This window comes from Pogoniulus pusillus, chromosome 23 (genome assembly GCF_015220805.1).
Source record: "Pogoniulus pusillus isolate bPogPus1 chromosome 23, bPogPus1.pri, whole genome shotgun sequence".
Lineage (NCBI taxonomy): Eukaryota > Metazoa > Chordata > Aves > Piciformes > Lybiidae > Pogoniulus > Pogoniulus pusillus.
The window spans coordinates 19,125,291-19,269,469 of record NC_087286.1 but is presented as its reverse complement, the minus strand read 5'-3'; the positions used below and the strand labels follow the sequence as shown (position 1 = coordinate 19,269,469).

Sequence of the window (144,179 nt, the reverse complement as noted above, 5' to 3'; positions counted from 1 at the left end):
TTGACTCACTGCTAGAACTAAATATGTAGTTCTCTGACATGCTGTCACCTCCTCTGCTGTGTGTTTGAGATTTTCCAGCAAAGCACATCAGGAATCAAAGCAAATGTCCACACGGAATGATGCATCTCGACCTTGAACTTTAATGGCTGGCAAAGGGCAGGAGACATATTTAAAAGAAGGGCAGCTACTGCATTCCTGAGAGCGACATTTAATCTCACAATTCCCCAGGGGCTTCTGCACACAGCATCCATCTGCCCCAGCAGAGCAACAGAGAGTTGCAGCCCCTGTCTGAGGGCTGGGCAGTGGGTGAGTGGCTTTCTCAGCACCTCAGTCAGTGGCTTTCTGAGCTCCTCAGTCCATGACATCTTCCTCAGCTTTGCATTTAGTTCCCATTTCTTTTCCCAGCATTTCCTTTGGGGTTGCCATCACCATGTCTCTTCCCAATTTCTACTTCTGGAAAAAAGAGAGAGGAGTTAGGAGGAAGTTCTTCACAGAGAGAGTGATTTCCCATTGGAATGGGCTGCCCAGGGAGCTGGTGGAGTCACTGTCCCTGGAGGTCTTCAAGAAAAGACTGGATGAGGCACTTGGTGCCATGGTCTGGTTGACTGGATAGGGCTGGGTGCTAGGTTGGACTGGATGAGCTTGGAGGTCTCTTGCAGCCTGCTTGATTCTATGATTCTACAAACACTACCTCAGGAGTGAAGTGCTCAGCTGAGACAGTTAAATGTGCCCCAGAGGACTGGGATGGCAACCAGCTCTTCTACCCAGGATGATCTACTCATCTTTCTCTTTTTCTTTACTGTAGGAAGAATATTATAACAACTCAGGGCAAAATGAGGTAGGAAGGCATGTGACATAGATAGGAGGAAACCAGCCCAAGCAGAAGGTGCTCTCTCAGTGCTCTCTTGGTCTGATTTCACACCAGTGATGATCAGAAATAAGTCCAGTGATTTCAAACCAGTATAAATAGTTCCTACTCTGAGCTCACCATTCAGTGAGATATTTTTGAAACCAAAATCCTACTGAACCTTCACTCAAAGACACTGCAGAGCCAGAGGGCTCTCTCCATTCATCTACACATTAAGACTCAACAGATGAGCAAGGAGAAGCAATTACTGGTGGCAGGAATAGTAGTTCTCTTAGTTGTGTTTATTAACTGTCTCTTTGCTCTACACTCCACAGACAGCACACTGCTTCAGGTACCTTTTTAAGCTCTGCTTTACACCATCCTATTTGAAAGGGCAGGGCAGGCTGAAAAAAGGGAAGGGAAAAAAAGGATGACCCTGGGAACTGCAGAGCAGTCTCACCTCTGTGCCTGGCGAGATCCTGAAGCAGATCCTCCTGGAGGCTCTGCTAAGGCAAATGGCAAATAAAGCAGAAGTGATTGGCAGGAACCAGCAACGGCTTCACCAAGGGCAAATCATGCCTGACAGGTGGCTTTTTATGATGACAAATTGAATGGCTTTAGATGTTAGGAAAGGGTTGTTTGCAGTGAGGGTGGTGAGACACTGGCACAGGTTGCCCAGGGAGGTTGTGGAGCACAGAAGCACCCAATGTGATCACAGATCACATTGGGTGCTTCTGTGCTCCACAACCTCCCTGGAGGTGTTCAGGACCAGGTTGGATGAGGCCTTGAGTGACCTGTTCTAGTGGGAGGTGTCCCTGCCTATGGCAGAGGGTTGGAACTGAGCTTTGAGGTCCCTTCCAACCTAAACCATTCTATGATTCTGTGATCATGCAGTAATATGCAGTACATTAATTTGAAGTGATTTAGCACAGTCAAAATGAATGAAGTAATGTAATGAAAAGCAAATGGGTGACAACATCTTTTGTCTGCAGAGCTGAGAGCTGAGGAACACCTTGAGGCAGTGCTGGAGTGCAGGATGGTGCTGCCCTGCCCTGGGCAAACAGAAGTTCACCTCCATCCCAGCAGCAAAGTTTGGCATTGCTGCATTACCCTTATGATTGCTACTGGGATGGGTGCTTCCTCTCACCCAAAGCCCTCTGTGCACAAGATAGATGTGGGAGGTGAACTTTTAAGCTTCCATTTTCCCTTCAAGTGCCATTTGGATTTATTTTTCCTCTCTCCCACCTTGTTTCACATTAACTGTATTCAGCTACAGGGAGTATCAGAAAATATTACCTCAGCTTGAGAATAGATTTGCTCTCAAGTGACATCTTCCAATACTACTGATTTATACCCTTTCCCTGCATTGATCTGTTGGGAGCTTTCCTCAGCTATATCTGACATAAACACTGTATTATTCTGTATTGCATTATACCCTAGAAATCCACTCAAATCCCTTTGCTCCTCAAATTAAAGCAATATGCATTACAGTGTCCTGATTTCCTTCTATTCTTGCATTTGCATTTTTGTATCATGCTCTAGATTACTCCTGTATATTTTGGCATGAGCATCTCCCTGTTCATTTAAGAATATTGCCTTTAATCTTTGTTATACCTCGAAGCACTCAAAATCTTGGCCTCAGAGGATGCAGAGAGGCATTTAGTTCCCACAGTGGCTGAATTTCTGTGGCAGTTATTTAAAGCAAATGTCATGTTGTTCAGAAGCCCAAGCCTTGTTGCAGGGTGATCCCGTGGACACCCACGATGTGTCTCTGGTCTCACTGCTCCACACGCAGTGAGGTTTGTCTGCTGCACTGCAGATCACTCCTGCAGTGCAGTAGACTTTGGGAAGGGACTTCTCCTCCTGCAACAGCAGCACAAGCCACACTGGGATGCCTGAGCTTCCCAGCAGCTTATTCCCTGAGTTCATTAGCCTGCAAGCAGCTTTTTGCTGGCAGAAGCAAGAGTGGCAGCTGTAGGTTGCACTTTCTCTGCCAGAGGTCAAGTGGATTCACTCCTATTCACTTGGAGCATCTTCTGCCCACTCGAATGGTTCACTATTACATGACTTACAAAACATAGTCCTGCAAGAGTACCTAATAATATGTCTCACAGTTTGGCAGTTTGTGCAGGGTTGGGATTTTTGGGGAGGCTCTATGTTACTTACCTGAATTGTCCTGTGTGTAACCTCTCAGATTTGTCCTGTGGTAGGATTTCAGGACTAGAATCATAGAATCATAGAATCAACCACGTTCGAAGAGGCCTCCAAGCTCATCCAGTTCAACCTAGCACCCAGCCCTGGCCAAGCAACCAGACCATGGCACTAAGTGCCCCAGACAGGCTTTGCTTCAACACCTCCAGGGATGGCAACTCCACCACCGCCCTGGGCAGCCCATTCCAATGCTGTGCTCCAGGCCCCTCACCAGCCTTGTTGTCGCTCTCTGGACACATTCCAGTACCTCAACATCTCCCTTGAACTGAGGAGCCAGTTGTCATTCTTAGGGAAGAAATCAACCACAACATTCTGGAGCACAGCCCTGTGAGGAGAGGCTGAGGGAGCTGGGAGCATGCAGCCTGCAGAAGAGGAGGCTCAGGGCAGAGCTCATTGCTGTCTACAACTACCTGAAGGGAGGCTGTAGCCAGGTGGGGTTGGGCTCTTCTGCCAGGCAAGCAGCAACAGAACAAGGGGACACAGTCTGGAGCTGTGCCAGGGGAGGTCTAGGCTGGATGTTAGGAGGAAGTTGTTGTCAGAGAGAGTGATTGATATTGGAATGGGCTGCCCAGGGAGGTGGTGGAGTCACCATGCCTAGAGGTGTTGAGGAAAAGCCTGTCTGGGGCACTTAGTGCCATGGTCTGGTTGATTGGCTAGGGCTGGGTGCTAGGTTGGACTGGATGATCTTGGAGGTCTCTTCCAACCTGCTTTATTCTATGATTCTATGAAGAGCAGAAGATGCTATTGCTGCTAAAACCAAACAGAACTTCACATACAATTGACACAGAAGAGACTCATCTCTGCTAATGTCCAGCAGGTGAGTGGCAAAAAGAAGTGTCAAAAAGTCAGAGGACTAACAAACCAGCTATGTTGTGCCTATCAGCAAGCAAAATACCATTGCATATTCATGATGATTTGTTCAAAAGCTCAGAAAATTCCCTCCAGTAATATAATGGGTGATAATTCATTTATGTTTTTAAGGCATGAAGACTAGCTTTAATTTCCCTCAACTGTGCCTCCTTTATTATTAATCTACTTATCTTCTAAAAAGATCATCTAAACTCCACTTCTATAGGGAATGTGATCTTTGGCCATGTAGGGCTTTGCAATTACCCAGTTCTGAATGAACTTGTTGTTAAAACATTTTTTAAGCCTAATGAAAACATTAGATCAATTCCTTGCAGTGATAGTTGTCATTAAATCAATAGTGTGTGTAAGTCCATTACACTGATATTTGACACGAGCTGCCAAAGGTCTGCTAACAACAAAGCCATACTGAAGCGTGTCCTCTGCTCTGCATATTTCATACAAGATAAAAATCTGTTAAGTCTACAGTAACTGAAACTTTTCTTCTTTTACTAAAATAAACAGATAGCTGAAATGCTGCTGGAGCTCACACTAGGACCACCAGGATCACACAGATTTTTGCAGCCAGCCCTTTTTATCACACCTTTTCTCACAGCCCTGCTCCCACATCAGTTAGAAAGGCTTTTGTGGTTACAGTATCACAGTATCCCAGTATCATCAGGGTTGGAAGAAACCTCACAGAGCATCAAGTCCAACCCTTTACCACAGAGCTCAAGGCCAGACCATGGCACCAAGTGCCACGTCCAACCTTGCCTTGAACAGCTCCAGGGACGGCGACTCCACCACCTCCCCGGGCAGCCCATTCCAGTGCCCAATGACTCTCTCAGTGAAGAACTTTCTCCTCACCTCCAGCCTAAATTTCCCCTGGTGCAGCCTGAGGCTGTGTCCTCTCGTTCTGGTGCTGGCCACCTGAGAGAAGAGAGCAACCTCCTCCTGGCCACAACCTCCCCTCAGGTAGTTGTAGACAGCAATAAGGTCACCCCTGAGCCTCCTCTTCTCCAGGCTAACCAATCCCAGCTCCCTCAGCCTCTCCTCGTAGGGCTGTGCTCAAGGCCTCTCCCCAGCCTCGTTGCCCTTCTCTGGACACGCTCAAGCATCTCAATGTCCCTCCTAAACTGGGGGGCCCAGAACTGAACACAGTACTCAAGGTGTGGTCTAACCAGTGCAGAGTACAGGGGCAGAATGACCTCCCTGCTCCTGCTGACCACACCATTCCTGATGCAGGCCAGGATGCCACTGGCTCTCTTGGCCACCTGGGCACACTGATGGTTGTTTATCTGTGCAGCTTACAAAGCACAGGCAAAGATTTCATCATGAAGTTCTGCTGGGCATGGAGGACCTGATCCTGCCTCCTCTGAAAGCGATGGCACTGTCACTGACTTCAGTGGAAGCTGGACTCTTTCTTAAGTCCCTGAGAAGGGACAGGTCTTGCCAAAAAGGAGCAGCATCTCTGCACCACAGCAGAGCAGCTGGCAAAGGGAAGAAACACGATGTGATGGTTTGAGGCTAATTGGAATGCTTTGATGAGAAAAATTGATAGGCTGTGAAAAGGAAGCAAAGGTGATGTCTGCTGCACTCATAGGCTTGCTGAGATGGACAAAAGCAAGAATACAAACACAGATAAGGCAGTGTGTTTATGTCTCCGTCTCTTGGAGTGTTTCCCTGGGCTGCTTCTGTGTAACTAATCCATCTGCTCCTAACCCCCCTTGCTGATCCTCCAACTTCACCTTGAATATAAAGCAAACTCTGAGATAAGGTAGAGGGGTGGAAAGAAGGTGGGAGGGTGGTTGGGAGCCCCTCCTGGGCACTCTGGTTTCTGGGAGGGCTGTTGTGCTTCTGTATTACTTTTAACTTGAATATTTCTGTCTATAGCTGTAAATATTGTAACTATCTGCTTGTCTCTTGTGCTAAGATGTGAAATTAAAGCTTTATTCCTTAATTTCCAGCTGCTGAGTCTAGTCTGGGTGAATTCATGAGAGTGGTGAGGGGGCAGGTAACTCCCAAACCATCACACACAACCACTGCTCAGGCCACACCTTGAGTGCTGTGTCCAGTTCTGGGCTCCTCAATTCAAGAGAGATGTTGAGGTGCTGGAAGGTGTCCAGAGAAGGGCAGCAAGGCTGGTGAGGGGCCTGGAGCACAGCCCTGTGAGGAGAGGCTGAGGGAGCTGGGGGTGTGCAGCCTGCAGAAGAGGAGGCTCAGGGCAGAGCTCATTGCTGTCTGCAGCTACCTGAAGGGAGGCTGTAGCCAGGTGGGGTTGGGCTCTTCTGCCAGGCAAGCAGCAACAGAACAAGGGGACACAGTCTCAAGTTGTGTTGGGGAAGGTCTAGGCTGGATGTTAGGAGGAAGTTGTTGGCAGAGAGAGTGATTGGCATTGGAATGGGCTGCCCAGGGAGGTGGTGGAGTCACCATGATTTGAGGTTGTCAATAAAGGACTGGCTGGGGCACTTAGTGCCATGGTCTAGTTGATTGGCTAGGGCTGGGTGCTAGGTTGGACTGGATGATCTTGAAGGTCTCTTCCAGCCTGGTTGATTCTATGACTCTATGATTATATTGCAAGTGGGAAGGATTATTGAAAGAGCTCTGCTTCTGTGTTCGTGGGTGGTTCAGAAACAGCATTGCTAACAATGCAGTCCTGTGAGAGTGTGGTGTCTGATGGACATAAAACCCTATGAGAGGAACATAGAACTTGAGAAGATAAGTAGCTGATGGCAAGACTGAAGTCCAGAGAAGAACCATTCAGTGTTCCATCTATTTCATTAAAAAAACTAACCCTTTTATTCAGTATTAGGATGTAACTTTCTCTCACAGGCAAAGGAGCTGTAAAGTACACAACTGTGAATGGAAGTAGTGATCAATGGCAGACATTGACTGTTTTCTAGCTGGAAAGACTACTCCAAACTGAAAATGCAGGCTAATTTATTTCAAAGACTTCCCATGGAGTGGGCAGGGAACTGGTGAAACACTTTAGCAAGCAGTTTGGAGAAATTCTTGGTCCTCAGAAAAGGCAAATTTTCCACAAACAACTGAACTAATCAATAGGAAAAAAACCCCAGGAACCCAGCTGAGACATTCCCTGAGATTTTGGCTTCTGTGATTGTTGCAGTAGAAAATCCCCATCAGTGTAGAAGTGGAGTGGGAAGCCAAGCGGAGCGGGGTCCTGCCCTGCTCTGTGCTATGGCTCCCACTAATGGCAGCGAGGGAAAGCTGCCAACAGAGCAAGGAGAGCAGGAGAAACTGCAGAATGTTCCCCACCCCATTTTTGGTGTGTTGGTGGGGTTTTTTTGTAATCTAAAAGTACAATTCTGAGGTTTCCACAGTCAGAATAAGGCCTGGAACACAAACCCTATGAGGAGAGGCTGAGGGAGCTGGGGGTGTGCAGCCTGCAGCAGAGGAGGCTCAGGGCAGAGCTCATTGCTGTCTACAGCTACCTGAAGGGAGGTAGTAGCCAGGTGGGGTTGGGCTCTTCTGCCAGGCAAGCAGCAACAGAACAAGGGGACACAGTCTCAAGTTGTGCCAGGAGAGATCTAGGCTGGATGTTGTTAGGAAGCTGTTGGCAGAGAGAGTGATTGGCATTGGAATGGGCTGCCCAGGGAGGTGGTGGAGTCACTGTCCCTGGAGGTGGTGAAGCAAAGCCTGGAGGAGGCACTTGGTGCCATGGTCTGGTTGACTGGCTAGGGCTGGGTGCTAGGTTGGACTGGATGAGCTTGGAGATCTCTTCCAACCTGCTTGATTCTATGATTCTATGAGTTTAGCAGAAACAATCTGAATATTAGTCTATTTATATGTGTTTTACTTCACCTCCAGACATCTGTAGTATAGACTTCTAGAGCTACAACCAGGAGAATGAGATCCAGGATGTGATTCCCATTGATGGTCTGACCTTTTTCAGGTATGGGAACAATCATGGTATTGGCATTGCCATTGACTTCTGCTTTGCCTATACGCAGAGTTGGAGTAACTGGTTCAGAGATGTGGTGGAGATTTCTCCAGTGGGACTGCATGGAGACACTGCACAGAAAACCAAACACTTGTGCTCAGCTGGTTAGGATGATGCTGCTCAAAATGAGGACATTAAATAGGGCTTGCCTTTAGGGAGCCTGAATTTGGGAATCAGTGTCATGGAATGGAAGCTCTTGCACTTGGTTGAGAAGAGCATCACCTTCCTTCACACAGGCTCCTCAGAGTCTGGTTCAGTTCTCAGCTTATAACTGGTAGCTGTGGAAGAAGACAGACAAAAATGTTTGGCTTGCATTTTGGTTCTGAGCACGACAAAGATTATCCCAGCAGTTGAGCAGTTCTCTGTTGGTAACGGGGCAGAGCTATATCCCTACAATCAGACACAGAGACCACGTGCAGGCTGTCCTTGGGTCCCACTTCTAAACCTCAGATACATTTTTACAAGCCTTTGACTCAAAGAATAAACATGAGAGGATTACAGCTAATCAGATAAGTATGTCTTCATTTAACTGCACCACCAAAAATTAAGCTTTGCAGCATGTTCTTAAGAGATAGAGTCTTCAATCTAACTCAAAGATTTTTTTGAGAGATCTTTTTTCCCCCCCCATTTAATTAAATCATGTTGATTTTATTTGACATTTGATTTCAGGAGCTCCGTCCGTGCTTCTCCTTCAAATCCACGTGTAGCATGTCACAGCTGAAAGGCTACCCAGCTTCTCCTGAAGGCTGCTGCATTTTAGTTTCTCTCTGGGTCACACAGTTCAGCCCAGGCATGGACTATCTACATTTTCCACCAAAGATCCAGATTGCAATGTCTGTGCAGCAGAGCACTGCGCAGGTAGCGCGGTATGCGTCTGGCACATATATACGTGCAGGGAATGTGAACCTGCTGACATGAGGTAAGGCTTGCTCACACTGAGCCACAGGTTACACAGAAAATACCCTGCAAACACTAGGGAAGAGGTTTGGACCAGCCTGTCTCCCTGCACTGGTCTATGGTGGTGTCAGATCAGCATCCTATAGGTGCAGCCAACAGTGGGAGGTTGAAGTGATGTGATATTGCTCCTTTTGAGCCACCAGTCCATACTGCAATGTATTTTGCAGTTCAGGTCCAAGGATGAAGTCTCAACTTTACCTTTTAGCCTGGGTAAGTCCTTTAGTCTGGCCTTCTTAGGATTTCACAGAATCATACAATCAGTCAGGATTGGAAGGGACCACAAGGAGCAGCCAGTTCCAATCCCCTGCCATGGGCAGGGACACCCTACCCTAGATCAGCCTGGCCACAGCTTCATCCAGCCTGGCCTTAAACACCTCCAGCCATGGGGCCTCAACCACCTCCCTGGGCAACCCATTCCAGCCTCTCACCACTCTCCTGCTCAACAACTTCCTCCTCACATCCAGCCTGAACCTATCCACCTCCAGCTTTGTTCCATTCCCCCGAGTCCTGTCACTCCCTGAAAACCTATAAAGTCCCTCCCCAGCTTTTTTGTAGCCCACTTCAGACACTGCAAGGCCACAAGAAGGTCACCTGGGAGCCTCCTCTGCTCCAGACTGAACAGCCCCAACTCTTTCAGTCTGTCCTCACAGTGGAGCTGCTGCAGCCCTCTGATCAATCTCATGGCCCTTCTTTGGACAGGCTCAAGCATCTCCACATCCCTCTTGTCCCAGGGGCTCCAGAACTGGACACAGTACTCCAGGTGGGGTCTCAGCAGCGCAGAGCAGAGGGGCAGAATCACCTCCCTGGCCCTGCTGGCCACACTTCTCCTGCTGCAGCCCAGGCTCTGCTTGGCTTTCTGGGCTGCAAGTGCACACTGCTAGCTCATGTTGAGCTTCTCATCCAGCAGCACCCCCCAAGTCCCTTTCCTCAGGGCTGCTCTGACTGCAGCACACATCTGTGCTGGTGGCATCATGGTAGAGGTGGGAAGGGCAGAGCTTCCCCTCTTGATGGCAATGACCACAGTAGTGGCCTTTGGGGATCTTCTCCAGTTTAAAATTAGACACAAAACTGCAGATCCCAAGAAGGAACATGCAGAGACACTCCCTATGTTAAAACAGAGTGTAAGTTGTGCAGATACACCAAACCATGCAAGAACTAAAACCTGATGCTGTGCTATACAGAAGTAATTACACACAAACATATAGAGGTTGTAAATCAGGAGCTCAGAAGTCAGAAAATGCCTGCCTTAGTGTTGGCTGGGAAAGAGCCTGGTGTCCACCGAATTCCCCTCTCATTTGTTGCTGAAACTGGAAGCTGCCCAGTAAATGAGGCAGGAAATTTGAGGAGGAGGAAGGAGACATGGTGAAGGCAGATGAATAGTGTCCTGGGGAACTGGCTGCTATCTCTGGCCCTGCTGAAGAGTTTCTCTGAGATTCTGCCAAGTCTTCCAAACCATACATTGAGAGCTTTGTCTTGGTATTTGCGGGGGGTTTGTGGGTTTTTTTGAGGGCATAAATTAATGCCCTAAGCTCTGATTCACAAAACTGCTGAGCACTCCTTGCTGTGAAAGAAAACAAGGGCACTGTCCTTCCAGCACATAAAGTGGTAGAGAACACGAAGTGTTCAGAAAAATCAGGTCATTAGGCATGCAAATTGGGTCATCAAAATTAGTGGATCTTTTTGACATTAATCTCTCTAGAATTCTTCCTGGGAAAACAGGGAGATCCCATACCCTACAGGAGAGTTGTGAACTAAATTAATTTAATGTTTGTTTCCCCACCAGCTCCCTCTCCATCTGATGCTGATGCTATTTGCATGCCAGGCAGGCTGTTTCTATCTCCTCCTTGCTCGCTGCAGTCACTGAGGACACGGTCAAGGCATGGATTGCTGCTCTATCAATAAGGAGCATTCCCAGATCTGGGCAGGCATGGAAGAGGAGCCCTGTCCTGGCCCCTACAGCCACACAAGGCACCTCTGCTGCTGCTGAGTCTGTCTGGGCTGCTGAGCACTATGATGATGTCGTATTTGGTTGTATCTGAGCCTTGCTTCACATGTCCAGAGTACTGTTGAAGGCCACAATGACCCCCACACTGCCCATCCTCAGGGTGCTGCTCCACTACTGTGCTAGTTTGAGGCTAATTGGAATGTTTCAGTGAGAAAAATTAGATCATAGGCTGTGAATAAAAAACAAAGGTGGTGTCCGCTCATAGGCTTGCAGAGATGTATAAAAGCAAGGACACAAATGTAGATAAGACAGTGTGTGTGTGAGAGTCTCTATCTGTTGGAGTTGGTGTCTGTGGCTTTTTTTTCTCCCTGGGCCTTTGCTTGTAACCCAACTAATTCCACTTCTAATCCCCTTGCAGCTCACCCTGACTGTAAGGCAGCCTGTGGGGTAAGGTAGAAGGGTGGAAAAGAGGTGGAAGGGTGGTTGGGAGCCCCTCCTGGGGATTCTGGTTTCTGGGAGGGCTGCTGTGTTTCCGTATTACATTTAACTTGTCTATTTCTGTCTTTAGCTGTGTATATTGTACCTATCTGCTTGTATATTGTGCTAAGCTGTGAATATAAAGCTTCATTCCTTAACTTCCAGCTGGCTGAGTCTAGGCTGGGTTATTTCATATGAGTGAGGGGGTGGGAGACCCCCCCCAAAACCATCACAACTACATAGAGCTTTTCCAAAAGCAAAAGCAACTTCTGAATACTCTTGTTCCTCAAGGTGGTTCTGCTCTCCTTCCATTCAGACAAGACCAAGTTTATTATCCCCAAAGCAAAACACCAGAACTTCTCCTGCAGATGTTTAAAGTAAGCATTCCTCAGAACAAAGAGCTCATTCAGCTTGAAAAGCCTTCACTACCTACATAGAAGTACTCCTGCCTTAGCTCCCTGCTTCTCCAGTCCCCAGCATCTGGGGGCCGTCTCAGTCACTGCTCAGCTTGCCGCCCCAAATCCTGCTGCCAGTGGAGGCAGCAGGGTGGGACCCCTCAAAACTGCTGTGCCTCCATCACCCACAGCTTTGTCAAGGGACTCAGGAGAGAGGTACGGCTGCGCCTGAAGCCACGGCGCTCACCGGGGAGGGCTTACTTCAACATGTTGCTGGAAGGATCTGATGTCAGGTTATGTGTCTCAGGGGGACGAGCGCTTCGTGTGCTTTGCTGTGCCATCTGTTAGCAGATGCAGCCACTCGTCTCGCCGCTGCACGGCCACAGATGGGGAGTTTTTCCCCCTGCGTGCGTTACTGTCAATATATGCCAAAGCCTTCTCAGCTGGAGCCAGGTGGAATCACCACCACGACGAGCGCGCCTGGGAAGAAGGGTGCTGCGTGGGTCTTCCTCAGCACCCTGGCTCACGGTGTGCAGGAGAGCTGAACAAACAAAGCCAGCTGCAACAGCAAAGCCAGGTCCCCAAAATACCCCTACTTCACAGGTCACTGATTGATGACTCCAGCAGCAGAACTCAGGGAGGATGTTGTGATCTTCAGGCAAGACGGCAGGCAGCCCCCGTTGCAGATGTGACCCTCCCGTTGGCTGCTGTGAGTGGTGCTTGCCCCAGATCATAGACTCATAGAGTGGTTTAGGTTGGAAGGGACCGCGAAGATCATTCAGTTCCAACCCCCCCACCACAGGCAGGGACAGCTCTCACTAGAACAGGTCACCTTCTGGAGATGGCACCATGAATCTCAGGTGCAGAAACAACTCCAAAGCCTCAACTGTTGCCTCAGATGTCGCAGCTCTCAATGAAGGCTTGGTCTGCACTTAACCAAACATTGCATCTCCAGCAGTGCAGTGTGAAGGGACCTGTGCTCTGCTGACTGAGTCCTGCAGGGGGGAAGCAAAGCAAGTCTCCCAATGGCTACAAGCAGCTATTGACTCAAGCATCAATAATGCTTCTTTTTTTTTTCCAGGGGTGATTATCACACCTTTTAATTTCGAGCTGGCACTTTCCCAGTGTGACTGGGTCCATTCCTGAGCCTGTGGGTAAGGAGTTTTAAAGGGAGGCTCCACTGAAAGGTGACTGTGCCTGGTTGTTTCACTGAAAACTGAGAGCTGTGCAGAAAAGGCATGTGAGCTGGGAAGGGAAGATTTATGGAAAGGAGATTTCATCAGGAAGGGAATTTTTACAGAAAGAGGACTGCAAAGCCAGCCTGTTCTGGTATCCCTCTGCTTGCTGGTCTCTTTGGGGCAGCTACTTCACCCAAGCTGAACAAGAGGTGGTATCAGCTCTGATTTCACTGGAAAGCAACTGGTCACCCTGTTCTCACAGCACTATCTCCTCACACAGGCAGCAGCACCCTATGGCATTCTCCAGCACAAGGCTGTCCTCTGGGAAGATCAAAGTCAACAGCAGGGCCACAAAGCAGCTCTCTGGGAATGACAGAGTACTTCTGAGGCTGGGCAGTGTACCAGAAAGTGTCTGAAAATGGAACCATAAAAGTATACTCTTTTCCAGCAATATCAGAAGGATTTCCCCCCAATATCCCCACCCTTGCTCCCAGGCACAGGTGATGCTGACATCCTGGCCACAAATCCACTGTCAAAGCTTGGACATGGGAGGCAGCATTTTGGAGTACTGGCACAGGCTTGCACCCATTGCTTCTTATAAAAACCTGGCTGCCCTCAGTAAATGCAGCTGCCAACCAAGCCCCTCACCTCTGCAAAGCCCTGCAGGCTCCACGAACACTCTGGCCTGGCTCTGTGTGCCAGTAGAGGCAGGTGAGGTGAACCTCGCTCCAGATGCACCACACTGGGGACCAAGGTGGTAGCCCCAGAAACCTTTGGGGATAGAGGGAGTCCTGGAAGTGCCACAGAGTGGCCCTGAGGCACCAGATGGCCAATGCTTGTCCAACCTGGATTTTTACAGCCAAATGCAACTTTTGTTTGATGTTCAGCTTGTAAGAAACTAGATGCTCTAAGCAAAGATGCTCTGTGGACTTCAGGCTCCTTCCTCCTGCCTCATGCTGCAGGACCGGGGCTCAGTTCATCAAATGATGTGATCAAATCAAAAAGTGAAAGTACTTCAGTAAAATAGGAGGTTCAGGGCAGACCTCATTGCTGTCTACAACTACATGAAAGGAGGCTGTAGCCAGGTGGGGTTGGTCTCTTCTGCCAGGCAAGCAGCAACAGAAGAAGGGGACACAGTCTCAAGTTGTGCCAGGGGAGGTCTAGGCTGGATGTTAGGAGGAAGTTGTTGGCAGAGAGAGTGATTGGCATTGGAATGGGCTGCCCAGGGAGGTGGTGGAGTCACTGTGCCTGGAGGTGTTCAAGCCAAGCCTGGATGAGGCACTTAGTGCCATGGTCTGGTTGACTGGATAGGGCTGGGGGATAGGTTGGACTGGATGAGCTTGGAGGTCTCTTCCAAGCTGGTTGATTCTATGACTCTCTGATTCTCTGAATACTGTGTCTATGGAATGTATACCTTAATTTGCAGATATCTTCTCTAATTCTGCCATGAATTTACTTCTGCCATACTTAAAGTTTCCTCACACCCATAGGAAAAAAATGGGTGTGAGGAAACTCATAACCCCCTTTTCAAAGAAACAGGTACCTCATACTGTGCACAGACATCTTTCAGGCAGGTAAAGTCCTCTGTCTAAAGCCACTTCCAGAGAGCTCTGCCTGCCATGAACCCTCAGCAGGGACTGCCCATGTGTATTTGAGTGCACACATATTGCACCTGCGTCTCTGATGGCATGGCAATGAGACAGCTGGCAGTATCCCTTGGTTTGCAGATGCTTCAGCCACCAACCAAGTTCATCAACACTTCTGTGGATTCCCATGCAGCCAAAATTTTCCTCCATGTCTCTTGCAACTGGGAGGCTGCCAGTGCTACATCTGCCTTTATGAGTTCTGTAACAAATAGCAGGATTCCAAAAAACAGGGCCCCAGGAGAGAAAGGATTAGACACAATCCTTAAAAAAAAATGAAGCCTCTGTGATTTAATGTCTGTGTTCATATCTCAGCCTCCACCAAGCTTTTCACACAGTGCTTTGGGGTGGGGGGCAGCCAAGAGTCATGGCACCTCGGAGGGAGCTGTCAGTTGGGGGGACCATGCCCTGGGACACTGGGAAGGACAGCAACAAAACAGATCCTCTGGAGGAGAAACACTTGCTCCTTTCTGCACCTGTATAATTCCCCAGATGGACACTCACTGGGGTTGCCAGACTTAAAATGTGAAAATATGAGATGCAGCAGCTTCAGCAGCTGGAGGGAGCTGTGAGGAACTATTTATCCATCTTATCACTGGAAAAAAAAATGGAAATATGGACTAGAGATAAAAAAAAAAGTATAGAAAAGTAAAAACATTGTGAGGAGTTCAGAACAGGATGGTGAGGAATAGAAGGAAGAGAAAACTTAGCTGGAAAAAAAACTCTTTTGCAATCCTGAAAACGAGCACATTTGGAGATGAATAACAGCTCTGCTCTTGTTTTAATTGTGGAAGCAACAAAACCCCCTGAATGCACAAAAATGCTGTCCCAAATAAAAACTAATCCTCAATTTTCCAGGAAAAACGACCATCAACACAGCAAATTCTGTGGAAACAGCACTCCCCCAGACTCCTGGCAAGAAGGACAGGGGATTAGCTAAGGCACCGAGGAGCTGACATAGTTAAACACTGCTGCTGCAGAGGCAATCCAGTTTATGACTGAGGTTGTAAAAACATTCATGAAAGCAAATTCACAAGAAAGAAACCCTAATGAAGATGTATAGAAGGGCTGTAATGCCATATAGCCTCTTGATAGCTAAGGCCCTGATCCTGCAAATTAAGCTAAGTGGCAAAGTTAATCAGATGCATAAACGTTTGCAACATCAGTGTTTTTTTTTTTCTCTTCCCCAAATGAGCTAAATTCAAAAAGCCTTGGTTTAAATTACACAAAGATATTAGCAACATTGGTTCTTTATTAGGAGCAGTTTATTCATTCAGAGTGTACAGTATGGAGCAACATGCCTGGCATGGTTAGTGATGCATGAACCTGAAGGGGAAGAAATCCCTTTGCATTCCCTTCACAGCCAAGTTGCACAACAATTCAGGCTGCTGCCTCAGCAGCCAAATGGGCAATTTTCCAAGCCAAAAAGTCAGCAACGAACCCAAGTGTTAAGGCAGCTTTGTTCTATCTTAAAGCTGACCAGACACCCTTAGAAAGCTCCCTTGAATTACTCTCCCCATCTTCTCCCTAACAGCCTTTTCTAGAAGAGTGCAACCATGATGTTGCATTTCCCAGCCCTATGCTCCAAAATAAGGGACAAAACCCTCATGCAGCTTCACAGGATCAAAGGCAAAACCTTAAGTTCATGGCAAAGCTATAAATTTCCTGGTGAGGAAAACAAAATTAGAGCAATGCATGTAATACATGAGGAGAAATAAACCTCCAGGCTTTCCAACAGCTCATGTCCTAGCTCAGGTGTAAACTCAAAGCTGTGGCAAACCTGTTAGCAGCAGGCATGGTAAGGTAACTTGCAGGAGCCATCCTGTTCTTGTCTTCATGGCAGAGAATTAAATATGGAATCAAAGCAGCAAATCCCACTTACAACTTGCACACCTCAAAGACATCACTAAAATAATCGCTTTTGTATAATGCAGGATGTCATGTTCAGTGAGACAGAAAAACTGTCAGAAGCTGAACAGGCAAAGGAGGGTGAGAAGCTCTCTCCATGAGCAGAGCATAGAATCACAGAATCATAGAATCAGGCAGGCTGGAAGAGAACTCCAAGATCATCCAGTCCAATTTAGCACCCAGCCCTGCCCAATCAACCAGACCATGGCACTAAGTGCCCCAGCCAGGCTTGGCTTCAACACCTCCAGGCACAGCGACTCCACCACCTCCCTGGGCAGCCCATTCCAATGCCAATCACTCTCTCTGACAACAACTTCCTCCTAACATCCAGACCAGACCTCCCCTGGCACAACTTGAGACTGTGTCCCCTTCTTCTGTTGCTGGTTGCCTGGCAGCAGAGCCCAACCCCACCTGGCTACAGCCTCCCTTCAGGTAGCTGCAGACAGCAATGAGCTCTGCCCTGAGCCTCCTCTTCTGCAGGCTGCACACCCCCAGCTCCCTCAGCCTCTCCTCACAGGGCTCTGCCCCAGGACCCTCACCAGCCTTGCTGCCCTTCTCTAGGCATGTTCCAGCATCTCAACATCTCTCTTGAACTGAGGAGCCCAGAACTGGACACAGCACTCAAGGTGCGGCCTGAGCAGTGCTGAGCACAGGGGCAGAAGAACCTCCCTTGTCCTGCTGCCCACACTGCTCCTGAGCCAGCCCAGGATGCCATTGGCTCTGCTGCCCACCTGGGCACACTGCTGCCTCATCTTCAGCCTACTATCCACCAGCACCCCCAGGTCCCTCTCTGCCTGGCTGCTCTCAGCCACTCTGTCCCCAGCCTGTAGTGCTGCTCAGGGTTATTGTGGCCAAAGTGTAGAACCCTGCACTTAGCTCCCTTTTTCAGTCTTAGCTTACAAGTAGTTCTTAGATTTTTGTTCTGACCTGATACACAACTTCTTACTTGGTTGTAGGATCAAGACCTAGCTTTTCTAAATTCCACAGTTTTGGAAGTGTTTCAAAGGGGAAAACAGCAGTGGAAAATAAATGTCACCAATCTAATAACTGTTTTGGTGTTTTGGAGGATGTTTTTGCTTGTTGGTTTGGGTATTTGGTTGTTGGTTTGATTTCATTGTTCTTGTTGGGGTTTGTGTTTTGTTCAAACCATTCTTGTTGGCATCATTTGCAATAACCAGACAAATATTAAACAGCTACAGAGTGGCATTAGGAAAAGCATGAAAAGGGGAAAAGAAAACCCCTTAACAACTCTTCTTATTTCCTACAAGGCAAAAAAGAAATGAAGTGAGGATTAAAATTATCTCGAGATGCAAAAATAAATGCTAAGAACTATTAGAAAAATGAAAGACTTTCATTTCAAATCTGCAAGAGAAAATATGCCTCATTTTTTTTTTAACTTCACTAAAAAAAAGGAATTTAATTAATTCAATTCATTTGTGAAGTAACCTCTTCATTTCAGCCTAACCCCTGCGCATCAGACAGCCGGATGAAGGGGACACGGAGGGGAAAAAAAGAGGGGGCTTCCTGGAGTGCTTTGTGCTGAGGTTATTTTGGGTTGCATAGCAGCTGGTGGGCAACTGTGGACAGTATCTACAGGCTATAGCAACGCTTGAGGTGATGCTTGGCAGCTTTGCCAGCCCCTGGATCTGCCCCGAGGTCCAGAAATGCAAAGACATCATGAAGCCATTCTCCTTCCTTGTCCTGTCTTGAGCCTTCTGGGAGGCACAAGACAAAATCTGGCACTCATCTCTATCAGCCTGAGCTTCCACACCCAAAACTCAAAGATATTCACCCCATATGCATTCACTGAACTGGACCAATGTGTTTTAGGGCTCACTCTTTTCTTACAGTCAGAATGATGTAGTCAGGCTCTGTTCTTTGGAATAACTGCTGGAACAAGATCAAATTGGCAGGATCTTTAGTTTACAAAGCCTGGCTTTCAGACAGAAACATTTGATAACAGTACTTAGCTTGCTGCAGAAGATCCCCTTTGCTAAATTCAGGCACTAACCAGCCCTGCTAACTCATTCTGTGAACAGGATACTCAGCATGGCCTGAAACCACTTCCAAATGTAATGTTTAATGCAACTCCACAGCTGCTACTTTGCAAACTTAAGCACTGAACACAAGTTAGTACTTGTGCAATCAGTGACTAAGACACTTGCTCTTGAGGTGATTCATGCTGACAACATAAATACATAGATGAACACATTCTTGGAGGCACAATGCAAAGTTGGTGCTGTCTGTACCAGAGCAAGTAACATTAGTTCATGATGGCCAGCAATGCATTTTGGCATAGCTCCCACTGCAAAGAGAAGCATGTAACTGTCAGTCCCTGGCTTCTGAATAACTAAACATAAAATGCCAAGAAACAAAAAATCAACAAAATTAATCTTTCCTTGAAGTGCCTGCCAAATCTGACGTAGACAAAACATCACACAGGCAAAAGATGCTTCAGCTTTCCCTGCAAGAGAAGCACTCAGACACAGCTCTCTCCCAGATTATCAAGAAGGTCAGAAGCTCCCTTCAGAAAGCAGCCTTCCCACCACAGCTGCAGCCTGACACCTGCCAGCTTCAGCAGCTGGAGTTGAAACCTTCTCCAGACCTGTGGGCCCTGCCTGGCAGCAAGTCAACCCAATCCAAGCTCAGACTGGGCTCATCAGAGCACAGTGCTGATTGATAAGTGTTCTTCCTCCCACTGGCACCTGCAGTCTGGCACCTATGCCCAAGGGAAACAGCACTTGCTGGCATGTCATGGGTCTGCTCCCAGAGCTCTCTCCTACTGCCACCACCCTAGGAGGTGACACCAGGAACATAAATGAATGGAGAACTGGGGAGCCTCAGCATCACAGCCTCCTGCCTTGCCTGCACAAAGATGCAGACAGGTAGCACCAGGGTGAGGATGAAACTGGAGTTACCATGGCAAATCTCTTGGCATCACTGGAGATTTTGGGGGGGATGCAGTTAAGCTGATTGCAATGACAATTTTCTTACAGGACTGCAGTGTTGAACTTAAGTCAGATGCTGAACATCACTGATTACAGGAATGGTCCCCTTCCCCTCAAGGACTGTGAATTCTGCATTAGATCATCAGTAAAAATAGGGTTTCATGAAACCCCAGTTGGCTGCATCATGGGAGCACCACACACATAAGGCAAGGTTTAATCTATTTAATTTACTAGACATAATGGAGTAATCTTGTTCCTGGCACAGAGAACAACAACAAAATCCATAAGATACACAAAGATGTCGAAGGTCTTTTTAGTTGAAAAGTAAATGACATCTGTGGGGAAGGTACAGGAGTGCTCACAGACAGATCAATGCTCCATTTCTAAAGATACACCAGGTTTGGAGAGAAATCCAAGCAACCAAACAAAGAAGCTAAAATGATGTCAGAGGTATTACCTAAAAGATTTAAGCAGCACAGCTTCGTTTGTCCCAGACTATTAAAAGTTCAAATGGACATCTCTGTAGCTTGGGCATGGTGTTTGTAGTACCTGAAATCATTTGGTTTCACTAAGGAGATGCTGGATGTAGTATCCAAGCAGGTGTGCAATGAATCATAGAATTACAGAATCACAGAATTATAGAATCAAGCAGGTTGGAAGAGAACTCCAAGCTCATCCAGTCCAACCTAGCACCCAGCCCTAGCCAATCAAGCAGACCACGGCACAAAGTGCCCCAGCCAGGCTTTGCTTCAACACCTCCAGGCATGGTGACTCCACCACCTCTGTGGGCAGCCCATTCCAATGCCAATCACTCTCTCTGCCAACAACTTCCTCCTAACATTCAGACTAGACCTCCCCTGGCACAACTTGAGACTGTGTCCCCTTCTGCTGGTTGCCTGGCAGAAGAGCCCAACCCCACCTGGCTACAGCCTCCTCCCTTCAGGTAGTTGTAGACAGCAATGAGGTGAGGTCTGCCCTGAGCCTCCTCTTCTGCAGGCTGCCCACCTCCAGCTCCCTCAGCTATCTATGCCAGTGGGCTGCAGTGATGACTTTCAACAGCTTTTGCAGGTATAGTTAATTTCACTGTGTGCATTGCAGTAACTATAGCACCTTTGTAATGAAAGTTTAATCTAGCACAGTGGCTCCCATGGGGAATACCATGCATTCTGGCTTCTAGAAAATCCTGAGTTCATGCAACTGGGTTGAGATACCTGGTAACTTTGGGGTTTACATTGCCCACATTTATATGACTCCTTATTCTATTTAGGTCCACACAGCAAATGCTTAAAGTACCCTCATGGTACCAAACATAGAATCATAGAATAGAATCACAGAGTCAGTCAGGGTTGGAAGGCACTACAAGGATCATCTAGTTCCAACCCCCCTGCCATGGGCAGGGACACTCTCCCCTAGATGATGACACAGTCTCAAGTTGTGCCGGGGTAGGTATAGGCTGGATATTATGAAGAAGTTCTTCACAGAGAGAGTGATTTCCCATTGGAATGGGCTGCCCAGGGAGGTGGTGGAGGCACCGTCCCTGGGGGTCTTCAAGAAAAGCCTGGATGAGGCACTTAGTGCCATGGTCTGGTTGACTGGCTAGGGCTGGGTGATAGGTTGGACTGGATGATCTTGGAGGTCTCTTCCAACCTGGTTGATTCTATGATTCTATGATTCTATGACTGTTCTATGCCTCTGTTATGGCTTTTCTAGTCCTCTGATATCTCTCAACTAATTTGTTTTCCTTGTCTAAGCAGATGAGAAAACGTTGGGTTTTATTGTTCTCCCTAACAGGCAAAAATCAAGCTTGCTCCATATTATTACACGAATGTAACTATCTGGCAGCTACTGAAAAGAAATTTCAAGGTGAGGTTGAAGAATGTATCTTGTCTGGAATATTTTGTCTAAGTTTAGTTCCTTTGTCTACCTAAATCAGCAGACTGATGTGCCAGCCAAACATAACGACTGCATTTCCAAAGCTGTACGAACTTCAAAGGAGAACGTTTGTTGGGAGCTGTAAAACAGTCCCTGAGTTTTCACTGAGCTACTCCACATCAGGAAACATCTACATATTCATTAGCACTTTATTTATATTCAAAACACTACAGTTCTGAACCAGCAAATCAAACAGAAGTCTAAAAAATCCAGTGTGTTCAGCCAAAGTTCTTGCCTATTAGTATTACAGCAGTTGTACTGAGGTAGACAGGATTATTAAGTGGGCTGGTTTGAGGCAAACTGGAAGGTTTCAATGAGAGAAATTAGATTATAGGCTGAGAAAAGGAAACAATGCTGATGGTTACTGCACTCATAGGTTGCTGAGATGAATAAAAACGCTGTGTGTGTGTGTCTGTTGGTGTCTGTGCTCTCTCCCTGGGCCTTTGCTGTGTAACTCAGCTAATTCTTCTTCTAACCCCTCTCTTGTAATGTGAGAAATTAGATGATAGGCTGTGAAAAAGAAACCATGGTGATGCCTGCTGCACTCATAGGCTTACTGAGATGGATAAAAGCAAGAACAAAACCACAGATAAGACAGTGTGTGTGTGTCTGTCTCTCAGAGAGTGTGTTTCCCTGGGCTGCTTCTCTGCAACTGATCCTTCTGCTTCTAACCCCCTCTGCCGATCCTCCGAACTCACCCTGCACATGAGGTATACTCTGGGATAGAGGGGTGGAAAGAAGGTGGGAGGGTGGTTGGGAGCCCCTCCTGGGGACTCTGGTTTCTGAGAGGGCTGCTGTGTTTCTATATTACCTTTAACTTGACTATTTCTGTCTATAGCTGCAAATCTTGTACCTATCTGCTTGTCTATTGTGCTAAGCTGTGACTATAAAGCTTCATTCCTTAACTTCCATCCGTCTGAGTCTAGTCTGGGTGATTTCACAAGAGTAGAGGATTTCACATTAAGGTTTGCTCTAGTGTGCACTATCCTGAGCAGAAGAACTGCCAAGTTATTGTGGCTTGCAGAAAAGTTTTCTCTGTGTTACCATGTCCTGTGTTTTCTAAAACAAAAACTCGCTCAAAGTCTTCATGCTTCCAAATTTCTCAGGGCTATAACTGCTGAAAACTGGCAAAATTCCTACCAACTATAACCTTACAGGAGTCAATCTAGAAATTTATTTGCTACAGATTTAAAAGGATCTTGCTGTACCCCCCAACAGAAAACCACATAATTTATTTTATGAGGCTTCAAGTCTGGGAACAACTGTCAGCAGTTTGTGTTCTGTGGGACAACGATCTTCAGGAGATTCATGTTTGATTTGCCACAGAAATGAAACCTAATCTCCTAAAGAGAGGAACAATGAGTCAACAGTCCTGTATAAGGCTGAGATTTAGAGGGGAGGAATTCAGTTTTGCCATACGGTTATATTTCTAGTGTGATCTTGGACAACATCCTTGAGAAGGTCTCCACTGCACTCTGACTGTGACAAAATGGTCTATCTGGAGCCTCATGCTGTTGTAGCTGATCTGTTTCTGGGTCCTGAGCCTGGTGGGAATGAGTTTCACAGTATCACAGTATCACAGTATCACCAAGGTTGGAAGAGACCTCACAGATCATCAAGTCCAACCCTTTACCACAGTGCCCAAGGCTAGACCATGGCACCAAGTGCCACATCCAACCTTGCCTTGAACTGCCCCAGGGACGACGACTCCACCACCTCCCCAGGCAGCCCATTCCAGTGTCCAATGACTCTCTCAGTGAAGAACTTTCTCCTCACCTCGAGCCGAAATTTCCCCTGGCGCAGCCTGAGGCTGTGTCCTCTCGTTCTGGAGCTGGCCACCTGAGAGAAGAGAGCAAGCTCCCCCTGGCCACAACCACCCTTCAGGTAGTTGTAGACAGCAATAAGGTCACCCCTGAGCCTCCTCTTCTCAGTATCCTTACTCTGATGCACATCGTAACCCTGAAGGTATTTCTGTAGCCATGGACCTGAGAAGAATGGCAAATTAGCCTAGTTTTGTGCCACTAGACATCTAGCAATAGCTGAAGCAGCTCAAATGTCTCTATGTCTCTATAGTACACCATTAGTATCACTTCATTTCTAAATGAGCATGATAGTGCTGACTGTTGAGGGGAGCCTGGGCACTCTGTTTTGGGGGCAATGGCATTCAGAGAGCTGGACCAATCACCTCCAGGGCCAGACATCTTCACTGATGCAGCTGTAGCCACTCTCTTCAGTCAAGGACTCATTTGCTTTTTAAATAATGATCCTATGATAAACAGTGTGAAATGAAGTTGTACTGACTGAATCAATGGCCTGTGAATATATCACAATCTCCATGCTTTCACTTATCAGGAGGAAATCTCTATTTTCTCCTAAACCCAAACTGCAAACAAATAGAAGCAAATTTGATCCGGACATCAAGGAAAGGAAGTGTCTATGCTTCACCTGTACCTGAGGCTCAACTCTAGCAGTTGCTTTTATTACCTGATGACCTCTCCCCAGCAGAGGAAGGGAGTCAGGAACAAGAGAGAAGATCCACAGGTTGAAATAAAACCAGATTTAATGAAATATCCACATTGATACCAAAGTCAGTGCAAGGTATAAAGAAGTTATATTCAGCCCTGCAAAGATGCAGTAGTCACACTGAGCAGGAAAGCAGTTCTCAAGAGCAGAAGGGAGAAAAGCAGGGTGAAGAGGAGCCTAAGCAGGAAGATCTAACACAAGACCCCCTTCTCAGCAAACTTCCTCCTTTATCCTGTGATGCTCATGGTCTGGGATATACCTGTGAGCCAACTCCTGTCAGTTATCCTGGCTGTTAATGGCCTGAAGCCCATGACTGGCCTGGGATTCTGTCCCAGCAAAACCAGGACAGGCAGTAAACAAGGTATTTTCTCCTGTTTCTTAAGCTACTTTTTTTTCAGCAGCTGCTCAGAGTGGAACCACATACTCATTCTTAATCACCTTCAATCTTCCACCAAAATGATGCTTTTACAAGGTCTCTGTAGTTTCATTGTACCTGGAGAAGGGGGAGTGCTTTTTTCTAGGTTTTGTGACTGTCCTGATGCCAAGCACCTCACAAAGTAAACTTACAAAGCAAGACAAGCAATGTATTTCTAGAACAGCTCTGGGGATCATAAAGGAACAGAGTGGTAGTCATGAGGAGTGAAATGACCACTGTCACGACATGCCAGCTTCACACAAAGTAAGCTGCACATTTCATGTCCTAGAGTAAGCATAGCCACTTCAGCATTGCTTAAAGGTGTTCTTCTGAGATAAGCAGGGGTTGCAGAAACTCTTCTTCCCATCACATACTTCTTGTTATTTAAGCCCAGCCAGCAAGTAAACACCTTGCAGCCTCCTTTCAGTAAGGAAACACCCAAGAAATGTTGGCAGGTGTCAAATGATCTGTTCCCCAGAATACAGCACCAACATACAGCTGTGACATGTGCAACATCACAGCACGGTACCAGCAGTGCCTGGCTGTGTCCTTTGAAGAAAACCACCTGCATTAGATGGCACATTCAGATGGGCATAACTTCAAAAGCAATAATCACAAAAGTAACAGCAGCAGAGTCACCCCTTATGGCCTGACCACTTCCCTCCAGAACTCTTTTACCTGCAGTCAGTGTTTGCTCTTGGATTCCTGTTAAAGACTAAAAAGAGTTTTCCCTCATTATTTTCTCACATTATACAAGGTATTCTAACAGCTGCTGGAAGCTGAATGCCATGTTAACAATACATAATTCAGTGAATATATGCCACACTGACAGTGAAAGAAGACCTGAGATTGCACAACCACACTGTGTTGTTTTTCTCATACTGTAAGTACAGTTTCAAACATAATAGGATTTATTCATAGCATATTTACTCCACTGAAGTGAGTATGAATATGTAAATGTCTAAGGCTTAGACTGGGAATTGCCTACTGCTGCTTTCAAGTCATGCACCACTCTTCGCACTCTAAATGCAGGCTGACAGCAGAAAGGGCAGAACTGTACTTCCAAGGAAAGTATTACAGAAGGATCAAGCTTGCATATCATTACCTTACCCCTGACTCCTAATACAGAATGACAGTGGACACACAGTTGTAGCTTTCACACTGCTTTAATGGAACAGCTACACTGAGAGAGCACAGACTGCTCACTGGGGCAGCTCCCACCACAATGTGGTTCGAAGGAAGAAAAGTCCCTTTCTATAAGAGACCATTCAGATGTACCAAGGGGAAAAATGTTGTGTAGAAGTCCCTGTAAGCAAAGGGGGTTGAGTTTGGCTTGTAGTCGTCAGGGAAGAAAAGGAGGGCAAAATGCCTGCTAGCAGCACTCGGGTCAAAAAAAAACCCTTTCTCTGAGTGAAGTGAGTGTGAAGTACCTGGTGGAAAAGGTACTCTGCTGAAGGCAGTGGATGCAGCTCTGTTGGCTTCTCTGGAGCATGGACCATTAGAGACCTGTTTCAAAGGCTTGCAGTCATGAGAGGCTACATCAAGGTGCGGGAACTCTACGTGGGGTATATTAAGGTGAGGGACTGTGCTGATAGCTTTCTCTGAGGCAGAAAGCTCCATCAGTTTTCAAAGTTGTAAATAAATAAGTAAAAAGACACAGCAGAAAAACTGCTCATGAAGCAACTACCACAGGGCATTCAGAGCAAGACAGAATAATCCCAGCTTCACAGCTGGGATTTCAGGTCTAAGCAAATATCTGAGTAATCATCTTTAGCTGTGTACACATTTTAATTCACACCTTTCCACTCACTTACTGCTTCCCTGCCAGATCCTTTCTTAAAAAGTGAATCAATTGCTCATAAAAGGTGTCAGGTTATCAACAATGGAAACGAAATCCCCTGGTTACTGAACAAATAGGCTCAGAGCAGCACTACAAACTTCCTCTCACCACCGAGGCAATTTGCCTCTCGTGTAACCTGGAGGGTATCTCTCATTATAATTGCTACTCGGTCCTAGCTTGAATTGCTCCAAGCGCTTCTAATACAATCTGATCCCTTCAGACCCTGCTTTACTGCCCCTGTTCAAGCATGAAGAATTCAAGCTGGAACAGGTGCAGAGTGGGATGATTAATACAATCTGGGGAACAGGGAGCCTTTCACAAGCAGAGCTGCCAATGCTATCAATTTATGTGGTAGACAACTGCTTTGGGCAGTAACCTACTGGATTTCCAGTATCTGGCAGCTTAGGTTCTTGGATGCCTGAAAATTCAGGAGAATTTCACAGAGCCCCCACACAAAGCAACTTGAAGTGGAACAAACAGCAAGACTGATATGTCCCCCGTCCCCAAAGGGGTACAGAGACAATTTGTGGTTGTCACTTCTGGACCTGCAATGGCAAAAATGTTCAAGGGGAGTTCAGTTTACAAAATGTAGTAAAGGTTGACTGCTGGCTGGACTTATATGGGTCTGAGGAGAGAAAACACTAAAAAGGAAGAAATGTCACTTATGCTAAAAGATAGTATCAGCACATAAGCACAAACAAGTATGGACTGGCCAGAAACACAGTCACACTGTAAACTGGCAGATCTCAGATCATTACTGACACAAAGATGTTGCACAATGGTTTTCCTCTAAGGGGGGGAGGGGGGAGGCAGCTACTGGCCCATTCACTTCTGGGAAAAAAAAAACAAACAAAGAACCCAAAAACCAAAAGTGAACCTTTATGAAAGGATTCTATTTAAATTAGATAGATCTGATTCTATTTAAAAAGACTCTGTAATATTAAGGCTTGAATCTGCTAAATCCAAAGATCCCATTCCAGTTAAATGGGATAGATCCAATTCTATTTAAAAAGAGTCTGTAATATTAAGGCTTGAATCTGCTAAATCCAAAGATCCCATTCTATTTGAATGGGATAGATCCAATTCTATTTAAAAATAGTCTGTAATATTAAGGCTTGAATCTGCTGAATCCAAAGATCCCATTCTATTTAAATGGGATAGATCTAATTCTATTTAAGAGGAGTCTGTAATATTAAGGCTTGAATCTGCTAAATCCAAAGATCCCATTCTATTTAAATGGGAAAGATCCAATTCTATTTAAGAGGAGTCTGTAATATTAAGGCTTGAATCTGCTAAATCCAAAGATCCCATTCTGCTTTCAAGCACACAGCGACTGTTGTGTGCTTTCCTTACATAAAAACAATTAAAATATTATCTTCTCTCCTTGCTTGGGAATTTTCTGTGTGTTCCTTTCCACCAAGCATTAGAAGCAGTATTACTTTGTGTTTTCCAGTGTGTTCACTCTATTTCAAGTGCAATTTCTTTGCATTAGCCTTAATTTCTTCATCTATTTTCTGCTTATGCATCTTCACGCAGGTAAAAGAACAGAGATTTTGGCATCATTTAGCTTAGCTGACCACTGTCTTGGAATTATCTCTATTCCCCATATTCTTCTCTTGTGTAATCCATTTTCTCCCTAAACTTTACAACATAATCACAATTGCAGCCCTCTGAAATCAGCAGCGAATTAATGTATTTTATGGCCATAGCAGCACGGAGTCACTGGAAAATCTCCTGCAGACCAGAGGCTAAATTTTCACTTGAGCTGAGAGCTGGTGCATTGTAATTAAAAACTCCATAAATCCTATTAATTTCACCCACTGAAGGCCACTGGTAACATTCTTCATTGTTACAACCTCCCTTATAAAACTCCATCTGAATCTCTTTTACTAAGCCACGAAGAAAAGACAACAACCTAGAACTTAAAGAATAAGGTCTTTTCAATTAACGATTTAAAACCAGGGGAAGGCACCTTATGTACCTTTCCCTTATCTTTCCAGATAAAGACCTCTTGGGTATGCTTAGTAAATCCTTATCTGCTAGATAAAGGACCACTATGATGGGCCTTATCGCTTAATTAAATCCTAGTACTATGTACAATGAATTCAATAATTTGTTATATAAGATAGCACTTCAAACAGCAGCTGCATTGCATAATGCAGCTCTACTGGTTCCCTCTACCACAGCATGCTGTGATGGGTCATGTGCCACAACCTGCTCTTGGGCTGTGAGGAACTCATTACAGAGAAGGTGCCCAGCTTGATGTGGCCAGGCTGTGATAAATAAATCTGTTGCATCGATGAAACAAACTAAAGTTCCCGGATGAAACTGATTTGATATGTAGAGTCTAATTCTTTTAGCCCTTCTTGTAAGAAAGGAAGCTGAATGTGGATTTGTGGATTTCAGCCCAAATGAAATACTGGTGCTTCTGACCACTGTCATGAAAAAACAGTCGGGTGGGGAGGTGACACCCAAACCATCACATCTTTGTTTTGGATTAGTCACAGTAGGTTAGGTTAGGATAGAGAAGTGCAGCCCCAAAGACAGGGAGCAAACTCTGTTATCTATGTTGTCCAGGGAGGTGGTTGAGCCCCTATCCCTGGAGGTGTTTAAGGCCAGGCTGGATGAGGCTCTGGCTAGCCTGATCTAGGGTAGGATGTCCCTGGGCATGGCAGGGGGCTTGAAACTAGATGATCCTTGTGGTCCCTTCCAACCCTGACTGATTCTACGATTCTATGATTGTGTTCTTGTTCTTGTACATCTCAACAAGCCTATGAGTGAAGTAGACATCACCATTGTTTCCTTCTCACAGCCTAGAATCTAATTCTTCTCATCAAAATAGCCCAGCTAGCACACCACTGCCATGAAAAAAACAGTATAACCAAAGTTAATGTTAGAAGATGATGCAAAACCTGTGGAACAAATAAAGCTAGTAAAAAAAACCCAAACACATAACGAGGTCTAAATCCTGATCATCGTTTTGCTCATTAAGGTTCACATCACTCATTGCATTTACATCCACACATGCCAGGATGAAAAAAGAAACTGGTCAATAACAGATAGAATAGAATAGAATAGAATCAACCAGGTTGGAAGAGACCTCCAAGATCATCCAGTCCAATCTATCACCCAGCTCTATCCAAACAACCAGACCATGGCACTAAGTGCCTCAGCCAGGCTTTTCTTCAACACCTCCAGGGACAGCAACTCCACCACCTCCCTGGGCAACTATCTCTAGATTTATTGGACAGGTATTCCTGAATGCTAAGCCCAGTTGAAATGATTATCTTTTCCACACAAACATGTTTTTTTAAAGAAGTCTAATACTTGCAATGCTTCATTTCACTAATTGGCTTATTGGTAATGTGCTAGAGTGATCTGTTCCTGATTTTGTTTGGCAAAAACACTTTTGTACATATGGATAATCCATAAATTTGGGTATATGGTATCCCTGAGTCTCTGAAGGACTTCATTACAGCCTAAGACAATTACCCATTAGGCCCAGCAAACACAGAAATGGTTTGATCCTGAAGTATGCACTGAAGCTCTACAGTAGGGAGTCTTCTGATAAATGTGGCAAATTTTAGTCTTGAGGTCTGTTACTGGCTCTAATCCTGCTCAGCACTATCAAAACAGAGACTCTGCAGTTGGGATTTACATCTGACAAGACAAGTGCCCCACATCTGAGTGCTGCCATTTGGTCCATCTCACATTAGTAGATGGAGGAGGTTCACAAAGTTAGTAGATTAGGCATCTGACTGGAGCACATTTACCCTTCCCTTAGAAAGAATGTGTCTGAGCGAGCAGCAAGAGAATCATAGAATCAACCAGGTAGGAAGAGACCTCAAAGACCATTCAGTCCAACCTATCAGCCAGCCCTGTCCAATCAACCAGACCATGGCACTTAGCAGGGCTACAACACAGATATCTGTCCACGATGGATAGAGCATCAAAATTCTTGTGTGCTCAGTAAGATGAAAGTTCCAAGTGCGGCTCTTGTTCATCCTGAAGATGCTGAAGTCTATATTTATGCCAGATATACCTAGAAGTATGCTCTCAATGCTAGGCAGGCACACTTCTTGTCTCCTATTTCTGTTTGAAATCAAACTGCCTTGCCTTGGCTGCAGCCTTGCTGCTGCAGCCTTGCTGCTGCAACATGCCTTGCCTCACCTCACCTCGCCTCGCCTGCAATCTGTTGAATAGGACTAACCATAAAGTGGCTCTAGATTATGTCAACCAAAATTGTCTCCTTTAGAACTGTTCTGTAAATTTAGCATCCCCACCCATTTACAGAGACTGCTATAATCACACTCAAGCCTTCACAAAGCACAAAAACTGCTTCCAGGAATCACTGGTATTGAGGCCAGGCTAAATGCACTCTAAGTTGCTAGAGCTGTGCGCAGGAGTTCTTGGATTTCACAGCTGGGTACTTCTAGCAAATTGTACTTCTTTCTGTGCATAGCCCCAAAGGATTTCCCCATAAATGTACAGACCTCGTTCTCTCATATCTGGCAAACTCTTTCTGTCTGCTTGCCAAGTTTTAAAGGGCAAGAAATCAACAGCTGATAATTTACGCCAGGAACCTACAATGATCCAAACTCACCCCTTGTGTAATTCTGCTAAAGCCATCAGCGTTCCAGGGGAGAAGTTGTTGGCTTAGCAAAGTAAATTTTCACTGACATTTGAGGAATACACAGTATCAATTAAAGCAGAGCTAATTATTGCTACTATTACTTGCATTGCAGTAGTTCCCAGAGGTTTTTAACAGGATTATAGCCTTCTGGTACAAGGAGTTCTTAGGAACACAAGCTCTGATCTGAAAGTTCATGTGTTAGAGCTGACATTCAGTACCTGCACACACAGACTCTACATCCAGCAAGGCTCTGTGGAGCACAGAGCTTTGCTCACGGGTATGGGCCACAACTTGTTGTGGCAGTCTGAGGTTTGCTGCTGAAATAACTCAAGACCTGCTTAGTGCCCAGTTTGTAGGAACAGGCTTAACTTCAAACAGAAGATGGTGCCTTGGAGTTAGATGTCACTTTTAGAGGCTCATCACAAGGCTTAGTGCCCAGTTTGTAGGACAGGCTTAACTTCAAACAGAAGATGGTGCCTTGGAGTTAGATGTCACTTTTAGAGGCTCATCACAAGGAGGTTAAGAGCTAAATTCATGACTGAACCTTGGCCAGACTGCCATGCTATGAAAACTCAGTCTGGTTCTACTAGGTTAGGATGAAAGTTCACTAAGAGGTAACTAAGGTTAAAAAATAATCCAGAAGTACATTTTCTCTAGAGAACTATGACACATTTGTTGTGGATAACACTGATCTTAGTACTTAATGTGAAGTACTGAATAGAATTAAACCTGAGAGTCTGCTTTGCTGGATTTCTGACCGATTGTTAACAGTTTGAATGTGCTTGCAAGGACAATTAAGAATTAGATACATACACATATAAATATAAATATAAATATAAATATAAATATAAATATAAATATAAATATAAATAATGTTACTACTCCAAAAATAAACTCCTAAGTTCCAACAAATAAACTCCTAAGTATTTTAGACAAAAAGGTTACTATCCAAAACTGGTGTCAATAAAAGTGATCATGACTGTTGCAGTGGAAACAGCTTAATGCAGTGTGCTAGTTTGAGCCTAGCTGGGATATTTTGGTGTGAAGAATTAGACTATAGGCTGTGAAAAGGAAACAAAGCTGATGTCTAGTGCACTCTGAGGCTTGCTGAGATGGATAAGAACAAGAACATAAACACAGATAAGGGAGTCTTTCTCTGTCTCTGGGGCTGCATGTACTTCTCTAACGTGACTTGCTGCCTGACTAATCCATCTGCATCCTAACCCCCCTGTCTGACCTTGAATATAAGGCAAAGTCTGGGGTAAGGTAGAAGGGTGGGGAGAAGGTGGAAGGGTGGTTGAGAGCCCCTCCTGGGGACTCTGGTTTCTGGGAGGGCTGCTGTGTTTCTGTATTACCTTTTTAACATCTATATTTCTGTATATAGTGTAAATATCTGCTTGTATATTGTGGCAAGCTGTAAATATAAAGCTTCATTCCATTTCCAGATCCACTGAGCCTAGTCTGGGTCATTTTCTTAAGCATGGGGGGCACGAATAACACCCAAACCATCACACGCAGAGATGTTAGGATGCAACAATATTTACCAAAACGTTTCAAACAACTAGAAAAAAAGAAAAGAAGTTTGGCATTATTCTCCCCAGCTGAGAGAGGGGAAATCTAGGGTAGCAGATGCAGGGCAACCTGCCCCAGCAATGCAGCTAGCAAGTGCAGAACCAGGATTACAGGTTCCTTTTGAGTTCATTGCTCAGTTGCTTACTTAATCCCCTCTGCAAGACAATTATGTTGCATTCTCGAGTGCAGCTGGAGTTGTTTTGAAAGACACACAGGTAAATACATATGCAGAGCTCCCAAAAGTATTTAATCAGTTGATGATTAGTTCACACAAAATAATTTCATTTAAAGGATTGCAGAAATGGCAAGTATGTTGACATTTATTTACAGGAAGGATGTGAGCACACTTTATTTTACAGCACAGGTTAGGTAGAAATGAGAAGTTGGGGCTTTGATGCAGAATCCAGAGTAGCTACAGTTCCTTGGATCTGAAAATTCAAAGTCCAGCCTGAAGCTGAGTAGTCACCATGCATGTCTGTCACCACAGTTTAGGTCTCTGTTTCACACCTGCTAAAGTTCAGACACACGGAAACAGCCACTTTTTTTGTACCAGAGCTGTGCAAAATGGCCAAAGGCTCTGCATATTAACAGATTAATAGTGAACTAGCCTGTTATTCCTCTTGGTTATTGGATTGGCATGCTAAGCCAACAGTAACTTGATTTGTGTTTGGATTCAGTCACAAAAATCAAATCAGCTATTAAAATGAGCAAAAAATAGGACATAAAATACCCAGAAAAAAAAAAAACAAACACTATTCTACACATGTGAATGGCACAGAGATGCTCGTTGTGAATACTATTTATGTTCAACACTTCACTTCCCAGGCTCATACAGAAGGGAGTCAGAAAATGACGACAGTACAGCTATGAATTATAACTGGCTGCTGCTGAGACTGGCTAAGTCTCACCCCACACACTTCTCTTCCACCCACAGAATCATAAAATCAAGCAGCTTGGAAGAGACCTCCAAGATCATCCAGTCCAACCTGGCACCCAGCCCTACACAGTCAACCAGACCATAGCACCAAGTGCCTCATCCAGGCTTTGCCTCAACACCTCCAGGGATGGCAACTCTATCACCTCCCCAAGCAGCCCATTCCAATGCCAATCACTCTCTCTGACAACAACTTCCTCCTAACATCCAGCCTAGACCTGCCCTGGCACAACCTCAGACTCTGTCCCCTTCTTCTGTTGCTGCTTGCCTGGCAGAAGAGCCCAACCCCACCTGGCTACAGCCTCCCTTCAGGTAGCTGTAGACAACAATGAGGTCTTCCCTGAGCCTCCTCTGCTGCAGGCTGCACACCCCCAGCTCCCTCAGCCTCTCCTCATAGGGTTTGTGTTCCAGGCCTTTCACCAGCTTCGTTGCCCTTCTCTGGACACCTTCCATCCTTTAAAGGATCCAGAATACTCCTCACTAAGCCAGGAAATCCTTTTGTTTTCAAACCAGCTACACAGGGAGAGAAACCAGCAGCCAAAAGTGATGGCTAAAATTTTGGCCACACTGAAACCATCACATTTTTCACCAGTGGCAGCAGCATTCACTTCACTCACCACCTCCACAACAGGCAACTAGAGCTGGGCTGATGGGCTATTAGTAAGCATCACCCGCTGGTTCCTAAATTAAAGTCAGATTTTGGCTTGTTGTAGGAGTATGTAAAGCACAAATCTCTAACATGGCTTGTTACAGTTGTGAAGAAAACCTTAAAAAAAAGAGACCAAATGCAATGCAGAGATAAGTCTGCAGGGAGCCTTGAACAAAGTGACATGAGAACTTCCCTATTCTCACAGCGAGAGTTTAATCAGACAACGCCGATGATTTAAATACTAACATTGTTAATTATTTCCATGAGGACTCATCCACCTGGGAAAGTTTTGCAGTTTACTTGAACTAGTCCTGTTATAGTAAGCTCCACGAAACTGTTTTAGATCAGATTTGTCTCCATCATAACCTAGAAGTTTGGTTTTATTATCAAGGCACAGTTTTATACTGCATTTAACCCAATCTGTGCAGAACACCACGAGCCTCGATTCCCCCCATTCAAACTAGGAAAAGGTGGGAAGGAAACTCGAAAGGGACATGTTTAGAGTTACTTCTCTATGAAATCAGTGATTCAAACTGATTTACTCTGTGGCCATACCATCACTAGGTCCACTGAGAGAGATGCTGGGTGGGACAGGGGAGTTACACATAGCTAAGCAGCCAGAAAGTGCTTATATAAAGCACTAGGAGAAAAGGACTTTTAGCTGGCAAACACCATTCAGCATCTGGAGACACGGAGCCAATGAAGCATGCAACCAGTGAGTAGAGAAGCACGGCCTCAGCTGTTTAAGTTTATGCATTAACTCCCCTGCACACTCAAGGCTCAGACGATGGAGCCACATAAACCGAACCTAGCCCAAACTACTCCTGCCATAGTGCTATTTAACCCGATTAATTCATGGTGTTTTCTTTTCCTACAGAAGAGGCAGCTAAACTTGGCGGTTCAATCTTCATTGGGTTGCCTCGATGCAGCCCAAGAATCAAGCGTTTCAGACGTGTTTCAAGCTGTTTGCTCCAACGGCAAAAGTCGTCTGCAGGCCTCCAGGGAGGATGCCATTCCCAGTCCACACTATTTGTTCCCCTCAGATACAGGCATAGCAGCGGAGCCGGCCACAGGGACACGGGGCCAGGCCGTGAGCAGCAACCTCAGCCAGGGCTGGGGGCGTGCTCCCCTGGGATGGAGAGGGTAAATCCAGACACCGCGGCCTATCTGCGGACCGCTCGGCCACAGCTCCGCGGCCACTCCTCTCCTTCACCACCAGGGCAGAGCCCGGCTCCGCTTGCCCGGCTCCACAGCCACTCCTCGCCCCCAGCACCGCGCAGCCGGCGGAGCCCAGCGCCGCTTTCCCGCCCTCGCGCACGCGCGGGCCCGCCCCTCCGCGGCCACGTGACAAGCTGCGGCGCGCGCTCCGCCCTGCCCGTCGCCGCGAGGAGCCCGGGCTGCGCGTGCGCCGCGGGCCATGACGTCGCGGTGCGTGCCGAGCGCCCGGCCCCAGCTGGCCAACCAGCGGCGCCGCCGCCCGCCCTCCGCGGCGAGGGAGGGCCTGGCGCCGTCATCCCAGGATGCAGCGCGGCGGTAGCGGCGACAGTGACGGTGGTGGCGGTGGCCGCCATGTTGTGGTAGTTTGTTGTTCTCTTGCGGCCAGTACGTGCGGAGGGGCGGCGGGAGGGGGAGCCGCCGGACGCTGAATCCGAGCCCTTCCCCGTCCCTCCCGCTTCTCATCGCTCTTGGAGGTGGCACGGGGTTGCTGCCGGGAGCTGCCGCTGCCTGGGCAAGGCGAAGAGCCATGGCTGCCGCTCTGGGAGGAGGCGCAGGTGTGTGTCGCGGCCCCGAAGGGCTTCGCCTGGAGGCGGGCGGGGGGGTTTGGGGCCTCGTGGGGAGCGGGGCTGGTTGCATCTGCAACGCGGGGCCGGGTGGGGGCAGGGCGACCGGCGGAACCGATGGGAGCCGTGGGCTGCGGGGCTTTCCTGCGGCGGTGGCGCCGCCGCCCCCCGTCTCCTCTCTGTGGCCTGGGCGGGGGCGGCGGGGCGCGGATTGGGTAGGCCCCGTTCTGGTGGGGAGCAGGAACTCTCCTAACACCACAAGGTCCCAGGGGCCCCTCTCATGCTAATAGGAGCCAGCATCGTGATGGAACTGTCTTCTCTTGACCGGAACAGGGCCAAGAAGGCAGTAGTTTAATTGCTCACTGCAAGTGCGGGACCTCTGGGTGGGATAGATTGATTTATTTCGAGACATTAATTCCCCTAGTTTTTTTTCCTATAGCGTGTGACCTGTTTGGATAAGTTAGCTGGGATTAGTTATAATTTATTTTACAGACTGGCCAGAAGCAGATAGTTTCACTTTGAAAATGAAGTCAGTGCTCGACCACAGCACTCTTGGGCACGGTACTGCTATTCTTGACTAAGGACACTTCTTATCACAGCAGTTTAAATGACATCTCAACCCCCTCGGTGATTCTGATTGATGTATTAATGAGCACAGTTTGGTTGAGTGAGTAAAAGAAGACTTGCAGGAGCCACACTGGGGTGTATATGAGATAGGTACAGTTAAGAGAACATGTCAGTTTGTGGTGCTTGTGGACTTTGCCTTCACTGGGAATAAAAGTTTTGAGAAGGGACTGGGCATAGTTGTCAGTTGACTCATACTAAAGTTTATGATGATTTTAGTCTCTTTTTTTCTGTTAGTAGGTTTCCTAAAGAAGACTGACTTGCCTTTATAGTCGTTCACCTAAGTGATCTTGACTGTTTGCCAGTGTTAACAAAGTACATAAACACAACAAAGAAATTCCTGGATTTAGAAATTGAGTTTGGAAAGACAGCCCTGAATATTTTAGCGTTGTTTTAATGCTTGTTTAAAATTGCCACAAGTTGAACGAGCATGGTTTCAGGTACTAAGCTGTAAGCAGCAGATAACCTTAACCTAAGTGGAGACACTGCAGTTTGAAGACTTTTTTTCTTTTACTGTGGATTACCGTTTTTGTCTAAGTGTGAATTAGGATCCATTGGTGCTAAATGGGCACAGATGTTTGTCCAGCATTAACAGTGTCCTTGTCAATAAATGGTGACAAGTTAAATGTGATACTTAGCCTATATAAGGTGTTTGTTTAGTCTAGATGATTACTGTGCTGCACTTGCGTAAGTGAAGAAATCTAGAGGTGCCATACAGCTTATATTCGTATGACTAGGTGAGGAAAATACTTGGTTGGAGTTGTTTAATACACTTCTAGAACTCAGTGAAAGAACCTCAAACTTAGAGGAATGGTGCACGGAACTCTTTTGAAAGGGACTACAATCCAAAGTCAATATCAGTAACAAATGGGAAAGAAGCCCAGGACTAAGTGGTTATTTGGTGTAAGTGATTTATCAGTTAAAGTTTTAGCAGTAGTAACTAATGTTTTGGCTTTAGTTTTTAGATTTTTTTTTTTTTTTTGGACGGTGGGGAGGTTGAGGAATAGACTTTGAAATATGGAGAAAACAGCACCCTAGTGTTTTCTCTGGAAAAAAGAAGACTCTAATGATTGGTAAAGTAGTATAAACGGAGTCTTAATTTCGTGACATTTCAGAGTAACAGTTGTCAAAGTGAAATAATGTTGGCTCTGAAAATGCAGATTAAAGTTTAAGTGTTCTCTAAGCATATGTTGCAGGGCTGAAAATGAAACATAGAATAGCTATGCTGGCTGAATATTTAAGTATTCTGATAGAAGGAAGGTGTGAACTCATTGGTCACGTTTTTTTAGGGAAATACTGACTTGATTCATAAGAGTAAAGTATTCTTATGCACTTTTGTGACTGGGTACTTGTGTTGCAGCTAAGCTTTCTGAGGGTGAAGACTCTTGGTGACAGGTTTCATAAAGAAAATGGAAGGTTTTCTCGTGATCTGTGAGATCTCTGGGAGTGATTCCACAGCCTTATATTACTTCATAAATTCTATTATGATGCATGCAGCCTGATGCAGTTTGTTTCTAGTTCTAGAGTGACAGTATTGAAACATAGAAGTTCAGGATGGCTGTGCTAAGTGATGGTGAGGGACTTTGAAGGCTCATGGATGCTCGTTAGTCCACTGATATGGTTAAGACAATGGTTCCCAATCTTTGACTCAAACTTTTGTATAAAGACAGAACATGAGGAACCATGTTAAATGTTGAGTAAAATCACCTGACTTAAAGGGCAGCTACAAAGAGGACTGAGGCTCTCTCTTCATAAGGAGCCACATGGAAATGACAAGGGGAAAGAGCTTCAAGTTGCACTGGCAGAGACTTCACTTAATACAAGAAGGACTTTTGAAAAATTTGTATTGCTTGAGTCCTCATCACTGGAGGTTTTCAAGATGCATGTAGGCTCCTCTTCCTGGGAGAGGTTGGGCCAGATGGTCTTTCAAGGTTGCTTCCAACCTGGGCAGTTGTATGATTTAGTGAGCATCTGCTTACAGTGTAATGGAACCGTGTCGTATGGATGATGAAACTTCTTCTAGGTGTTCACAATCTATCTGTAAATTCACTAGTCTCATTTAGGGAGAGATGGCTACAAGGGTCGGCAACAAACCATTACTAAAACAGAGCAAGGAACATTTCTTTTCTTGATTGTCTGCCCTGAAGCAACAAACCATTACTAAAACAGAGCAAGGAGCATTTATTTTCTTAATTGTCTGCCCTGAAGTAAGGGAAAACCATTGTAAGTTTTCTTTCTTTCACAGTAATTTGTTTCTGATTAACTTCAGTAGTCAAGAAGACTTTGACCGTAGGTATCCTTGGGATGTGAATCATGACAGGGAATGGTGCAGAGGAAGAGCCAAGGAGGGCCCTATGTTTGTATGTCTAGCCCATGTTCCTGGAGTCGTGTACCAAGAGCAGCTGAATGGCTCTTTGAGCTTGTCAGTGTTACTGCTCCAGACTGAACTTCATCTGTCATCAGCTTTAACTAATCTGAGGGCTGATGTTGGGCTTTCAGCAATGTGTAGTGGCTTTAAAAATCTCTTGTGAAGATATTGATAAAAATGGGAAAAAAGCTTATCCAGCTAGCACAGCAAACACCTGTGTCATGGGTCACTATCCAATTCAAAGGTGTAGTAAAAATTCTCCAGTGTGACAAATTCAAATTGAATTTGTTGTGCTTCAGGCTGTTCAGCAGCAGCATGCAGGGACTGGAAATGGATTCTGCATTTGTACCTAGATGAAAATAGGTGGAGTGCTGGCAATATTTTGTCTTTGTGGGTATAGCATCCTGCTTTATTGGGTAGGCTGATGCAAGTAGTTGCTAATGTGGAGTTAGATTGGAATATGCACACATTAAAACTCCTTGAAGTGTCAGAGGCCTATGCAGTGTACAATTTCTGAAATACAAATACATGATCATGGGCTATTGTGCCAAAAATCATTGCTACTTGAATGAGCTTGTGGCAGGCAGATTTTGCTTTAAAACACAGCATTTATTAATCTCTTTGTGCTTTGACAAATTTTCACTGAAAGTCACATTGTTCTGAATGTTCTCTAATTTCAGGTCACCTAAATTAAACATGGCCTTAAAGTGTCACTTATTTTTACAGATGCCAAACTTATCATATACTAATCTTCAAGTGTTAAGTCACATAGAACTTCTTGTCTAGAATAACTTAAGATGGTGTTTATCAACAGCTTGACTGAAAACCATCCAAGTAAGCAATGTGACTGGTCCTTTATCAGCCATACTCTGCTGTACTGTAGCCTGAGTTTTAAATATTAATTTTAGTGTCTCGGAAAGATGCTGGAGAGTTTCTGAAGAGTTGCAGTTTCTGATCATTTGGGAGCTGAGTTAATGTGGATTTTGTTTAGATTCTTGGCCTTCATTCACTTTTAAGCCGTTGTGTGGCAAGGTCTATGACACTTGAAAATGTTTTTTTTTTTCCAAAGCAAATACATTTTCAAAGCCAAGCAGTCTTTGGAAGTGTTTTCTTGTATCTTAGTGGTTTTGGGTGTAGATGCACTTTTTTTTTTTTTTAAAGTATTATTTCTCGTGGGCAATGGTTAGAGCACTTTTGTTCCAGGCAGCATATCATAATTACTTCTGTTCTTGCTTTGCGTCTTGGCAAGCTCATTTAAAAAAATGGTGGTTTTCAGAAATGAAAGAAGACCTTAAATCATGAGAAATTATTTTTAAAATGTATTTCTTTGAGGAAGCTAAACTCTGTCTTATAGTAGTAATTTGGAAAGAAAGCATGAAATATACTAGTTGAGAAACATATTATGCAATTGTTACTTAGTCACCGAATAGTTAAGGCTTCTATGAGTAATTGTTTACCAATATAAAGACTACCTGATGTGTCTTCCTGAACGGATGCAGATTACTGTATGTGTTTGAGTGCTGTGTACCTGTGCGCGTGTGTTCTTGTACATAATGTGGTGGTGGCAGTGAATGTGGTTTTTATGATGGGATAGAGAGCTTGATTGTCTGCAGTAAGTGAGGCTGTATTCATAACTTGCTAGATTTACACCACAGGCTGGGGCTCAGGAGTTCCAATGGACCTCGTGTTTTTACTGCTGGATACTGTTGCCTGTTTGTTACAGAAGCTTTTATTTAGCTGGAGCTAATAGTACCATTCTGTGACTACTCAGTGTTTTAGACAGAGCCGTTCCTCATAAAACCTGTTCTTTATCACACAGCAAGAGATACTGAAATTCAGTTCACTATCAGGCAGAAACGTACCTCTGTTTTTAAATTGTATACTCTGCTTCTGAAAAATCAAGACTTGACAACACCTGTGTGCTGTGTAACCTTTTGCAATAAAATATGGATTAAAAATGTTTTTAATCTGAAGACTTGTGCTTGAAATGCTGTCAAGTTGTTGAATACATTAAATGTACCACAGAATGAGATAAATATGGACTTGTTTCAGTGTTGTATTTATTTTTTAATAGGTCCCTTGGCTGTTCTGCTTAAGAGCAGAAAAGCTTGGTTACTTTATGAAAAGACCTGTTGGTTAAACAGTGCGTAATACCTTTTTTTAACCTAGTAAACTGTTGGGTCTTTATGGAATCTCCATATTGGTTTGGATAAAGAAGAGTCTTTGATGCTTTTTCAGTGCCTAAAACTAGTAGTATGTTTTATGTTTGTGATAGTATAATATTGAAGCCATCAAAACACAAGATTTTGAACCGTTAAGGTTTATGAGGCAGCAGGTGGTTAGAGTTCCAGACTGCGTGCAGGTGTATATCTAGAAAGTCAAGCAGTGGAGTCATCATATGTTTTTCCTAGTCTAGAAATCTTGGGCATCTCATTGCAGTAAAATACTTCATCTTAGCAACAGTTGCTATGTAGGCTACCTTTTTAGGCTATGTTGGTACCATTTGAAGACAATAAGAGCTCTGCAGTGTTTCTGCTGATTCACCTCCTACGCTTGTGAGACTTGGCTGTGTAGCTTAGGACTTCCATTTTACGTGGAAAAAAATGATTAGTGAATGCTTTGTTGAAAGGATGTTTACAGACTTTGAAACTATTGTCAGCATAGCCAAAGAGAAAATAAGGCTCATATTTTGTGGTTTTTCTAGTGTGGATGATCAGTTCTTATTAAGCAGGAGAAAAAGATAACAGTTTTGGGCAGTTTACGGCTGCTGATGCTACACCAGGCTAAATATAAAGAAAACAGGAGCCTTTTAACATGGAGAGCCCAGTGTATTTGGCTGTCTTTGTGCTTATTCTGGTCCACAGCTGGCCAGGCTGGTTTAACAAAATGGCCAGCATTAGTCTCTGCAGCATCCTGCAACTTCTTGGTCACTTTGAAAATTGTAGTTTTCCTAGGGCTGCAGTTGGAAGAGCCAAGTGATGGATTATTTCTTCTGTTTTCCTCTGGAATTGGCCTTTCCTGTTTCCTTATTCAGTTAATGCATTTTGGTATTTGATAGGTCTGGTTTGTTTTTTTCCTTCTAGTGGAAGTTATTAGGGAGCTTAGTGTGTTTAGTAATCACCTACCAGGATCCTTCAATTGCTACGCAGATAATGCGCACAGGTCTTGGTGAGCTGTGCTGTTAGAGGCTTCAATTGAAATGAGGAGCTGTAACTATTAGGTTGCATATCTGGCCAACAATTGCTTTGTACAGCTGCCTCTAGGCAGCAGAGTACTGCTGGAAGAAATACAAAACCTCTTCCAACTTCTACAATGGTAGAAAAAACTTGTGTTTGTGGATTCCCTCTGTGGTGGGTAAATAAATTTACTGCAATCAAATCAGAGTAGGATAATGAGAAATAAATCCAAATCTTAAAACACCTTCCCTCCACTTTTTCCTTCCTCCTGGGCTTAATATTATTCTCAATCTACCTTCTTCCCACCAGTAGCACAGGGGAAGAGGGAATGAGGGTTGCAGTCAGTTTATCGCACACTGTCTTTGCCACTCCTTCTTTCTCAAGTGGTAGAGTCCTCACATGGGAGACAGTTCTCTACAAACCTATCCAACTTAAGTCCTTCCCTTGGTCTGTAGTTCTTCACAGACTGCTCCAGCGTGGACGCCTTCCATGAGTGTCTTCACAAATTGACTGTTCCAGTGTTGGTGCCCCATACAGTTACAAGTGCTGCCAACAAACCTGCTTTCACATGGACTTCTTTCTTCCTGGGTCCATGAGTTGTTTCTTGAGTGACCTTTGTTAGCAGTATATTTCACTGACTTACATCTCATGCTCCTTCTATTTTCCTTGAGTCATTCTCACCTTAATTATGAGAATATAGAAAACTTTATAGCACAGTATGGAATTTTATTACCGAATATATGTATCTATTTTCCTCATGTTAACATAGAAAGTATAAAAGATATTTTTGTGTCTTCTGGAAAACAACATCAACCCCTAAAAATCCCAAGTAGGTGCTTGCTTCATAAATATCTTTCATTTTGGTAAGAATTATTTAACATAGTCCCTTTCTTTACAGATGATGACTTTGATCAGTTCGACAAGCCTGGAGCAGAAAGGTCTTGGAGAAGAAGAGCTGGAGATGACGACTGGGACAGGTAGGTAGAATGTTTTCACGTTCAGTTTCATGCTGAATTACATTGCTCTGTTTTCCTGCACTGGCACTTTGTATTCCAACAGTTAGACTTGTGCGCATTCAGATACTAATGAAGATGTTGGTTGTTACCCATATGTCAGCTGATGCTGGATTGTGCCAAGTGTGCTTGCCTTGAGGAATATAGAGTGTGCTGTGAGGAGATACCATTTAAAATTGGATAAATATAAAGTATTTGTGGTATGTAATTAACATTGCAGTTAATGTATTGATTTTCCTTTGAAGTATTTAGTAAATCTTAATGGTTTATGTAGTTAGATTTTGTTAGTACTTGAATTTGGCTTAACTTAAGCACAGTTTAAAAATAAATCTTATCCTCAAACTTGTACTTCAATTTTACATTGGAGGAGAGCAATGGAGTTTCTGTTTGGGCTTCTCTTGAAAAAATATGGCTGTTGGAAAGATGTAGAAATAAGTATGAAGTTGGTTATCTTGGAGGAGAATTAAGAACATGTTCTTTTACACCAAGGCACCCTACCTGGGAAAGACTTGAATCAAACTGTTGGCTAGGCTTGTCTGTTTTGGGAGACATGTTTTTTTGGTGTGTGTTTTTAATTATTCCTTTTCTAGTAACAGAGAGACTTGTTCAGATTTTGCCAGTGGTTTTCTCTGTAAAAAGGTGGGGAGAAAAACATACCAAATATTGTTTTGTCTTTTCTAGTAATCATTCAAGTTATCGTAGTAAACAAATTCTACCCTAAGTAGTTTCCACTGAGCTGAGCCTTTGGAGTGAATCAGTTACTGTACTTCTGTCATCATTCCAGAGGAATTAGTTTCCTCTTCCATGCTGTTCTGCTAGTTTAAGTGCATAGATCATTGCTCTGGGATGTGAATAAGAGCGAATACGGAATTCAGACAATAGCTTCAGTGTACGGAGTGTTGTGTTTTATGGTGGTGAAGGAGTCTCACTTCTCTCTCACACCAGCACAGCTCTTTGTGGGTTGGATGATGAAGTGTGTTAAAGAACTGATCTGGTTTGAGAGCACAATTAACTTGTTTGGGCTTGGTCACAGGTATTCAGAAATACAGAAGTTTGTTTGTTTTTCCTAATCCTTTATGCTTTGTTTTGCAACTTAAATAATTTTCTGTGGAGGAGGGTGAAAGGATTCTGCTATTCTTTCTACATCTTGATCAACCATCAATGCTTACTGTGTTACTCCTTAACTGTTGAGTTCCATCCCCATGTCATTTAAATGATTTTGAATTGTTGTATTTCTGCTCCTCAAATACTGGAGGGTGATAATTGAGAGTTGGAAAGCTCCTAATATTTGGAGTAGAAACATAACATTGTTGGATCATTTTTCCCATTACATTTTGTACAAATTCTTTTCCTGAAACACTTGTGTCCTTGCTACTGCTCATGTTTAATGAGGCATGCTTATGAAATTGGAGGTCTGATATCTTTATCACAGGCTAATCATTTATTTCTCTAAACTGCTCAAAGCTCAGGTCTGGGAAAAACATGCAGCTCTGGTACTATCCTATGAGATGACAGGGCTGATTTAGTAACTGACTTTTGCTGGAATTAGCTTGTTCTGACCCTTCTCTGAGATTATTCATTTCTCTACACTGGCAGAAAACTTTCCACTTTTGTTGTATGTCTGTATTATTATTTTCATCATTTGAGTAAGGGGAATGTTGAGTATTGGGAGTTCAGGAAGGGGAGGAAATGGGTCTGTTTATTGTGAGAGTGGTGAACTCTAAGATTCTGAGCCCTTAATTTCCTAGAATTGTGACTTTTGAAAGATGTCTGTGACTTGATGATAGTAAGGACAAGTTAACTTTGTATCTATCACAGATGTATACATTTATTTCAGTTTATTTTACATAGTTTTGTATCAGATGCAACTTTTTTGTTTTTTCATCTTGCTGAAGGTTAGTATCTAGTAGAGTGTTTTGTTTCTTTTTATTTACTTAATGGTCAGAGCTTGTTATTCTGGTCCCTCTTTTTGGTAACTTCAAATTAGGCTATTGTCATAGAAGCTTGAAATAGGTCTTTACTGTGCAGGCACTTCTCTTCGCTAACTCTTTGAATAAACAAATGATGTTTTTTCTTTAAATTTATCAATGAAAATGTTGAATGACATAGAGTATTTTAGTAGGTTCTTAAAAGTGTTTTGTGAAGCGCTTTTGTTTCTATTATGAGCTTGATTTTTGTGCTGATGCTAATTTATTTTTTTAGTGTAAGAAAAAGTGTTAAAAAAATCCAGGATACATGTGCAGTTATTGACCAAATGTTTAACATTTTTTCAAAGAATCATGTTGAGGATTTTTTTTTTTTTAGCAGTATGCATTATAGACTATAATGAATAGCTCAGTTTAGATAACTAATCAGTCCTTTGCTTTCTTTTCCTTTTTGATCTGAATTTCTTGCTACCTGAACCTGTTTGTTGTCTTTGAATGCATGCTCTTGCCATCTTTTGGAATTTCTCTGGTACAGTTTTATTAAAAGCTGTCAGTGGTGAACCGTGGTGCTGGGAAATGTTTTCAAACCTTTTTGTGCATTTGTCAGATTACCAGCAACTGAAAGATCAGTGGCTTTTCCCTACTTCCCTTTTGGCTCTAAATTCTTCTGAAACCATTTTCTATCTCTGGAAAAAAAAAGCTTGAATTCTAATCAGTTTGCTCTTTGGAATGTATGATGTGTCTTAAGTCCCAGTTTTTGCTTAATGTCTCACTGAGTGCAAAGCAATTAGCATTTGTTAATGTTCATTCGTTCCTGGAACTGTTTGAGATCAGTAACTATAGACAAATACGGTGTACTGACGATGGCATGCTATTATGGCTGGTTTGGAATATCATCTGTTCTCTTCTGCTCCTAAAGATTTTTTAATTCCCCTCTCCATCATTTGTGTAGTAACCAACTCTGAAAGGGTTGTATCCATCTCAGAACCAAAACTCATCAGTTTTTTTAAGGTGTATAGCCTATATAATATTGGTTTCTGCTTTCTAAGGTTCAGCTTCTTAAATTTGTTAAATGTTTTCCAGTGAACTTGATGATGACTTGCTTGGAGAGGATTTGTTAACTGGGAAAAAGGTAAGCGATGTGTATTAAAGTGACTTGTTACAGCTATTAAATTGAATGTTGTTCAACTTGCCCACTTCAGTCATTTGGTATGGCATTTTATGTATTGCACAGTGACCTCCTTGAAGCCTGACTGCCACATGTACCTGAGGTCTGCCCTGTTGCTAGAGCACTCTGCACACAGAGTTTCCTTTTGTGAAGTTCCTCCAAGTTTGCTTTTAAAAATACAAATGTTAGCTATATAAAAAAAAAAATCCTTCTGAGATTGTAGTTTTTCTCCGAACACATGAGTTCAAAAAGGAGTTGGGGCTCAAAATCAGTTTTTCTGTAGGTTATGTTGACTTAATTAAAAATACATAGCCACAACCCTTGCTTGCAGTTACGCTTCCTGGGGGCTTATGAGCATTCTGAAGAATTCATTTCAACTGCCAGTTTCATGACTGTTAAAAGTTATTCATCAAAACACAGTGTTTACCATAAAGTAAGTAAATAGACCAACACAAAAAAAAAATCAAACAAAAAAACAAACAAGCAGAGGTGTCTGTTAAAGATATACTCCATTGCAATGCACTTACTACTTCATCTGACAAGTGGGCAGGAGATTTTCCCTTCCACAGTGACAAAAAGGGTCTGAGAGCAGCTGTTACTGAGAACATAAATGACTCCCTCTGTCTGCTATAGACTCCTTACTTTCATACCTATTTCCAAAATTGATGAAAACAACTAAATGTATGTTTGCATTTGCCAGTTCCCTGGTAAGGAAGACAGATTCTGTTTAAGAAATCAAACCTAACTGTTCACCTCTTTCTCCACTTTGTCTGCTAGATGGTTTAATTTAGAAAATAATTCTTAAAAGTTTTTGTTGGAGATAAATAGGTTTATTAAGAAACCCAGATGTAGTAAAGGTGGAATTTCAGTTGTTCTTAATAACTCCTTAAATATTGGAAGTTAACTCAGTGAAATTTTTCTGTAAGTAATCTCTGTTGAATATAGGAAGTTCCTGTGTCTCTTGTACTGTTTCAAAAATAAAATTCTGGAAGAACAGAGATTGCAGATGTGTGTTATGCAGTTACCAAAACTGTAAATAGTTAATGCTGTATACATCTTTGTAGTTGAAGTGTGAGTTGATAAAGCTACTTAGTTATCTTTAAAAAATTACCTGTGTGACCACTAACCAATACTGCATTTCTCTAGTGTATGATGTGTTCTTGTGCTTCTTCTGATCTTGTTACAGGGCTCTGAGTAGTATGTGTGGGTATGGATGTGTATAGTGCATTAATAATAAATTTCTCAAAAAGCTTTCCCTGAGCTACTGAGGCTAAACTTGCTTCTGCTTAATCTCATCCCAGTTCTCTTAGATAAATCTGCCCTTGTGTAACCTTTCTGCCACTATTACTTTAGGGGATGGAAATGTTGCTGAGCAAATTTGCAGCTGTCTCTTCCTAGTGGGTAATTACTCTTAAATTAATATATAAGTGAAACAACTGAAAGTATGACAGTCAAATTAGAAAGAGTTCAGAAAAGGCACTGTAATTTCTTTCTTCTTTTTTTTCTTCACTTAAAAACTTTCTATCCTTTCCTCCAGTCTCCTATGCCAGCCCTATAGAAACTACAGCAACATAGTGGAATTTCTTAGCTTGTGAATGCATCGAGGTTACAAAGCAGTGTACTAAAGCTAACCTTTCTTTTTTTTCTGATATTGTTATCTTTGGCTATCTTTGGGAATGCATCAGTAAGAAGTGTTGATTGCTGGTCAAATTTGAGTTGTGTAAATTGCCTTGCTATAAGTCTGTCAAATTGCCATATGACTGTTGAGATTTGTCTTGTGTAGCTTATATTTTCTTACTGCATTAGGTAATTGAAGATAGGGTCTTAAGAAGTCTGTAACACATTCTTCATAAAGACGTTCAGAGTTCAGAAGTTTCAGTAGTACAGTATCTAGATAGTTACAAGTTTCTATTCTCTCACATTCATGATTGACTTTTCTTAAAACCTAGAATCAATCTGACTTGTCAGATGAAGAGCTGAATGATGATCTTCTGCAGAGTGACAATGAAGAGGAACAAGATTTTCGGTATCTTTTTTATTCCTAAATCTTGTTTTGGGTAGCTCAAAACTAGTAATGACTACTACTTACTGATAGCCAGTAACTACCAAACTAAAGCTATTGCTATATACTTAAAACAGTTTTGCTTTTCACCTAAGCAGCTACTTAATCATGTGTATTTAATGTGTTCAATAAAATGATTTTTTGGTTTATTTGAATTTAATAAATGTAACTCAAATGTATTAAAAAAGCTGATAAAGAAGCGCTGTCATCTCCTGTATGTTTGGAATTATTTGTAAAAACTTGCAAAGTTCTTGTTTTATGCCTTCTTGCTATCCATAAAATCAGAATTGTTGCAGTTGGAAAAGACCTCTAAGATCTATTCCAATCGTCATATCGTTGTAGGCTTACTTCTCTTTTTAAAAGCTTTCTTTTTAAAAGCTGTCTTACCTCCTGAGAATCTGGAGGGCAGCTTGATTTTTAAGACTTGATTTGTAGTTTAAATAGTTGTGTGTGATTACACAGCAGATGCTTCTGATGCAGTATGACTACTGCTGCTTTTAATGGCCTGTATGTTTTGCTGTCTTTTTGTAGCATGCTGTGCAAGCATGTCATCTGAAGGGCTATGAATGTGTGTGTGTGTATATGCATATATATAAATAAATAAAACATCTCTTTTCTGTCCTTGGCTGGAACAAGGGTAAGGAGTCCTCTCTCTCTGTTGGATTGATGTGGCTGTGGTAAAACACCTCAGGCCATCAGTCTCTCAATTGGCTGCTGTTTCCCTCTGCGCAAGAGTGAGGGTTGGATTGTTCCCTTCAAACTGGGAAATCCCAGTTACTGTCTTGGCTTTTTCTTTTCTGTATTTGCTCTTTGGGAACCTGGACCACTGAGATGGTTATGTGTCTGTAGGAGTGATGAAAAAATGTCAGAGGTGTGATAATATTGCTCAGTGGAAGCAGATGTCTGTAGAAAAGTCTCTTGATTTTTGTAATTTTACTGCCAGTGAGAGCCTTGCTCCACTCATTTTCCTTCTCTATTTCCATTCAAACTCATGCCTCTGTAGTTGGAAGGATGATAATCCTGCATAATGTCTTAATTTTGTGTTAAATCTTCTCTGTCTTAGAGATGGAAATAGCTCAAAGCTGCTTGGATCTTACTTCTCCAAACTTAGGAGGATAATGAGTAATAGGAGTCTAAAAAAATACTCCTTTTACTTGTACATGGAGTCATCAAATCAATAAGAGCTTTTCCTTCCCACTTTAATCTGTGGTTGGTTAGTTGCTCTTTTATGTGGTGATGGCACTAGCAATTTTAAATAATAAATTTGGTGCTTTTCTTTTCTTCAAGATGATAAACTTGCCAGCTTTTGTATTCATTGTTGTGGTTTTTTTCCAATCTCTGCTAGTGCTGTTACTGAATGAGAATATCTCTTAGGCAGTTAAATGACTGTATAGCTTACATTAAGTAGAACATTCAGTCTGCTACAAAAAGATACATTTGAATTAAATAACATTAATAAATTTAATAATAACATTATTAATACATTTAATAAAAAATACTTCAGTAGCATATTCTGAAATATTGGGAAAATGGATGCACTTAAAATAATTTTGTGGGTTTTTTTGTTAGTTTTGGAATTAAAATTGAATCCAGCCTGCTTTGGTTACCAAGCAGGACTTCTGCCAGTTTGACCTGCTAAACCGTCTGGTTGGTTTGATTCCCCTGGTCAAATAGCCTGCAGCTGGTGATAAGCTGCAGTACAGTATGCATTATGACAAGATAGCACAAAGTCAAATAGTGTATGAGGTAGAATTTTTCCACTAACTTAGAGAATTTATATTTATTGGCTTTGTTTTGCCGAACCTTTGTGAACAGTTGGCTCTTATGCTTCAACTTCTGCATTTTTTCCCTTCCTATACCACAGTTCTCAAGGTGTCACAGTTAGCCTCAGTGCTACATCTGGCATGCTTACATCATATGAGCTCTCTGAGTCCATCAATGATCCATCAATAGAACATGAGTCTGAATATGACCAAGGGGAAGATGAAATCGGTTATGACAAATCTGAAGCACCTGAAGTCTATGCGTCAGAGTATGCAGAGGAAGGACATTATGAAGGCAATGATCCAGAACTGACAGAAGACCAAATAGAATATGGGGAAGAGCCAGGAGAAGAAGATGAAGTGCTAGACCTTGAAATCAATGAACCCCTAGATGAATTTCCAGTGAGTTTCTTTCTGTTGTATCTTCAAAGATAACATTGCTTCATGTGCATAGGGTTTTAGACTGATTTGAAATCTGTTTACCTCCCTAGGGAGGAAGGGAAATTAGACCTATTATCACTGTCTGCCAGTTTCTTTATCTAGGCTGTGACAAAGTTTGTGTTGACAGCTTGTTTGGCGGTAGGTAATGCTCCTTTGTCATGCTGGAAGGCAGTTGAGAATCATGACCTTGAGGATTGTATCCTTAAGGAAGAAAACAGCTTTGTGTGGTGGAGATACACTGCCAATTGTTAGAAGTACTTAATGCAAAAGCTTTTATCCAGGCTTTAGACAAGATCTGATAAAGTCCTTCGAAGGTGAAAAGATTATTGACCTGCTAAAGACATCTTTAAGGTGCTAATATCCCAAAGTGATTGATGTCCTGCTCGTTCATCCTTTTTGTAACTGAGAACTGTCTAAACCTGAATAAAGAGATTGGATGTTAGTTCAGAAAATGTCACCTGCATAATTCAATATAATTTAAGCAGTATATTAGGGAACATGCATTGGCTTTAGTTGTTAGTGAGGTGATTTAATCTTAATTAAAGCTGTATGTGGTCAGTGGGATGTGTTTAAAAAAAAAAAGCAAACATAAACCCCTTTGCTCTCATCTTACATTCATAATTGTTCAGAATTGAACCCCTTCGTATGTAAGCACTTGAAACTTGTTTACAAGCATTTATAATTTTGATGGGGTAAGAGCTGATGTTAATGCACATGTGCTGTAGATGCTTCCTTTGGTAAGAAAGTACTTCAGTGTTTACTTCATGAGTTTGTCATCAAAGTACATTGTTGTAGAGATGTAGATGGGGCAAACAATAAGTAGATCTTTATGATGACATTACTGTGGATCTGGATTAAAATTGTTTTGCTTATGTTTTTGATAATACTGAAATTATTGTCTAGTTGAAAGCCCTGCTCATTGTACCTTATATGATACGTCACTTCATGAGTGATAGTTGGAATGGTGTACTCAATACTGGTATTCCAGCTCTGGAAAGAGTTAACAAAGCATACAGACCCCTTCTGTTAATGAGTTTGCCATTCTGTAAAGTTGATGTGTGTGTGTTCATCTTCAATTGTTGCTGCTTTAGGATGAAGATTACATGCAATCATACAATGAGCAAGGAATGGAAGAACAAGAATATACAGCTGATGAGGAGCTGGAAGAATCCCAGGCAATCACAAATGAATCAGAAGAGGTATGTTACGAATTTAATGGAAACTTAAAATAACTATTTGTCTCAGAATTCAGATTTGTGGAGTTGTCACTATTACTGGGAAAGAACTGGGTGCCACTTTGCACTTGTTGAATTATTGGGGACTTTACTCTTTGAATAAGATGAATTGTGATAGCATCTATATTGTCAGATACATCTGACTTCCTCTCCCTCTTGAGAGAAAAATCATGGAAGAGAATTCAAAATGCCTGTATTTAATCCTCACTTCAACATTATAAACTTAAGGGTCCCTTTTGGGTGGGAGAATGATGTTAATACTGCATTTAACCATCTGTTATATCTCTAATAGCTATGGTGTGCCTCACTATCCAGAATGGGTATTTTGCTGCTATTGGGAGTGTAAATACAATTCTCGGGCTTCTCACTTCGAGGAGGTTTATGAGCATGGAAGGTTATGTGTGTTAGAAAGGCAAAGGTCAGATTGTTGTTTTAGAATATTTGTGTTGGGAGTGAAATTTCTGTGGCATTTTATCTTAATTTTTTTATTAGGAAAAGGAATGAGTTCCTTCATTTGCAAGAAGAAAGCTGTCACATACATGTTCACTAGCTATATAGCTTGGAACAGTGGTATCATACTTAATTTGAAGTGAGTTTTTGATGTGGGATTTTTTCCTTTCCCCACCAGGAATCTTCTTTAGTATTACTTTTATTCCAGTTCTTAATTAAATAGGATTGAATGGATTACCTGCTGAGAAGTCTAGTCAGAGTATGTTCCCTCTTTGGAGCTTTAACTCATCAGGAAATGAATTCCTTGAAGACACAGCAGCATTATTCTGTGAAGTTCTAACAAATGGGTGTGCTGGATATTCCAGTTGTATTGAACTTATTGTAATACAGCAACATTCTTTGGTAGGTGAAGAGAGATTCATTGAATGGGGCCACCTGCATTGTTCAGTCTTTGCTGTTGCAAGCATGACATCTCTTACACCTTAATGCAGTTAATTTCCTACTTCCTGAGTATTAAATCTGCTATTAAATCAGAGAACTTGAAACACTTTCAATTCCTTCACTGGATTATGTACACTTTCCTTCTGGTGTTTTAAAAGCAGATTTTGCCATTGCAGCTACAGTCTGTGGGAGCCAGGAGGGCGTTGCACCTCACAGATAGCTGAGATTCACTGTCACACTTCTTTTTTTAAAGCACAGCTTCATTTTTAGGGTATGGACTAATGAGAATTCTGTACTAATCATACAAATTTTTCCAATTTGGAATTAAATTCTCTTCATTCCAAATACAACATTAATGCAAGTTTGTAATTGATTTTAGTAAAGCTTTTTAGAGAATTTGTTCATCATGAAATAGGAGTGTTTTGGCTGTTTCTTTATTCAGTTAATTTACATTCAGACTTTATTCTGATGGTTTGCGGATCGCCACAACTTTCTTGTTTCCAAAATAGTACCAGGCCTGCAAGTGTTAAGTGTGCAGTTGATTAGTAGAGTGTGCGGTTGGTTAGATGCGTGTCTCCAGCTTGCAATAGTTCTGTTCTTTGAGTGTTGTGTAACAGCACTCTTTTAAGTCTCCTAACACTCACTGCTTGCAGCCAAGGATGGTTGTTAACATTCTTCTCTAGAAAAAGCAGCACAAGAGTGAGGCTGTAACAGATGTGGTACAAATAAACAGTATTAGTATTTCTTGATTACAATTTGGCATCAAAATCACTGAGAGTGAGCTGATAGAGAAAAGTGTTTGGTAATTTTGTGTCTTAAGCAATTTCCATGTTAACACCAAATTAAGCCTCTTGTTATTTGCATGAAGAACTTTTGTAAACCAAGGGAAGATGACTGCTGGGGGAACTGCAATGTAATGAGAGAAAGCTGGTGAATAAGTGACATGAGACACCTGTTAAGAGTGGCACTCAAGTGGGATGAGTGAGGAAGAAAAGAAGCAAGAAAAGTTTGTTCTTGGGCAGATCAGTTCAAGACAAGCTTTGTCACTTGATGTTTCATTTGAAGCAATGCTTAGAACTTGGATTTTGAATAAATAACGCTCTTTGTGGAGCTTTCTTTGAAAATGTAGCACTGCTTCATAAAATATTTTTGCCTTCCTAAGACAGAAGGCAAACCCCAATACTCAGAAGCTGCAGCAACAAATAGGCATGGTAAACTTGTCAGTTACATCAATTACCATGTCCTAGATATTTTTAAAGGAATGATACCAATAATTGTTTCTGTGGAATGTTCATAATAATGTAACCTCCTGAAATTAGAATGTGTGATATCTTTGTTTTATATTAAAGCTAATCTGCTGTAAAGTCTTTGATAGGGATTTTCTCATTGCATAAATTTAAACTATGTCTTGGGTTATCCTGGTAAGAAATTATGAGGACTTTGATAAAATAAACAACTAGTGAAGCTGCATGCTGCTTTTCTTATGATACAGTGCAGACCTAGGGGTACAAAAAAAGACCAATGTGTCTGTCGGTTGAATTGTTCCACCTTTGTTCAGCCCAGTTTTAACCTTTTAGTTCTCTTGTTCAAATTTAAAGACACTACCTGTCAGCCTGGAGGAAAATGATGAAAAGAGTGCAAAGGAAAACATCCAAGTTTTAAATATGTTTAGAAACACTTAGGCTTGATTTTTATTTCCCCTTTTAAAAATTTTTTTCATCTTTGAAGTGGAGGTGCCCTTGGAATTGGTGTAGCATCCTCTTTTCTGCTGTCTATTTTTTCTTGATCCCTTAGGATTGAGCAATTGCTGCTGTTTTAGCATTAGCCTCTGGTAGAAGCTGCCACTGCTTTTTGTCTAGATAATTGTAGAAGTTCTTTGGTTCAGCTCTGTAATGTTTTATGTGGAAGGAATCTTTCTTGCTCTTTTCATAACTTACCTGCTTTGTGCCTTTTAGTACTCTGACAGAAAGCTCTCCAGAGCACTTGTCAGTCTTGTGTTTAGGAGGATTCTGTGCTAAGATCAGTATTTATCATGCTGAGTAGTGTTTTCTCCTGCTTTTCTTGGGCTCCGTCTCTTAACGGTCCTGCAGGTATGTGGTTTTGTGCAGCAGCATTAAACTGTTTCACCAGAGCAGATTGTAACCCAGTGTGGGAAATTTTGGTCAGTGCCTGGGACTTATGGCATAATTATTTAACAAGAATGGCAGAAAACTCCCACCTTGTGGTACAAGAAAGGTCATTATTTTTCTTTGGAAGGAAGGGTCAGTAGAGCTCTTTGGTAGCTTTGTGCATGATGCCATAATGGGAAATGTGAACCTCCATTTGAGGAGAGCTGCTAAAAAGCCTTGGCTGACTAGTCCATTCACATGACCTCGAGTGGCTGTTCAAGGGCTGTTAATGTATATGCAGAGATTCACAATTAGCAATACTAAATAGGATCCTGTAAGTACTGGAATTTTAATCATAGAATCCACTTGTATACTGTAATTTTGGTAAAACAGCTCGTCCTGTTAGGCTGGAAGTTGGGAGAAGGTGATCTAAAGAAATCTTGCATGCTAGAACTGTTGAACAGGTTGCCGGGGAAGGATGTATGCTTCTGCACAGCTCAGGTAACCTTTCCTGGAACTATGTGGAGAGAGCTTAAGGTTGACCATCACACATGTTTCTATCTTGATCATAACTAAGGGAAATCTCTCAAAACTACATGTAATCAGATCTGGACATGGGTCAGTCAGCATTCTTGAGCACTGCCTTGCCCTTGGTGCCTGTTTTTTCATTAGCTCTTAGGATTTTTTTGTCTTGTATGGCTGTTGTTTGTTAATAGATGGCATGAGCATTATATTGAAGTAATTTAGACCCAGAAGACTACAGAATTGATATCAGTGACTAAGCATAAAACAGTGCTGGGCTAGAAAAGTTTTGAGCAACGCTTTTTGTTGTTGCAGGAAAACAGTAGTCTTGTAGTCTGTTACAACTTGCATTGATTTATTTACATGTTTGTTTATTTTTATAATAGACAGTTTTTTGTTTTCAGAGTGCATAATTATCAAAAAGGCAACAGAATTTCCACAGATATCCTGTAGCATTTAATTAAAAGCATTGCTGTTTTTTTCAGGACAATGCAGACTGCATTAACCATTGTGGTCTTGATTCTGCAGCCTAAGCTATACATGGAGCCTTTCACAACTAAGTTTTGCACTGGCAGATGAGGTTACATGACTTTGAATAAAGAGCTGTTAATGGGCATGGACTGAGAGTGGACGTGTCTGGGGTTTGTGTTCTAAAGTAAATCAAGATGCTCAGTGCAGTGGGAGTACATGTCTCAAAAAAGCAGTCCCTCCAGTTCTGATTTTCAAATCTTGATCCCAAAGAGAAAGTTTTGAAGACAAGCATTGAGACCGTAAAACTATGGGGTTTATGACATTTAAAAATGGTAAATGTAATAGATTTCTAGTCCTTTTGGAGTCCTTTCTCTTGAAAGTAAAACCCTGAACCCTGTATTTCTCCCTTGTTTTGGCTTGCTTTTATTACACTACTTGAGCCTCTCTTTCCTTGCTGACATCCCTCCTCTGTTCCATGAGTCCAAACTGCCTTCAGAGGTGCTTTGGTTGTACTTGGATATGTTAATCAGACTAGTTGTTCTCAATTCAGTCTTGCTTTTGAGGTTTGGATTTCTTGCAGTCTTTAGACAATATATTTTCATGTCTTTGCCTGCTCTTAGCTACATTCTGATATGATAAAGTTGTTATGCAAATACTTTTTTTTTTAATAGAGGCTTTAAAGCTTTTTGTAAACCGTGGTGGTTGTGTTAGCTGTATCCTAAAGTATTTTTGTGAGACCAGGAAATGTAGTGCTTGAATATTTGCCTGGAAGAGATAAAACACATTCTGAGATAAGAAGATCATAAAAAGAAAATAAGTAGAGATCAGTAGCCCATTAAGGCCCAGTAAATAAGTATACAGATCATTTATTCAGCAGACCAAAGTTGGAGTAGCTTTGAGCTTAATTTCATATGATGCGCTGTCTTCTTATAATAGAAACTATCTTGCCAGATCCTGTCTCTGATCTTGCTTTCCATGTTTCTTTTTTGTTTTGGATGAAGTTTGGCTTCTGGATAACAAAATTTGCAATGACTTGCATCCTTTTGCTATGAATTCTTCATGGTTTGTGGCTTAGTATCTGTCTACCTCACTGACACATTTGTTATGCCTTTTTTCTGTAGCTTCCTGCATCAGTAACTTTTTGCATATTATATTTCCCGCTTTTTTTTTTAGCAGTCATCAAGCAACATAAAAGTTCTGATGCTTAGAGGCTTTGCAAGGAATTAAAATGCATGCGCTGGCTCAAAGTGAGCAAGTAGACTTGCACAAGGAATAACCAAGTACCCAGTATCAAATACTTGTGAAAAATTGAACTTTATTAAAACACTTCTAATATTCAACTCTATAAAGCAAATAGAACTTGTGTAACACCCTGAACATTCATTTTATTGTCCTGCACAAGAAAATGAAATTGATTTTTCTTTTTCCTTCTTTCATTTTGAAGGAGAGGGATCTGTTTTCATTTGGGATGTTGTTTTATCTATATCAATGTTCTCTGTTATACAGTGAACTGGAAGGTGAATGAGGACAAGGGAGTAGCATACATATTTTAGTATGTTCTAATTTTAGTATATTCTATTTTATCTAATCCTGTTCTGTGCTCCCTTCATCAATTACTGAATTAAAACTGGGAAATACTCACAGAGTGAAAAAGGCCTTAAGACAAGTGCAATTTTTTTTCCTAGAGGAATAAAATTGAGACCTAAGGTTTTCTGGGTTTTGTTGTTTTGTGGTTAATGTTTGTATTGCTTGAATCTGGTAGTATCCTATGTTTGCATCTTGGTCAATTCACTAATGAAATGTTGCTCTATGTGAAAATGTGGTGGTTCTAGCTTAAATTTCCATGTTCACTTAAATAGATTTTATGAATAGATGTTACTTTGTAATTAATTGTATAATTAATATCCTTGTAACAAAAAAGTCCCATGCTCATAAATGTTCACTGAGATATGTATGAGAATAATGTATAATGCTAGCATAACTTATACAAAATGTAAAGAAAGCTTTATCTTTTGATGCTCATCATCACAAGAATGATTTTTCATTTTACTCTTCCTCTTTTCATTATTCAGGCAGCTATTGAATCTCTGGAACTTCAAGAAGAAACAAAAGAAGAATCTGATGAAGAGGAGGATGATGACGAAGAGTCTGGACGATTGCGTTTTAAAACAGAACGGAAAGAAGGAACCATAATTAGGCTCTCAGATGTGACAAGAGAGAGGAGGAACATTCCAGAGACCTTAGGTGAGCTTTTGTACCAATGGACTATTTTGAAGAGTTTTAAGAAAACTATGTAAGAGAGGGTCTTGCCAAAACTTTTAGAAAATAGTTTAATGGTGAAAGCTAGAGCAGTTGCCTTCTATCTGAGACTGGCCTAAGACCAAGTTGTCTCAAGTCATGTGTCGTCTGTTGTAGTGCAGGTAGTGCCTGTCTTCTTGGCCGTAATGTTTAAGCATATCACATTTTGAAAACCAGCATAGTGGTTGTTCATTGAGACATGTGGTGTCTTTAGAAGCTTTCCTGCTTTCAGTCATCAGCTATCTGATCTGTGCTTCACTGTGTGTTGTGACGGAACACATTTTGAGGAATTGCTTTGGACTTCGACTCTCGGAAGATTTTCAGTTGATAAGACAAATCTTGTTACTTGTGTTCTGCTATGAAATACCTGCATGTTTGCAGTATTCCCCCCCAGGAACATGTGTGTTGTGAACCTTTGCATTCTTACTGTTGAATTGGCCCAGACAAATTGTAACCTGCTGTGTTAGAAATATATGGAAACACTTGTTTTCTGGGGTTATCTTTTCTAACATGAAACAATCTGGATCTCTTATATCACGTTGATTCTTTAGGCAGTGTCTAGAAGGATAGAGATCATCTTTGCATTTGAGTAGTGTAACACAAGTGTGTTTGTTTCTGGGAGCACCGCTGCATGAATTTAGTGAGTTTGCCACTGTTAGTTCAAAAGAAGCAGTAGATTTGCAAATTTCCTGTAGCTGCTCTCTTTTAATCTATAAATAAAAGCACATTGGGTCTCCGTCTCTGGAGCCTTTCAGAACACTTCTGGACATTTTCCTGTGTGGCCTCCCCTAAGTCAATCTGCTTTGGCAGGAAGGTTGGTCTAGATGATCTCCAGAGATCACTTCCTTTTGGGACAACCAAGGCATTTTGGAATTACATTCCCAGGGCTCATCCTTTGCTTGCCAAGAATTTGTCCTGGTGAAATTCTTGTGCTGTAAAAGCCTTGCTTTGCAAAGGAAGCTAGTTCTAAAGAGTTACAAAGCCTACTAATTGTTTAATTTGGTTGAAAGAAATTTGTGCTTTACTTTGTAAGTATTAATTCTGTAACAAAAGTGTTGCAGCTAGACTCGATCATGAGGAGTCAGCCACAGAGACTGAACCAGACTTACACAGTGGTATTCATGTAGGCCATGTCATGCTGTGACTGACGTGTCAGTGGATGGTTTTGAATCAAGATCTTTCTTATCTGTTATTTTTAGTCAGCACATAGCTCTTCTTGCATGGAGTTTCAGGCAATTATTCAGCATTCTTTTAATAATAAGGATTTGATGTTGATTAGAGTAAGACTGAAGGGAACTCTAAAGGCATAGTCTATATGGGTAAGGGATATTTTAGCTGAAGTGCATTCTAAACGTGTTTTCAGCTGTGAGACCATATTTCTATATACCATATGCAGACAGTATCTTATTTATACAAACATAGCTGGTGACTATGTAAAACAGTGTTTTCAGAACAAGAATGCACTGGAATAGTTCAACCTATGTGCATAATTGCAAGATAAATGACAGTTGCAGGTGTTTTCATCTATCTGTGGACTAATTCTAATATAAAGACCAGACCAGCCAGTGAGGAAAAAACTGTAGTGGAGTTTGACCTGTTAAAGGAAAGGTGACTTGAATTAGAGTTGCTTTTAAGTGTGATTTTAAGTGATTCAGGATGTGGCTTGTAGATGTAAGGAAATGGTGGTGCAAATTTGGGTGAATCTGTAAATAGCTTTTTCTGAAACTGATTCTTGGCAAAATTGCAATCTTCATTTTGTGAAATGGTTCGTGTTAATGTGGATTTTACTCGTTACTATGGATTTTACATGTTAATTTTTTGATGAGAAAAACCAAACCAGTGGCCACGTGAAACTGCTTGCTTGCATACAAGTAGCTGCTTGCTCTTGAGATCATGGAGCAAATTTTTACAGATGCTGCTGGTTTAAAAATGAAACTTCATTACAGAGCTACATCTCCTTACTTCAAAATCTGAACATAGTTGAGAAAACACTTAAAAGAGGAATTAACATTTCAGTTGAAGTTACAAACGTAATTTCCATCCTGTCACATTTTGGTGACCTTTTGTGACAGCTTGTCTTTATTGGAGGAGTGTATTCTTACTTGCTGATTAAAGATGTCATTTGAAACCATTTTATTACCAGCAATAGTGAAATTAATCTTGACACTTGGAGACACTAGAAAAATAATTGCTGATTCACTACATTAACTGTATGTGAAGGAACTGTACAGTCAAGATGAGAGTAGGTGCGTGCTGGTAAAAATTTGATTTAAAAATATATTCTCATGAGTGTGTAATTTTGTTTAGAGCAGTCCAGTGACCTTTGATATGTGATCAAGAGGCTGAGACATTCAGACATGATCTTGCTTTGTAGGAAACCTAATTCTTTTCCTGCATTCATTAATAATTGCTTTCCTCACATTGTGACTTTTAATCTAATCTGAAGTAGCTTCTTATCACCTTGAGTGAATATCAGTGGTAGATACTTCTTGCAACAACTGAACTTTGATTTCCAAGCTACTTTGCTGAGTTCAGGGTTGTAGTATGAATGATAGCAGAAAAATTGCAGTGCTTGCCCTATTCTTGGGGGGCGGGAAGAAAACTTTCCAACTAGCAGTGTGCCCAGAATGCCCTGCAGGATGTGGATCCTCTCTGTAAAGGCAGGGGAGCTATAGCTCTATGGTGTAATGGCAGCATTTCTTCCCTTAAGTATGTGGAAGTTCCTGCTCTGTCTTTCCTGCAGATCCATCAAAAGCCTGTGTTAGCCCTTTCATGCATAACAAGCCTGTGCAGAAACTGAATTTGCTGCAGGTGTGGACAGGAGAGAGGCTTGAAATTAGAGCTTTGTTTTTCCTGTTAAACCAACTTTTTTCATGCCTGACAGCCAAGGATAGATATGGTGGTGCTTTAGTTGTGTCTTATGATGGCTTTGAACAGGAATGCATTTGTTTATTTTTCCTCAGAAATCCATAGTGTGCACATTTAGTACTGCATTAAGACTTGAGGGAATATGATTCCTTGCCCCTTTCTGAGTGTTCTATTAGATGTTCCTGGTAAAGCCTGATTGTCTTGGGCTCTGCAATGTCTTGAGACAGGTGTTAGGGCAAAGGTAGAGTTATATAAAAGCATCTGTTGTGGTTGTAAATTCAGGCTTCATGCCACTGAATTGCAGTATCAGAGGGGAGAAAAGGAGGTAGCGAAACTTACCTCCAACATGCAGAAATGTAATAGGATGCTGTATGGCAAACCTTTTAGGATTCTGTCACATTTTCTGTATTCCTAGACAGTCTGAAAATTCTAAACTTGTTTGAAAAGTGAAAGAGCCTCTGCTTTCTTCAGGTGCTGAATAACTCTTAATACCAGGACATGCAAATTTAGAGTCTTTGCAGCTCATTTGTTCAGGTAGTTTCTCTATCCGAGTAAGAGCAACTGCCACAGTGGGAATGCATGGCACTTGCCCTTTTCTGTCAATCTTCAACTTCAAAGAGTAGTTGAGATTGCTTATGAAGATGTTTAAAATGGTGGTTTAAGTGGCTTTGACTATTAGAGTCACAAGAAATTTTAGTAGTTTTCTCATTGCTTTGGTTCTGTGTTCTTGGTGAAAGATAGGTAGTGACATGGAGACATTGCAGTAGTGTTGCAGCTACCAGATACAAACTGTTTGTATTCTGATCTTCAAATATTGTGGCCATTGTGTGTAGTATTATTATGTCAGAACACTCTGTCCTGGAAAGTGGTCCCTGTACCTAGTCTCTTTAATGTTAAGAGCAGACATTTTAAATGGAAAATTCTTGCACAAACAGCCATTCATATGAATTCAGAAGATGATTTTATTTGTCAGGAGTGTGTTTTCTTGTACTTGAATTTGGCCCTGCTAGAAGCAGAAGTCAGTTTAAGAAGTAACAAGGGATCTGACTGGCACATGGAAAAATCAGCAGCTGCATGTTTGTGTAAAGTTCATGCCCTTTAAGTAACTGAAGCCGGGTCAGTGGCACTGCTGCTACTGTCACAGTGTGCTTCTTGAAGTTTGGTATACATTTTAGCTGTGTTGTCAAGTAACTTGACTATCTGGGCATGGTACTGCCTGGTTTTCTCTTACTGTATTCAATATTGTTCAGGTTTCATCGAATTTAGCAGTCTTCACTGACTGCCACCTGTTTTCTGGTGTTTGCTTGTGATGTGAGTTGGGTGGGTGTTAAAAATAGTCATGTGTTTGACTTGAGCTATGTGCAAATTTTTGAGGGTGCTTTCTCTTAACTGAAATTACTGTTTGCAAATTAGAGCTGGTTCTTAAACCTTATACAACAGAATAACTATCATGTAGTTACATACTGAAAAAGACACTTCAATGACCAGAAAGTCCTTCTGTGGAACAGGCCAATGTACAAAACAGTTTAGCAGATAAATTCTGTTCATGTAGAAGGCTCAACATACCCTTTAAAGTTCAGTGGAAGTTTCATTGTAGTGCCTGACATCTCTTGAGATAAGTGAAATGTTTAAAATAACACAGAATTGAGGAGCCACAGTTTGTTCTTACAGCATAGAGATAACATCAACAGCATTTAAAAAACACATAACCAAATATTTTTACTCATGTTTGTTTATTCACCTGCTGCTTTTTTGCAAGTGCAACAGACACTTGCACACTGTGTACATTTGCTTTTTCCTTTTAAAAGATGTCTTCAGTGAAATGTTAACATGCCACCTAAAGGAGATCAAAGTGCCTGCAAATTTTGTTAGTTGCACAGATGCTTCTGTAGTTAAAATAATGTTGTTTCTTTTTTTTTTCTCCATGATATTTTTCATATCTTCATCAGGAAGCTAAAATGTTTTTTTCCTTCTCTCTCTCTTTTAACAGAACTTTCCGCAGAAGCGAAAGCAGCACTACTTGAATTTGAAGAGAGGGAAAGGCAGCTTAAACAGGGACGTTATGGCTCAAGGAGAGGAGGGCGAAGAGGAGGCTCAGTTATGTGCCATGGAATGGGAGAACAAAGGAGAGACAATGATAGGACTAGAATGAAGGATCACAGACCTGCACTGCTGCCAAACCAGCCATCAACAATGGTACCTCTTGATCCTCAATATTCTTTGAACATGTTTTCAGGAAATTATGAAGAAATGCATCTGAAATCATGAATTTTTACAGAGGTGGAATGTATATATTCCAGCAATATGCTTTTTGGTCTTTTAGGGGATTGTTAGGCAAGATGGTCTGTGTGTAACATGGTGGTTGTGAAAGCATAGTTCTGTTACCAGCCTCAACTTGAGGAATCTCAAGTCCTCTAAATTAAACTTGAATTTTGACTTGCAGAATAGAGTCGGGCTTACCTAGTGATGTGCCTAAAGATAGAGGGAAAGTTAATTCCTTTGAGAAGTCCTCTATGTGCAATATGGAAACACATTCAGTCCCACATCCTTAATAGTAATGCAGCTTTAAAAAATGAGGCTGCAAAAATTTATCTTTTTTGTCAAACTGATTTTTTTTTTGATACTTCTAAAATCTATTTGTTTACCTCACTTGCTACTTTGGAGGTACATAAAACCCTAAGAAGGCAAATAATAACTGAATAAATTACTATCTTGGAATTTCAGAGGAAATTTAATTGTATTACTTTGGTGTTTTTACACCTTATGCTTTTTATCACAACCTAAAAAATGCTACTTTTTTCCATCCAAAAAACCACCCCAGCAAGAAGTAGCTCACACTTATTTTTAACTGTCATAAAATACATTGGAAGCTGAGACTGTAGAACAAAGCCTGTGTATGTCTTTGCAGAGCAAGGTCACCTGTATTAAACAAAGGGGATTTTTTCCAACAGCAGTAACTCTGGGTGCTGATGACTAGCAGCAGTTGGTGGATATCAGCAGTTGAGAGCCCTGCAATAGAATATTTTGTGCTTTTAAAGCACTGAAGGTGGAATAATAATTTTTTTTTTCTGTATTGCTGCAGCCTTTGCTAGTTATTTTGATCTTAAATGTAGCAAACATTGTGCTCATCACAACATCGTCATCTTTTGTGTACTTTGTAGCTGCTTTGATTTATGTGTATGTCTGCTGAAAAAAAGTCTCTTGTTACTGAAAGATTGCCTGTGTGGGACTTTTCCTGTGCTTCTACTTGGAAGTTACTGGGCTAGAACTGGTTTCTACTATAAGTGAATTCAGAGTTCTTTAAAGAGAAACAAAAAATTTTGTAATTTATTTTATAATTGAGTTTGGCCATCTGTGTTGCAGTATATCAAGCAGCAAAGATATTTTCTTCTGTGTTACAGAAAGGTACCTTTGAAGGTATCTTCAAAGAATATTTTTTCTTCAAGCAGCCTGCATAGGTGGATTGCACTGATAAATGCTAAAACTAAACTGTGTTTTGACTTTGGTTGCTACTGCTAGCTCTTTTTTCAGAGACTTTCTATACACGAAACAGAAGTTGATTTGTTTTGGTGCTAGGATTGGGATTTCTTGTGATCATCACTTGCTCCTTATTGCACTTGAGAACATTTTCCAGTGACGTGAAACTAGAGTGTCTCAGTGTTTAAAATAAGTGAATGAACATCTGCATTCCCTGTGTGTATGTTCTCTGCCATTCTCTTCCTCACGTGAATGTCTTCAGCTGTTTCTTGGCTTTCCTGACGATTCTTAACAGTTGCAGTTGATAGTACGAGGAAAAGTTTTTGTTTATATTTGGCCTTAATTGTTCTCCACAGTTGTCTTGGGTTTGTGCTAGTTTATGTTAAGATGCTTTAATTTTTAAAGCCTATTGACTTTATTCTTTTGTCTGACTTTAGACTCATTCACAGAGGTTAATTCCAACACACCAGCAACCCGTTAGGAGTCTGTTCCAGCAGCACCAACAGCAGCAGCAGCAACAACAGCAGCAACAGCAACAACAACAACAGCAGCAGCAGCAGCAGCAACAGTTACAATCTCTGCTTCCTTTACAGCATCAGCATCATTCTTCTCCTCCTCCAGGGCTACATATGCCCCCTCAGATAGAAACGCCTAGAATAATGATGACTCCACCTCCAGTGACACCTCAGCAACCGAAGAACATACACATAAATCCACATTTTAAGGGGACAGTAGTGACACCTGTACAAGGTGAGCTTTCTGAATGCCTTCCCAGTCATGTGAGCATGACTCATCTTTGCCAGAGATGCAGCAACGTGTTTATTTGTCTTGTCATGGAAATATCCTTCAGGCTAATATATTTCCTTAAGCCTGAAACAAATGTGTTGGCTTAAGTAAGACATAATGTTGGACTATGGCCAGCTGAAATAGTAAAGCCATTTCAACTTACCATCTTTGTTACTATACTGTGAAGCCTTCAAAGAGCATTGCAAATGAAAACTGAAAAGAGAATTTGCTTTTTGATTGTAGCAAATGCCAGTTTTCAAAATTAGGTAAGCACTGCAGCTTATTTCCTACATCATGCCAGCTTCAGCAAAGCATCCACCTATTTCAGTGAGGGTATGCTGAGGCGCTGTAATTGCTCTGTAAAAAGTACTGGCTGCTATCCTGATTTGACAAGATATATGCCCTCGGTTCTCCTTTCAGTGCCATGTTTGTAACTGATTTGCATCCTGCAAGTAACTTTTTTCTTTTGGCTATATTAACACAAGGACTGTTTGGGTTACTCTTTCATGGACAGCTCTCATCAGAACTATTAACATTATTGCTTATTTAGCAAGTGCTTAATGCCTAAGAGGATAAAAAGAAAGATACCACATAGCTGTGATTAGTGATTCTGTTGGAACTAGACAAACTAAAGAAATACACATCTTTACTATTAGATTTTGTGTATTTCCCTGCCCCCCCTTAAAATCAGCAGAACCCCAAGCTAGTGCTGTTCTTTGCTTCATTTATTTAACCAATGAAAAGTAAGAATTTGGGTGTAGGGTGTTGCCAGCTTATCAAGATGTTTTTTGCTTCTCACAGATGGCTTCGTAGTAGCTGCAATGTGCAGATTGTTTTGCTTGCTCTTGTCTAGTAAAACTGGTGGTTCCCACCAAATGATGCTTCTGGACAGATTATCTGGAAACAGTCTGAAAGGTCCTTTTGTCTTGGATTTGTGCCTTCTATGCCTTTTCTTAGCACTTCCGAAGCAACACGTTTATGAATGACAAAAATTGGTTGTAGACTTTTCTAGATGCTTCTCCTCTGTCCCTGTGAAATAGTCAGCAAATCCTCTGCATCTAGGTAATCAGATGTCTTCCCTATGCCAGCAGTGGCTACTGAAGATTTTTCCTTTTCCTAATGTCAAGAGCATACCAGTGTACTTACTTTCTTTTATCTGAGGTGTGTTCCATGTTATGTGGCTTCAGGCTTGTTTCAGCTTTACCATTACATCTGTGACACATGGTAAAATGTGGACATCCTGTCAGAACGTGCAGCCCTGGAGAATGAGTGATCCATTTTTGAACAGTGTAAGAACTATTTCAGTGAGGAAGATTTTAGCTGTGTGTATTGATGGCAGCTGGTTCGTATGAAATAGCTTTATGACATTGCTTTTACTGAAGATCTCAGCAAGATGAAGAAATATTTTTGCTAATAGCTGTGCAACTTCCACTTCAGTGCAATCTGTAGAATTTTAATCTTCTTGATTAAAGACCATGTATGGGAAGCCAAGACTTAGAGTGACTGAGAGTAGGTGGACATCTCAGTCATCTCGTCTGCAGCAGTACAATTATGTTACATGAAAGTATACATTTGCACACCTAATGAAAATGTGTAAGAAATTAGTATTCTTCTTCAGGGAGATGAACATAATTCTAAAATCTTCAATGGCATTTGCATATTAAGATGAATTTTTTAGCAGTTAGTGCAGGCAAGGGATAGATGGAAATTCCATTATTGTAGGGAGAGCCGTTCTAAACTTTGTCTTAAAAACTTCTCCTTGGTTTAGTCCAGCTGCTTGAGTTCCACAAAAGCAGTGACTGACATTAGGATGTTTCACATACAGCATCATCTATTTCAGGATAGCGAGAGGTACGAAAGATCAGATTGACTGCATCTTCTTGATGATTTCTAGGTACATGATGGGGTTTATATACTGGAGAATGTAGTTAGCTAGATGCAAAGTTTGTTTGGATTCTGTTGTTGAAAATGTGATGATTGGAAGGAAAAAAGTGTCATTCTTGGAAGTGCATGATACACACACTTAGGTTCTGGTGATTTTAATGGTATGCTGTCATGTTTTGATGTAGAGTGGCATTTTTTTTTCCTTTCTAATTTTATGGCAGGATTAAACTCATATACTTCTAATGGTCAGCACACTTTCTAACTACAAACCATATACATACACCTTCACAACATCTTTCTGGTTTGAGTTGCTCTTGAAATGCATTGAATATAACATTTTTTCTTAATCCAGTTTCAAACCTCCTGTAAATTGTTATGAAATATCCATGTGAATAAAGTAGCATGTATAAGAGCTGTGGTAGCTAGCTACTTCAGCCTGAAAATGAGTTGAAACGCTCTTGAAGAATCCTGTCATTGGTTTACTCCTTGAACATCTCAAAGACGAATCTTTCTGGCCACCATCCCTGCCTGGCCTTGAATCTTGGTTCAAAAGTACTGACTTCCAAATCAGTTTTATTTTCACTCTTTGAAGAATGATAAACCAAATGGTTATGTGAGCCTCTGTACATACCTGCTGCAGGTACTGTTTAGTTGTAGTGTTTGAATTGCTTGTCTTTTAGTTGCCTGCTTGTCACAGTTTTCTCTTTTCTTTCTGCCCTATTCTGTTAATTACTTTTGAGTTGTAAGTAGTAATTTTTAGCTGAATATCTATCCAAATTTGAGTGTGGTCGACTTAGAAATGGTGGAGAACTGTACACAGATGTGCTACGAAACACTAATTCAAACTGTGATACAGTTAGTGAGGTTCTTCCTTTTAATGTTTGCACCAATAAGAGCTACTTCAAGGATGCTGTGATGCTGCCAAAGTTGACATAAACTAATGAGCAGTTTATGGCTGCTTGGTAAATCAGCATGCCATTTGCCTTTTAAAAGGTAAAATTGCATTATAATTCTTCTAAATAATCAGTACAGGAATGGCTTCTGCATCTTTTCAGGTATGGCATTGGAATTTACAGCCAAAAGCAATTTGATCTTCTTAAAACACTGCCTGACAACATAACTGTATTATTTTTGAAACCTACTTTTTAAACTTCTGGAATATTTGACATCAGGAAGATGAATGCTTATTTGAGACTTCTGTGCTTCTTCAGCAACTGTCCAAGGATTGAAAGGGCACAGAGTTTGAATTACTACGTTTCATGAGTATTAAATTAATTTGCTTAAAATAAATACACATCTATATGCTACTGCCAGAGGCAGGATACTGAAATAGGCACGATTGCCCTGTTCAGTTGACATTTCTCTCCATTTCCCACCTTATGCAGTTTTTCTCTGTGCCTCACTGACCTGTAATACCTGAGCTATTTTAGTCCTAGGTCTGTCAAGAGCACCCTGTCAATTTTTTCCAGGTGTCTTTGGCTGTTTGATATCGACAGATGTTCGTTAGAAGTCAAGATGAGACTATTTAATTTTTTCCTGTAACCCGATACAAAGTTTGCATGTGGTCCTTCAGTGCTGAAAGACTGGTGCAGTTAGTTTACCCCATCAGTCCCTAAATTAGTGAAAGCACAAGTACTTAACAAAAGTGAATAGAAGCCAGATATGGACCTGAACTAAAAATTACCAGTAATGCATTTATTCTTCTGCCTCGGGAACTTTTAAGGCATCTTAGCAAACTGGGAAATACACCTAACTTCTCCCTTAAACTATCTGCCTTTCTCAATGTCTTTCCTACTCTGAAGTGTAATGCAGTAGTTGTCTATGCAGTTGATGTTTTAACACTGTGGTAATTGTTTTCCTGTCGTTTTCAAAAGTGCTAAAACCAAATGGAGGCACAATAACATTACTGAAAAAATTAGTAAATGAGCAAACCCAATCAGTGCTATCTGAAATGCTTTAGCTTCCCTGTGCTTTTTATTTAATATTGAAACGTTGGTAATTTTAACCACTTAGCTTGGAGAGGAAATAGAAAAGTGTACTGGAAAATGGAAAAATTGTCACTACACTTTGTACTGGGGATTCAGAGTCAGTCTCCAAGGTGAACCAGCTGTAGGTGCTTTGTGCATTATACCATAATGTTAAGTGAGTATTTTGGGTAATACTTTTTTTGTGGCTAGTCTTTTGAAATACAGTTGTATGGACAAGTCATCAAAGTTTATCTCCCTGAAATACTAGTTTTGAAGGCTATCTTTCTGGGAAGAATCTCCTAATTATACTTGATTTTTCTTTACTAAATAGTAGTCTTTCATCTGTGATCAGCAATTGTGTGATAGCACAAGCTGTGATCACAGTTGCATATACCATTATGATGGCAAGGCCAGATTAAATAGGTTTTGCTTGCTGTTAATTGCCACTGCCTCATTTTGCCCTCCTATGAGCAGTGTTTTTTACCAGATAGTCTCTTGCCCATGCTTGTCATGGGAGGTTAATGGTGAGAGTGGGAGATACTTAGGAAGTCTTGAGGGGTGTGAAGTTGAGAAAGGAGATGAATTGTGTATTCTTCTATTTGAAACATAAAATTATCATTAAGGTCTCTGTCAGCTTGGTCTGAGAGACATCTTTGGATGAATAAGTATTCTAGTTTTCCTTCCTGCAACAAGGAGCAATTTAATTCTGAAAAATGAAGAATTAAATTATGTAAATTAAATAGGAGAATCCCATTTGCCCTGTTGCACTTCGCAGGGGAGGGAATGGTTGCTTAAAGTTAATTGTAGGAACTGTGACATGTGAGGGTAAACATAGATTTAATCATGACTTCTCACTGCAACTGCTTTTGGAAAGAACGACAACAACTGTTAGGTAAAACAAATGGTGTTAAAAGGTGCTTCTTGTTTCAGTGCCCTTGCTGCCAGTTCCAGCCCAGCCAAGACCTGCTGTAGGACCCCAGAGATTTCCTGTGAGTAGCAGCTGTTTCTTCTTCTCTGATATGGATAAGCATACATTTGCAAGGAAATATTAATATAGCAAATAAAAGCTGTTCTAGTGAAATATAATTTTAAGGATTTGTAAATATTGACAATACACTCTGCAGTAGAAAATGTTTGTTAAAAGCTTAAGGTCAATGGATTTTTGAGAGTAGAATTAATTCTGTTTAACTGTAAAATTGTTGAAACAGTCTCTCCAGTGAGAGAGGCATGAATGCATCTTGTCTTAAGGAATATGGGCTTCGTTTTATTAACTTGACTTTCTGTATAAATAGAATTCTTATTTGATATAGTAAAAGGCTATTTTAAATAATCCCTGCTTTAAAAAGCAGTAATATATATTTATTGTAAAATTCAGCAGTCATTTTTATCACTTCCTCAGATATACAAATGCCCTTATGTTTTTTAATGTATAAAACAGGAATGCCATTGTACGACCTTGCTTTCTCCTGTTTCTAACTTCTAAAGCAAACAAAACACTATGCTAATTCACTTGGGGTGTTTTTGATTCATTGAATGGAGATACTACATGCTTCTAGACCTTTTCTCATTTCACAATTTGTTGTCCTAAATTTTTAGTCCAAGTTGTTTGTAGAGTATCAAAATAAGCAAAAGGAGAAACAAAAACAATTTATGCACTACAACATTAAATATTTTTAAATAAAGACTCATCTATTATGTGTTACAAATACATAAAGCACAGAAAAACGGTCCTCTGTTAATTAACGTGTGCAGTGTTGAAGGAGGAAAGTGGGTTTTTGTGAACATCTGTGTAGTATCACACAGTAAATTACGTGTGTAGAGATCAGATGTATTTGAAAGAAACAGATTTCAGAAACCTGCTGAGACTTTTGATTGCTGTGTGCATACCTGGTTGTGTTTGACGCAGGATATTTTCCATATGGGACATGTAGCTGAGGAATTGTTATATCCATATTTTATACAGTAACTGAGGATCAAAATTGTTGTAATTCTTCTGTGAAATAGGAAAATGTTAAGCAAAAAATCACAGTAGCTTCATTAAGTAAATTAACAGAATCGTAAAATGGTTTAGAATCGTAGAATCAACCAGGTGGGAAGAGACCTCCAAGCTCATCCGGTCCAACCTAGCACCCAGCCCTAGCCAGTCAACCAGACCATGGCACTAAGTGCCTCAGCCAGTCTTTTATCTTGAACACCTTCAGGGATGGTGACTTCACCACCTCCCTGGGCAGCCTATTGCAATGGCAAATCACTCTCTCTGTGAAGAACTTCCTCCTAACATCCAGCCTATACTTCCCCTGGCACAACTTGAGACTGTCCCCCCTTGTTCTATTGCTGGTTGTCTGGGAGAAGAGACCAACCACACCTGCCTACAGCCTCACTTCAGGTAGTTGTAGACAGCAATGAGGTCACCCCTGAGCCTCCTGGACTTCTCTAGGCTAAACAACCCCAGCTCCCTCAGCCTCTCCTCATAGGCTTTGTGTTCCAGGCCCTTCACCAGCCTTGTTGCCCTTCTCTGAACACCTTCCAGCACCCAGTTCCAACCCCCTGCCTGTTTTATAATTTTTATCATCAGTTCTTTAACCTGAGATATTAAAAAGTGCTGCCATATTCTGTGTTTTCTTCAGTGATCCTTAGTATTGGATGCTTATAAACATTTTAAGAAGTAATTCTAAGTGTTTTTTATGAAAACAGGTATCTTACGTTTGTTTTCTTTGACTTGAAGTTGTTTTACTGATAAACATAATTTGGAATGGAAAAGTAAGTGGAGGACAAGAAATAGCTGTAAAGACATTGCACTTGACATCTTTGAAGTGTGCTTAGATCAATGTAGAAAAATGGAAATTGATTATTTTTTTTAACTATGAAATTAGACTTTAATTCTGTTCACTTTTGGTTTTGCAAGTTGAAATAGTATAAACCCAGCTACTACTGTGTGCAAAATTTTGTCAAAAGTGAATAAAATAGGTTAAACATTTTTGGTAGGATGTTTGCTCTTTTTACCTGCAGGAAAGTACTTGACTCTTTGCTGTCTTCTTCTATAAGCAATGCACTAGCAAAGAGTGGAGTTCTTGGGGTTTTTTTTTTTGAATGAGAAGGAAGGATTCTGCAACTGAGAGGATCCAGTACTGTGATTTGTTTTTCCTACTTCAGCTAGTAACCTGCTGCATGACCCTTAGAAAGTTACTTAATCTCTCCATGACTCACTGAGTTATGAAATAAGTATAGCATGGATTTCCCTTATGAAGTACTTTATAAATTTTTCATAGGTTAGGATTAGGAATTGTGTCACTGTGTACATATCTCATGTTTGTTTTATTAAATGTAGTGTGTTAGCTCTTGGGTTAAAGACAAATTTACTTTCTGACTAACGTTTCATCTTGCAGAACTACCTTTTGTGTTCTATTGCCTGTCAGGTGCCGTAGTACCATTATAATTCACTTGTTTATGTACAGCTGTTGACTTACAGCAATATAGCAGTGTTAGACAACTTTGACATGCCATTTGAAAAAGATCAAAAGATGTGTTCCATTCTAGAGTTGATTCATCATTTTCCTAATTGTAGAAAGACTCTCTGGATATGTAATAACTTGAGTTTGCTCTTGTTTTTAGGATTGCCTAATCAGAGTGTAGTAGTCAACTGATTTTTCATACTGTTTTGCTTCTAAAAATCTGTAGGTTTAAAACTAAATATTTGTAGCCTCTTTTTCACTATAACTTTGAAGTTGATGATTTATTTTGATTTGATGTAGCAGAGTTGGAAACATTTAAAGGTAATGAAAATTGTTCAAGGGAGAAATTTTAAAGTGACTAGTGCCCTAACTAAAGGAAGAATAGCCTCTGAGTTTCTACTTTGCTTGGGACATAGACTTCTGCGTGTGGAGAGTCTGTGTGCTCTGAAGATAGGAAGAGCTTCAATCAGAGCTAATCAATTGCAAGTCATAAATCCACTGGAAACCAGGTGTTATTAATTTAGGGCTAATGAAGTGACTTGTAACCATGTAGTAGTTAATTCTTAACATCCTTCTGTGGAAGGTTGTAAGGAGTTGAACAAAGTTGTAATGAGCATGTTAGCAATTGATGCGAATTCTGAATTATAAGAGGTAATGAATTACTAAATCAAGGTAATGTTGATCAGAATTGAACCTGTGTGAACTAGGGACTGATTAAATTCATTTAACTTTGAATCTAAACTTTAAAATTGCTCATTGTTTAATTATTTCTTTCCTAAAGGTTAATTCCTAAAATATTTTAGAGAAGTACTAGCATGGGTATAGTGGAATGTATTTGTGTTCCCCACTGAGACTTATTTCAACATTTACAGTAGCACTGAGTCAAGCAAGGAAATTGTCTTATTGCTTAATTTGTAAGCATTCAAGGTGACTGTGTGAATGATGATTGAGACCTGTATTCAGCTGATTAGGACTGAAGAAATGGTGGATCTGAGACATGTTACTGCTGAGAGAAGTGGCAAACTTGTGGTAACTGGGACTTGAAAGAAAGGTTTCTCTATTTGTCTCAATTGCACAGTGTTCAAGTGACTGAGCTAATGGTAATCCAGTCATCAGGCATAGTTGATGCCAATATTTTTCCAGGTATTTGAATTAACCTGGAATTGTGCAAGTGCCAATCACATGTTTTCCTTAAATTGTTTGAAGAACAGATTAAGCTACCCTCTTTGGCAAACACTTTCTGAAGGTCTTGCTTTTATCACCTGCTTTTGCTTTAAAGTGGTTAAGGTGCCTTTTTCTGAGCTCCTGTCCATGTCACAGTTGGCATTTCACGAAGAACAGGCTTTGGGGACCAATCTATTTAAAGGAAGGTGACAGAAGTCTTTATTCATACACTGAGTCTTCTGAACTTTTCGTATTTTCTGACCAAATGATTAGTTCATGCAGGTGCCCCAGTGCAAATACAGAGCCTCTGTTTTCTCTTGTCACACAGGAGGCGTGATTTCCATCTGCTGGTGTTTTTCTGGGCTAATTTCTCTTTCAGCTCCTGTGTTCTCTGAAGAGAACTTAACTTTCAAAATCATCTTTATTATAAAGAATTCTTGCTTTTTAGTTTGTGGGATTTGGAGGGTTTTTTTTGCCTTAAGCTGCAAAAACCTTAGTAAACTTTCTTCATACTCTCATTCAGTATGTTTCCACTTCTTCTGCAGGACATCAGATGTTTGCTTTAAACAAATACTGTGCAGTGCAGCTGGTAGTTTGTAGTTTCAGACTTTTGTCCACTGTTTCTGAAAGGCTTACTTTCAATTCTGAGCTTTTAAGTATTAATTGTAGTTCAGATACTGCTTGTAAATGCATCTTTAGGGTTTAATTTGAGAGAGATTTCTAAATGGATACCCAGTCACTGCTGAAAATACAGGTTGCTGTTCTTCATTCCCACTTGGTTGAAACAGGCAATATATTGGTGCTGTGGATGTTACTAATGAAAGGTACCTTAGAATACAGTTAATTGCCTCTTTTCCAGAGTGATCTTTAAGCTGACTTGTATCAGCCTGCAACACCATTTTAGCAAACTTGGGGTCATTTAGTGGATATTATAGTGTATCTGGATCTGTGGCTCTGCCTTTATTGAAACACTTGCAGAATGTAGAAGCAGAATTTTTGCAGTGCTTCTGAAAGCAAACCTCCTTGCATTAGTGTTTACCTTTTGTTGTAGGCATAAAGAGTAATTTTTTGTTTTCCATCATTTCAAACTGAGTTGTGAGCTATGACATGACTAAGGGTTTTAGCAACTATTAGTAAGGTTGTGGCTGTCAAATATTCATAATAAGGACAATGTAAACAGTCCTGCATCTGAGTACACTCAATCATTTAAAATGACTATTTAGTAAGTAATGGTATTTAGCAACTAGTACATGTTTTCAACAGTATGTATGCAGGAGACAAAGTGTTACTGAAAATAAAAAGCCACTTGTGAAAACGATCCTCCTACTTCCTCACAATTATTCTGCTTTTGCTATGGCTTTACTATAATGAGTAACAGTAAATGAATTTTTCACTCTATTACTGTGTAGCAGGGACAGATCACAAGTAGTGCAGAAAGCATTTTGTTTTTGTTTAACAGGATACATGGTATCAGGTGGTGTTGATTGACATTTCTTGGATAGTGCTTTATACAGCATTTCATGCAAATCATGTTTGAATGAGACTGCTGCATCAAATTACATTTCTCTCAGATTATAGTCCTTGCAGATGTGAGACAGAGCTTGTTCAGCAGCTAGCAAAAAGCTTTCGTTTTTAACACTTACTGTTTTCACAACTTGACTGCAAAGCACTGTAATTATGGCACTTAAGATAGTGAAGGAATGATGGGCACTTTCTCTTACAGATCTGTAAGTAGTAGCAAGCAGATGCAGCATGAGATCCCTCCAGCTGTCAAATATTGTCAGGCTGGCATAGAGGGAACGCAGTTTAAAATGCAGGTGACATAGTACCCAACATCCTCCATTTGCTAGTGGGCTTCTGATTAATCACGATTACCATACATTATCATACCATCAAATTTAATCATATCAATGAATTCCCATCTGCAGGAGGAGCAGCGGTGGCTAAACACGATGGTAACAGCTATTAAATAAGAGAGAAATAGATGGTTTCTAAACGCAGTAACCCTTTAACTCGTCATACTAGCTCCAGTCTGCACATGCTCTGTAGATATTAAAATCAAACAGATTACTCATTTCTATTTCTTAGTTATTGTCATTTTCCTTCCTGGTAAATGATTGGTATTTAGCACTGCTAAGGAAACCAGAGTTGTAGAATTTTTTTCCCTTTGTGTTATTGATGCTTGACTTTTTTGCAGTCTCTCCTTTAGTACATCCTAAATAAAGAGTGATGTAGAGGTTGAGGTTGGTGGAAGTCTGAGGATTGTCTAGTCTACCTTGTTGCTTAAGCGGGGCTGCCTAGAGCTAGGACCATGCCCAGGACCATGGCTAAATGACTTGAATTTCTCCAGGGGTGGAGACTCCACACACTGGGCAACTTGTGAAATGGATAGTCTCAGGCAGTCGCTCAGAATCCAAGTCAGCTTACAGTGAGGTCAAAATCATACAATCGTGGAATCAAAGCAGGTTGGAAGAGACCAACATGATCATCCAGTCCAACGTAGCACCCAGCCCCTAGCCAGTCAACCAGACCATGGCACTAAGTGCCCCAGTGCTCAGTCACCCTACCAGTAAAGGTTCTTATTTAAAGATATATCAGTATGTGTATGTATATATGTCAGGTTTTATACATTTATATGTGTATGTATGAATGTCAGGTTTTATACATTTATATGAATGAAATATCAATTTTTTTAAGCCTTGTAAACAAAGCTTAATTTTTTTTCTCAAGGCAAAGAGAAAAAATATTATGCATATACCTGTGTAGCCATTAATTAGGCACTGTTACAGAGACTTTGTGAAAGATTCATAAAGAAATCCAATTAAAATACACACCTGACCTCTTACTACAATGCAGTAAGAGTAATCTAGTGTTTAAACCCTGAACAGAGAACTGAAGTGCATTTATTGTAATATTACAGAGTCCTAGATGATAGTGTAGTTCTTTCAGTATATCTTCACTGAGCTGAGAAAATGTCATTTTAAAGGATAATTCAATGCAGTTATTGCCATTAAAAAAAATCTGTAACCTGATGTATATTCACCATCTCCACCTTCAGTTCTTGCTAATTCTTTAGAATGTAAAAAGGAAAAAAGCTTCATTAATTCTCAAACACTAAGTAGTACTACTGTCTACAATAAAACTCTGTAATTTAGGGGAGTGGCAGTTCAATGCAAGGTTGGATGTGGCACTTGGTGCCATGGTCTAGCCTTGGGCACTGTGGTAAAGGGTTGGACTTGATGATCTGTGAGGTCTCTTCCAACCTTGTTGATACTGTGATACTGTGATAACTGTAGAGTACTTGAAAAAGAAAATGTTCAGACCCTCATACACAACATGTGAGTTGTGAATGCAGACACATTGAGAGCTTTGGGTGTGTAAAGTTCTAGTATCAATGTGTTTGCAAGGTCAGAGATGTGTAAAACATCTGAAAAGTGAAATATCCTTACATAATTAAAAATCGTGAATCAGGCAATTTAACTACTAAATAGTCAGGTCTGAAATGTGATGTTCTAATTCAGGTGAAAGTCCAAGGTAGCAGCAATGCTGACCTTTGTGTTCTATAAAGCTATAACTTTGAAGTTATGAGATACATTTTAACATTAAAAATTATCCTGTGGCTCAGTTGAGGAAAATGCCAACCCATTCTCTGAGCCTAAATCTGCCTGTGATAGTAGGATCTGTACAGTTCACATGCTTGACCCAACAGTTGCTATCTCCTTGCATTCCAGAAGCCTTGAAAAGACTGATGTATGGAAGCATGAAGTGAGCTTGAGATTTATGATCATTCTGAAGTTTAATTTTTGTCCTTGATTGAAATGCACTGAAAGCATAAAGTCTTATGTAAGACCCTCTTACAATACTAGATCCACTGGGAGAATTGTGGCACTGACTAGGTTGTAGTGATTGGATGGATTTACTTGATCGTCACCAACATCAGAGGAACATTACTGAGTGTATTTAGGGAAATAAGTTTCAATATAAAATTCCTGTGAATCCTGCCCTTTCTGTGTGGTGTGCACAGTAAATGAGAGTGCTGTGAAACTTGAATGTGAAGGGCTGTGGTGTGCAAGATATGTGCAGTTCTGCTTGCAAATTTTTGAACCATATCCAACATATTTTGAAGCAGGGCTTCCTACACGAGAGGATGAAATATCAGTTGCTTGCACCGGAAGGTAGGCAGTTTTTAGGAAAGCTTTTCAAAGTCTAGTAGCTGCTGAAATAAGAGGATTAACATCTTGTGACAGATGGCTATAGTTTTAATTGTCATAGGTTATAGTGGTCATTATTCTTTGCATTTAAACCGTATAAGAAGAATTAACTGAGTGGCCCTGCATAGCGGTCAATGGGGTTCTCTTAGCTCTTTGCATTTTAAGTGAGATTAATAAATGACAACATGTTGTAGAGGTAGGGTGTATTTTATTGAAAGATTCATGAAGTTTCAATGACATTGTTAAGGTATTTAATTAGTCTCATGGAAAAAAAAAAAGTAGAGTTGACCCTTTTAGAGAAGCTGATAAGTCATATAATAGCTGTTAGATCCTCTTTATTCCTTGCTTTATAAGATTAACTTTGTGCTAAGCAATTTATGCTAAGTTTTTCCTTTTATTGGTAACCAAAGTTATCTCTGCTTCCTGAATAGATTATTGGAGATAACATCATGTAATTAACAAGAGATGCAGAAAAGTAAAAGTACAATTTGTGTAAGAATTGTATGAGAGAGAATGTTAATTTCTTAACTAGGAAGGATATTTAAAGGGATAAAAGGAAGGCAAAATAGTGCAGTTCTTTGAAAGGATTAAAGTAACCTTATCTCTTGTTCTTTCAGAAGGCGGGATTGCCTGAGTGTGTGAAAGTCATGTTCAATGAGCTGTTCACAACTCTGATGAATTATAGACACAAGTTTGCACTGCATTTTTTTAAGTGATTGATAAGGTATAAATTATGCCTTAGCTGGATTGAGTAATGGCAGTTAGCAAAAGGGGAAATGATACAACATGCAGGCATGCAGAGTTGTGTAAAAATGTCAGTCTGAGGTGCTGTAAATTACAATGCGTGGGGAGAAAGAGTGAGTAGTTTTGCTTACTTGTAATCAGAGTAGGCTTGCCAAAATTAAAGATTGAAGACAGTACAATACCTGTCAGTAACACTTCAGCCTGTGGTTATCTCCTTCGTTTATGCGTATCTAAAACATCTCTTTGGACATCCATGCAGAAGCCCATTTCCAGTGTCACTTCTCTCTGTGCCTTAGTCCATCTTTTCAAAAAGAAGGCATAAGATTTTCAAAGCAAGGTCATGTGAGGATAAATTAAATGATTAAACACACTCCTTGAAAACAGGCAGACGTACAGACCAAGACTTACTTTCTTCAGTAGCTTAAGAGAAATCTTGATCTTTACTGTCTTGCTTTCAGTGTTCAGGCACTGACATGTTTTGGTTTTCACAGAAGAAAATGAAGAATGGCCTGAGCTGTGTGCCCTTGCAGAAGGCCATTCAATTGCTTTCCATCTTTCCAAAATCGGAATTTCTTTCTCAGGTCTTTAAAACATTAGATGCCAGGGCTGCAGGTAATGGTCCAGAAGGAGCTAGAGTGCTGAAGTAGTTGTCATTTTGTGAGGAGATGCACATCAGTTGGTTAAGGACCCCTAGGCCAGATTGATGTGGTTGGATGCATCAGCTTCAGGTCTCGTGCTGTTTCCTGATACTGTGCTGTGTGTGTGAAACTACCCCCAAATCTAGCAAAAAGCTCTATTTAAGGAGCCCTTCCTTGCAATTTGGTGCATTTCTACTGTGTAATCAATCTGATAATGATACTAATTAATAACTAAATTAATAATAATACTAAGGGGAGAAGACTTCTCCAAAAAATAGCTATATACACTCTGCTGGGTATTCCTTATACAAAGATTAGGTGATTCTTTGGAACTGTGGTTGATATGAATGTGATCCAGCCTTGGAGAGTCTTGCTGGGGAGGCACATCAGTCTTCTGTCCTTTCCCCCAGTGTTGGTCTGACAAGTAGAAATTTACAGCCTTGGCCCATCATACAAATCTGCAATTCTCTTTTTGTTGGGTTAAAACCTGGTAACTGGAGAAATAGGTAATTTGAAGGCTGTGTGATTTTAGCAAGTGGGGAAAGCTTCTTAAAAGGTATAGTAGTGATAAAGTCATAGTAGATTATTTTTTGTAGGGAGTCTCAGCTGATGTGCGTACTGAATATTTGGTCGTAATTTGAAGCTATTCAGATAGAAAAACCATGAAAAATATGAGTAGCTGCTGTACATACAAAGATTTATTATGCATCTATGTTACAGTATGCTCATTTTATCAAAGTAGACCAGTTATGAAAACTGGATTTTGCACCTGCTCTTCATTAATTTTTGAAGTTAAATAGCTCCTCTTGGTCTTTTCTACAAAATACCAGAGGGCACCTGGGGGTTGTTAGCAGCAAATACTTGCTGAGTGTAGAGTTTTAACACTAATGGTAAAATAATCCACTCCCAAGTTTAGCTACTGTTAAGCAAAAAAAGGGAAATAAAAAAAAACACCAACCACCACCCTCAAAAACTTTAATAGAGAACTGTTTAAATTACTTTGTACTATTTTTAGGACAAATAGAATTTGGCATAAGTAAAAGTTGAAGCTTTAGTGTGTTCCTATTGCATTGGAGGAGGAAAAAAAAAGTAATAAAAATGTAAAGCATTTCATAATAGTAGAGAAGCACCTCATAACTTAAAAAAATATTCATTGTGGGGATATTAGAGGCAAAGCTAGCTTAGGAAAAAAGTGGAGGTCAGCCTGTTTCATGGATGTTGGCAGGAAGACCATCAGACTAATTTATTTTTATGTTTTAGAAGCAAATATTGGTAATTCATTTTTCTGCAAATAACAAATGTCTTTGCAATTAATTTTGCATGATTGGCCTTTAGTTATCAGCCAAGAAGTGTGATCAGCCATATTTTAATAGTTCTTCAAAATGTTATATACATTAAAAGTTAAAATCTGTTCAGTGGGCACACAAGTGGTTTTTCTTAGCGATACTCAGTTGTCTGTATGGTGTGCAGCTTTACTGTGGTGTGATTTCTATCAGCCATACTTCCATGCTTTTGCCAGTTTTTAAACTCCTGGGTTTCAAAAAGCCCAACCCTCTATTCCACTGTGAGTTGGCTGCTCTGACAGGGAAAGGGTCATTGATTCACAAGCTCACAGTGAGGGACAACTCAGGTTTATTGCGGGATCATAGGATGTTAGGGGTTAAAAGGGACCCAAAGAGATCGAGTCCAACCCCCCTGCCAGAGCAGGACAATCCTATCTAACACAGATCACACAGCAACACGTCCAGACCTGCCTTGAAAGGCTCCAGAGGAGGAGAATCCACAACCTTCCTGGGCAGCCTGTTCCAGTGCTCTGGGACCCTTACACTAAAGAAGTTTCCCCCTTGTGCTGAGGTGGAACCTCTTTTGCTGCAACTTACACCCATTGCTCCTTGTCCTGTCCCAGGGAGCAGTGAGCAGAGCCTGTTCCCCCTGTCCTGCCCAGCCTTCAAATACTTATAAACATTTATCAAATCCCCTCTAAGTCTTCTCTTCTCCAGACTAAAAATCCCCAGGTCCCTCAGCCTCTCCTCATAAGCCATGCCCTCCTGTCCTCTCATCATCCTCCTAGCCCTCTGCTGGACCCACTCCAGCAGATCCCTGTCCCTCTTCAACTGGGAAGCCCAAAACTGAACACAGTATTCAAGATGAGGTCTCAGCAGGGCAGAGTAGATACAAAAGTAGAGGGATACAAAAAGGATCTTAATGTTACTTTGAACACAAAATGGAGGAGGATTGGCTTTCAGAACTGAAAAATATTTGTTATCTATAAAAAACTTCTCAGCCTCAAAGTTTAAGTGGGATTGGACAGGGCTGGGTGCTAGGTTTGACTGGATGATTTTGGAGGTCTCTTCCAACCTGATTGAATCTGTTAGAGATGGAAAAAAAGAGAGGCCAAACTTCAAATATATCCATCTAACCATTTCAAAGTTAGTTTGAGCCAAATTGTGGTGTGGGATATAATTGTGTGAGAGACACCACTAAGAAAACAAGAGCAAGAACTGTTTTCTCAGTGTATCTTGCAAAGTGTTTGTTGAGCTTTGTGGCTACTAGTTTTAGGATAACAGTTGGAGAACTGTCTGTAAAATCAGTGAAAGTTTTTGGAGGACAGAATATTTACATCTTAAATGGACACTTGTGGTAGTGAAATGAGCTTGAAATCAGCATTGCTTATTTTTTTAACAGTGAATTATCTTGCAGTTCATTGGCTCCTGTTTGTTTTAAATAAACTAGTTTCATGAGGGTTTTGTAAGTGTAATCTTCCTTAAATCTAGCATAATTTCTATTACTTTTAAAACTTAAAAGCTTCTTTCATAAAGGTTTAGAATTCCTTATGCTGGGAAATAGAAAAGCTGCTCTCAGCATGTGTACTACTGTCTGACCTCTGTGGTTTGAACCAAGATCTTGTGCTAGTTGTCTGCCTCAGTTTGAATTGTTTTATTTGAATTTTTTCCAAGCCCTTCATTCTGAGATTGAAATGGTGGAGACATTGTTATGCTCAAGTGATCTATTTAGAAATATTTTTTTTTCCTGTTGCAAAAATGTTTAAGGAAGAAAATTGATTTTGGCTGTGCTGAAGATATTTTAGAGCTATGTGGAATTTACATGATTTCTCCTGCATTTAGAATTCAGGGCTGCTTAGGGATGAGGTAGATCTGAGCATAGCAACAAGGGTATGGGTCGGTAGGAGAGAGAAAGCTTCTATGAAGAAGTTTTTATTTGAACTGGAAGTAGAGGATTGTTTTCTCCCCATGCTGTCATTCACTTCCCTGACAGGAAAAAGAGGGGAAATAGCCTGGACTAACTGTACTGGGAGGAGAGGCCAGGCCTGGGCAGGCTAAGTTTAAGCACCTGACTAGCTGCCACAAGACAAGACCACCAGCTTGGAGTCAGGAAATCCAGCTGGGAATCTGGATTCATGCTGGAATTAGGAGCCAGTGGGCAGAGTGGAAGATGGTGATGGAGATGAGAGAGTGTTATCTGAAGAGCAGGCAAGACCAGAAGAACAGGAAGGCTGTTTGGACAAAGAATTAGCACTGGGAGAGAAGCGTGAGACTGGGTTACAAATTGTTACAAATTCAGCCATAGAAGCAGAAGTGCTTATTTTGTAGCCAGAGCCTGTGTTCGTGAAGTAGCACTAAAATAGAAGTTTGGGATGAAGAGAAGATGCTGATGAAGATCTTTTACTTGGACCTCAGCAGAACACATTTAGTTTGCAAGAAGCAGGTAGAGGAGACTGTGGCCACTGCGGTGCTGTGTAGTGCATGGAAGCGAGCCAAGCCATGCTGCTGCTGCCAGTTCTTCACTGTGGTTAGCAATTATGTGATACTTAGGCTTTATTAGCCCAGGTTTTTGTAAGTTCCCACATAATTTGGTTATTGATGTTCATTTTAAAAAGAAGTTGCATGTAGGCGTATTTTGTGTCTGGAGAAAAATAAATGAAAGAATTTTGGGGCTTCCAAGTCAAGCTGTCTTAAAATAGGAAAAAAGCAGATTGGTGAGACCACTTTCTCTCCCACGCTGTGCTCATGTGCCTACATCCTGTAACTGAGAGGCAAGAGAAAGAACATCTTGTGTGAAACTGCCCTGGTGAACTGATTTCTCCCCTGCCTCTGTTGCAGTGACCTTATGCATTACACACTGATAGAATAATAACTAGCTAAATACCAGTTGGTTTGCCTGCTGCCTCCCTTGGGGCTTTGTAGTGTGGAAGTGCTCTGTATCCCCCAGGATGGATTTAAGAGCAGTGCTTTGAGAAATAGGCTTTTGTCACCAAAGCTTGCAAGAAGAGGGATGCATTTAACCGTAGATTGAAGGTACCTCTGGCAGCTCCTACGTGTGGTGATGCTAGAGGCATTTTGGGAGTGAAGGGTCAAGATCCTTAGGGTTTGTGTTCAGTTGCTCTTTTGGCAGGCAGCCAGCACCATGGAGCTCAGCAGGAAGGAAGGGCAGTGCAGTTGAACAGCCTCATTCAACCAAACCTGAATAGATTTTGCTATGAAAATGTCTCCTTCTCTTCCTCCAACTGCTGTTTCTAGTAGACAACATGAGAAATTCTAAGATGTGAAGCCTCCTCTTCAGTGGTGAGAGTATTTTGTGTTGGTAGCTGTTCACTAGCAGAAGCCTAGCAGCTCTTCGTACAAGCAGTGTGTACGTTAGGACGGCTGTCATGCTTGAGTGTAATATGATGTCTCTCCACTAAATGAAATACTCACAGGAGGCTGGCTGGGAGCACTGGCAATGGAATATAGACCCTGTATTCTCTGGGAGTGATAAAGTATTTACAGTTCATGCTGCATAATGACATAAGTAGTCACAGTCTCATTTCCAAATAAGAGATATTAATATCTCATGTATTCCCATTCAGGTGTTTTCAAGAAGGCCACGGGATCTAATAAAGGCTCTGATTCTCAGTGCCTTTCATCTTCTTGTTTAGGCTTTGTTTGTTGCCAGTTGTGTTGTGCTGCTAGGAGAATGCAAAGCTGCTTTGTCTTGTGGTACTTGGTACTGAGTAGACTTCAGTTTCCAGGACAAATACCCATTTTTGTCATGTGAGGAATTACTTTCTTTGGTATTCTTGCAGGACAGATAGGATAGTGTGAGATTGCACATATTGTTGGTGGTGAGGGCAGCTCAAGAGATAAATGATAAGCACTGCAGATTACTTGTTTGGCCCTTTGCTGATAGCTGCATTTCAGTGTAGCAGAGGGTGTTTGGTCTGAAATCTGTTTTGAAAAGCTTGTCCTCAGCAATTGCAAGCTTTAAGATGAGCATCATATGTAGACACAACAGATGTCAGCACTCATTTCAGAATCTGTATAGAGGAAAACAAGGATGTTCATAGATTATTTTCATTAGTTATTTGATTTACACACACAGAAAGAAATGGTCGTGTGTGATTTATGTAAAAGAAAGCTGCTGCTTATCAGAGGTTGCCAACTTGTTTTGTCAACTTTTGATAGGGAAAAAAATGATAGTGGGAATTAATTAGGTGTTTCTTCTGAAAAAAAGACTTGCTTTTGGATTAACATCCTGCTTTCTGCAATATATTAAGGTTCTCTTGACATCTTAAAAACACTTCTTGCAGGGAAGATAATTTTGCACTCTTCCATATAATGCTTCAGATGCAAAGTGGTGAATAGATGGAAGTGGTACTGTCCTGTTAATTCTGTTTGAAAGATGATTTCTTTAATTGTCTGCATGCCATAAATTGGCCTTCCCTTTCTCTAAGTAAAGCTCCTTCACTTCTGTAGCTTAACTTACATTAAATTGATGGTGAAGAATAGCATGGTTTAAGAAGATAAATGTCACAAATGTCTTTTAAAGTAGACATTCAGATATATTTTTTTTGGATTAATGGGAAAGAAGGTCAATAATTGCATGGATTTCAATAAGCTTGCAAAGAAATGGCATTCTTGTGGTGCTGGTGATTATTGAAACGTAGTGAATTCATTTCAAGATACAGTACTCAGGTTTAATGTGTCTTCTATTGTGAAGGAATGACTCAGTAAGGGCTGCCAGTCTGTACTGATGATAGGAGATAACTCATAGAGCAGTTGTATCTTTAATTAAAAAAAAAAAACCAGCAGGCAATAGATAAATTCCTGGACAGGAGTTTTAATCTTTGTTCTGCCTCGTTAAACAGGGTCCTCCAGACTTCCAGCAGCATACGCCTGGGCCAGTTCCTACCAACTTCTCCCAAGCTCCAAGGCTGCCAATCCAGGACCAGTGGAGAGGGCCACCGCCGCCACCGCCACCACTCCCTCCTCCACCTCCTCAGGACAGAGATCCTTTCTTCTTAGCAGGTAAGAATTTTCATTTCCATTAAGATGAAAAAATCCACTTTTTTTTTTAATGGCTATGCAGTGTGTGTATTATCTAACAGTAAGTATTTCAAAGAACCCAAAGGCTTCTGCAAGCTTCTGTTTGGTGTAGCCAGGCTAATACATGCCAAAAATTTCAGTGGTCTGGTATCTTTTGACTTTTTTGATGTAATTGTATGTCTCCATCTGTAACTGGCAGCAATCTGATACAAAATAAAAGTGCTATCTGAGTGATTGCTGCAGTAAAGTTGTGATTTGTTACATTTTAGATAACGGGCACTCTGCATAGGCTTTGGTTTCCGCTAGTAACTGTTTGTACCACCAGCACTGTGTGCTGTAAGAAATCTAAGGTTAGCTGAAACAGTGCAGCACAGCAAACAAAATAGGTGCTATATGCATGTGTGTGTATATATTTATATTTATGTAATATAAATATGTGTAATGCTTATGTTACTGGCAGTTTGCACACACAAAACAGATAGAAATACGCTAAATGTCTGATCAGCAAATGGCATCAACCTTTTATGAGTTCTTGTGTGGTTTAAATTGTAATCCCTGGAATCCTTCATTGATTTCATGAAAGGAGAATTTCTAGGAGGGATTGCTGATTCCAGTTGTGCTGGTCTTTCAGGCATCAATTCCTTCTATACACAAGTGGCAGAAGGAAGAGAAACTTAACCTTGAGTGTAGCTCTTAAAAACGAAAGCATTCCATTCCATGTTGCTTTCTACAAAATTCAGGTTACTTTTCCAGCCAAAACAGAGCTTTATGTTTCAAAACTGTTTTTTTCCCTTGGAGGCTGTCATGTGTCATGTAATCACTTTTTTGATTCCCACAGATCCAAGGTTTCCAGGCCATCCCTTGTTTGAGCAGCGAAGCCCCCCGCCACCACCGCCTCCCCCGCTTCTTAACAGCGCACATCCTGTCCCTGCCCAGACGCCGATGCCGTTTGCCCAGCCCGGGCCAGCGTTTCCTCAGCAGGGCCAGCAGCCTGTGTTCCCCCGAGAGCGGCCGGTGCGGCCCAACATGCAGCCCCAGGGCCCCGTGGGCATTCTCCACTTCAACCAGCCGGGTGCTGCAAACCCACGGCCCTTCATGCCTCCGAGGCAGCAGTTCCTGCAGGCTCCGGGACAGCCCTTCCTGGCCGCACACACCCAACCCGCTATGCAGGTACGAGGCTGTGGCCGGAGGCGGCTGCAGGGACGGTGGCCAGCGTCCTAGTGTTCGTGTGCTTGTAGGGTTGTTGGGACTAACTGAAGTGGGGTTCTTCTGGATACCCAGACATGAGACAGATGGACTTGTTATGCAGCGCCTGAGAAAGTGGCTCACTTTCTCTCCCGGTTCCAGCGCTAACGTGTTTCCAGTAGTGTGCCGCAGCCCAGTCCTGGCTCCTTAGATTGCCTCCGCAGAGGTAGGAGACCGGCCCTGGCTCTCAGCCTCGGCCCCCGGCCCGGTCAGCGGCAGGGCGGGAGCGCCCTCTGCCGCTCAGCTGCGGGGCCCGACAGAGTGCCGGCCACCTCCCGTCAACCGGGTGGAGGCTGAAAACGGAAGCTTAAAGTGGGGAACCGGTTTGGGCATGTGAAGGGCTCTCCACGTTCAGTGGGCTTTGTGCAGGGTCTTTTGGTGGTACCTGTGTTTTGAATGAGGAGAAATCCTCAAATAGTAGTCCTGTTGGGGGGAAAAATAATTCAAAAGCACCAAGCAAACAAAACTCACAGTTCAAAAGATATTAGAAAAGGGGGCAGAAGACAGAATACCTTGCATTCGTCTTTTTCTGCTTCAGCTGTTGACTTGCACAGGCTTAAGTGTAGAACTGTCTTGCACAGCCTGTATTAGTCTGATTTTTACTCTGTATTTTTTTGGTTTGGTCCATACCTGCTTAAGCATACCTTGAGAGCATGAAAGGCTGGAGCTACTTTTCAGCAATGTATTCCCTTGAAACTAAGTTATCTTTTCTTCCTGTGAAGGGTCCCTTGCATCCTCCGTTACAGCCTCAGCCACAACCTCAGCCTCAGCAGCACCATCACCAGCAGCAGCCACACCATCACCAGCAGCAGCAGCAACAACACCATCATCATCTCCAAGGACCGCCACAGCCCTTGATGCCCATGAACCAGCCACAGTTCAGGCCTCATATGCAGGCCACACAGCAGCAGCCAAATAACAACAGGATGCAATGTCAGCCACGACAGAGTCCAATGAAGCCAAGGCATGTAAGTAGTACATACAGCAGTGTTACCTTGCTTAGTTCTGCCTGAGTAACAGGTGTGTAATTGACCTCATGAGTAACAGGTTTTAAACTTTTCCAGTCCCATTTACACCATTTCCTGCTCTGTGTCCTCCTTTCACCGTTTCTTGTTCCTTTCCTGCTTTGATCATTTTGAGAACCTGCAGTCAAAAACATGTATCATGTATCTTTCCCTTTTTTTCCCCTTTTCCACCAGTTGTCAGTGTTTTTCTTGATCTATATCCAGTAAGAAATTATGTACTTGCCCCAAAACTGGCAATAAAATTTTTTTGAGGATTGATCTGCTTAAGAACGTTTTTAGAACTGCTGAAAGCTGTGATTGTGTGGGAGCCCAGTTCACTGACACTGTCTTTCAATCTGAAGGCCTCTCTGTACCACTGCTGACAAACTTTCTGCTTCACATAGTGCCAGCCATGTCCTGTGAGTTTGCTCCTGTGGCAGTGTATTGCATTGCTTGCTAGGTCAGGGCAGCACAATAGTCTGTAGCAGTGCCCCAGAAAATGTACTGTAGTTCAGAAAAATTGCTTTGATTAAGGAAGTAAATCACACACTGAAGTCAGTTTCTGAGGGAGATGTTAAATGTGGCAGATGTAGTTCTGCTTTTAATGAAAAAAAAAAGCTGTTAAAATGTTCTCATTCCTATATTTTTTTCCTCTCACATTGAGAAGATTGTTCCTTCCTGAAAAGCCTTTTTTTCCTCAACTTAATTAAATCATGAAAATGTGAAACAGGATACACTTTAATCTGGTTTGTAGTGGAAGCCTGCAGTTCTTGTCCTTCTGCTTTTCAGAGCACGCCGTCACAGAACATCGTCAAGCGTCCAAATCAGCAGCTACAGTCAACCGCTCCAAGAAACAGTAACTTGCGTGAGTTGCCGATAGCACCATCACATGCTCTGGAAATGAGCAACAACAGACGAACCTCTACTCCAGCTGCTCAGGTCAAACCTATTACCAGCACGATGTCTGCCACCAAGCCTGTAGCTAGTGTTGAAAACTCACAAGGAAGGCCTGAGATGAAACCTAAAGCAATCCCACCAGTCGGCCAAGCAAAACCAGAAGTAAAATCTGAACCAGAGGTAAGGCTGTTTTATTTAAACACCACTACAAACTCAAAGCCCCCCAGACAGGAAACCAAGAACTCCCACCTTGGAAAAAATTTTGTAGTCTGACTTGTGAACTGTAAGCACACTTAAATGTATTATTCACCCAGAAGTTTTCAGTACCACTAGAGGCCTCCTTTCTGACTTGTGTTCTTCTGTTTAACATGATAGCAAAACCAATCTCTGCTGACAAAAAAAGACATATCTGCAAGGTTGGCAAGCCTGTGCCTATTTTGCAAGAGGAGAAATACTTTCTACTGTGAAAGGGAGAGGTTGAGTAATAGCCTCTGAAATACAGGTTGTGCCCATTTTTGTCTTCCAAGGTTATGAGATGCTTTATTTTCTTTTAGGTTATCACATTCTAAGTCATAAAGCATCTTTGTCTTCCGTTTCCTATGATGCTATGTGGCTCAAAAGAAAAAGGCTATTTGGGGAGCTGTTTTCCTGGGTTTTTTTTCCTTTAGGCTGTTCAGTCTCCTCTAGGTTCTGGAGCACTCGTGCAGGAAGTTGCAGCTGCATCATCTCTGAGGCTTCTTGCATTTGAAGAAAATCTCTCTTTCATGAGACCTTGTGGCATGACAGAAAACAGGAGATTATCTTAACTTTTTCTGTTTTGAAGAAAATGATGCTTTTTGCTCTGTTAGTACTCTGCACAATCAAAAATTCACGTGTCAGAGTTTTGAGCCCCACTGGATCGTGCAGGGTGAACAGATGATCATTTCCTTGCACAGATTCTCCTGGAAGCTAGAGAAGCTTTCATGATCACTCTTAGTTTGACAGAGTAAGTAGGGCTGCAGTGATGGTGTTATTCATCCTGCCCATCAGGAGGTACCAGAGGAACATGATGGCTAGATGTTCCCTGTATAATTTCTGCATTTCAGGTTAGTCTGAGCAGAACTGTAATTCTTTAGAGTTTAGCTGACCATGAACCTTGTCTCGAGGACCAGATTTTCTCCAGCAACTGTTGAAAGCTTTAATAGTGATAATACTGCCTTCCCTTTAAGCTGCTCATGATTAGCTTTTCATCTTCTACTTGAATTAGGGATGGTCAGAAGTAATTTTCACAAATGAGGCACAAAAGAAACCATTAGCTGGCAATGTTTGACCTCTTTTGCACTTTTCAGTGGAAATGTTTTTTTTAACATCCTTACTTCAGCTTTTAAGTTTGGTCATTTTTGAACAAAGGGGAAGAAATAATCCCCTTCCCCTCAATTCAGTCTCTTGGAATAATGTCTGAGCCAAAAATGCGTTTCTTCTTCAAGAAGTCTCTGTCTTTCAGGCCATTAGTAAGGTAAGTTAGGAAGTGAATCTACTACCAACTTCTCCATCTAAAACATCTTGAAGTTCTCCCATCATTTAGTACTATGAAAATTAAGACTTTGGTTCTGAAATGTCTCAGCATCCTGATGTCATTTAGGAAAGTGAGCTGATATTTTTTCACTTCTATCGATCAAAGAATTAAAAAAGCCCCAACAAGCTAAAACACCAGAACACTCATCTTGTGTTCTCCAGTTTCAGTTTTAACCCTATCCTAACAAACCCATAGATGAGACATGGTGTTTTACAAATAAAGCACCTCCCTCCCTAGAGGTGTTCAAGGCCAGGCTGGATGAGGCCTTGAGCAACCTGTTCTAGTGGGAGGTGTCCCTGCCTATGGCGAGGAGTTGGAACTGGCTGAGCTTTGAGGTCCCTTCCAACCTGAACTATTCTATGATTCTATATTTCTGTGTCAGAGCAGTTTGGTACTTGTTTTATGTAAGTTTTTGCAAACCAGGATTTAAAACAGTTACCTTGGAAAGAATTATTTCTACTGGACTTCCCCATTACTAACCATAAAAGGAAAGCTTTTGTAGGTACACTGGCAAGTGCTAGAGTAGTCTGTGACTGTGTGCACACACAGAATGTTCTGTCGAAGTGGACTTGACATAAAGTCTTGTGCTGTCGTAGTCATGTTCACTGATGCTGCTTATTGACACTTCTACAAACAAGACTGCTGCACTAGAAATGTTAATTTCCAAGCATACAATGTTATTCTTCACTGTCATCATGATGTACTACATTTCTCTCCTTAGGCAGATGGTAAAGGTTTCCAGGCTTTTTGTGTGTTTTTCTGTAATTGGCTAAATTTGTCCTATTTTTTTGCTTTCTGTGAAGATGAGAAAGGGTTAAATTCTGTCATCTTTTCTGGCTATATTGCTCGTAACTGAATTGGACAGGTTATTTTGCAAGTGTCTTCAACTGGAAAATTATTAAGACTTTTCTTTGCATCCTTCTTCCTGAAGAGTCAGTGACCATACTTATGAATGCCCTATCATTTCAGGAAGCACCAAAAAAATAGTAACAATGGCTATTAAAGGTTTTGCTCATTTCAAAGTAGGTATTGGAAAGTTTTGCAACCTGAGTGACTAGAAGATGACAAACTGTATTTCTGCTTGTTAAACTTCATATCCTCAGCCAAAAAAATCATTTTGTCAACGAAATTGGATGATTGAGCCTTATTCTGCTTATGTTGAGATCAGTTTAGGCTAAGAGCAATTATAGCAATATTAAGCATTTTTTAGTTGAAAGAAGGGGGAGAATATAGAAAGGTGATGTGAATCTCTTTAAAACTGACAGCTCAGAGCATAGCTGTACTGATGTTACTTACTGCAGTTAGTGTCCCTGATACTGAAAGAAAACATTCCTGTTCTGTAATCCCAGGAAGGTTCACAGTATGGAAAATAGTTCCTGTGTTTAGTTATTAGGCCAAATGTATCTACATCTTCTCATCTTTTTGGCAGTTAACTACCAGGAAATTTGTATGTGTCTAAATGGGAGTTGTCTCCAGTGTTAGACAGCTTGATTTCCAAATTTTGGTAACACTGCCTCCTGTGTTGTGCTTAGAGGATTCTTAGCGTTATCTTCTTTCCAGTTGGAAGATCACAAGAGGGCAGTGTGCTTCTCGGAGTAATTTGTAACCTTCTTCTTAACTTTCTTGCTATTTGCCCAAGGTGTCCAGCACCTATGACTGAGACCTCCCTAGGGTTCAAGAGTTGATGGTAATAGGAGCATGAAACACGTGCCTTCATTTAAGGTACTTTGTGGGTTTGAACAAAGTCAGGCAAATGATGCTCTTTGGATCTGATCTTCATCTTTCCTGAAGACTTGTCATGAATTTTTGGACAAGTTGTTTCTTGTCCAAACTCCCTTTGTTTCTAGCATTACAGTTGGAAAAAAAAAAAGATAAATCTGCTGAAGAGATTTATGTTTCTGCTACAGATCACACGGTTTTAATTGCTCTGTCCTTAGATTTGTTCTACTGAGGGAGACAAGTGAGCCTGGTTGCATAATTTCCTTTTTATTTACTTGACAGCAAGCCACTCTCTGTTACAGTATCTGGTGCTTATGACTCTGCATTTAGTTATGTAACCTAGTAATGAAGTCCAGAGCTTTCTAAAAAGGTGTGGGGTTTTTTATGTCCTGGGGTTTGTTTTGGTTTTAACATTCACTACTCAAAAAGCAACCTAACAGTACTGGGACTTAAATTTCAGCAGAAAGTTTAATCCTATGTCTTAGACAATGTTTTTTTTTCTGTTTCACTTAGTCAGTAGTGCCCTTCTAATTGTCCTAGAGGGGATGTAGGACTGCTGCTTTTTACTGCTGCTCTTCAGCTCCACTCAGAAAAGCTGCCTGTAACATTCTCTTTGGTACTTTTCATCAAAGATGCTTTGGATGTTAAGGCAGAAAAAAATGTAGAGCTAAGGGGTGATCTCATTGCTGTCTACAACTACCTGAAGGGAGACTGTAGCCAGGTGGGGGTCAGTCTCTTCTCAACCAGCAACAGAACAAGGGGACACAGTCTCAAATTGTGCAGGAGAAGGTCTAGCTTGGATGTTAGGAGGAAGTTATTGCTAGAGAGAGTGACTGGTATTGGAATGGGCTGCCCAGGGAGGTGGTGGAGTTGCAGTCCCTGGAGGTGTTGAACAAAAGCCTGGATGAGGCACTTGATGCCATGATCTGGTTGATCGTCTAGGGCTGGGTGCTAGGTTGGACTGGATGATCTTGGAGGTCTCTTCCAACCTGCTTGATTCTGTGAAGCATGATCCTGTTGTGATCTGTCAACAATGCCCAGTAATGTAGTTGTTACAGTGGTTCACCACCGTTACAGCCTAAAAAGTGCAGAGGAAGGTCAGAACTTTTGGGTATATGAAGCATTTGCATTCTTGTCAGAGGACGACATTAGACCTCATGCCTGATTTATAACCCATACTTAAAAATAATCCAAATTTTTAAAATCAAGTTTTATTGAAGTCTTAACTATTATTTAGGCTATAGTTGTAGTATGGGATATAAGAGATAGTTTTTAGTAACAGGGAAATAATCCCTACCAGTATGTGCTCAGGGAAGAAGTAGTTACAGATGAAGGAAACAGGCATTAGAGATCTGTTCTTCTGGGTTCAATGACTACAAATATGACTTTGCAAGGCTTGTAGATCTCTGGACCAGCTTTGAACCTTGCTTGATTCCAAGACATATCAGGAATTAAGCACTTGAATTAAAACTAGTTGTGCATTTGGTTCTCTATGTGGGGGGAAAAAAGCACTTGTGTTGATAGGAATCTCCCAGGTCTTGAGAAATATTTGTTTATATTGTGAGAGCCAGTTTCAGTTAGGGATAATTAATATATCTTATGCTCATTACCACTTGTGAACAGTCTCTACAGCTGTCTAATAATATTTTAAATAGTTAAGAAAAAAAAATAATAGAAAAGTATGCTTTGTAATTAAAGAAAATACAGGTGGTTGTATAGTAAGAGCAATTTGATTTCTTTTCCAAAGTGAGGACAATCTGCATTTCCTTGCCTCTTGTCCATTTGTACACAGCTTTTCATAATAACCCGTTGTGCCAAGGTAGAAGAATCTTTAGAAAGGTTTTCTGATGATGTGCAATACTTTCAGAAGGGCCCAGGGCTGGAATATTAAAGGCATTCTCTATATACCATTAATATTCCAACGCTGCATTTGGCAACATTTTGATTCTGAAGAGAGTGCACGAGTTCAAGGTCAGAGAGATTGACTTGTGCTGTTCATTATAACCAATTATTGTGTGACAAATGAGTTTGAGATCAGGCTGAAAATTCTGTGAGAAAAATCAATAGTTCTAATCAGGGCCTTTCAGGTCATTTACCACTCTACCTTTTGTTACTTTGTCAGAGAAGAGCAAGATAAAACCTGTGTGACAGTGGGTTGCCTCCGTATTGTTACTTTCCATTTGAAACATATTTTGATATCTTGAATTATATTAATAGTTTAATTGGTTTTAGAAACTTCTCAATGAATTCCAATTTGTGAAACTGCATTTATTTATTTATTTTAGTATTCTGATAAGATTTCTCAACTGGTTTTAAAGCTTTTCTGTCTGGGAAGTGGTATATCATAAGTCCTAAAACAGATTTGAGTTGTTTGTCTGTAATGAATAGCAAATAAACTCTTAGCAGCAGATATATTCCACTCGTAGCCTTAGTTTGGTATCAAGGAGAATTGGAAAAGCTCTTCAGAGAGTTCCATTTCTGCAACACCTGGAACAACAATTTAATGTTGTTTTGTGCAAGCTGGGCCTTTGTTGGGAGTTCTGTCAATTAATTTGTGTTTTCTTTTGTAGTATCCAGATGAAGATGAAGAGACTAGATTGTATCGTTTGAAGATAGAAGAGCAGAAACGCCTAAGAGAGGAAATTCTGAAACAAAAGGAGCTGAGACGACAGCAGCAGGCTGGTGCTAGAAAGAGAGAACTGCTCGAAAGACTAGCGCAGCAGCAGCAACCTTCTGCACAGCAGTCCTACGTGCAGCAGGAGGATGACTCCTCTGAGTTCCCCACCAACGGCAGCCCCTATATATCCCACTCTGGCTTACAGACCAGGCAGAATGTGAAAAACAGACTCCTTGTTAAAAAGCAAGATACAGTAGTTCCAAATATCCAGCCCAAACCCACTGACTTCCCACAGGCTGGGGCGAATATGCCATATCAAGGACAGCAGCTGAAGCCAGTGAAGCAGCTGAGGCAGACTAGAACAGTACCTCTGACTCAGCCTCAGACACCACAGAAAGTTTTACAGACAAAGCCTGCTGCAGCATCACTGCCCACCACACAGACTGCACGAGTGGCTTCAGTACAAGCAAGGCCCCAGGAGCTGAAGCCTGGCGTGAAAAGGACTGTCATGCAGCGGACAAACAGTGGTAGTGGAGAAGGGCCCCATGGCGGCAGCAAAGTCAGGGTGATTAAGTTGTCAGGAGGGGTAAGTTTCCAAGGCTCATCTCATGTCTTTGTGTTGTCATGGTTTGTTTTTGTGTGTTTCATTCTGTGTAATCCCAAAATAAAAAATGGGCCTAAGCTGAGGAGGGAAGTAGCAGGTTTAGCAGACCTGATAGTCCATATTTTATATTTTAAGTTATTAGTAGTCATTCAGATATTAATGTTTCCAGTAGCTCTTTACTACCAGGCAGTTATCACTGAACTCACACTGAAATAATATTCCATTCTTTTAAGTTGTAACTTGAGTCCTCAACTGACCTCATTTGCTTAAGGCTGATAGGTCTGGTGTTCGGTCAGGGGAAGGGATTTGGTTGGCTGTTTTTAAGGTTCAGTTAAAAAGCTGGGCTCTGGTTATCTGATAGTTGAAGCCACCTAATTTACTTGTGGGCAGATGCTGGTGTTAGTGTGGTTTCTATACTCAAGGGAAGATTGTTTTTATTTTCCTGGTAAGTGTGATGTGAAACTAATTTAAGCAGTGTGTTGGAGGGGGATGTTTTCTGTTAGAGGCTGGGTTTAAAATGTTACCATTTCACTTCTGCATCTAAATTAGATTTCCTTATCTTTTGATGAGGGGTCTATTATCTGCAGAGTGTCCCCTGAGCTCTGGTGTTGTGGAGCACTCACAGTGCTGGTCCTGATGGCAGTGTGCATATTTTAAGATCTGAGGCTTTGGTTAGAAAGCATCTCGACCAAATTTCCTCTGCTTTAATGAACAGACAAGTCAATTTGTTAGGGCTCTGAAGAAACTGAGATGAAGGGACATAGCAAGATCATGTTGTCAGTGTGAAATCTGTCCTTAAGTTTTTATGCTGAGGAGAAAAGAAAGATGTGTGGTTTAATTGCTGTGGTACATTGGAGGTGGACTTCTTTGAAAAATGCCTCTTAAATTATTGGGAGCATTAATTAAAGGAACTTGCAAAACCACTGTAATGAAGTTAACAGTGTGGTAACAGTGCCTGAACAAGGCCTTGGAAGGTAGGCTTTACTCTACAAATGGGGAGGACCTCAAAATACCAAAGATTAAGCTACATTTTGTACTACTACTTTTTTTTTCTGTAGCTCATAAAGCTTAAATGCACTTAATTGTGGACTGCTTAGTGACCATGTGGTCTTCCAGAATGCTAACTTTATTGATAATACAGAGCTGACAGCAACCTGACTTAACAGGGTTTCTAATTCCCCCAGACATAGTAATTTAAGTACAAGAAGTCAAAATTAACTGATTCTATTGGGCTAAAACTGTATGTCTATATAAAAAATGTCTGCTGGAATCTCAGTGGCCTTCAAGAGGTGTGACAGGTTTGTTATTCATGATTAACTAAACAAAGCAATCAAGCACAATTTCTGTTATGTGGTGAAGCAAAACAATGGCAGTCACTACTGCGTGCAGCTCTTTGTAGTAAGTGGTTATCAGCACCCACAGTGGCATTCCCAGTGAAATAGTTCTTATCATAATGCTGTGTTTCAAAAAAACAGAAACTTTTCATTTCAGATAAGTCTCACAAGCTTTATTTAATGCATCTGTAATTCCTCTCCAGTTGTACACAGAAGCAGATTTGCTCTGTCCTTAACTTTCAGATACTGAGGTTTCAGCAAGGAAAGACTAAATTCTTTACCTGTAGCTTTTTTGTACTGCCTTGGGCATTGTAAAGTTTCCTTCTGACTCTAGAAGACTAAAAGCAAGCATTGCAATTAGCTGTTTAACACTGATGAATATAGTTGATTATTTTTTTATCAGTTAGACAAACTGAATTTACGACTTAGTTTCTTTGACCACACAAGGAAAAAAGTAAATATTGAGCAGCAAAGAGACAGTCTAGTGCATTTCAACAAGCTTCTAAATAAAAATTAAAAGCTATTTGAACTCTGAATGCTGTAAAGATAACAGGCAGCATTTAGATTCCACTTCTAGTCTTGCCACATGCTTTATTTTTTGCAACTTTTGCCTCAGTGCTAAAGAAAAAGCAGTCTCATTTTTTCCTAGCCATTCTCCTTAGCATGTGGTAGTGCTTCCTCTAATAGTCTGCTTTTGGCCAAGGGGATGGCTGGTGTCTCTTATCTACATGCAGGTAAGCAGCCCTGCTGTTCCTCTCAAGTCTAGTCACTTGTACCCGTTTTCCTTTCTAGAATTCTTCTGTGCAGGACGTTTTGAATACCCTTGTATGAGTGAGATGCCCTGTGATAGGCACAGTGCTTTTTTAATCTCTGTTGATAAAGACTTGGAAAAGTCCCTTTCAGCCTGCCAGCTGTGATACAGCTAGACCACATGGAACCGAACCAGGAGCTGATAGCAAAGGATTGTAACAAATTAAGGAAGACCACCTGTAGAACCAGGTTTAAATGGTGTTGTGTTGTTGATGGTTCCTTGCTTAACAATTGAGGAGATGAACTTCCTGTGTTGGAGAGATTCGTGGTGTACAAATACTGTCAGAAGAGAATGGTTTCTTCTCTTGAGGGCAATATCTTTCCCAGTCTAAGCTTCTAACTGTGTTTATTTTGTTGCTGGGTACCGCAGTACTACTGAAGATCTCTGACCTCAAGCTAGAAGTATCCCTTGTTACTTAAGAAGGTAAAATAGCCTTTCATCTCTTCCCCCTGTATTTGCTCTCAAGAGGATTTTGGGCCTTTTTTTGATATGGAATTACAATAATTGCTAATTAAATTCTAAGAAATATTATAATTTCTCCAGTTTAACTGATACTTAAGGTGGCTTCTTAAAAGAGAGGTAGGAAAAGATTCAGCATTTTTTGTCTGTCAGACTTAAGTTTGCATATCAAGACGAAGAATGTTAGGTGTTGCTATTAATGATTTTTGCCTATTAATGGGCTGGTTTTAAATGAATCTCATCACCTACCAGCTCCTCCCTGCCCAGTACTGATATGCCTATCCTGTTTCTAATACTCCCATAATTTATGCAGGAATGGCAGTATAGTGACTAGTTCTCCACTTTAATTACTCTCTTAAATGTTATGTTACTGGTAAATAAGGCAGTGTTTAGCATATGGTGTGTTGTTTTGTTGAGGGGAAGGAGAGAGGACTTTCATGGAAGTCCAAATATATTTGATGGATCCCGTGCACTTTATGGTTTGTATGGCATGTATTCAGAGCTGTCTCTCCCAGATACAGGAGTTCAGTGTGTCTGCTGAATATTTCTACTGGTGTGTTTCACTGAGCAAGTAGCTGAGATTTGCCTGGCTTGATGAGGAGCGTGAAGTCAGTCCTAAAGATAGCTCTTAAGATTGTAGAATGTTTGTTGGAAAAAAACACCCTAATAAATCACTTAAGTGTCATCATAGAATGATTAAAAAATAAAGATGAAAGGACCATGGAAATAATTTATTCTCTCTTGAAGGGAGGATGAACTATGTGACATTCCCCACAGATTTGTCCAGCTCGTTTGAGATCTCATTATTGGACTTGCCCATCTATTCCAGTGTCCAATGTGTATATTTAGCAGAATTTTCTTAGTGACTAAGCCACATTTTCTTGCTGTGCTTTGAAATTTCTGACTATTTGTGTTCTTTTTCAAGAGAGGTGGGAGCTTATATCCCTCTTTGTGGCTATCTCTCTCTTTATAGATCTTCTTACTGTTTCTGAGAGCTAATGTCCTTCACTCTCTCTTGATGAGGCATGTTTTCTAACACCTTGGCTATTCGTGGTGGTCTTCTTTGGGCTCTCTATGATCAGTCTGTTGATAAATAGTTCTAGTACCATGTGTATTTGAATTATTTGAGCCAATATACTGCAAGTGTCTCTAGTCCTGTAAGAACAGGTTTGTATTAGCTACAACCTTAAATATCTTTAGATAATATAAAATATGTGCCGATCATGTTTTTAATTTAGTTGGAGGTTCAGTGGGAAATGGTGATATCTTAATCTCTGTATCATTTAATCATCTTATATTGTTGTTGGGTGATTTTTCTCTAGCCAGAAAATGGCCTGCCATGCTCAAAGAGATGTGTGTCTGTCCCAGAGGCCTGAAAATGCTGTTTCTTATGCTGCTCCGAGAACACACCAATCTTTGTCTGTGTAAAGCTTCACAATGAGCTTGTTTTCATATACAAACCTCAATGATCCCTGTTGGATTAGAAGCAGTTATCTTATTAGTGATCATAATTCCTGAAAACCTGAGATGATGCTTCATCTGAAAATCTTGAAGAAAGATTTGGCAAGCCCTTTGGTGTGAAAAGCCTGGCACGAGACAATGTCCTTGGATTGTAAAAAGAAAAACAATTGGAACCAAGATAGACAACTTCATATTTAGAGTAACTGAGAAGCGTAAGAGCTGAATGTGGAATTCTGCATATGGAAAAAGACACTGACTGAGATGATTCTTGTTTGATAATGTAACTGTCAACCACCTTTGCTTAATGTTTGTACTTGTTTCTACTTGCGTGTATATGTTCAAGTTTAATTAAAAACATTTTACTTGAAAGCTCTATAGCGCCTTTCATCTAAGTATGTCAGGAATTACAAACACTGCAGGTTTTTGGCATTTGCATGACAAGTTCTTGAGGGATCCTTTTGCCCATCTCTGCAGTGCTACCAGGTGTGAGAAACAGAACAGGAGCACTGCCCATATGCGGTCCTATTACTCTTTAAGAAGCAGGAGAAGGATGTTGTAGTGGGATACAAATAAACCACTTGAAGGAGCCATGGATTATTTGTATTCCGATACTTGAAGGAGCCACAGAAAATGTTTTTATGCTGTCAGGTGGACTGAAAGAGCTGCAGAAACCATGGCATCTGAATGCCCAAATACCCTATCTGTCATTCGGTGTCAATGCAGGCAAAACCTTTGAAGCAGTGCTAGTACAAGTGCCATTGACAATGGACTGTGCTGCTACAACCTGCAGGACTTCACTCTGGAAATATTTCACAAATGGACATTAACTTCCTAATTCTGCCTCAAAAATACCTCCAACACCTCCTTCTTCCCCATCCCCTCCAGCCTCTCTGTGAAAATACATCCAGCCCAAATGAGAAAACTAAGCCAACAAAAGCACACTCTGACCCAAGCCAACTAAAAAAAAAAGGAAAAGCCAACAAAAAAAAAAGTCATGGAGCCCTGCAGCAATCTGCTTGTGAAAAAGGCAAAGTATTTTCATGACACACTTGAAAATAAGCAATAATGCTTCTCCCCCTAGACCTCCAGAGAGGATGATTCCTGCAGAAGCAGAATATTTCATGGCTTGGGGATAGTGAGATGGGCTATGCTGCACTGTTTGGGTGAAATACAAGGGCATCTGTGGGCACACTTAGCTACTAGGGGAACTTAAAGTGATAGCTAAAACAGATGTAGGTAGTACTTTGTTATGAGTGTGTTATAAAATCCTCAAAAGAGAGAAAAGATGTCTACCTACATTGAATGTAGTTCCAGGTACTCCACAATGAAGTTCAAGTGCAATAAAGTATTTCTTATTGTAGCCTGCAGAACAGGTTTCTCCTTTTCCTCAGGAGGCTTTTCAGTTGTATGTTGAAGAAGTGTGCTGCTTCCTCCTGAACACCTTGGGAGCATTGTTTGGTATTGCTTGTCACTCTTGTTCAGTCTCAAAAGAGAGGTTTTCTGCCATCCTAACTGTTACAGGGCAAGATTGTTACTGATGTGGTGTCAGCATTGCAGAGCATCTGGTAGCTCAGTTTCCTTGGTAGGACATGGCTGAAAGGAACTGTAATGCCATTAAGCTGCATTGCAGAGAAAAAGGGCCAGTTTTCAGATGAAGATTCATTAAATGCAGTTCCTTACCTTTGGGGGGGGGGAAACATGCAGATTTGTCCAATTTAGTATTTTGAGAAGATAACCTTTGTTAAATGGTATTTCAAGTTAGACCACTTGAAACAGACCTTTAGTAGAGGTGTGGCTCTGAGTCGAAGGAATCCTGACACTCTTTAATTGGTTGGGGAGAGAGGTAATGTGGGTTGGCCATGGCAAGATTGTACAAGATGTTTAAGGTAACACACCAAAGGGATTCAGACTTGCCATTAGTTTTAAGCTTCAAAGAACATGAACTAAGGAAACGAGGCATAACACAAGAAGGGAAGCTGCAGTTGTACTGGTTTTTGATAGTCACTGCTGGCTTTGTGTGCCATAGATGGTGTCTGGCTGAGAAGTGGTCCATTAGGAGCTTTCAGCCATTGGAAGTTTTGAATTGCTAGGGTTTTTTTCCAGCACAAGCCTTTTCTCTGCATGTCTAGTCTCTTAAATTCCCTGGACAAAAGCTATCTCAGACTGGCAACTGAAAAGAGAAGCAGCAGACTGCTGAGAAACGTTTATTGCATCTACATTGCATACTTGCAGACAGTTAACACAAAAATGAAGGTACTTGTGAGAGCCTTGTACACATCCAGTCCGAGAATTTTGATGTTGCTGTAGCTTTGACACAGAATTTGTGTTTTTCATAGTGATCTGGTGGATGGTTGTACTAGAAAAATCAATGTAGTTATGATTCCACATCTGATCAGCTGTGTTTCTGTAGCTCTTGGTGAAATGTCAGTATGTAGCGTTGAGTATGGCCAGGATTCCATAACATCTTTTTGGCCAGTCTTTCTTCATGCCTTAGTTCTCATTTCAGGTGGATGAGGAGGTGCTTAAGGTAAGAATTCTGTTAGCACATGGGATTAAACAGAAGTAACTGCTTTTTCTGCAAGATATTTTTGTCTTGCTGCCTGACTCTTCATACACCATTAGGCACAGAAGATAGTCGTAGCATCATGGAGCTGCTTAGCGGCATCTTTTTTAACACAGGAAGGGAAATGGTTCTGCGGTTGATTTATTGCTTAGTCTGGGTACTCTTGCTCGAGTTCAGGTTGCCCTATGAAAAAGTTTTAGGCTGTGAAAAATACTCCACAATTCACTGCTCAGCACCAGAAGCATCTTTTCTCCGGTGTGAATGACATTCCACCATCTTATTTCTATGTGTACTTCAAAACTAGGCTGTTAATATTTTAAACCAGTTGTTAATGAAGATTTGTCTGATGATAGAGGAGTGAGTTCTAGCCTGGTTGGAGAGCAGAATTTTAAGTACTGCCATTCTTGAATCAGAAAGTTTTTAAAACAACTTAGAAGGTCTTCAAAGAAATTTCTCCAAGTGTTGGCATTTGAGAGGTTCGGAAATAGAGCTTGGTTATGACACTTGGTTGTAGGGTGTTTGGCAAGTGGATAGGCCTCCTGTTGCAAGGTCCTCAGTCTGTCAGTTGGCTGTATGGAACTGGTAAAGCATTTGGAGCATGAGTTGAAGAGAAATAGCTGATTACTGAGGTTTTCTTTCAATATGTTTCTGATCATTGCAGTGAAAAAATACTGGTTGGACTGGATGATCTTGGAGGTCTCTTCCAACATGGTTGATTCTATGATTCTATGGTGTACATTGGATGATAGTCTTGCTTGCTCTACATGGTTTACTGTTTTAATCTCTTTGTTACGTGGGAATGACAGTTGTCTTAAATCTGTCTTTTTTACTGTGATCAGTATCAGCAAAATCCAAGTTTACATATTAAAATGTATGTAGTTAGTGAATAGTAATCTAGCTTGTCCTTGAAGTGATGTGGGACGTGTCCAGAGAAGGGTGACAAAGCTGATGAGGGATCTGCAGCACAGTCCTATGAGAAGAGGCTGAGGGAGCTGGGGGTGTGCAGCCTGCAGAAGAGGAGGCTCATTGCTATCTACCACTACCTAAAGGAAGGTTGTAGCTAGGTGGGGTTGGTCTCTTCTACCAGGCAGCTAGCAGCAAAAGAAGGGGACACAGACTCAAGTCATGCCAGAGGAGGTCTAGGCTGGATGTGAGGAGGAAGTTGTTGTCAGAGAGAGTGATTGGCATTGGAATGGGCTGCCCAGGGAGGTGGTGGAGTTGCTGTCCCTGGAGATGTTCAAGCAAAGCCTGGCTGGGGCACTTAGTGCCATGGTCTGGTTGCTTGGCTAGGGCTGGGTGCTAGGTTGGACTGGATGATCTTGGAGGTCTCTTCCAACCTGGCTGATTGAATGATTCTATGATTCATTTAATAGCATAAAGGGTGGGGGTGGTTACCTCCCCTACTTACTGCAATACTGTACAGGGTACTTGTTTGTAAAAATAGTGATATAAACTGGTACCAAATGAGGGGTTTCTCCTTTCTGGAAAGAAAGAAACTACTGGACACTTTTGGACTGGGAGTTCCTTGCAAGATTTAAGCCTTCATCACGCTACAGAAAATTTGAGTTATATACCAATCTAAGAAAAGTTGAGGACCTTTTGCTTCTCTGTGTTATTTCCACACAAATCAAGCTGAGTTCATTTCTCCCAAGTGCTTTATCCAGCGTGTGCATCCCTTTTACTATTGGGTGCTTTTGAATTAGCTTTATAAAGATTACATGGATAGACACAGCATTGTCGTCGTTAATAGAAACCTGTGCAGCAAGGTCTGTGGGCTGCAAGATCCCTAACAGTGCCAATGACAGTGAAGTATGGCCTTATCGAAAGGAGAATTCATAAGAGGCTGCCCTGGGACACTGCACCACTGTCCTTCTGTGTATCCTGACAATGTTATCTGTCCTCTCAGTACGGAGTATCAAATGTCTGTCACGAGTACAGAAATTAATTTAATGTCACCTGAAGACATGCAATTAATCTTTTAGAGGGTTTTCATAATACCTTTACAGAAAGAGTTGCCAGTTTGGCGGATTTGGATTTTGGGGTTTAGCAGAAGATAAGGAAAATTAATTTTTCATCAGGGTTAATACAAGCTAGCAGGGCCACAAAGGCTGAGAAAAATGGTTTGGGAATTTGTCAAGTGTTGTCACTCTAGAATAATGCTGCTTAACGTCTGATAGGTGTAATCAAGAGTTGAGATTTCTATAGAGGGGGATTAATCAATTTGCTCACTACAGAATGCAAGTTGGTGATACCATTCCTTCATGGGCTTTAAGGATGAAAATAAGATTTGATCTGTCAAATTGCAGGCAGCTCTGACAGTATCAATGGGCATTTTTATCAGTACATTTTAAAGCATTGCTTATAAATAAATGTGTCCTGTTAATGTTGGTGGCAAATAAACTTCATCTTGATTGTAGAACTGTCATAATGATTATGATAGAGTAGAGAGCGTCAGCTTGCTAAACTCAAGCAGTCCCTCATAAAATTCTGCTTTTGGAATTTGTAATCTTGTGTTTGACAGAGTGGTCCTTAAGTTTCCCAAAACACAGTGCTGACTGTATATATGTGTTTGTGTAGTGAGAGAGTCTCACTATTGAAACGCAGGCTTGATAAGCATCAGGGAATCAGTTCTAAAATGCATGGCCACTGAACGCTGCAATTCCTTTTCTCTGCTAGTCCAGATTCAGATCATCATTGTGCAGCCTCTTCCACAGCAGAAGTCTGAAAATCACCGTGTAGATCAAATCCTTTTGCCTCAGTCTTTTGAGCTGTGTTTAATAACGTGGAATACTTGAACTTGGTGTTTTGGCATCACTAAGTCTCGTAGTACATGCAGTTAGAAAGGTAATTTTTACACTGTCTGCTGAATGGAACACCTGCTGCTTTAAAAAAGGCATCTTAATTGATCCAAAATGAACCTAATAATGGCAAAGTTTCATTCACAGAGCTATGGAATGGTAGAGGTTGGAAGAGACCTCTAGAGATCATCTAGTCCAACCTCCCTGCTAAACCATGTTCACCTACATCAGGCTGCAAAGAAACACATCCAAGTGGGTTTTGAAAGTCTCCAGAGAAGGAGACTTCACAACCTCTTTGGGCAGCCTGTTCAGGGTGCTCTGTCACTGTCAAAGTGAAGAAGTTTTTCCTTATGTTTAGGTGGAACTTTGTGGCAGGAAACAAACTCCATTGAGCTTTTCATCAGTGTGAAGCAGTGTTGGGTGCTGGTGCCTTTGACTCTGTTATAGTCATGTGTTTAGCTTGCAGAAGTTTATTTGGTAGTAATTGGATTTGGTAGTTAAATACTGGGTGACTGTTGACCATCTTAGCCTTTTATGGGAAATGATTGTTTGCTTTGGAACTTTTCAGTAATGAGCACATTGGTTGTGTTTTGTACCCAAGGGCTTCACTCAGTTGCTCTTCCTATGTGCTGAGATTGTGGTTTTTTGGGGATGGAAAGAAATGGTTGCAAATATTTATGGTCATTTTTCACAGCGGGCAGTTAGCAGAGATGAGATTTTAATTTCCAACTATTGTGTTTGTATTCCTTCTAGAATTTTAATGGTACTTCTTGTTTCGTCTTCCATCTACTGTATGTTGGAATAAAAGAAATGATCTGATCAAGGCATAGGGCATATGGTGATGCTGATACTGGAACTAAGACTAAAGTGGAAGGAATTTAGTGCTGGTTTCCTGGTAAGGGTTGGTTTGCATGCATACATTCTGATTTTTTCAAGAGAGGAAGTGAGCTCTCATGTTTTTGAGCAGTAATTGAAGAGACTGAAGAGGGAAAGCTTTAATTTCTCACTGCTTTCAAAGGTTTATACTAAAAAGAAATCTGTGAAGCTGCAGAGCCATTCAGCAGACAAAAATCTAGGTAATAAGTGAGAAAAACAGATGCAGTTTTCTATTACTTTGTGGCTTTGAGCACTGCATAAGAAAGCCTTTAAGCAAGAAAGGCTTCAAGATTTTCCCTGTGACAGATTGCACTTTTGAAATGTAGGTGATGATGAAACTGATTTGTTTGGGATTTAAGGAGTTGAATTCCTGAGAAGCTGTTGCCTGAATACTCTTGATAATAGAGGGTTTGATTTAGAGATGATTCAGGTCATGAACTAGTGAACCTGAACCATGAGACTGTCCTACATACCACCTGTACCAGCCTATTTCTCTTCAGATGGTAGCAAAGGGACTTAGTAGCCAGTCCTCAGTAGGACTCGGTTTGTTTTGCTTTGGTTTAATCTTGGTAGTGAGATAGTGATGTATATTCTCAGTTAAGATAATTCACTCCTAGCCCATAAAGCTGTTCCTTGTGTTTTGTCTATCTGAGAGTGACATGCCAGGTAGTGTGCAACTCTCTGGTTTGACTTAAGGAAAAGAGGGGGGAAATAAAACTGTAAGTGAAGATGCTTTGACAATTTATTTGTTCCCCTTCAGGTATGCCTTCTATTTGAGTGCTTTTGCAGGGTTACCTGAGAGTGTTAAGGGAGCCCTTCTGCAAATATAATGTTCACTCAAGGTCTGAAGTGAGAGTCCACCCAAGGTACAGTTACTGCTGTTAAAACTGTGCAGTAGTGCTATCTGCTTTATAGAAGCAGAAGTGCCTGACCTTTTGCTGGACTCAACTATCTCTTGCTCCATGGGATGTTTTTCAGTGAGTGTTCTGATTTGAACAACAAGGCACAAATTCAGGAATCACCTGTCTGTAGAAAAAGTGGAACAGTTTGGGTAGAGACAGTGAAAGGAATAATTACTCTTGTAATGTTTTCAGCTTGTGATTTTCCTGTGCTTGAGTGCACTGAGAGGTGTAGCAGAAAGAGATATATAGGATAGGTGGTGTTTCATTGTGCTCGTGATTAAAAGTATTCATAAGAGTTATATAAAACAAACTAACAAAGAACCCCACACCTTGGGGAAGAACTGTTCCAAGGAGGTGGTGGAGTTGCCATCCCTGGAGTTGTTCAAGAAGAAACTGGATGAGACACTTAGTACCATGGTCTAGTTGACTGGATAGGGCTGGGTGCTAGGTTGGACTGGATGAGCTTGGAGGTCTCTTCCAACCTGCTTGATTCTATGATAAGAGTTTGAGGAAATAGTCTGTTGGTATAAAAGTTGTCAGAGTAAGTCTGTGCTTCAAAATAAAGAGCAGTTGGACTTTTGAAGATGAGTCTGGTTCTGCCAGCCTTCCCAGTTGGTTGCTTCTTTTTTTTCTGCAGTGGGTATGACTTCTTATTTATTTATCAAAGAGAGTAATATCAAAACAGCACACACCATATTTGTGTAAGACCCTGGAAGGAAGAATGATTTGGATAGAGGAGCAAAGCCACTCATAAATATAATGAGATCTAAACAAAACAAAGTGTTCTGTGGATGGTAGGGATTTATCTGAGAGTGAAGCACAATCTCCAGGCTGACCCTTTGCACACGCTTGCTGTGGCTGCTGCTCTGCTTTAGCAGGCAAACCACTGGGTGTTCTCTGTCTGCTGAGCGAGCTGGTTGTGGCACAAGGCTGCTCAGGGTGAGGGTTTGCAGTGCCTGGACACTGAGCTGCCTGTTGTGTTGTTGATTTCAGCAGGGGGGAGAGGATGCTGGCTTTTTTCACCCAGAGGGCCAGCCCCAGCGGTCTCAACAACCCCCGGAGCCGAAACAGCAGCCAGTGCGGAAGGTCACATTGACAAAGGGAATGCAACAGCAGCAGCACCAACAGCAGGCACAGATCCATTCACCAGCTCCTCAAGGAGTCAAAAACATCCAGGGAATCCATCAACCTAAAAAGGTGATTTTTAGATGCGTATTGCTGCTAGAAGTTTTACTGTCTAGCTGTGTTGCTCTATTAATATCTAGCATTCTGTTTGTCAGTTGCTAGCACGGGGCTGCATGACCCAGGAGATGCATAATTGCATATAAAGCTTTTAATCTAGAGAGACATTTTTGTAGCAGCAGACTGGAGATGCCTGCAGGTTGTTTCATCTGCTGACTTTCTGGCCAGCACAGTGCTCCCTGGGGAAAATGCGTGGGTCCTGAGGTAGCTACCGTAGGAGAAGGTATCCAGTGTGCTTTCTGTCTATAAAACCAAGAGTTGTTTTTCTTCTGAAGCCACACTCAAGCTTTCATTCTGCCTGTTTTCTGCATATGTAGCAGCATACAGCAACTGTTCCAGGATGCTCTTTGGTCGATCCTCAAAGTTCGTATCGCTCAACACACAGTCAGTGATCTCCTAACTTGATTTTTGCTCTGCTTATGCACTGGGAGCAGGCAGAGAGAGAATTTGGGTAGCGTTGACGTGTGCCATCTTTGCATTTGCAAACTGGCATGCTCCCTCAAAATAGCTGATGCTTTGGCTTGAAAGTTCCTTCTTGGTTTTGAGTTTGAACTGGTGGCCTTAATTGTCCTTCATGTAAGCAGTTTTCCCTGGTGGTCGGAGCAGTAGGAGAAGTCGTTGCCCTCCACAGGCTTCCCAAGTAGACATGGAGAAATTGTGTTGAGTCTAAAGTCAATGTTAAGTGTTAACTCTATTCAGTGTTCATTACTCTGTTCTCATTGTTGTTTTTCCTCTACCCAACTGTTCAACCTTTATTTTACAAGGACTAAATCCACATATTTCATACTCTGGTGGATGGTGTAGTTCTGAATTCGACAAGATTTGGGGGGAAAGGAGCTTTGAAAAAAGTTGCTGTAATGTTATTTAGCATACATGAATGTTCTACACTGATAACACACCAAGAATTGGCAAGAACAGAGACTTGGAGGTGCTTGAAGCAGTTTGCTAGTCTTGTGGGTGTGATGACAGGATGAGGGGTAATGGTTTAAAGTGGCAGAGGGGAGATGCAAAGTAGCTGTTAGGAAAGGGTTGTTTGCAGTGAGGGTGGTGAGACACTGGCACAGGTTGCCCAGGGAGGTTGTGGAGCACAGAAGCACCCAATGTGATCTGAAATCACACTGGGTGCTTCTGTGCTCCACAACCTCCCTGGAGGTGTTGAAGGCCAGGTTGAATGAGGCCTTTGAGCGACCTGTTCTAGTTGGAGGTGTCCCTGCCTATGCCAGGGGCTTGGAACTGGCTGATCTTTGAGGTCCCTTCCAACCTAAACCATTCTGTGATTCCAAGAAGAGAAAAAGGAGAGGAATTGCCAGTTGACTTTTTTTGGCCAGACCTAAAATATGAGAGCTGAACATATGCTATTGATGTGATCAGTGTTGAAAACTAGGTTTTATATATATATTTTTTTATCTGAGACCCTCCACTGCTTGGTCCATCTGTGCTAAAGCTGAGGCTCTCAGCCTCAGTGCAAAGCACATAACAATATAGAACTTACTATACTTTAAGAGAGGTTTGTGTGAGCAGTGGATGAATATGTTAATAATTGGCCTTTCAAATCAGCAAACAGCACCAAGCTGTTTTAAATCACGTCTTTAACTGAATCACCAACTTTCCTACTGTCTGTCAAATGCAGTGAGCAGAAGCACTGGGTAAGTAAATCAAAATACTGTTACTTTTGTTGTTGGCAGGTCATTATGCACGGCAGAGGCAGAGGAGTAGCAGGCCAGATGGGCCGAGGACGCTTGATGCCAAATAAACAGAACCTGCGAGTGGTGGAGTGCAAACCTCAGCCCTGTGTTGTGTCAGTTGAAGGGCTTTCTTCATCAACTACTGATGTCCAACTGAAAAACCTGCTGATGTCAGTGGGACCCATTCAGGTAGGTCAACCTCGGCTTAGCGTTTTTGTGCCAAAAGGCTTTCATTCCAGAAAGCTCAATTAATTCCCTGACACTAAATACAATGTGTGTTTATTGGTAATTTATGTCTGAAGGCAGCTCTCCCTCCTCCCCCCCTCCCACCCACGCTACACCTGGTAGCAAAGACGAGCATGTGGTGATGCTGCGGCACAGGAGGCGCGAGAGGATTTTGCTAACTATCACATTCCTGCTGCAAAAGAGTCTCCTTCATCTTGGAGTTCTGTGCCACCTTCTTCTTCATGTCTGCTCTCAACCTCCCCTCTCTCAGCTCAAAGCCACTGTCCCTCGTCCTGTCACTCCAAGCCCTTGTCAAAAGCCCCTCCTCAGCTCTCCTGTAGCTCCTTTCAGGCACTGAAAGGCTGCTCTAAGGTCTCCCTGGAGCCTTCTCTTCTCTAGGCTGAACAACCTCCACCCTCTCAGCCTGTCCCACCGGGGAGGTGCTGCAGCAGCTGAAGTGAACCTGCTGTGTTTGGGAAGGCTGCAGCACTGCAAGAGCTTCTCAAAGGGCTTTGAGGTGACGTAGTGCAGGGTGGGTGCTGCAGGTTGAGTCCAAATACCTCTGTGATTAAGCTCCTCTAAGTGTTTTCCTGGTTCTTATTTCCTGGTTTCATCCACTCTACAATTTGTCAGACATTCATCTCTCTCTCAAATCGAGTGTCAGGACAGAATTCCTGCTAATTCTGTGATCCTGTTATTTCTCTAGACAATACAAACCTACCTATTCTGTGAGGCTGATAAAGCCAAACCTGCTCTAGGGTAGAGTATCCCTGCCCATGGCAGGGGGCTTGGAACTAGATGATCTTTCTGGTCCCTTCCAACCCTGACTGATTCTATGATGTTTTCGGTTGCTGCCCTTGTTTTTGTTGTTGACTTGCACCCACCTTTTCTTTGGATGTTTACCTTTTGCTGCCATTGCAGTACTGAGGTGAGAGCACTTACTGAGTACTACCCAGAGGAGATTTTCTACCATGTAACACCATCTGCTTTTTCAAATGAAACACAGTCTCCTTTCAGAGGCTTTTATTTGTCCTTTTGGGTTTTTTTTTACAAGCTTCTCTTTAGGAGGGGGCCCTGAGCAAGGTTATGACCTGCACAGGGGTGTATCGACTGCGAGGCTTCTGTTTTGTAAACTGTCTCCTGGAACTGATCTATCAGTTAAACTGACGGTAGGAAAACAGAAGGTTTCCAAAGCACAGAAGGGCTCAGGAGGCTCTGTCTGATGTATTGTTAGTGCATCTTCCCTCTGCTGAAAGGGGGATGCTCAGCTTCAGGTTCCTCAGGCCCTGTGCCAAGCTGAGTGCTCTACAGCCAGGTTCAGGGGGGTGACTTGTGCTGTCTTGGTGATATCAGCCTTGGAGAACTGACTGATAAATCCAGACACACCTTGGCCAAGCTTTGTAGTGTGAGGAAGCACATTGCTTTGTGATGCCTTAGGCTGGGCAGGATTTCCTGCTGTGCTGCAGCCACAGATACCTAATGGTGTTGGGGAGTGGCAAAAAACTGCTTGCTGATTATAAACAGCTACACATCTTCAGCAGCTCAAGGGAGTGCTGCAAGAAAGCCAGGAAGGGTCTTTTGGCAAGGGCTTGTAGTGCTAGGATGAGAGATGATGGCCTTGAGCTGGAAGAGGGGATGCTGAGACAGCAGATGAAGAAGAAATCCTTTAGAGTGAGGGTGAGGAGACACTGGCACAGGTTGCCCAGGGAGGTTGTGGATGCTCTCTCCCTGGAGGTGTTCAAGACCAGGTTGGATGAGGCCTTGAGCAACCTGGGCTGGTAGGAGGTGTCCCTGCCCATGGCAGGGGTGTTGGAAGCAGGTGATCTTTGAGATCCCTTCCAACCCAAACCATTCAATGATTTGAAAGTAAGACTCAGTGAATAGTGAAACATACAGGTGGGAAATTCTCCTTGATATTTTTTTTCTGGGTTGTTTTTTTGAGTGCTTCTTTTGACAGGATCAACACTGTCAGACAAATGTAATCCATGAAATGGAGCTATTCTGTGAGACTTTTCTATTAGTGGGATCATCTCTGCTGCAAAACACAATGCTCTCTTGAATATGTACACTCTGCCTCTTCCAAATGTAGTAAATGGAATAATGCTGAATTATTAACATTGTCAGTTCAGAGAGGTTTAATTTGGTTTTGAAGGCAAAAATACTCTCACAATGCACTTCATCCCTTTATGTTCTGTAGTACTCTAGGAAATGACTCATACAGTTCCAAAGCACATTTATCCAGTGTTTAGTTGCCTAATCTTGCATGAGAATATTAGGAGATTAATAGAAACCCTGCTAAGAAGTACTCATAGTTCAGAGAAATGACTTGAGAATATGCTAAAAGATTCATGCAGTACTTCAGACTCCAAGCTCTGGTCTCTGAATTCAGTGTCACAGACCAATTTAGAAGGATACACTCCTAGGGAAAAAAAAAAAGTTAATGAATTTTCTAGTGGGATTTCTGGTGGGGTCTTTGTGCCCTATGGAATCTGTTTTCTTGCAGCACCATCAGCTGAAATTCTGGAAATGATGGTTTCTAAATCATCATCCATTTTTCACTTTATGAGAGATGCAGAAGTAGTGCTTGAAAGAGATGTTTGAATTTAGCTAATAATGCAGAAGGCTTTGGTGCTAATTCTGCGTTTGCATTTCAAGTTTGACTTATAGAAGGCTAGAAATTTCCTGGCTTATTTCAGACTGAAGTTTCCTAAGTGTGGATAGTGAGAAACATAGGAAAGAAGTGATCCTTTTTTAGGAAGAATATGAGACTGTTACCACCATATGCAATATTCTAGCTTTGGGGTTTTTTTTATGGTGCCATAGCAGTGCTAACACACCAAATGAGGAAGAGGCAGCAGTAATTTTAAGTGCCTTGTAAGATAGGAACTGAAAATGAAATGTCTGTGTTGTCCCTGTTCACAGCAACAACTCTTATAGATGGTGCTAGATTTTAGGGAGGTCAATATCCTGAAGTGTATGAGTTGATTTTCTTGTGGCTTTCAATGAATGTTCTTATTGGTGTTTGTGCACAGTGTTGTTCTGTCCCCTGCAGCTCAAAGTGATCAGGAGCCTCTGATAATGAAGGGATACTCATCTTACTATGAGCTTATTGCCTCATTCTCCCTTTAAAATGCATTTCATTTAGGTGACTTAGTGAAGAGTGCAGAAGGGAGGCAAGCGGTTAGTGGAAGGGTTTCTTGTCATGGCTTTGGGAGTTTCATGCATGAAGATAAGATGTGTGAGAGGCAAGGTTTTTAACTGTTTGGGTAGAGTTCAAAGAGATGCAGTATGGAGGGAAAGGTAGAGTCAGTTGTAGCTGACTCCATCTATAAGATGTAGAATATCCTGTCCTTAGCTGTTAACTATAGTCAGCAAAACCTTTCTTAATGAACTGACCTGCAATGGGGAGGGACTCTTCAGGAGGGCTTCTGTAGCAAGGGGCAGTGATTTGAAACTGGAGAAGGGTAGATTCAAGTTGGATATAAGAAGGAAGTTTTTTACCATATGGGTGGTAAAATACTGGAACAGGCTGCCTAGGGATGTGGTTGAGGCCCTGTCGCTGGAGGCATTCAAGATCAGACTTGATTGTGATCAGGTCCTGGGTGGCCTGATCTAGATGGAAGTGCCCCTGCTGACTGCAGGGGATTTGGACAAGATGACCTTTGAGGATCCCTTCCAACCCAATGCAGTCTGTGAGCTGAGATACCCAGTTCTTGACTTCTGTTTATGTCGAGGGGTGGAAATCTGTCTGTCAAGCTCATACTCCTCTTCTGTTTTTTTCCCTTCCAATTGTAAAAGAAAGTTAGAATCAGAATCAGATTCACTGAATAGGAGCATTACCCTGCCTTGGTAATGTTTTGAGAGGGCACATCCTGATTATCCAGCACCCAAATCCTTTGTTAAAGGTAAAGATTCCCAAACTCTAGTCTGTACACCTCTAATGGTAAACAAGCATCTTGCTTCCAAGTGATGTGCAAGCACAGCTCATATGTCCGAGTGGTGCCTCTCATATCAACTTCTGCTGCAGTCAAGACATGAACATGGGAATGACTGCACTGACACGTAGCTTTGAGAGAAAGGATTGGCCTCAAACTGTGACTGGGTAGGTTTAGACTGGGTATTAGCAAAAGTTTTCCCAGCAAGAGTGGTCAGGCATTGGAATGGGCTGCCCAGAGAGGTGGTTGAGTCACCAATCCTGGATGTGTTTAAAACTCGTTTGGATGTGGTGCTTGGGGTAAGGTTCAGGGTGAACCTTGTAGAACAGGGATATCAATTGCACTTGGTGATCCTGAGGGGCTTTGCCAACCTGAACGTTTCTGTGTGATGCCATGAAATACTTCCCAGGGACCTCTCAGTATTGCTTTGTGGAGAGGTAAGACTAAGGTCTGATGTTTAACCAAAAACAAAAGGAAAATTGCATCCTTGAAAAACTCCTCTGTTGAGTCTCAGAGATGATGAGAACGCAGCAAACGTTAGGTGTATGCTGAGTAGTTCTACACCTGCAGCTTTGCTCTGGTAGCAGTCGTTTCTTCTCTGCTCCCACACAGTTGCCTGCTTGATGTGCTTCCCTCTGCTTTCTTAGAGTGACAGTGCTACCTAGTGCTCAGCTAGGGCAAAGGCAGCTTTCTGCACGGCCTGCTCATGCTTGCTGAGTTCAGTTTTAAAGGCGATCCAGGGGGAATGACAAGCGGGTGTGGATGAGCGCTCCTGCAGGTCAGCAAGGCTGTTCTCCCTGTGACATGGCACACAGGGCATGCAGGCCTGGTGAGGTGACCTCTGTGGTCTTTCTACCTGTAAAAATGTTTGCAGCAGTTGCAGAAGCTGTGCAAGGAGACATGATCAGGCCTGCTCTGTCCTTGGGGATGGGGAAAGAGAGGAGCAGCCCCCATCATAAGCCTGTCCAGTTCAGCCCTGCTGTAGAGCAGTATGTGAGCCACAGATGCCTATCTCAATGACACAAGAAGGTCCTTCCTTCTCATCTCCTGTGCTGCATATGGAGGAGGAAAGCTGAGCACTTTTAAAGGCAGATAGGAATCATAGAATCAACCAGGTTGGAAGAGACCTCCAAGTTCATCCAGTCCAACCTAGCACCCAGCCCTAGCCAATCAACAAGACCATGGCACTAAATGCCCCATCCAAGCTTTTCTTGAACACCTCCAGGGACAGCAACTCCACCACCTCCTTGGGCAGCCCATTCCAATGCCAGTCACTCTCTCTGAGAAGAACTTCTTCCTAAAGAAGGAGGAATCTGCCATAAGGCAGATAAGGGATAAGGTAGAGGGGTGGAAAGTGGAAGGGTGGTTGGGAGCCCCTTCTGGACACTGGTTTCTGGGAGGGCTGCTGTGTTTCTGCATTACTTTTAACTTGCATATTTCTGTATATAGCTGTAAATGTCGTAATATATTGTACCTATCTGCTTGTATCTTGTGCTAAGCTGTGAATATAAAGCTTCATTCCTTAACTTTCAGCTGGCTGAGCCTAGTCTGGGTGATTTCATTTAGTGGGGGGTGAGGGTGTAACTCCCAAACCATCACATCATGGATGTCCTGCTGCTTCTCTCGTGTCTCTTTGTTTTGCAATGACTCCCAAGTGCTTGTGTGTGAAGCTGAGCTCTACCCAACTGAATGTTTCTTATTCATTTGGCAGAAGTTTGGCTGCAGGGATTGGGCCATCTGTATGGACTGCACTGCAGGGCTGTCATCTTTGCTCAGTGAGCAGTGGTCTGGGTTTTCCAGCTAGTGCACCAGCTCTGACACCTTCAGCTGGGTCCCTGCCTGCAGCCTCAGAAGTCTCTGCCTTCCCAGGACACCAATAAGAAAAAATATAAATAGGTTTCTGAGAATAGAAATACTGCAAAATTTCGATGGATTTGGTGCAAAATGAAGAAGGGTTTTTAAATGGAACTTGAAGTAGATATTAAAGATGTCTTGGCTTTTTGTCTCTGCAGAGTTTACAGATGCTTCCTCAACAGCGGAAAGCCATAGCAAAGTTTAAGGAGCCAGCCCACGCTTTAGCATTTCAACAGAAATTCCACAGGTAAATAATTAAGCTCTGCTACTGCCTCTATTCCTTCCCTCCCATCCAAAGATAAAATCAGTCTCCTCTATGAAATGTTTCTCTTAGTCCAATCAAGCATCTCTATATTAGTGACCTTCATAGAACCTCCTAGCCTGTCCTCCAGCCCTAGAATCAGTCTGAGCACCAGGTTTAAATTCCTTTTCACTTTCAACAGGCACATGATAGATCTGTCCCACATAAACGTGGCCCTGATAGTTGAGTGAAGTCTGCTGAGAGAAACCCTGACACTGACAGAAGTGTACTTGAGGAGCTACCTGAGGCACGGTGGCAAAACCATCGGCTTATGAAACCCTTCAGCTCAGGCTTTAATTGCCGTGTCGAACTCCGGAGAGCATCGAGATGCCCTCGAGAAGAGCTGAACTGGAGAGGATCTGCAGAGGTGGATTTTCTGTTTGGTTTGTTCACATTCTGTTGTAACCACATGGAACCAGAGATTTTTTTTTCCTTTTCCAAATGCTTTCAATGCATGTAGACACTGTTCTTCAAGACCCTACTGTGCGACCGCAGTGACTTGACAGAGAACGTTTACATCGGGAGATCTCAAAACTCTTCATAGCAAAGAATATTTGATAATGGTTGCTCTTATCTTCAGTGCGAGGTATTTGACCCAAAACTCACTTTTCTAACCAAAACCCAGTAGTGATTTTGTATGTCTTGAGAGTACAGAAGGAATCCTTGCCTAGATTTCAGTGTGGTCTACTTCTACTGAATAGCAGCACGCTGAGAAGCTTTGGAGGTGACACTGGAAAAAAATTGTAGCTCCAATCTTTGTAAATAAGTCTGTCTTTTTGCATTTTTTTTTCTATTCCCAGACAAGATCCCATCTTTTCCTTCCAACTCCCATTTATTCCATAAAACCCTACATAGGATTAACATTGCTGTATTTTCCCTTGGCTTTTAAAAGTAAGGATCTTTGCCCGTCAGTAGCACCGTGGGGTAGCGAACTCTTGAATTGTTAACTAGGTTGTTTTAAGCATTGCCAGGTACAAGGAAAAAGGAATATTTGGTGGCTCACTTCAAAGAACTATGACATAGGAAGAGTGACACATTGCTGATAGTTCCTTTGGGCTAGGGTAACACCATTGCCTTACCCTTTAGTTTATTTTCTTTCTGAGGCTTATTATGTGACTCATGCAGAACCATAAGAAACCTGTAACTGTAAGGACTTGATGTGTTGTTCCCAGTACATACAGGACTGCAAGGACATTATGAATCTACAGTTCCCCAAAATGACCTGAAAACACTAAGGAACTTACTACTTTGATCAAAGTAAACCCCATAATAGTTCCTTTTGGTTAGAACCATCTAGATGGTGTTGCCAAAGGACCAATTCTCCTTTTTTTTTGCAGTTATTTCTGAATAAACTAATTAAAATGTCATCTTTTTTATTGAGTTCCAGTTTTTATGAACACTGCCTTACTTTTTTTGGACTGTAAGCTTCTGCTTCATCCTTTATTTGATGAATACCCTTAACCACTCCACCTATTTAAATGGGGGGAGTCAGAGAAACCTTAAAGGTTTATTCCCTGAGTGACTGAGGGAAGAACATTATTGGAAGGTAGTTGAAACAGCTACAAATGGGGTCCAAAATAGGCATGCCAAGCATGGAAAGATGAACTTAAGGAAGTTCATAGGGCTGTAGATTTGAGGGGGGGGGGGGTGGCCTTTGGGCATTTTTATGATTTAATGCTAAGCAAGTCACAAAGACCCAATTGGCATTCTTGCAGTTCTGGTCCAGATTGTCAGTTGAGTGACTAAAAATAATGATTTGGTAATAAACACTGCCAAAATTTGCTAGGTAAAATGGCACTTATCCACTGAAAGAATGCAGAATGATGTGGTACTATGGAAATACCACACTGGGGGAAAAAGCTGAAAGACTGTTCTGAGCCCATTCAGTAATGAGCCACAGTAACGTGAGGATTTTTGCGTGGAAGTGAGTTTTACACTCAGCTGTGTAGTTCCCTGCTTACGCGTAACACTTAAATAATGTCAAGTAAAATTCCTATGCAGAGAGTGCTTTTAGTGCCTCAGGGTAGAGCCAAGGCCAGGACAAAGAGAATGAGCCACAGGTAGGAAGTACTTGGTGGGAGCTGACACTGAAGACTCGTGGAGGTGACCTGCCCCGTGCTGTTTAACTCGTCACACTGTGAGCACTAGGATCCCTACGCTGCCTCCTCAGGTTATGTAACTTTCACTTCTAAGAAATAAATGCTTCTCTTTAAAACAAGTCACTAAACTGTTATTCATCCCACTGTTAGAGAGTAGCTTCTCTGTAAGGAGAAGGCTGAGAAGGCATCCCGGAGTGGAGCCATAATAGTGCGTGTCTGGAAATGTGGGTTAGATGCAAACGCCAGACAGGCCAGCAGCTGAGTTCAGCAGTAGGAACATCTGCAGCTGATCAGCTATCCTGTCAGAAACAAATGTTATTGGGGGTAGAGGGTTTCTTGGAGCCTAAGAATATGGGTTTGATTCAAAAGTCAAAGTAGTTTGTTAGAAGCACTCCTGCTTTGGGTTTTGAATCCATCCCAAAGAGGCTGAGGTTCAGCCAACTTAAGTTTTAACAATTTTTATTCAGTTGGATTTTTATTACTCTTCTCTTTTTTAAATTGAGACAAATGTGCTGCTTTGGAATAAAGATACAAAATCACCTCAGGTCTGTTTTCAACATAAGAGGCAACGCCAGTTTAATGACTAGATGCATCCTTTTTAAGGGTGGTTGCTTTAGATGATTGCTTGTGCACATACAGGCTGTGGGCAGAACACTGGTGGTGATTTTAGCTGCTGATTGCAGTACCTGTGTATCTTACCACATGTAAACACACTAAGTGTATGGATGTATGTCTGTATGCATTGTTATACACATACATACATACTCAAACCCTCTGTCTTCACCATATCTCTCTAATATCTTAAAGAACTCAGTAGCAAAGCTAGCAGTTAGGTGAGTCACTTCTTAAAGTGTTTGGTTTGTTAGTTCTCAAATCATCCCTTAGAAGTGGCTCTCTTGGCAATGGTCAGTTTGGACGATAGAGCTCTTCTAGATCCATTTGTTGCCTCCTCCCAAAACAACCCCAAAGGAAGCAGAGGTCAAGCTAGATGGAAGCATTCTTGCCATGTTCTCTTTTAGCACATAGTTCCATCTGAGCATCTGAAGTTAACTTTCTTGGAAGATCTGTTGCAACCATTATCTTGTTCTTTCTTTATCATTCAAAACACGATGCAAAATGGGAAGGAAAAAAACCGGAGGCATTTAATGTAGTGTGTAAATATTGACCTTTCAGAATTAAAATGTTACTTAAAGTGCTTACAGTCAACCACATCTTAGCTATTTGTCAGTTGGTTTGGGGTGGTTTTTTTCTTTTTGTGTTGTCTTACCTGAGTTTCATGGCTACAGTTCCATAAATGTTGATGTGGTTTTTTTGTGTATATCTTCAATTTTTTTATAAAGATGCTAGTAAGTCAATACAGATATCCTGACCTGTGTATTATTTGTTCAGCTTTTATCAGTATAATTCTATCCTGATTTTAAGAGGGCACCTCCAGTGGGTGATTCTATGAAGCCCAACTTTTTTTTGTTTTCCCCTCTTTCAGTCATTTTGTTTTCATCTCATAGCACTGGAGAGTTGATTTCCTGATTAATCACGTTTTGCCTTGACTAAAAGATTGGATTGGCCATTTGAGCTGTGGTGTTTTAGTAGAATGTTCTAATTTTTTTCCTCTTTTTTTAATTAAAAAAAGAAAAAAAAAAAAAACAAACAACTTAAAACCTGTCCTTTAACTTTTGAGGGACACTGTCAGACCAAGGCATGGGGTTTCTAGGTTTGTTCCATTGCATTGTACAAGTACAAATCAGGTGTGTGGTGTAATATTGTTCTCAAAAGCTTGGGGTGTTCTGGTTTTACACCTGAGTCGAGTTGGTTGTGTAACACGTTGTTTCAACACCATGTCAGCCACTGCTGTGGCACCTCTACTGTGTGATTAGAACCATGGGCAGCCTTGGGACAGCTGGGTGGCATTGGTGCTAGGCAGGAGGAAGACCTCTGTAGCATCTTCACAGCAAATGTTTGCCTCCAAGTAGCAGGAGGGAATCAGTTTAGACGCGGATGTTGTTCTTGGCCCACATACGTCTCCTGTGTGACTTGGGAAAAGAAGGGTAAATACTGGCAATCCCTCTGTGGGGTGTCTTCAGATACCTAAGTTTATTGCCCAGTTTAAATCTGAAGATTCACTTCAGATCTCCAGGTTTCTGTAAAATTCAAGTCCTGCTAGCCAGGCTTTAGCTCTTTGATGTTAGGTTTCCACCGCAAGGATCCCAATGAGATTTTTTTTCTCTGTATAAAATTCTGTAGGTTGTTTCAGATTAACCTTGAGAGTCTCCAGCCTTCTTTTTAACCCCCTTATTATTACCTGCAATGAGGAAAAAAAACCCTTTTAATTAGTGCTGAATTTTTAATGTTTTTTTGAGCACCATCAGAGCTTTCCCCTGCTTAGCTTGAAACGGGGTGCAGGTTCCCCAGAGCCTGCTGTAAGCGCTTCCTGCCTGCCTGCCTGTGTGTGGCTGCGTTGCCCACGCAGCTGGGCGAGGGGGTGGGTGGGAGAGGGTGGCCTTGCATTTCTTGGGGTTTTTTGGACCTGCTTTTTTGTTGAGTTGGAGGGAGATACCCTGGATTTGTTCTCTGGCATAGTGCAGTGTTGTTCCTGTCCTTGGCGTAGCGCTGTGTGTGGCGTGATGCTCAAAACCTAGAAGTCTGGGCTCATCTGCTGGCTGCCAAAAAGGCCTTTTTTTATTCCTTTGTCCAGAGAGACTCAAATGTTTGGGGTTTTTTTTAGTGATTTGTGTGTGTGTGTGTGTGTGTGCTTCTGCTTTTGTTAGCAGCACGTTGGATGAGAAACTTGAAAGAGAAGGAAGCCAATACTGACCAGATTGCACAGTTAGCTATTAGAGAGGTCATTTAGGGTAACACAGGACTTCTGTTTCCAGTGTTACCTTAAATCATGCCTGAACCTCGAATCAATTCGCAGTCCCAACAACTTGGGAGTATTTTATCTTCAATTAGTATCAAATCCTAAGGATTTTATGTAAGGGTTTTTTTGTAACCTGCCTTTTTTTTTTAACCATAGAGAAGACTTACCCACACGAGCACAGAGTCTTGTGTCCAAAACCATGGATTCATATTGGATCCTCACGTATACCAACTTCTGGTACCACATGGTTGGGAAGGATCATTTTGTTCTTTGTAACGCTGCTTTTTGCAGGGTTGGGTGGTTGGGTTTGTTTTGGTTTTTTTAACTGAGAAACACCTCTGTTTTCTACTTCTGTGCTTACTTTGGTGGAAGGTACAGTCCTTATTGCACTAAGGAAAAACCCCCCAGGGGAAAGTTAACCTCACTGGGTCTTGTAGGTGTCTATGTGTTGCTTTCTCATTTCTTGGTTGGATGCACTGATTTTTCTTGCTCTCTGGAAATGGGCTTTGTATAGGCACCGTTTTTCAGCAGGCCACGTGGCTTTCACTGAACCTAACAGCACTTGGGTTAAGCAGTTTTGTAACATTTGAATCATTTTAAGCAGTGCTGCAGATTAAGAGTACTTGTGTAAAAGAACCTCTGTCCAGTTAAACGTGGCTGTGTCGCAATGCTGTGTGTAGCCGCTTGGAAGATGAGGATGTAAAGCACTGCCCTGTTAGTGTTACGTTTGCTCAGTGCTTTGGGATTTTCTTGGTGTGTATCTAATGCTTTTTAACATGCATTGTAATTTTTTTCTTTCTCAGGCTGACTTGGGGAACTTTTATTTATAGAATAACCAACTGATTTCTTCACAGGATTTCTTTTGCAGGTGGTGAAACATCTCCCAGCAGTTTAATTAACGCAGGTTTTCGCTTGCAGGTAGAGCAAAGGTGAGGTGCTTACGCTCACTTATTCACAGATGGTCTTCCCTACCACTGCATACCGTTTTTATTGGTGCAAAGTGCACTTAAAAGAAGTCAACTTTCATTTTTCCTGGCCTACCCTATGCCTCTGCCCTGTGCTTTACCTCATTTTCATCTCATTTGCCCCCAGTTTTCCATTCCCACAGGGATATTTGTATCCTTGTTACCTTCCTGCCCTTTTCACTCCCCATTCTTCTCTCCAGACCTTTTCCTATCTGGATGCATTTCATTCAATCTTCCACTTTGTTTTCTCTTCTTATAGCTCATTTGAGGATGCCTAAAGCCTAGATCTCCCCACCTGAAAGCCTATTGTAATCTCCTTCTCTTTGCAGACTGTGGTACATAAAGTCGAGGTTACTTTTACAGGTGCCACACCTTAGGAGATGCTGCCCAGCCCAAAGACATCACTTACAGTGGTTTTGGTTTTTTTTTGCTTTGCAGTTTACCCAGGTTGGAGAATTTAAACATTTTGCTTGCATGTTCTAGCATTTGTGGCAAGCCATATGAAGCAGGATTAACAACTCTTTCCTCCTTTTCAGCTTTTCAGGAGTTCTGTGCTTGAATTCAGTGATAGTAATAGCACTTTTTGGTTGGGGTTTTATTTTATGGCTACGTAGAAATACGAACACTGTCAACACAATTCTGCCTCCTATTACTATTACTGAATGTGATCCTTCCTAACCTGTAAAGTCTTAAACACTGATACATTTGAGTGCTTTGAGAATCACTTCAAATATGTTGCTCTGCTCTGGATTACAGAGTTTGTTTATTGGCAGTTCAGGATGTAAATTCAGCAGCTGCCTGTGTCATACTGACTCCACTGGGGGTTCGTCTGCCTCATGTTTTCTACAGCATCATCTGCACAAGGTGTTTACTGCTGATTTCTTGACTGTAATACTGAACTATACCAAATCCTCAACTTGCACAAGAGATCTCTCTGTCTTCCCTATCCAAGTGAATGTAAAAAATGGAACCACAAAGCTGATCTTGTGTACAAGGTTTTTTTACATGTAATTCCATGTATAAAATGTCAGCATGTAAATATATTTATTGTACCTAAGACATCTCAATAAACTTGATGTTTATCATGCTTCAGCTCTTGGTGCTTGATTTATGACTCAGACTTCATACTTGTCAGCAAAAGCTTCTCAAGACCATGTTCTTCTACTGTTGTTATTGTGGCAGCATCTCTGAGCCCCTACTCGTACATCAGCATCAGAGGATGGGGTTCTGTCAGAGCTGTGAAAAGGTGCCCCAGGTGCTAAAAAACAAGTGACTGAGGATAGAGTCAGTGAATGTCAGGGGCTGGAAGGAACCTTGAAAGATCATAGAAGCAGCCAGGTTGGAAGAGACCTCCAAGCTCAGCCAGTTCAACCTAGCACCCAGCCCTGTCCAGTCAACCAGACCATGGCACTAAGTGCCCCAGCCAGGCTTTTCTTGACCACCTCCAGGGATGGCGACTTCACCACCTCTCTGGGCAGCCCATTCCAATGCCAATCACTCTCTCTGCCAACAACTTCCTCCTAACATCCAGCCTAGACCTCTCCAGGAGCAACTTCAGATTGTGTCCCCTTCTTCTGTTGCTGGTTGCCTGGCTGAAGAGACCAACCCCACCTGGCTACAACCTTCCTTCAGGTAGTTGCAGGCAGCAGTGAGCTCTGCTCTGAGCCTGCTCTGCTGCAGGCTGCACACCCCCAGCTCCCTCAGCCTCTCCTCACAGGGCTCTGCTCCAGGCCCCTCCCCAACCTTGCTGCCCTTCTCTGGACACCTTCCAGCACCTCAACATCTCTCTTGGATTGAGGAGCCCAGAACTGGACACAGCACTCAAGGTGTGGCCTGAGCAGTGCTGAGCACAGGGGCAGAGGAACCTCCCTTGTCCTGCTGCCCGCACTGCTCCTGAGCTAGGCCAGGATGCCATTGGCTCTGCTACCCACCTGGGCACTGCTGCCTCATCTTCAGCTACTCTCTACCAGCACCCCCAGGTCTCTTTCTGATTGGCTGCTCTCCAGCCACTTTGTTGAGGGAGGCTAATTCTGCTGTTGTATATCAAGGAAGCTCAGAATTGGGCACTTTGTGCTTCATAGGACTTTCTAAGGGTTTGTTAAAATCATTCACGAAGTTAAGTGGAGCACAGGATGCTGTGTGAGACCCCCTGCAGTCTGGGATCTGGTGTGACAAAGGCAGTCCTGGATGTGTTTGGTGGAGCACAGGGTGCTGTGTGAGACCCCCTGCAGTCTGGGATCTGGTGTGACAAAGGCAGTCCTGGATGTGTTTGGTGGAGCACAGGGTGCTATGTGAGAATCCCTGCAGTCTGGGATCTGGTGTGACAAAGGTAATCCTGGAAGCCAAACCCTCTTTGACTAAACAGGCTGCCACAAACTGGCTTCTCTGCGAAGTGATACCTACAGCTCCTACTGCTTTAAACCTTTCAAGCAGTTTGAAGGTTCTAGTTCACTGGAAGGGGCTTGTTTTCATTCACTGAGGTCAGGAAAGATCATGGCTTGCATCAAAACAGGGAAGATGTTGTTCACAGGTCTTCCCTGCGTTGCTGTTAATCAGCTGGATCCAGAGGGAGGATGCTCGCTGCCCTTAATGGAGATGAGGAGGAGGGATGCAATCATCCCTCATCAGTGAGCCCCTCAATCACTGCTCTTCAAACAGCTGGGGGTACATAACCTCATCTTCATTTGAAAATGTTAGTACCTTTTCTCTTAGCTGCCTCTATTTTATGCCTTTTTTTTTTCCTCCTTTCCTTTCCCCTCATAAATTTTTATGATTTTCTTTGCTTTTCTTTTCTTTTTAAAGGAGAATTTATGGGCAAAATGGCACAGCCCGTGTGAAATGGGGGAGAGCTAAAAGGCTATCACGGTGGTAAATGAGGCTAAATGGTTCTCCACTGCCAGCTGTTGAGAGTGCAGTGATTGAGTCTAAGTGACAAGAAATAATTACCCCCTCTCAGAGAGGTGAAATGGGTCCTCACACTGTGAATGCTGCTGATGAAGGGGCTGTCCCAGGAGGAGGCAGGATCCTTTCTGACAGTTTCTGTGCCTACCTCATCGAGGTTGCTTAAATCCTTGTCCCGGGTTAGGGTTGGATCCCTCCCCCAGGAGAATAAACTCGCTACCAACATGGAGTTTTGGGGGGAAAGTCAGGGAAAAATGAAATTGTATTTCTTATAGCTTAAATAGAGCAGTGTAAGGAGAAATAAGCTACTGGAGAAATAAACTGCTAGGGAAATTTAATAACCTTAAGGGAGATGGGGAAGGGGTCAAGTGGCGGTGAAGCAGCAAAAGCAGCAGCAAAAACAGCATAGAGTCATTCATAGAATCAACCAAGTTGGAAGAGACCTCCAAGCTCATCCAGTCCAACCTAGCACCCAGCCCTAGCCAAGCAACCAGACCATGGCACTAAGTGCCCCAGCCAGGCTTTGCTTGAACACCTCCAGGCACAGCAACTCCACCACCTCCCTGGGCAGCCCATTCCAATGCCAATCACTCTCTCTGCCAACAACTTCCTCCTAACATCCAGCCTGGCACAACTTGAGACTGTGTCCCCTTGTTCTGTTGCTGCTTGCCTGGCATAAGAGCCCAACCCCACCTGGCTACAACCTCCCTTCAGGTAGTTTTAGACAGCAATGAGCTCTGCCCTGGGCCTCCTCTTCTCCAGCAGCAGAGGAAGATAGCAGCAGGCGCAGCTGAAGTGGCAGAAGCAGCAAGGGGAAGGTCCAAGCTGTGCTTCCAGACAAAGCTCTTGATGCTCCAATGAAATTATAAGAACTTACCCACTGTTGCCATTATGTGGCCTGTCCCTAGAATGTTCACTTCTCCCCCCTGAGCTTCTACTTCTAAGTTTCTCTGTTCTGTGTATTTTTATGTCTGAGATGGAAATCAGCTGCAAAGGCCACAATCCTTCACATGCATCTTGCACTAAGGTTTTTTTCTTGCATAGGCTGATGTCCTTTAGTGACTGCTGGTTTGAGCCTAGCTGGGATATTTCAGTGAGAGAAATTAGATGCTAGGCTGTGAAAAGGAAACAAAGGTGATGTCTGCTGCACTCATGGGCTTGCTGAGATGGGTAAAAACAAGAACACATAGACAACACAGTGGCTCTCTGAGTGCAGCTTGTGCATGCACTTTTCTCCCTAACCTGCTACCTGTGTAACTAATCCTTTTGCTTTCTAACCCCCTTGGCTGATCCTCCAAACTCATCTTGCGTAAGGCAAACTCTGAGATAAGGTAGAGGGGTGGAAGGGTGGTTGGGAGCCCCTCCTGGGCACTCTGGTTTCTGGGAGGGCTGCTGTGTTTCTGTATTGCCTTTCACTTGTCTATTTCTGTCTATAGCTGCAAATATTGTACCTATCTGCCTGTATATTGTGCTAAGCTGTGAATATGGAGCTTCATTCCTTAATTTCCAGCCAGCTGAGTCTAGTCTGGGTGACTTCTAAGAGTGGGGGGCAGGTAACTCCCAAACGATCACAGTGACTCAGCACATCTCTCTTGTCTGCCTGATTCCAGCAAGATTCAAAACCTTGACACAACATCTTCTTGCACAGATGAGCCAGGAGACAAAACATTCCCTGCATTATTGATCAAAACTGGCAAGTGTCTGTCAGCCTTTTTTATTTCAAAGCAAGAGCCCTTGTCTTTCTCACTGCAAAGATGTGCATTAGGATCTAAAATCACTTTTCTAATCAATTTCAGGGAACAAATACCATGAGTTCAGTCATTTGCAAGCTGAAGAGGCTGAATAGCTTGACCTAGACTGGGGAAGGAAAGAACTTAGAGTGCTCCAGTGTGAAACCTGCATCCTTGCAGATCACATTGAAACCAACTCTTTGTCTTTTTAATTGGAACACAGATCAAACCTCAGCTCTTTTGGGTATGCAAGAAACATGAGACACAAAAATAAGTGTGATGGTGATGGCTCAAACGCTGCTGTGTTTCTCTATGAGTTTATTAGGTACTGAACTGAATCATAGAATAGAATCATAGATTCAAGCAGGTTGGAAGAGACCTCCAAGATCATCCACTCCAACCTAGCTCCCAGCCCTAGACAATCAACCAGACCATGGCACTAAGTGCCTCATCCAATCTTGAACACCTCCAAGACAGCAACTCCACCACCTCCCTGGGCAGCCCATTCCAATGCCAATTACTCTCTCTGCCAACAACTTCCTCCTAACATCCAGCCTGGCATAACTTGAGACTGTGTCCCCTTGTTCTGTTGCTGGGTGCCTGGCAGAAGAGACCAACCCCACCTGGCTACAGCCTCCCTTCAGATAGTTGTAGGCAGCAGCTGATGTGAGTGCAAACACTCTGATACGTTGAAACAGATGACTAAATTCATTACTGTTGTGCAAGAGCTCACCCAGATTGTGCTGCTGACTGCCCAGGCAAAATCAGGTACCACCTTGTGATGGTTTGGGAGTTACTCACCCCCCCACACTCTTATGAAATCACCCAGTCTAGACTCAGCAGCTGGAAATTAGGGAATGAAGCTTTCTATTCACAGCTTAGCACAACATACAGGCAGATAGTTACAATATACACAGCTACAGACAGAAATAGACAAGTGAAAGGTAATACAGAAACAAAAAAACCCTCCCAGAAACCAGAGTGTCCAGGAGGGGCTCCCAACCACCTTCCACCTTCCCTCCACCCCTCTACCTTATCTCAGAGTCTGCTTTACATGCAAGGTGAGTTTGGAGGATCAACAAGGGGGCTTAGAAGCAGAACTAGTTGGGTTACACAGTCAAAGCCAAGGGAAAAAAGCACAGGCACCAACTCCAACAGATAGAGACTCTCACACTTGTCTTACCTATGTTTGTGTCCTTGTTTTTGTACACCTCAGCAAGCCTGTGAGTGAAGCAGACATCACCATTGCTTCTTTTTCAAAGCCTATCATCTAATTTCTCTCATTAAAATATTCCAATTAGCCTCAAACTAGCACACACCTCAGGTCAGCTCAGGAGAGGAAGAGGATACTCTGGCTGCAGCCTGACAATGCATGTAGCATCTTTAGAAGATGGTGAGCATGGTCACTGGATGGCTGCCGTGAGCAAATAGGGCTTGGTGGAGGCTTAGTAATGAAGGAGCAGCTGTGTTGATCTCTGTTTCACTGTTCTCCTTTTAAGTGTCTGTTTCTGATCTGACTGTGTTTTGAAATGTGAATTTCACTCATGAAATGGCCAAGGTCCTGTGGGTTACATCAAGCCATTTAGTGTCCTGATGTGGGCTGCTGCATTCTTAGCTTCTTCCCCCACAGTTTGGTCTTGGAAGGAGATGAGGTGAGCAATATGCTGGAGACCACTGAACCTCGTGGCCACCTCAGTGAAAGCCCTTGGCCAACACCAGCAGTCTTCACTGGACAGTGCATCTCAGCCTGGGAGATAGCAGCCTCGGTGTCCTCTGACCATGCTCTACCTGCAGCACTGGCAGCATCTCTCTCTTTCGGTAGGAAAGAAGCCACTCCCTTTTCTTTGCTGTGAAAGGGAAGGCTTAAGAATTACACCTGGGAGCTGCTGCATCCTCTCAGCCCAAGTAAGCAAAAAACCCCTAAAGAACTCTTTGCTTTTTCTTTGCTGAGAAAGGGAAGGGTTAAGAATTGTACCTGGGAGCTGCTGTATCCTCACAGCCCAAGTAAGCAAAAAGGCCCCTAAAGGACCCTTTGTTTCACTTCTAGAGCAGTGTTGTTTATACCAAATGCCCCAAAATACTCTCACAGAATCAGTTTTAACCTGATTCTGGAAAGGCCATGAGAAACCTCAGGTCAGACTGAGTCAGAGATGTAACCAGGATTGAAATCCATTTACAGGAACTAATTACAAGAGAGATGACTAAGTCTTTTTCTTTCCTTTCCCCTGGCATCCCAGCAGTCTTTAGACAGAAGGATAACAACTAGGCAAGAGAACCAGCTCTAGAAAAACAGCCTGCTGCAGCACGAGGAGGATGCTCCTTGCAGGACATGGCTCCATGCTGTGAGGTGGCCACAAGCTGGTGATGCACATGCTCCATGCCAGGAATCAAGCAGCTGCAATCCTCAAGCAAGAAACAGAGCCAGGGAAACTGGGTTTGCTCTGGAGGCTGGATTGCTCTGGAGGCTGGATTGCTCTGGAAGCTGGATTACTCCTCTCCTGGCACTGGAGGTGAGAGCGTGCTGGCACTTGGTGACATGTGCACGAGCAATGACCAACCTGAGATGTTCATCCAAAGTAACTCTGGAAGGAACCATTCCCCTTGCCAACAAAAGAATGAGTAGACAGGTAATTAATGCACCAGTGCATGTGAGCCCAAGCTGCACTGTAAAGCAAAGCAACTCAAACTCCCCAGCACAGGGGCGTCCAGACTCCACCTCATCCCCCAAGCTGCCCCTGCTGCCCACCACTGCACAGCTACAGCCCACTGCAGGTGTTTGACCCCCTTGTTGCTATATTTGGTGTGATCAAAGGAGGTCATGACGAGATTGTTAAGTCTCCATTCATTTTACTGTGCTTTTATCTTCAGGAAATGAGGTTTCTCAAGCTCTGGTGTCATCCTTACTGATGGAAGCAAGGGCTTTGATGGAAGACTTAATGGAAATAGCTCACAGCTCTCCTCCAGGTAGGAAACCAAAGTATCATAGAATGATTTAGGTTGGAAAAGATGACCTATAAGGTCATAGAGCCCAACCTTAAGCCCACCACTGCCAAGTCCACCACTAAACCATGCCAAAGAGCATCACACTGACACACATCTTATATAGCTCTAGGGATGGTGACTTTACTTCCCTGAGCAGCCTGTTCCAGTGCTTCACAAACCTTTTGGTGAAGAAGTTTTTCTTCATAGCCAACCTAACTCTGCCCTAGTGCAATTTGAGGCCAGTTCCTTTTGTCCTATCTTTTGTTACTTTGGAAAAGAGACCCAACAAGGCCCTGCCTGCTACTGTGTGAGGCTGGTTTGGGGATCAGTGTCAGTAGGTGGTGCTGGGAGGCTGAGCAGGGTGGCAGAGCCACATCCAGGGCAAGGGAGTGAAGTCCTGTGTGTGTCAGCCTAACCTGGAAAAAGCAATTTGGATGTTAGTGGGAAGGAGGCATAAAGCCTGCAATGTGATCTCCATCCTGCTGCCTGCTTTCTAAATGAGCTTCATTACACACATAATTAAAGGAAAAGATTTGAATGCTATTTAGCAGTGTTTTAGGGGCATTAATTTCAAGACTAAGGGTACCTGGAGATTAAATAAATTAACTTACAACCAAATCAGGTTAATTGTAATTTTCTTTACCTGGAGTGAAGCTGAAAAAAAGGAAAGTTTTGATTCAATAATAACTGTGGATATAGTAAAGAAAAGCAGGTTCCTGAAGAGAAGAAAATTTGCTATGAGAAACAGTGAATTAGGAACCCAAGGGGACATGAGCAGAGCTGGGCAGCAGTGTGGGTTCCAGGGCCATCCCCTTTGGACAGCAGGGGCTGTGATTCAGCCACCCTCACTCCTGAGGTGGGAAGGGTCCCAGCCACTCCCCTGCACCCTGTGTTTCATTTTGGTTGCCTGCTGTGTCAGGCTGCAGGCTTCCAGTTGCTCCTGTTGTTCTGTTGCTGGTTGCCAGGCAGAAGTCTGGCTACAACCTCCGTTCAGGTAGCTGTAGACAGCAATGAGGTCTGCCCTTAGCCTCCTCTTTGCCAGAGCCAGATTGATTAGGTCAGCTAATGTAGGCTGATTCTCTGACAAAGTCAGCTATTTTAGTTTAATTTTAGCCAGAACAATTGATCTAAGAAGAATTTGCATCAACGTTACATTAGGACCAGCACCAGAACAAGGGGACACAGTCTCAAGCTGTGCCAGGGGAGGTCTAGGCTGGATGTTAGGAGGAAGTTGTTGGCAGAGAGAGTGATTGGCATTGGAATGGGCTGCCCAGGGAGGTGGTGGATTTGCCATCCCTGGAGGTGTTGAAGCAAAGCTTAGCTGGGGCACTTAGTGTCTGGTTGATTGTCTAGGGCTGGGTGCTAGGTGGGACAGGATGAGCTTGGAGATCTCTTCCAACCTGGTCAATTCTGTGATTCTATGACTCTAGTCCAACAATTATGCTCTGCTGTTATCTGAGAAGTTCTGTCATCAAGATGATATTTCAGCAGCTTTAGACAGATGAGATTCCTAAAGGAGGATTTCTCATTTGTGTTTGTTTTTAATTTGGGGTTTGGATCACCACAGCAGCAACAATTTGTTGTGTTGTGCATTTATGGCTGCACGTGTTTAAAACAGTTCAATCTGCACTGACCCTATTAGACCACAAAAACGAAACCAGCTTCTGTATTCTCATTCCTTAGCTGGAAAAAATAAACCCACAGCATGCATGTACAAAATAAATTATAGTTTTTACAGCTTTGGGGGTTTGAAACTCAAAAGGCTGTGGAAGGATTTCAGATTTTCACAGCCCTGGCTTTAAAAGAAGGAAATGATTCTTTACCAGAAAGTGACTCCTTCAAGATAAAAATGCATTTTTCTAGCTGCTGCCTTGTTCAATCTCATCCCATTGGCCTCTGCCCACCCATCCAGCCTGGCCAGGTCCCTCTGTAGGGCTCTCCTACCCTCCAACAGGTCCACACCTGCTCCTAGCTTGGTGGCATCTGCAAACTTACTGATGCTGGACTCAATCCCCTCATCCAGACCATCAATAAAGATGCTGAACAGGACTGGGCCCAGCACTGATCCTTGGGGAACACCACTGGTGCCAGCTGCCAACTGGATGTGGCATCATTCACCACCACTCTTTGGGCTCTGCCATCCAGCCAGTTTCTGACCCAGCACAGAGTGAATCTGTCCAAGCCATGAGCTGCCAGCTTGGCCAGGAGCTTCTTGTGGCAGACAGTGTCAAAGGCTTTGCTGAAGTCCAGGTAGACTCCATCCACAGCCTGCCCCACGTTCACCAGGCAGTAACCTGATCATAAAAGGAGATCAGGTTGGTGAGACAGGACCTGCCCCTCCTAAACCCATGCTGGCTGGGCCTGATCCCTTGGCCACCCTGTAGGTGCTTTGTGATGGCACTCAAGATGACCTGTTCCATGCCCTTCATAGAATCATAGAATCAACCAGGTTGGAAGAGACCTCCAAGATCATCCAGTCCAACCTAGCACCCAGCCCTAACCAATCAACTAGACCATGGCACTAAGTGCCTCATCCAGTCTTTTCTTGAAGACCCCCAAGGACGGTGACTCCCTTGCCTGGCACTGAGGTCAGGCTGACAGGTCTGTAGTTTTCTGTTTTCTGGCTCCAAAAGGAAAACAAAATTAATAAGGAGCTTAATAAGATGTGTGAGTTTCTTTGGGAAAGGAGTGTACCAGAATATAGAAAGATGATGGTTTGGGTTAAAAGTCTCCTAGATCTAAAAGTTAGTTCAGAGTCAGCACCAGCTTGTCCTGCTTTAAGCACCCTCATTCTTCTCACCTACCTGTTTTTATTGAGTCTGCTTCTCAGAACAAATGACAATGTTTGCCTTCAGCCTCTGAGGGTTAAAAGCAAACAGAGGTCAAGCCATGTTTGACTTGACACAGAAATGTGGAAAGGGCCTTTTACTTGGTCACTTCACTTGTAGCTCTGAAGAAGACCGACCCAGGCAGAGCAGAGAGCTTGGTCTGGGTCTCTGGTAGCTGGATTCACTATTTGATGACAAATCTATCACCTCTGGCTAATTTCTAACCCCTGGACAAATGTGCATAGTTTTACTCATTCAGGTTGCTTCATGCCCCAGAGTGGAGGAGACTGAATCCAGAAGATGCTCCTGAGTGGTGGCAGGTGAAACCATAGCTTGATAATAACAGCCAAACATCCTGGTCTGACCTGGGCATTTGGGAGGCAAAGAGCAGTGATTCTGAAGAACACAACCCATTTTTACACCACAGACCTCCCAGAGGGGCAAGGTGGTCTTCAGCACCCCTCTCAGAGCTGGTGAGGTGGGCAGAGGGTCATGCCAAGCCAGTAGGTTGACCAACGCTGGTTGCAGAACCTTCTCATTTCCATGACAAGTCCTTCTGAAGCCTATCTTAGGAACATCCCAAATAATACTTGTTGGTAGGGGTGGAGGGTGCTGACAAATCTGGGCAAAAAAAGACAAAGGAGCTTTATTGCAAGTGGGTGATGAGAGCAGCACTGACCACAACAAGGCAGCCTGTTTCGACACAGCGGCTGCGGCACTGCCGCCGCGGGAATTACAGGGAGTGCTGAAACAGCCCCGGGAAGGATTCAAACAGCAGTTTGATCCCAGCCTGCCCACTGCTGAGAGCCTGCGACAGGGAAAGAGAGCAAGAGGGAAGCATTGCTCTTGGCCTTCTCCCTGTAGATGCCAAACCTTGAGTGTGGAGATGGGGCAGGAAAGAACCTGAGGTCAGAGATGATCTTACCACAACCCACATGACACTAAAGCAGTTCAGAATTCTTTTGTCCTGACAGTTTTCCACCCAGTTCTGGTCCAGAATCAGGCACATCCAATCTATGTAAGGTGTGTCTTTTTTCAGTGTCTGCATTCTCAGCTTTGGCAGACCTCTGTAGCTCACCCCTTTGTGCTAGCAGTTTGGCAGCAGCAGAGCTAATCTGTCCATCATAGAATCATAGAATCATAGAATCAACCAGGTTGGAAGAGACCTCCAAGCTCATCCAGTCCAACCTAACACCCAGCCCTAGCCAAGCAACCAGACCACAGCACTAAGTGCCTCATCCAGGATTTTCTTGAAGACCCCCAGGGACCAGGGATGGTGCCTCCACCACCTCCCTGGGCAGCCCATTCCAATGCCAATCACTCTCTCTGTGAAGAACTTCTTCCTAACATCCAGCCTATACCTACCCTGGCACAACTTGAGACTGTGTCCCCTTGTTCTATTGCTGGTTACCTGGGAGAAGAGGCCACCCCCCCACCTGGCTACAATGCCCCTTCAGGTAGTTGTAGACAGTAATAAGATCACCCCTGAGCCTCCTCTTCTCCTGGCTAAACCTCAGCATCTCCATCATCACTATCTCTGTCTCCTGTGCCAAAGGAATCAATGATTGGAATGGGCTGCTTGGGGAGGTGGTGGAGTTGCCATCCCTGGAGGTGTTGAAGCAAAGCCTGGCTGGGGCACTTAGTGCCATGGTCTGGTTGATTGGCCAGGGCTGGGTGCCAGGTTGATCAGGATGATCTTGGAGGTCTCTTCCAATCTGGTTGATACTATGATTTTTTTGCTGCCCTTTCCAAAGCTGAAATGCCCCTGGAGAATATTAGGCCAGAGCACACAACCATCTCGCTGCTGACTGAACTTCTCCTGCATTGCCTCTGAATGATTACAGCCTTCTTCTAACCCCCTTTTCTATTGATTTTTGTGGTAAACCCACATCATGTGACTGATACATATTTTTAGTGTCCCTCACCACTTATGAATTGTAACATCCTCTGGTGTTTTTTTTTCAAGACACTTGATAGTTTGGGAGGAAAAAAGATGACCTTGTAGAGGTGAAAATCTCTCTTCTGTTGCCCAGCCTGATTGAACTGTACTCAGCATAGGTCAGGCCACCCCTTGAGTGCTGTGTCCAGTTCTGGGCTACTCAATGCAAGAGAGATGTTGCGGTGCTCGAAGGTGTCCAGAGAAGGGTAATGAAGCTGGTGAGGGGCCTGGAGCACAGCCCTGTGAGGAGAGGTTGAGGGAGCTGGGGGTGTGCAGCCTGCAGAAGAGGAGGCTCAGGGCAGACCTCATTGCTGTCTACAACTCCCTGAAGAGAGGCTGTAGCCAGGTGGGGTTGGTCTCTTCTCCCAGACAACCAGCAGCAGAACAAGGGGACACAGCCTCAAGTTGTGCCAGGGGAGGTCTAGGCTGGATGTTAGGAGGAAGTTGTTGGCAGAGAGAGTGATTGGCATTGGAATGGGCTGCCCAGGGAGGTGGTGGAGTGGCTGTGCCTGGAGGTGTTGAAGCAAAGCCTGGCTGGGGCACTTAGTGCCATGGTCTGGTTGATTGGCTAGGGCTGGACTGGATGATCTCGATTGGATAGGTTGGACTGGATGGATGCATTGGATAGGTTGGACTGGATGAGCTTGGAGGTCAGTTCCAACCTGGCTGATTCTATGACTCTTCGATTGTATGATTCTATGACTGGGTGATTCTGTGTCTCTCTGATTCTGTGTTTCTCTGATTCTCTGAACTCAGGGGTGGCTACAGCTTAGCACCCCAAGCTGGCTGCACAACTGGTAACAATTTTACTCTCAGCCTGCGACTGATCCAAAACCTAGGACCAAACGAGTTAAATCACAACTCCAGCGCATTTCCTCTCCTGCCTGTTCCCCAAGAACAGCACGGCAGCAGTGCCAGAAGACACATGGATGATAAGTCACTAATAAATTCATTGTGTTGCTGATTTTTAATGGGCTAATAAAAGCAATCATCTTCTTTTACCAGTGCGTGACTCGCGTGAAAAGGAGCAGCAGAATTTGGGGAGGTGTTTTATGCTTGAGCTGCAGGAATGGTCAGCAGTGCAGGCTTTCGCTGCTATCCTTTCTTTTGCTCGGGTGTTGGTTGAGTTTCTAGCAGAGGAGAGAGCAGCACCGCGCCGTGGCTCTGTGCCGGCGCTGCCGAGCTGCACGCTTGATGGGGAATCACTAGAGGTCACTTTGATTCCACCTAAAGGAACAGATGCTTAAGGGCCGGGATGGTTGCTTGCGCTGCTTTTTCTTCAGGATACACCTTTTTGAAAGCCAACTCTTTCCCCCACTTGTGTATAGTTCTTGTTTAAAGGATCCCCTGGAAGTAAAATGTTGCCTGGTGTAAAGAGTGAAGCTTTAAAGAAATTTCTAAAGCTGAGCCTGTGTTCATCAAGAGGAAATCTGGCCCTGACTTTCTTTTTTAATAGGAAACAGCTTCCTTTGGATTTGATATTCATCATAGCAGATGTCATTATTTAACTCTCAATGAATAGTTCTGTCCTGTCAGGATTCCTATAAATAGGAAAAGAAGAGCTCTGATGTATAAATCTCCAAGAAGTTATTCCAACATTGCTGTTTCTTCTGTGGTACTCAAAGGTGAAGTAGCATTTAGAGGTGTTTCATTCTCAGCTTTGATTGATACAGACTCAATGAGATTAGCTGATGTAGGTGATCCTGTTCTGGCAGGGAGGTTGGGCTCAATACTTTTGAGGTCACTTATGGCCCCTAACCCTCTGTGATTTGGTGAGGTTAAAGATCTCCTACACCTAATTACCTTGTGATCAACCAAAACATCTTCCTGCTGCAAAGAGAAAGTCCAGGGAGAGCCCAGACTTGACTTCTACATTTATGAAGTGACAGTTTCCCTCCTTCAGAACCTATAGCATGAAATCCACCTTTTACTCCAGTTTGGATGCCCGGGCTCTATGCTTCCAGATCATCCTGTTGTGGGGTCACAAATGTCTGAGCCCCAGGTGAGGAACCCATGCCACAGCTCCCTTCAAAATGATCTCACTGCTGTCCAGCACCTGTCCACTCAGTCCCTAAAAGGGCAGGGGCTGCACAGAGGCAGCCCCCCCCCACCCCCGCCCCCCCAGCGTGTTGCTGACCACAGTCAGTTTCTTTCTGTTTTGGGAACAGCAAAGCCCCCTTGCACCTCTGGAATCCTAGCCAGAGAAGTGGAAATCCCTTGGTAGTGCTTAGGTCCTTCTGGCTGCGCATGTATCAACTTTTGTGAACTGCTCAGCATCTGCTAGGGCTCCTCAGCAAGGTCCCACAAAGTGGCACCTTCTCTGCCCAGCTGTTGTTCAACACCTGCTGGAAGGCACGAGGGGACCAGGTGAAGCAGTATAACTCCATACTCTGGTGGGTACCAGCTGCATTCCTCCCAATGCTGGCATCCCCAGCTCGGTGCCAAGCTGCTCAGCACTGACAAAAGCAAGACACCAGAGGTGACTGAAAATGCAACCACTTCAGAAAGCCTGTTCCATGCCCTGTGCTCGGTGCAGAGAGCAGCTAACCTCCTGCTTGGGAGCCAAGCTTCTCCCAGGGGTGGAAAACAGCCCTGGGTGTAACAGCATTGGGTGTACAGACCTGGACACTTGCTCTCTGTGAACAAGCCCTGCCACATTCTCACACCACAATGAGTTACTCTGTATGAGTAGCATGCGACCAGCAAGCAGGAGAGCTGTAGGCTCTCCTGTGTCTGACGCTCAGGACAGCTCCTGGTGTCAGAGCTGAGTCATGCTTAGTTGCTGGTTGAGCGCCTGTGCACAGACCTGGCTGTGTCATGCCCACACCCAGTCGCCTGTGAATTCTCCTGCCCCAAAACTGGACTTTGGAGGATGGGAGGTTCCCAAGCTCCCAAAAGTTCCCAAGCTAACAATCAGCATTGTGTATACCAGGGCAAGCCTCCATCCACACCTCCTTGCCTTGGAGAGCAGATGGTCTTGGTCTATTTTTTCTCTCCTGGAAACCCACCACTTCTTTCCTTGGAGAGTCCACTTATCAAGTGAGGTTTCTTTCCAGGGACAGCTCTCCATGCACTTCATGGTGTTCCCTCAGCCCTCTGCAGCTTTTTATCCTCGTGGCACTGTGTGTCACCCTCCAGAGCACATTAAGCAATGGGACGAGTGCCTCTCCCATGAGCTTCTATCTCTTCTCCCTTCCTCCCCCCAGGGGAAAATCGAGTGGGAAAAGTTTTAATTAACTGCAGAGTACGTGCACAGTGTTTATACCAAAGCAGGCAAGGCTGAACAAGTGTGCCTTACTCTTGGAAAGAAATGCTGAGGTTTGTGGCTGCTCTGAAATCCTGAGCTTGCTCAGTGGAGGACCAGCCCCAGGGAAAGCTCTGGCTCTGGACTACGCTGGTCTTAGCCCAGCGATGACACAGAGAAGGAGTGAGTACATCAGTGTCCAGAGGTCTGTCACTCTGTAGACTTAAGGAAAACCTGTAAGTGCCCCACACCAAGACCACTGAATGAGTCAAGAACACCTTTGATTTAGCCTAACACCACAGGGAAGCCTGTGCAGAGAACAGAGAGCAGAGGTGACATTTTGGGCAGGATGCAGCTCTAAGTCAGCACACCTGTGTTCAGACACACCATTGCAGGTGTCTATGTGGGCTCTTGATGTCTCATCTCCCTCATTAATCCATACAGATCTTGTTCATACAGACCTCTCCAGCCAGCCAGTGGGTACCTACTTCAGGAAGAACCAAACTGCCCTCTGTGCAGTACGAGACACACAGAAGCTATGAGAAACCAAACTCATGTCTTAGCCATGAGCTGGGTACTGCCTTGTGGCTTACATGGACAACACAGGGTTCAACATCATGTGAAAAAACAGTAGTCTTCTTCTCCAAAGGTATTCAGAGTGGACTTAAAAATCCCCATGGAAACATGCTTATTTTGTCTATAGATGCCTAATACCTGCAGCTGGTTCCAGAGCTTCAAAAATGCAATGCAATTCGTTAATGAATGTTTAAATAAGACCCCTTTTGGATCAGCTGCCATGTAGAAGTTGTGATGATCCTTGGCTTTCCCCATGTACACAGAGAGGAGATCCCTCAGAGTAACACACAGCAGTAGATGGTATCTGGATGCCTGTGTTTCTCATCATGCAGACCACACAGACCACAGACAATTACCCTCAGAGATGTTTTTCTGCACATCTCTGATGAAGGCAGGAAGATAACTTGCTCAAAATCAGAAGAAACCCCATCAAAGGGGCAAGGACCAAACCTGATTCACTCCAAGCACAACACTGTTCTGCCAACTTGTTTGTCTGTAACCAGGGCTGGGGTGGTTTTTTCCCCTGCTTTCTCCTTTGCCTGGCATTCCTACAGCTATTTATAGTTCCATTTCATAACCAGTGCTTAATATTTTCAAAGGAGTCTAGCATGTGGTAGTCCACACAGAAGATGTGGCTGACTCTTCTGTGCTGCCTAAAAGCTGTTGTCCAGTTCTGGGCTCCTCAATCAAGAGAGATGTTGAGGTGCTGGAAGGTGTCCAGAGAAGGGCAACAAAGCTGGTGAGGGGCCTGGAGCACAGCCCTGTGAGGAGAGGCTGAGGGAGCTGGGGGTGTGCAGCCTGCAGAAGAGGAAGCTCAGGGCAGAGCTCATTGCTGTCTACAACTCCCTGAAGGGAGGCTGTAGCCAGGTGGGGTTGGTCTCTTCTCCCAGACAACCAGCAACAGAACAAGGGGACACAGCCTCAAGTTGTGCCAGGGGAAGTCTAGGCTGGATGTGAGGAGGAAGTTGTTGTCAGAGAGAGTGATTGGCATTGGAATGGGCTGCCCAGGGAGGTGGTGGAGTCGCTGTGCCTGGAGGTGTTGAAGCCAAGCCTGGCTGGGGCACTTAGTGCCATGGTCTGGTTGATTGGCTAGGGCTGGGTGCTAGGTTGGACTGGATGATGTTGGAGGTCTCTTCCAACCTGTTTGATTCTATGATTCTATGATTCTCTGCTATTCTGCAAGGGACTGTAGGGAACAGTTGGCAGAAGGCAGGGAATATGCCCTGCTACCTTGAGAGGGTCTTGATGAGACCACCATGCCCTGCAAGGCTGTGTGTGAGCTTGTAAAGCTGTTACCTTCTCCTGAAGATGCCTCATATTGGAATTCCTTAGATTAATTTATTTTCCTACTGAATTTAAACCCTCTGCGTGCTGCATGCTCCTAAATACCTGAGTTAAACCCTATTGCACTCCAGATCAAGGGCTGGTATTTCATGTCTTCTCCTGCACCACTGTGTAGTGACAAAGTTCCTGGTGACTTAAGTGGGAGGGAGGCTGCATCCTGGGAGACAAAACTTAATTGAGTGTAATACCACAGGGCACGTAAAGTAGGACAACACAGCCTGACCTCATTTTGCCCATACGTAACCCTACTGACATCAGTGGGAGCTGCACACATGCAGCCAGGAGATGACATTTGCCCACTCCTGGCTGCTCTAGGAAATTCCTGCTTGCCTGGTAAATTCTATTCTTCAATTATGCAATAGGGAAGCGAGGGATAGACTGAGTAAAGCTGAGCAAACACAGCTCAGCTCCCTGCCTGTTTGAAGTTCTGGAAAGATTCCTTTTGACGCTGGTGGTTGCTGGATTGAGCCCACAGTACACAATGATTCATAATCATTTTCCTCAATGAAAGCAACCAGGTTGGTTTGTTGTTGTTTGTGGGATCACATGATTCATTATTTGCAAGTATTTGAATGGCAGTTGGACTTTCTGATGCCTGTGAACCCCAGAGCCTCCACTGTTGTTAGCACAAAATGGTTATGCAGACAAACACTGTGCCAGAACAGACTTGTTGGATACTGCACATGTATTGTGCTCCTGTCTCTAGAAAAGCTTTGCAGAGTAGAAAGGGCATCACCAGGCAGGGCCAACAAAGCTTGCACCAAACTGGTGCTCTATTCCAAAGGAATTGTCCATCAGCAATCCTGGGAGTAATATTTATTTGCACATATATTGTGCTCCTGTCTCTAGAAAAGCTTTGCAGAGTAGAAAGGGCATCACTTGGCAGAGCCAACAAAGCTTGCACCAAACTGGTGCTCTATTCCAAAGGAATTGTCCATCAGCAATCCTGGGAGTAATATTTATTTGCACATATATTGTGCTCCTGTCTCTAGAAAAGCTTTGCAGAGTAGAAAGGGCAGCACCAGGCAGGGCCAACAAAGCTTGCACCAAACTGGTGCTCTATTCCAAAGGAATTGTCCATCAGCAATCCTGGGAGTAATATTTATTTGCACATATATTGTGCTCCTGTCTCTAGAAAAGCTTTGCAGAGTAGAAAGGGCATCACTTGGCAGAGCCAACAAAGCTTGCACCAAACTGGTGCTCTATTCCAAAGGAATTGTCCATCAGCAGTCCTGGGGGTAATATTTATTTGCAGACATCACAGGCTAATAATTAGATTCAGTGCTTATTGCTGTCGAAAACAGGATGGGACTGACTTACAGAGAAGAGGCTAGCTGGGTGAGTAATGTTTCAACTGTCTCTGCTTGGTACAAGCTAGAATCATAGAAGCAGGCAGGGTTGGAAGGGACCACAAGGATCATCTAGTTCCCAGCCCCCTGACATGGGCAGGGGCACCCTACCCTAGAGCAGGCTGGCCACAGCCTCAGCCAGCCTGGCCTTAAACACCTGCAGGGATAGGGCCTCTACCACCTCCCTGGGCAACCCATTCCAGGCTCTCACCACTCTCATGCTCAACAACTTCCACCTCACCTCCAGTCTGAATCTCCCCAGCTCCAGCTTTGCTCCATTCCCCCCCAAGTCCTGTCACTACCTGATATCTGGAAAAGTCCCTCCCCAGCTTTTTTGTAGGCTCCCTTCAGATCCTGGGAGGCCACAAGAAGGTCACCTGGGAGCCTCCTCTGTTCCAGACTGCACAGCCCCAACTCTTTCAGTCTGTCCTTATAGGAGAGCTGCTGCAGCCCTCTGAGCATCCCCATGGCCCTTCTCTGAACTGAAAGCTGGAGAGCAGAGGCAAAACTCAGCAAACCACTGAACATCCCAGAGTATGAACCAGGGATTTCTTAAAACTAATCTCGTTTTAACTCTTAGCTTCCCCTGCCCCTCAAAGACACCTAAAAAAAATAATATAAAGGGAAATTCTTGGTACATGGAAGATGATTCTTCAGCATTCAGGCAAAAAAACCAAACCAAACAGGCTATTTAACAATGCCAGATAATCAGTAGGGTGGTGGTTCTCCATCCTTTGAGAGGTGTAAGACAAGAATCATAGAACCAACCAGGTTAGAAGAGACCTCCAACATCATCCAGCCCAACCTAGCACCCAGCCCTAGACAATCAACCAGACCATGGCACCAAGTGCCCCAGCCAGGCTTTGCTTGAACACCTCCAGGCACAGCGACTCCACCACCTCCCTGGGCAGCCCATTCCAATGCCAATCACTCTATCTGCCAACAACTTCCTCCTGACATCCAGCCTAGACCTCCCCTGGCACAACTTGAGACTCTGTCCCCTTGTACAGCCTCCACAACAGCATTCTCTAAGAGCCCCATGTGGGCAAGGGTTGAACACAGGACCACCAGAGACCCCTTCCTGCCCAAATTGCTTGGGGAAAAAAACAAACCATATTTCGATGTTCCAAATTGACCTGCTTGTAAAATAAAGCTTCTCCACCTAGTGAAACCTCATGGCAGGTCTGTGACACAAGGCCTTCGTGTGATGATATCAAAAGGAAGTTGCTGTAATTGCATACAGATTTATCATGCAGAGAAATCCACCAAAAGACTCAAGACTTGGAACAGTGCAGTGCTCCCAAGTGCATTTTCCCTGTAAACACCTCCCCTTTTCAAGGGAGACAACACAGTGTCCTAGAGAGTTGGTCCAGAGAAGCACTGCCCCAGAGATGGGGTGAGGAAGGTGTCCCTGGAGTGCCCCTGGAGCTGAACTAGCTAGGCAAAGCCACACAAAGCACACAGTGCTCCCACAGCATCCTTGCTCTCCTGCCTATGTCCGATCCCTCCTGCCCTTGGGCAGCAGCCAGATGTGAGTTTTGTGGCCACGAAAGCCTCCACGGTCACAGCACAGGGAGCATCCTTGTCACCTCTTCTCCTCGGTAATAGGAACGGACATTTGTTTACACCAAACTGAGCAAATCTCATATTTATTTCACATTTAGGTCACAGGACATCAAAACAAATATTTTTACCCCAAACAGATTTCCTGACCTTATGCTTTCACTCCTGCTTTGCAGCAGTATTTGTCTGAAGAGCTGTCTTGCTCTCACTTTAAAAATGGAAGGAAAAGAAGTTATATCAGGGTCCTGCACTGGGCTTTGAGCTGACAGCACAAATCCCTGGATGCTGCTCCTGATTTTATTGGCACCAGGACAGGATTATTAAACTCATATTTCCTGGATTTCAGTCCTGAAAACCAAAATGATTTAAATACATCAGCCAATGCAAAGTACTAAAAACCTACATTTAACAGTCTTGGCATAAAGAGTGTCTGTGGGCCTCATCCTGCTCCCATCAAAAGCTGAGACAATTCCATCACTTGGAAAGATGCACTTTGTAAAGATGGCTTCCCCCACACACCCTTTCCAGCCTGTGCAGGCAAAGGAACACATTCACACTGCTCCATTGAAAGTTCTGAAATGTTCTGTACATGGAAATTTAACCTTCCCCCCACCCCCCCTCTCTCTTTTGATTAGGTTTGCACCAGTTTTAAGGCAGAAACTACTGAAGAGAGGATTTTGGAAGCTTAGGAAGTTCAGTGGTCCCTTATGGCTTGCAGTAATGAGTAAAATAAAATGCTCTTTCTGATTTCCATCCCACTGTAATTGAAATAGATGTCGTACTGCAGCTGCAAAGCTGCTGCCCAATTAACACCTAACTGGGCTGATTTACATCATCTGTTCAGCCTCTGTGCAATGGGAAATGCTCGGGAGGTCCAACATCAACGTATTTATAGCCTGGTGGGGCATGCTGAGCACTTGATAGAGAGATAAGATCATATATGTAGGCATATATGTGCATATATAATACATACAAAGACACAGCTAAACAAATGTTTGTATGTGAGGGGACAAAGAGCTGCTGGCTGTGGCACCCCTATCTGGCTGGTTTGCTCCAGTTCTTTTCTTGGCTGCTGCTGGCTGTGGTGTGGCACCCCTATCTGGCTGCTTTACTCCAGTTCTTTGCTTGGCTGCTGCTGGCTGTGGTGTGGCACCCCTATCTGGCTGGCTTACTCCAGTTCTTTTCTTGGCTGATGCTGGCTGTGGTGTGGCACCCCTATCTGGCTGCTTTACTCCAGTTCTTTGCTTGGCTGCTGCTGGCTGTGGTGTGGCACCCCTATCTGGCTGCTTTACTCCAGTTCTTTGCCTGGCTGCTGCTGGCTGTGGTGTGGCACCCCTATCTGGCTGCTTTACTCCAGTTCTTTTCTTGGCTGATGCTGGCTGTGGTGTGGCACCCCTATCTGGCTGGCTTACTCCAGTTCTTTGCCTGGCTGCTGCTGGCTGTGGTGTGGCACCCCTATCTGGCTGCTTTACTCCAGTTCTTTGCTTGGCTGCTGCTGGCTGTGGTGTGGCACCCCTATCTGGCTGCTTTACTCCAGTTCTTTTCTTGGCTGATGCTGGCTGTGGTGTGGCACCCCTATCTGGCTGGCTTACTCCAGTTCTTTGCTTGGCTGCTGCTGGCTGTGGTGTGGCACCCCTATCTGGCTGCTTTACTCCAGTTCTTTGCCTGGCTGCTGCTGGCTGTGGTGTGGCACCCCTATCTGGCTGCTTTACTCCAGTTCTTTGCTTGGGTTTTAACTGCATTTTGGATGTGATCTTCTTCCACTGGTGTACTCAAGCCCCGCTTCAGTTGGCACACCTGGCCTTTGAGCACTGGGGCTCTAACTGAAAAACCAGTAAGACAAACAGAAATTAGCCCAGTCTCATTAGGGTCACTTCTCACACCGGCTTGGACGAGAGAGGCTGGGAGGACAGGCTGACCTTTAGGGCATCTCTGTCTCCTCACAAGACCCTGTCAAATCAGTTGGCTTTGCAGAGCCACACAGTATTTCGCAGGTGAACGCTAGACTGTCTACATGGCTCTGGGTGGGAGCAGAGGGAGGTTGCCACCATCACGTGAAGGAACACAGGCACAATTCCTGCCGTGTTTGAAGGGCTCCAGGTCAACTCCCACAGGACTGGGTGCTGAGCATCTCACACCCTGCTTCAGTGGCACCAGGGAAAACACTGCAGATCTGAGAGTGCGCGACAGGAATGCCACCACGTACCAGACACGTTGGGAAGCCTCTGTAATTTCTTTAATTGTTCAGACAACAGAGCACAAGGATAATAGCTTCAAGTACATTCTTATACATTATTTTAACAGTAATAGATATGTATTTAGTCATAAACTATTCTGTAGCCACCACTATGTGTACATTTTATACAAACTATTGCCATACTTGGACCCTGAAAACGGAGGGTGCCATCTCCTAGACGTTTTGCACAGCGTTATGACAGTACATCCTTCATATGAGAGCTGTAGCTGCAGGTTGGATCCGTCCATCTAATGAAGCACTTGTAATGCACACTGCAGAAGGGTGATCCGGGGATGAGGCGTGGA

General features: G+C 42.7%; 1 protein-coding gene across 6 annotated transcripts; it reads left to right on the top strand.

The window, feature by feature from the left end:
* Window positions 1-35,323: 35,323 nt before the first annotated feature.
* On the top strand, window positions 35,324-116,628 carry RBM33 (RNA binding motif protein 33). Of its 6 annotated transcripts, none has more exons than XM_064162818.1 (19): window positions 35,324-35,586; window positions 42,662-42,740; window positions 45,785-45,833; window positions 47,819-47,895; window positions 49,796-50,096; window positions 51,227-51,334; window positions 57,435-57,606; window positions 62,519-62,724; window positions 64,599-64,755; window positions 69,573-69,631; window positions 84,997-85,156; window positions 86,013-86,344; window positions 87,142-87,387; window positions 88,213-88,500; window positions 94,165-94,797; window positions 107,013-107,216; window positions 108,947-109,135; window positions 115,119-115,207; window positions 115,404-116,628. In XM_064162818.1, the coding sequence occupies exons 1-19, from the start codon at window positions 35,559-35,561 to the stop codon at window positions 115,450-115,452; spliced, it is 3,426 nt and encodes a 1,141-aa protein (XP_064018888.1). In that variant the 5' UTR covers window positions 35,324-35,558; the 3' UTR covers window positions 115,453-116,628. The 6 variants fall into 6 exon arrangements, with proteins under 6 accessions (XP_064018888.1, XP_064018887.1, XP_064018886.1 ...); XM_064162817.1 differs by having other exon boundaries at window positions 64,443-64,755; window positions 107,016-107,216; XM_064162816.1 differs by having other exon boundaries at window positions 64,443-64,755.
* Window positions 116,629-144,179: the final 27,551 nt, after the last annotated feature.

What these genes read in the sequence shown, in the direction of transcription:
- RBM33 (XM_064162816.1), top strand. Translation starts at nt 35,559, where the DNA reads ATGGCTGCCGCTCTGGGAGGAGGCGCAG. An exon ending in AACCCCTAGATGAATTTCCA is followed by an intron (nt 50,097 to 51,226) that starts GTGAGTTTCTTT and finishes TTGCTGCTTTAG; the next exon opens with GATGAAGATTACATGCAATC. An exon ending in GTCCAATGAAGCCAAGGCAT is followed by an intron (nt 87,388 to 88,212) that starts GTAAGTAGTACA and finishes TCTGCTTTTCAG; the next exon opens with AGCACGCCGTCACAGAACAT.